The 144,179-nt window shown below is 37.6% G+C and overlaps 2 protein-coding genes and 1 long non-coding RNA gene across 3 annotated transcripts; 1 reads left to right on the forward strand and 2 right to left on the reverse strand.

The window, feature by feature from the left end:
* Window positions 1-22,991: 22,991 nt before the first annotated feature.
* LOC118247888 (cytosolic beta-glucosidase-like) lies at window positions 22,992-33,207 on the reverse strand. The gene is given in 6 exon segments (XM_050710588.1): window positions 22,992-23,200; window positions 23,203-23,243; window positions 23,245-23,287; window positions 28,189-28,422; window positions 32,590-32,662; window positions 33,154-33,207. Coding segments are annotated over 6 exon segments (654 nt in total).
* A 24,734-nt stretch (window positions 33,208-57,941) lies between these two features.
* LOC118250807 (uncharacterized) lies at window positions 57,942-63,295 on the reverse strand. The gene is made up of 4 exons (XR_004779538.2): window positions 63,210-63,295; window positions 62,364-62,457; window positions 59,888-59,991; window positions 57,942-59,130 (listed from the first exon to the last, which is right to left on the reverse strand). It is a non-coding gene; the product is annotated as an uncharacterized LOC118250807 (long non-coding RNA).
* On the forward strand, window positions 62,928-117,632 carry ADGRA3 (adhesion G protein-coupled receptor A3). Its single transcript, XM_035546314.2, has 19 exons — window positions 62,928-63,474; window positions 78,183-78,254; window positions 86,006-86,077; window positions 87,438-87,509; window positions 88,384-88,455; window positions 90,067-90,227; window positions 91,610-91,823; window positions 92,467-92,631; window positions 99,167-99,368; window positions 102,282-102,431; window positions 105,101-105,262; window positions 105,533-105,736; window positions 106,070-106,283; window positions 106,431-106,639; window positions 110,969-111,093; window positions 111,707-111,830; window positions 112,684-112,829; window positions 115,751-115,846; window positions 116,048-117,632. The coding sequence occupies exons 1-19, from the start codon at window positions 63,185-63,187 to the stop codon at window positions 117,288-117,290; spliced, it is 3,993 nt and encodes a 1,330-aa protein (XP_035402207.1). The 5' UTR covers window positions 62,928-63,184; the 3' UTR covers window positions 117,291-117,632.
* Window positions 117,633-144,179: the final 26,547 nt, after the last annotated feature.

Raw genomic sequence — 144,179 nt, forward strand, 5'->3', positions numbered from 1 at the left:
AAGACTATTTCTTAGGATTCTCTCCTGACACAGCTTTAGTCCAGACAAACTTGCACATAAATAACCACAGTGATAATCTGATGCTGGCTGCAGGCTTATGGTTCTCTGGCTGAAGCTCAAGTACCCAGAGAATAATTTAGTGGAGCTTCCCTGAAGTGCAGGATGATGGTAGCCTTGAGGGATCAATATAGCTGCACATTAATGATACCAGGTATATCCACATTAACAGGGATTGTGCTTTTAACACATGCTCTCAGTCTCCCCTATGCAGCGGCAATACCAGTGCCAGCACAAGCTACATGGTTCTCTGCGGGTCTCCTAATGCCGAAATCACCAAGGGAGCCAAACAAACAACAGCATAAAATCAAACTGAATAAGGTACAGTATTGATGACAATCTTGGAAATAATGTACCTTAAAAAGGGGTGTGGGGTGCAAGCAAAGGACCAGACAGAAAAGTAAGTTAAAAAAGAGAAAATTTTACAATGAGATAAGTCACAGTTTTTGGAGTCCAATCTTGATCCCAGCACCACTCTAAGGTAATTGTGACCAAGAAACCTCAAGCTGTAGGTGGTAAAATCAGCTCTGCCATCAGTTGTATCAAAGGTCAGGAGGCTAACATTATGACAAGAGGCTGGCCAAATATTGAGATATTATTGCAGCTTGTAGCTCATTTGATTCCTAGATTCTGAGAAACTGAAGTGCATAGAGATGACATGTGCTAGATGCAGGAAAAGAAGGAGCAATTGTACAATTAACCATCACCATAAGATCTGAAAGTAAAGCATTATTTTTTATCTAGCTTCTTCCCCATCTGTAAAATGCAGTATGCATAGCACTCCGAGTCTTAGAAAGACACTTTAAAGATGAAGCATGAAAGATTCTTCTCAAAGTAAAGATAAAATTTTATGACTTTCTCCTTTTCTCCTCCCTCCCAAATGCCAAAAGGAGAAAACTAAAGTTAATTCAAGGACACTTGATGTAACACTGGAAAGTGTCCTTTATAAGAAAAGGAGGGAAAAAAGCAAACAACCATTCATGCTTATATATTAAATCTTCTGGTCTTTTGTAAACAGATGCAGATTGTAAGCGCTGTGTATAAGGGTAAAACAACTTGCTTTTAATCTAAGCATCATAGATATGTGTTTTTTCCCCCAGTAAGTTACAGTCTTTTCACATAAATTCTCCCACTTTTCATTGAAAGAAAGGTTCAACTTTTTTCCTCTCCATTGTCAGAAGGCAGGTGCTTAGCCAGAGCAATGAACCTCTTTCTGTGAGTGTCCTAAAGCAAGGGGTCTCTGACAAAAGAGCCACTGACAAAAGATTTGAATCAATGTTAATATATTTTACAAGGATGAAACAGCAACATTTTCTGCAGTGCCTAGAGAGCAATAACGAAGAGATGTTATGCACATTTAAAAGAAAGAAACCCCCAGACCAGTGGCAATACTAGCTGGTACCATGGCATGCTGATGCACTTCAAGCATTGATTATAGCTGAAAGAAACAAACATAGAAAGAACATCAACATTTCACCTTATTTTTGTTAATTTACCTTGCTCACTTGTCAACATTTTCTCTGTGATCACTTTTTCTTTTGCAGTCATTTCACTCTATATATTCATATTATATACAATCGAGAAGGAAAGTTATTGATATCAGATAACATTCCTATTGCTTTTGTTCAGCTGATCTTGTTTGTTTGGATGACTTTTGCATAATCTTTTGCTGATGTACAAGGAGTGTTTGAGTTTTCACAATCGATGTGGAATAGTCCAAATCAACAGGTGCATCAACACACTTGTTCAAAGTTATTAGAGGGATCACAAATATCATACTGTAAGTTGGAAAATATCAACAGAAATGGCTGGAACTAAAATAAAATACATAATTGCAAATGTGGAGTGTATATCAGTTCAGGTTTTTATACTCCACCTTTTAATGAGTCAATGTCCCAGACTGCAACACTTGCTATTAATAACCTCTATTTTTGTGAATGCAGTCCAAAGGATTACTCTTTCCCTGTTGTACATAAAGAATGCTTGGCAGCAAAGTTGGAAGACCTGAACATAACATTGTTTTACTAATGGAGGTTGTTTAACTCCCCATCTCTTTACTTTCACATGCTCTAGTGTAGAGGGTGTTGAAGGACTGTAGTAGAGCATTAAATGTCTATCCCTTTCCTTCATCTTTGCCTATTAAAACCAATCTACACTGCATCCTTTTACTTCTGTCTTGTAAGCTAATGCGTAAAAAACAGTGTTTCCTCATCTTCTCAGCTACATTTTTTTCAAGGAAGGGTTGGTTTGGGAACCCAACTGGGGAGATGTTTTAATGTTGTGAAATCCAGGTGGATTTGTAACTTTTGCATGAGATTTTGCATGTAATTTCAGTTTTTTTAATTTTGTCTTTTTTGTTTGTTTGTTCATTTGTTTGTTTTTAATGGTACTTTTAGCAACTTCCTCTCAACAATTTTTATTGGATGCTGCCTGCAGTGCAGTGTATATATGTTAAGAACAAGTCTGCACACCAATTCCTAGTTACATTCTGCAGCACAGCAGAGAAGTAGCATGCATGCTCTGTACAACCTCTAACAATCTCTTTTTAAGTAACACATGTATTGCATGAAGCAAAGCCGTATAACCATGTTATTATTTGAATTCTCCTTTATGATTACATGTGTTTTGGAGCAGATTTTTTTAGATAACTAAAGCAGGGTTTAAAGAGTTTCCAGCAGCCCTCTAACTCTTTGTTCTTTCATTAACACCAGACTATATTGCACTCTCTTGTATCATATGACAGAGCCTTGGCCATATCTGTATTTGTGTGTTCACATAAATATGAGGGTGGACATGAGACAAGGCTTACAAAAAAGATCAAGTAACAATTTCCTGGATAGCTGTTTGGAGATTTTCTTGGAAAAAAGTATTGAGAGAAATTGCAAGAAATTTTGCAATGCGCACATAACTTAGATAATCAAAACCAGGCAAGAATTAAGGGTAGAAAACCTGGATTCCTTTGACTGCTTTAACTAAGAAGATAAAGTAAATCTAATCTGCTTCTTTCTTCCATATTCTTAGAAACATAATCGTACATGTCACTAATTATATATATGCATATTTTTTAAACAAAATGCAATGTAGAAAATCAATTTCTCAAGAATACATGATGTTGCTACTGTAAGTAAAAGGGAGGGAGGAACAGAAATGTATTTAGAAACACCACTAGGTTCACACCTGATACAATTATATGGATTCAGTAGTGGAAATATGTCTCTGGATTTGTGACAGGAAAACATTGTCTGGGTAAAACCCACAAAAATAAGAAAATAAATTAGAAAATAAACTATTCCGAAATCTACAGTACATGCCTGTCTGCATCCAATAGACTAAACAGGGAAAGAAGTACCACCATGTGACTTGTCTAATTGATTTATGAAGAGCCAAAATCTTGGGGAGGGGGAAGCTTTTGAGTATCAAACCTCTGCTCAAAACAGTGTTGCATGGAAAGATAACCAATGCTGACAGGGATGTCTGTTAGTCCAAGGAAGCTGGAACAGATGTGATAAGTACTGCTCTTGTCCTGTTTCTACTGCTTTTGACTTAAAACTATTAAAAGGGAGGGGCAAAGGCAAATCTAATTCAAAGATGAGACACAAAAATAATATCCGCAATGAACTTTTCATACACTGCTGCCTTGGTAATAAGATGGTCTCCAAATACAGTGAATTTCATGCTGATACTTTGATTAGAAAAACACATTGGGAGCTCATTATTTCCAAGCCCTAAGCACCATTTTCTAACACTGCTAGGGAAACTGTGCACTGTTCTTTTCTGCATAGGCTTGTTGAGGCGTTTTTTTTTTTCTTTTCTTTTTCTTCAGAAAGAGGGTAACCATTACAAAATTCTGTAACAAGTTTTTATTTCAGCTTCAAAAAAATGAATACTTCCCATTCGTGAAGACGTATACAGCACATCAGTGCAGAGAGGCCTTCCCTACTTTGGTCATGCCTGACAACATTTTTCTTATTTGGAATATCTTTTTATACCAAACACATCTAACCAAAATTGAAGAAAATATTCTCCTACAGGATAGTGACTATCTTTCTTTAACTGTCTGCTGAGATATCTACTGTGATGACAGGCATTTTATAAATAGGCATAGATCTCCCTGTCCCTATCACACCATTTATCACTGTGTTTGGAAGATCTTCTAATTACTCTGCCAATGTAGGTGGTCGGAGTAGCTGAAGGAGTCACTTTAGGTATACTGCCAAGTATCTAATTTGTCTTGTCATCCTTCACATTAAGCTCCTATTTCTTGTAGGGTCATTTCTCTGTGCTCATTCTTCTTTGATGGCTATGTTACCTTTGACACCATAGGCCACATGCTACTCCACAAGAAACTCCCACCCTTAGGTTTTTGTGACACCAACTTATTGTTTCTTCATCTGGTTGACAGCATTAGAGAGTTAATGCTGATGGATCTTCTATTTCCCCCTGTGTCTGCTGGCACCTCTTAAGGCTCGGTCATCATCCCCTTTCCCCTCTTCCCAGACATCTCCTGGATGTCTTTGCCAGCTGTCCTGGACATAATTATTTCCCAGTGTTAATGACTCTTGAATCTACTTTTCTGCCTGTCCAGGCTTCCCTCTGTGGTATCTTATATAGGACTCCCAACTGCTTCCTAAGATGTTCCATGTCTAAGGATGCTAGTGTGATCTTATCCGTGGCAGCTCTTCTCCTAATCACCAGCTTGTGCAGACATCTCGCAGCTATTTTGACTGCTGCTTCAGTTCGATCTCCTTGCAATCACCAAAACTTTTTCGTTCTACCATATTGTATCTCCTGTCACTGTTTTTCCATTTTCTTTGCCTAAATTTACCCAAGTTCTTTCTAAATGGACTGAATTAAACTTCTTGCACCTTCACTCTCTTTGCTGTTGCCTCCTTTTCCATTTATTATAAAACTTGTTCATCAAGGCTATTCCCTACCTCCTTTCAAAATCAGCAATTTTAACATACGTATATGCTGAAGTCTTTTGAGACTGAATTTGAAAAATGTAAAGGAATCTATTTGTTCACAATGTAGTATTTTTTTAAAGCCAATATGGTCAAAAAATTTGACACAATGAATATTTGAAGCCATGCAAAATGTTTGTTTATACCAAAGTGGCAAAGTAACTCTCTGGCTGTGTAACAGGACTTTTCATATCTTCATAAATATAATATAGCATTTCCTATTGCAATCTGTTTCACAGTATTTTCTAGTTCTTTTCATCCTGAACTTTTCCCGCCTGCAGTTTCAGCAAAGCTAGTCCTCCAAAACCAACCTGGAAAACTTTTCCAGTTTTTTTAAAACACACCTCAATGAAGCATTATATTCACTTTGTCTTTGGCCTTTGAAATGGGTGGAGCAGTGTTAGCTGAAGAACAGGAAGTTCTACAGAGGAGGCATTCACCTCTGTCTTAAAACACTGTTCTGAAAAGTGGGAGGTGAGGGCTAATGTCCCCAAGAGCAGAGATGAATTTTGAAACCAAGCATCATGTAATATAAGCAAATATTCTCTCAGGCCACATCTGACACTCTTCCATCTTCCGTGATGGTTGGTAGAGGGGAACATTTATTTTCCAAACGGCAACAGTCATTGCGTAAGATAGGCAAGGAAAACTTTTTAATAGTCTCTCATACAATTATATGGCTGCATAGGAATAGAAACAGTTGACTTATCTGACAAACAACAAGGTTATCTAGGCATGTAACAGAGTGTTTTGTAATTGGTGATGCTGAATAAATGTTAGGTCATTTTAAGCACACTGAGTCTGATTTGAATAACCATCTTAGCTGTTAATTCAGCAACCAGCTGCCTTGCTTTGCAGGTATGAAATAGTGAAAGTCTATGGTGACTGCTCAGAGATTTTAAACAGTGGTACTGCTGAGTATTTTCCACATTCCTCTATTTTTGGTCTCATATTACAAGCTGCACTGCAAAGTTAAACACTGAAGATCAGCCAAGATGGGTAATGAGAAATAGCAAAAATTTCCTGAGAACAGCATTTTCAAAAGTGCTGTTCTGAGAGTGACATCTTTATAGCACCTCATGTCTGCAGGACAAGCAGATTTGTGAGTATCAAAGCAAACATTACCAATGAACCACTTGGCATGTTAATAAGGCAAAGAATAGGGGGAAACCCTGGATGTAATGTAGTAAATCTGTTTATTACAACTCTCCAGCTTTTATCTGCTTTAAAGTCTTAAGTGAAAAGTGATGCAGGTATAGCCACTGATAGCCAGGACCATAAAGATTCAAAAGGGTTGAACAGCAGTGCTTTATATACGTGTGTGCCTATATAAACTTTGACCTCAAGCTCTGACTATGCAGAATGTAAGAAAGCTGCCAGGTCGAGAAAAAAAACTTGAAATTTCTGTCAATGAGTACCAGCTTGGAGAGTTAATGTGTAGTGGAAGCAGATATGCTCAGAGTTGAACTATGTCTCATCATGACAACCGGACTGTTATTCCTCTGTATAAAGCACTTTCTGCTCTCCTTAGGGGGACCTTAGAAACATTTTCAGCTTTTTAGGATGCTGCTGTTAACTAATATTGGACTGAGCCCAACCTGGGCTGTTCTGCATTAAGGGTTTAATCTGAGAGATGGTTATATCTCCCTTGCTTACTTTCCCTTGATTATATGGAAAAAAATGGTAGGATATAGTATTTGCTATAAGAATACTTGTTCAATGTTAATCTCTTCTTGTCCCTTTGAGGTCCTTTTAAGAAGAGATTGGCTATTCCTTACCAATACAGCAGGCAATACTGGAATATGTCACGCAAATTCTTCAGAACTACAAACCCACAGACATACTTAAAATGAAAACGTCAAATCTTGGATTTCATACTGCTTTTACAGAAGTCATTGCACATCAACATTTGCTCTTACGAGATTTTACAGTGAGTTCATTACAGGTGTCAAGGTATTATTTTCCCTATTGGACTGCTATGAATGCTCTTGTTCATCATCAGCCAAGCTTTTCCTTCTGAATAAAAGCAAAGCTTGTAAAATTGTACTATGCAATCAATACTTATTCAAAAAATACGATTTCTTATATACCACAAAGTGAAAACTATGAAATACACTTCTCCTTGAAGACTTCTGGGGCTGGCATATACAGAATACGCATCACTACAAAAAAGCATTCAATCATGCAAATGAAATGTATGGGCAAATGACATATACGGTTTTAAACAGATGTTTAATAATCACGAGATTAAAAAACAAACAAACAAAAACCATTAGTTTAAAACCATGTACTTCACTATGCCTCATACCTGGACAGAGTTGGAATATTTGGTAGAAATACAAAGGGAAAAAATTGACCTGAACAACGGAATGAGATTAGACTGAGACTTAGATTTCAACAGCATGAACTAAGAAAGTACAAGAGAAAGACCAAGACAGCAGATTAAAATTCCAGTAATATAAATGACAATCTGACTTGCTTACATAGAAGTATGACACTCAAGGACAATCATACAGCCTCACAATTGTCACAATTTGCACGAGTCTCACAAATTTGAGTTAGGTTCCTCTGTATGGAAATACGCAAAAAGAATCAGCAAATACTGTCAAAATATACCAAAAGAAGATTTGAAAAGATTCAAATATATCCATTCCTTTTTGTGAATGATAAAAGGACTCATGAGTTCCTGTATGTATTGTATATGCATGTATAATTACATTTTGGTCACACTGAAGTTAATGGCAAAGCTCCCATTGAATCTGGAATCCTGAATTTCATCTATGTGGCATGTTTGGCCATCTTCAGTTCATGCCTAACCATATTGCTCACAAAAATTATCAACACAAATTAGATTTCTTTTTCCAGCTATACCGATGCCAACCAGAGATTTCAGAGATGTACTGGTGTAACATAGGAACAGATCTACCATATCACGCTCATGTACCTAACCAACATTACACAAGCCACTCCCCCAAAAGGAATGTCTGAACTGAGCAAACAGAAGGGTGGGTTCCAGTTCTGATTTCCAATTGTTCATCATAAAAGAAAATTAAATGTGAGTGTGAATTTTCCCCATCACCAATCAAAAGTATATTTCTTTTCTCAAGGCAAAGAGGTGGTTGGAGGTGAAGCAGTATTAACAGTCCAGCAACATACACCCATTTCCCAAAAATAGATGGAAGAAGACAAGAAAAAGAAAACATTTTTTGTACAGAAACAGATTTGTGTTTAAAGCCTCTAAGGAATTATTAAAACCCTAATGAATGTTTTTAATTAACATTCACAGTGTCCTTTTAAGTGAAATCATTTAGGAGTTGCAGTGGAAACCTGTTAAACAAATTGCTGGTTGGAAAAAAATCCAGCTCTACTTATTAATAGGTCTTCTATTTCAAATGGCTCCATGCAAGCCATTTAGTGTATCTGGAAACTGACAGTGGAAGATTTAGACAGTATTTCATTATTTTTAAACAGGAGATGTGGGCTAAATTTACACATTCAATTTACAGCACATATCTGTGGTACAGGTATGCCAGGCTACACTAGCAAATGGATGTCTCTCTGCACACAGCACTAATAAAGAGAACAGATATATTAAATAGATCATTTTCTTTAACAAATCAATATTCTACTGTTTTACAGGTTCAGGTACACTCAGTGGTTTGGCTGGTAAAAAAATCAATACACACATATACTATCATTTTTGCAGCTGGGACCAGTGCAGGGCAGCTGGATTCTGTAACAGACTCTCCTTTAGCTCATCTCCTGCCAGTCCTCTATTCCTGTAAAATCTCCCACTATTAGTCAAATACTGCAGGACTAACAAAGTGTTCGGTATTTCACAGTATTTCACAAAGTGAACTACTTCTCACCCCCATAAAGAAAAAAAAAAAAGAGAGAGAGAAAAAAGAAGAAAAAAGAAAAAAAAAGAAAAAAGGTAGCTCTGAAGCACTGAAGCAGAACTTTGGTTATTACTAGTACGGGGCTAAAACATAGGGTTTTTATCACAATGTCTAGCTTGCTTTTTTTCCAAAATCTGTTGCATAACTATAGCCACCATGCAGCATATTCATATCTCCAGCTACCTGTGACAAAGAGAAATGTCTTTTGTGTTAGAAAAGGGGTTTGCCTTTGCTGCACACAGAACTGATGCTACCCTACAGTATGTTTTGTATGTAATTTATAAACGTTGTTTATACATTAATAAAACTAAGGTTCTGGAAAACCTTTTTGTTTAAGTAAAGACATTTTTCATATCACATTAATCTTCCCTATTACAACTTTCAAACTGATGCATTCACTTTGCTTATTTAAAAGCGATAGATTAAGACTGAAAGAATTAAAATGGACTTTCCATGACTAAAACCGACTACGGAAAGGACGTAGCAGAACACTGCCACCTCCAGTTACAGATCATGTACAGAATACACTGTCTATATTATTCAGACACTCAAAATAAATGAAAAACAGGCGTGAGTTCTGGCAATAGGGACAGACTGACTGCCAGCAAAAAAGCCACATGCACATTTGAGCCTTTGATCATGGCTGACTTTTAAGAAAATAATAACAAAAACTGGTACCACAGAAACAAATAAGCCACCAGTCCCCACATGCTAGCAACAGCGTGTTGCCACGTTAGCAAATTCTTCTGACTAGAGACTGTTCAGTTAAGGACTCTAATACTTTCCCCACTCAGCTCACATTTGGTGTAAGGAAAGAGAATCTACTTTCCCATTTTCCATATGTCTTTGCTTGTCTAGTTGTCTAGGATTAGCTACCTCTTGTATACTAACAAAATTCTGGGGGATCATCTGTTACATAGGAAAATGTACAGGGGGAGTCAATATCCAGGCCTAACCATGAGGGCCTGTGCCTCACAGAGGAAACACAGACAGTAGTTTGGGACCCAATGACTGCACTGATTATTATTTTTATTTTTTTGCCAATATGAAGGAATAAGTGTTACCCTAAAATATATATAAGACAAGGAGGGCAGAGCTGAAGCTGGTGAAATAAGAGAGGATGAGTACAGCTGCTACTCAAAAGAGGTGAGCTCCTTCTCCTAACCTTTGCTTTTTGTTTCTAGTGTGCCTTAACCACAATTGTGAGACCTTTATCTTCCTGTTTCTCCCACTGAGCCTTTGCTATACATAATTTTGCTTTCCACATTGGGACGATTCTTTTTCCTCTGTCCTTTCCCCAGTTTTAGACGTGAGATTGGTGCTTTTCCATGGCTGAAATTGGAGTTTGCTTGAAGCATGTTTTGCCTGTCAGAGCAACAACCATGCCTATGCAATGCTTGATATTAGTATGGTCCCATGTTCTGGGTATGATGTTTTGGAGGACGGTAAGAACTTGAATGAAGTTGAAAGAAAACCACAGTGATCAGGAGACAGAAAAAATGAGTTATGATTTAAGACCAAAGAAAAAAGATAAATATGCACAGCCTGGCTACGTGATGTCTATGGCTGGAGGAGTGGAAACAGGGCTTCCAACGGCTGTAGGAATGAACACAAAAGAAAGAGAGAGATTATCTAGCATGGGACTTGGAAGCAGTAGCAATAATAGGAAGAAAATAAGGAAGTTTATTGGAATTAAATGACATATTAGACAGAGGAACTGCTTTCCAAGTCTGGGTCTTATAATAATGTTAACATTGTACTTTTAAAACAATTTGTGGAATATAATTAACCTTTTAAAAAATCTTTATCTTTAAGGATAAAGCCATTACTGTTTCACACCTATATATGATTACATCATTTAAAAACCTATCACGGCCTGCATAAATGATAATGAGTCTCAGAGAGGAGAACAAGTGAGAACAACCAATGAGCATTAGTGTGGAACATGTTTCGCTGTTATTCTGGACAAATCTTTGGTGGTATTCTCATGAAAATAAACTTGCTGTAAATGCAATTACGGTGTGAGACGGGAAGAATTCTTTCAGCCATAAAAAAAGCAATGCAAAAAGATTTGGGTAAAGTACAAACATTCAAATTTAAAACCTCCCCAAAGAAACATCTTGACTTTGTAGAATGAGATATTCATTTTCAAATTGTCCTGACTTGAAAATAAAAAAAGATAATAATTTTAAATAATTCAAATATTAAAATAATACACTCTGGATCACAGCATTCCATTATTTTCTATGTTTTTTGTTTGTTTGTTTGTTGTTTTGTTTTGTTTTGTTATTGTTTTCTACTTCAACAAAACCAGTGTCTAAGGGTATACATCACTCCAACGTGATTTTAGATTTTTGGATTTTTTTTTTTTATGATGTATGTACAGTCATTGTTGTCAGCACTTGCAAATTTATAGAATTAAAGAGAGATAGGTCGTAAAATTGTCTAGTTTGACCCTCAGTGTAACACAGGCTCTTAAATTTCAGTAGTTTTCCTGGGATGCATCTTAGATCTGGGTTTGGCATATCTTCCAAACTACACTCGGCATCGATATGATGGCAAGAGGTGCAGAATCCAGAACTTCTGATAATTTGTGCCAATGTTTAATCACTTTCACTGTTACAAAGTGTGTCTGATTTCTCATTTGAATTTATCTGGCATCCAGCCATTGGCTCTTCTTATGCTTTTGTCCACTAGATTAAAGAGCCCTTTAGTACCCAGTATATTTTCCCCATGAAGGTACCTGTACATTGTAATCAAGTCACCTCTCAATCTTCTTTTTGATAAGCTGGATAGATTGAGCTCTTTTTGAGTCCCACTGTAAGGCATTTTCTCCAGCCCTCAAATCATTTTTGCAGCTTCTTCCTGAACTCTCTCCCATTTTTCACCATCCTTCTAAAAAAGCGGACACTAGCACTGATGAAATATTCCAGTAGCTGTCTCACCAGTACCTTATGCTCTGCACTGTACTTATTCGTCCTCTGAAGAAAGGCAGAGCTAGTCAGAAGGCACCATCTGGTGAGGAAGTCTGGCTGGTGGGGGGCAGATTTAAATACTTAAAGAGTAGCAGAGGGGAGGGTGGCATGGGGAAAGGATATTTAAAGACTGACTTCCTAGACTATGATCATTTTTAGTATCCCCAGGAGGTTAGTGAATTCTTCTCCCTTGGACTCCTATTGCCTGTGTTTAGAAAGGTGAATATAGCAGATTATAAAATATGGAAAATGAAAATTTCATTGGGATTACACATGGATGAGGGGAATCAGCATCTGCCTGCTGGAAAACACAGGACTAACAGGGGTAAGGCAAGCAGGAAATCGACAAGAAGAGAAATACCATGGTAGTCAAATAAGAAGAGAAGAAAATCACAACAGTCAAAAGAATACAAACGGAAAGTGGATTTCATGACCCTAATTTAAGTAGTAGCATATATAAAAAACCATTGAATTACTGAAGTTTCAGGACGCAGGTCCAGTATTCAAGCCAATGCTCACCCTGCAGAGCTGACACCTAAGAGAGGAGACTGATTTAGCCCCATTCTGGCTCTGCAAATTGTATGTCTTAATGAAAGATCTTTTTCAGAAGGTTATAAAGATGTTGAGGAAAGGGCAGGATACAGAACCTGTGAACTGTTTACTTATGCACCCAGCTGATCATAACTGCTGGGGTAGCTCATGAAAAAAAGACTGCCAGACAGCCATAAAACTGGTTGCTGAGATCAGAGGCGACATTCGGAGTTCCAGATATAAAAGCCATGCAAGTCCGAGAGAGCTTTTGAATGACTATTTCAGAAGCTGTGGAAGCGAAAGCACTCTCTTCTCCCCTTCTGCAAGAGCTAAAGCATTTGTCTCTGTCTCTGCATTCAGCTATGCTTATTCATTCATTTATGATCTTTAGATTGGATTTCTACAATGCATAGTGACTGAAGAATAAACTTGAAAAGTGCATGGCAGCTTCAGTTGTTACAGCAGGAGGCTACTTACTGCTGTGAAGGTATTAGCCCAAGCAGAAATTATACTGCATGAGCCCTACACTGTAAATGCTGACCCTGTGTTCACAATAGCACAAGCATTGTTTTGCTTTTTTTTGTTTGTTTGTTTTTTTAATCATCCAACTAATCGATAAGGATTCTCTGTAAAGGTCACATGGTATTAAAAAACCTGTAACTATGAACATTCTTTGTAAACATGCGTCACATACTTTCATACACTTCCAAGAAAGGATGGTGCATAATACTCTTGTTGTCTTTTAACCATCTGAACTTTAAAAAAACATTCAAATACCTCAGGCACGTATAGACTACAGTCCTTTCTGAAAAATCAGAGCATTTCTTTGTTGCTTAAACCCTTCACTAAAGCTCCCATAGCCCCTGCTAATATCCATACAAACTTTATCATTCCATACCAACATTGCCTGAATTCCAATAAATTATGCAACACAAAGAACATCAACAGCACAAATTACACTGTAAGCTGAGGAAACGGTGTTTCTTGGAATTCAAGAGCCTTTGCCATATTTAACTCATCGGTGGGTGTTATCAAAAAAATACAAACAAGGGAAGACTGACATGGAAGTATCTTAAAGCCTTCTTAAAAATTGCAACACAGATAAGATATGGCATGGGATGCAGAAGAATGAACCTTTCCATACATCTTTCCCTTCCACAGAGCACAGGGGCATTTTCTTTTTTCTTCTAAATGGCAATTAATCCCATGAGCCCAATACTAGCAAATACTTGTCATCCAAGTCCAATTCACTCCAGATTTTATTTCCAATGCAAGATGGTTAAAAAGAATCAACACTATATTCTGATGCTTCTAGTCATTTTCACACTGGGTAAATGTGCCAGGATGCACAATTTGAGAGTAGAACACAGAATTACTGTAAGTATTAGGAAATTCTTTACTTTTATGTCTTACTTTTCCAAAGTAAAATAGTGCCACCAACAGAGGGTTCCTCCTCACAGAGAACAGCAAGAAAAATACATTTAACTTCTAAATTATTGTCAGAAATGTAAAAGTAAATTCTTTTTAAACATACATTAACATGAACAATGCAATTCTCCTTTGGAGACTACATTTTCTTAGATTTACTTCTTTCTGAAGGTGAATTGTTAGAGAAACTTCTAGAATACTTCATCTAGCTAGCCTTTTGTTACCTGAGCATGAAGAAGTAAAAACCATGTCTTTTTTTTTTTCAAACTTTTATATTCTAAATTGTGTTGCATCCAGATAGACTCAACATCCTCACAGAGGTATAATTCCTTGTAGTTATCTGATAGTCTGATTTTTCATTTCCCAGAAATGCAATCATCCACCTTTTCCTGGACAAATGATTCTACAGTATCATAGAAATATTAACTCCTCAAAAATATTCTGTTCAAGCATCAGACTTGGATAAGGCATCAGACTAAGCATCAAGCATCAGACTAAGGATAAGCATATTTAGTATGTTTGGAATGTTTTGAAATATTTTACATTTAAGTAATGTATTATGAGTTCAGTGGATGATTTCCCCATTAGTATTTTTGACAGAAGTGTATTCATGTAGATCTTCACAACTCTCTGATATGAATGTTTACTTCAAAATGTGTTTATTCACAGCAAAAATGTGACATTGAGCACACAGAGTCAGAAAAGGAGAGCAGAAAATCCAGGTTCCATACTTATTATTACTTTCATCTTCTTTTTGACCTTAGCTAAATTACACTGAACTTGTGCTGCCTCAATTTCTCTAGTTCAAAATCAAGATAGAGATACTTCACTCCCTATATGGTGAAGCTAAGTATTTCTTTATATAAAAATGGGAGATCCTTTAGCAAAATTGATTCAATGCAAATAAACTAATGCAATGTTATGGTTGAGAATCTGAACAGAGAGCTATCAAAAAATGCAAAGGCAAACTCCCATAGCAATTATAAAGTAGGTCATAGTGAGTGTATGTGTTAATGCATTGAAGGAACATATACTTGCTCAGTAAAAACTGCAGTGGAAATCATGGCTTTAAATGCCCAGACATCTGAGAGTTCAAATTCTAATGCTGTGTAACAGACTGAAAGTTGTATTTTCATTTAATAAGACCTTATAACAGATAATGCCTTGTTTGCATTTTATCCAATCACTTCTGATACACTGCTCTATTGATCAATATAGCTTCTTTCCTTGTATTTTGACATTGTAGCAGCATATACATAGAACTGCAATGACACTGCTTCATTTGACATTGTGATATTCCCTGTACAGCTGCATTTACATCATCTTCAGCCCTTTAGAATTACAATAACTCCCATGAAATTAAATGATGAGCTATTATTATCACAGAAACATCATGAAAAATAACTAGTTTGAAAGCTGGATAGCAACATATTAGCTATCCAGGATATTCAAAATACAGATTATTTATTTATTTATTTATTTATTTATTTTCTGGAGACCCTAACTAAGGTTCTCTTCTTGTTCATTCTCCTATTTGCACTGCTAAAAATGTGTCCTAGAAAAAAATCCTTTCTTCAGTAACTATCAAACAAATACAAGGACTGTCAAATCACAGATCCATCTACTTGGTCAATAGCAGATATTTAGAGAGAAAGATGAGAAACAGAGCATGAATGCTTCGTGTGGAAATTATCATTTAGGAATACCTTGAGAAAAAAGTTGTTCCAGCGCCACTAAATTTAATAGCTTTCTCACTAATTCTCTAATACCTTTTGGAAACTATTTTCTTACTATTTTGTGGTAATGAGTTCTGCGCTAAGACAGAATAGATTTCCTGTTGTATATCAAAATACAAAATCTCATTTTCTGGAACAGAAATCTGTGACTCTAAGAAGTGATAGGCATCTAAATAGAGATGTTTATTCTAGTAAAGTGGACCTATCTCTCCACTGCAGGAAAGATGTATGCCTATATGGAAAAGCTTATGCAAATTGTATTTTATATTAACTTGGTTTCTGGTATGTGTGATCCTGTATATGATCCTAGGGAAGACATTTAGAATGCACATAATGGGACTGAGTTATATAAAACTGAATTATCTTGAAAAAGGGGGGATTTAAATTAAAAACTGTCTCAAAGACACAACAGCAGCACAGTATTTTTTTTATGATGTGCCTCTGTGGTTTCAGTACATGTTCTCCTGAAAGGTAACTCCAAATGAAGCATGTGGCTTAGAAGTGATTTTCAAACCCAGTAATGTTATGTGCATTTCATATCTGATGAATTTAAACTCACAATTTTCATAAAAGTCTTCTTATTCATCGTAAAGACCCAAATCCCTCTTTTTTATTTATGAGGGTTTGTTTGTTGTTGTCATTTTTGTTGTTGGTGTTGTTTTTTTCCCCAGTGGAGTTGTCATTATCTTTCATCTTGAGCAGAATCAAAAAACTACAGTAGGTACTTCTGATGTGGGGATTATGTTTTGTATGTACAAATCATTTCCTAAGGGAAATCTCTAAGTTGCAGGTAAGTAATAGTTGCCTCTAACTTTCTGGACACATAGATAGGATTTGATGGTTAAAAACTGATTAGCTGTTGAGATCCTACATCTTAGCTTCCACAACTGAGGCAACTAGCAGCAATGCTGAAGAATCCTGAATTTAGCTTTAATAATGCAGTAATACTTCCATCTAGGCAAAGCAAATCTTCTGCCCCTAACACCAATTATACCCCAAAGGGACTCAGTCAGGAACTATCCAGCAGCAGTAGCACATCCATGGTGCCTGAATATTTAGGTTATACTCTCTGAGGTAACTGACTAGTAGTCACAAAACCTCCTACACTTTGTCTCCCCTGCAGAATGGGAACTATTCTTATGCTGCAGTTGCCAATGCTTCTGAAAACTAACAGTTCACTGGGGTCTCGGGACTGGTTACTTTTGAATCAAAGCACATCCCAGATACTGTGTGAGGATGTGGAACACTGGTTACATCCAGATTCCCTAGAATTCAAACACACTGCTGCACCATGCAGCCTAGCTACTCTTCAACACTGCACATAAAACCCCCATGGTGGGACCAGCTGATCCCTTTGTCCAAGGACAACCTGATCGGCCCATAGTTATCTAGCCACCACTGCATATTCTTGCTTCCTGTTTATTCTTGTCATTTAAAATCAAGACACTGGCAAGAAAGAAATCTATTCACATATATTTTTTTCAGAGAGACAGTTGTCTTCTCTTGGTGTACTAGCCATTCTCCTATTATACTGTTTCCAATAGAAGAGAGAGCTCAGAAGTGAGCTTATCTTATCTTATCTTCAATTAAGACACTTTTGAAGGCACAGTTCAGAGCATTTTGGAGAAAGAAAATGTTCCTTCATAATTTTCCATTGGAGAACTGCTGGTTAAGAGTTGAAAAATGAGCGTTCACTTTTGCAGATTAAAAAATTCAGATTATAGGATTATTGAAAAATAATTTAAAAAAAGAGGCTTAAACTTTCACTGACGAGAATCTTGCTATGAAGTCATTTCTATTGTCTAGAGGTGGCTTCAGACATCTATCATAAGAAATTACATGTGGATGTGCTTGTGATAATGTGAAGTTATAAAGTTGGCATTGAATTGAAACTTTATAGAATCACATCTATGTATGTATGCTGGACCTATACTATATTAAAAATATGACAAATACATCATTCTATGCTAACTGTATCTTTATGGGTTTTTGGTTTTGTTTTGTTTTGTTTTAACCTTTGAATCCCTTATAGTATTCACAACGAATTCAGCTTGATTTTAACACTTCCGCAGTGACTACTGCAAAGCTTATTAACTTTTATACTATAATGCAGTCAATGTATTTATAGTTCTTGAAAATGTCACATGGCAATGTTATGCCAGGGACAGCACATCTCAGAGACTCCTTAAGATGTCTGCATTGTTGTATTCTATTTGTAGAGGCATTTTTGTCAGCAGCAATGAAGAAACAGAGCTGCGGCTGCAGCTCTTTCAATAACATTCAAGCTTATAGTTGACCCGAGAGGCTCACATTATGACATCCATATTTAATTTAACAATAAATCATATTTTCATGGACTACAGTATTGTATTATAACCTCATTGCTTTATGTGCATGGGGATGCAGAAAAAGCAGGCTAGTATGTATCTACAACACAGACTAAATGGTTAGTTCATGAGAGCAAGGTCAAAGTGTACAGTGACAACAATATATAAAAGGTTTTATAACAGCTTTTAGAAGTCTGAGAAAAAAAGGACAAAAAAAAAAAAGCAGTCGAGAAGGGACTGAATTTAACTTAAGGTACATTTTTTAAAATCCTCTTAACTGTACCACCTTGCTTACTGTCAGTTTTAGTTCTGCTCTGCACTTCCCATGGCAGTCAGCGTTCTCTGTATCTCATTTTCTTTTCTGCTTCATTTAAGCATATTTAAGGAGAAAATTAACACCATCTGAATCTTAAGCTTTACCTGTTCCTTCCTCCTAGCGATAATTTCTTCTATTTGCCCTGCATTTTTTACCATTGACCTTCTAGCTAACTCCAAATTGAATGTTCATATGTTTTCTATTTTCTCCCTGCTCTAGTCCTGCTTATTCTCATTTATTCTTGTTCCTCATTTCTCTCTTATTTGTCTCTGCGTGTATCACATCACATCATCCTCAACTTCTTCACTTTCTGTTCATACTAACTTCAGCTCTCTTTCCAGTGCCTACTTCTTGCAGTCCTCTGCAATCTAACCTTCATTTAATTCATTCTTTCCTCCCCATCAGCATTATTATTAATCTTCTACCGGCCAGATTACAGAATAACTTCTTTGCTCTTCTCCGTCATCTGCCTCTGGCAACAGTTTACCCACTATTTACATTGCTCTCTTCCACGGACTTCATGAAATTCTATTATCCCTTTTAAAAGGTTCCACTTTTCCAAACTAAGTAGTTTCAATTACCTTTTTATTGGTAGCCTTGATCTTTGGTCTAGATGTCATCCTTAACATATATTACATAAAATTAAGGAAGAGCAACTGTAGTAAAAGGCATTTCACTACTCTGATCCATTTTCTCTTTATACATTTCATCCAGCCTTCCGTTCATCATCTCTTCATGCATTGTATCTAAATTAGATTTTCAGCTCCTTGGGGTAAGAAGACATCATTTTCATTTATCTGTAAAGCACCATGCATGCTTATGGCTCTGTAGAGATGCTAAATATGTATATCCACATTTATTAAAATATTGATGCTTTTATCTATTCACATAGTGCAGAGGCAACATGGCAGACGTTGTATCCATTTAAAAACTATTTTCTATCTATAACAGCTATAATGTGATATATTTACAGTAGCTCCATGCTGTTCACCCTCTGTTTCCTAGTTCATATTTATATTGCTCTTTCTGGTCTTATTTACTAACACTGCCCCAAAAATAAAAATCTCAGTTTTCTCTGACAGCATCAAAATCTTTTTTCTAAAGATAAAATGTAGGGGTAACATACAGTGGTTTTGTTGCTTATCCATACTGTGTGATCACATTCTTAGTGGGTGAAGGTTGTTGAATGAAGCCATGAAGTAAAGATAGCTCCTGCCCTTCAAAGTCTTGTAATTTAAATAGTCTTGATAGCCAAAATTTAGGCATTTTACACACCAGAATTCTTGCTACTTAGTTTGAGAGGCACTGAAGTATCTGATTTTTAGAGCACAAGAGTAGAGCTCTTTCAAAAGAGACACTCATTATCTGAGTAAGCATGTATTTGAGCGAACATTTATTCTAAAAGCTAGGATAATTTTTAATGCAAAAAAAAAAAAAAAGTGAAGACACATTAAAATACCTGTATTTTAATGCACAAGTGCAGTCACAGGCTGTAGATATACTCTCTTCTGTAGTCAAGCATATTAATTTCTTAGACAAAAGACAAAAAAGTAAGTAGACATGCCCAAATCCCACAGCAAAATCCACATAGGCCCCTGTCATGACCCAGAGCTCATTGCATGAATGAGCCTGTACTAATCGTTTTAAAAGTTAGCTCAAACATAAGGAATTATTGTAGAGTAGACACTGTATGCAGAGCAATTAAACTGTTCTGCTTCACATGACACTTAATAAATGGTTAAGCATTTAAGCATCAAATAATGTGAGCATCTCTGAGTATCCTGTTTTGCAAGATACCTGAACTGAAAACTTGAAATGGGTTGCTTATTTGTGGGTCAGTACATAGGGAGTGGCTTTAACAAACTGTTTACTCCAGCCTTCAGGAGGGAAGTTACATAGTGATAATGTGCATTTCTTCACAGAATGCCTTACAGATGATGGATTTCATATTTATAATATCTTTGTTTACAGAGACCTGTTTGAACTAGTGGCCCACAGAGCTTATTACTGGACAAACAGATAGACATCAATTCAACATAACATTAAAGCACCAATATAACTAAGCCTGTGTACAGTTGCACTGATTAGCCAGACCATACACATTTAAAAGCTTTGTTGGACTCACTGAATGACAAAGTAAGGCTCAATTTACCCAACCCTTGATGTCTCCCATATAGGCATCTACTTCAGAGCTAGTCTCCCCTCATTGCCTTCCTGGGCATGAAATGAACTGTGTAAATAAATGCACCTAGTTGTGATTCATCTTACCCACTTTAAATGTTTACCTCAGGATAAGACACTATAAATTGCAGAGGAACTAGATTTGGTAAATTAACCCCGTTTACATTGCATTGAACGGTAAAAATTGAATGTTTATTAATTTCTTGATCTTCTTCAGAGTAAGTCAAATACAGACATCTTGTGTAGAACTTGGTAAGTAAACAAAACAGGACCAATGGCTTGACTCATACACAAACCCTTGATAATCCACAGAGCTTAATTTTTACTCCTTGACAAAACTTCTCTCCAGATGTGGCTTGGGTCCAAATATGGCACAGCACAGGCACTGTTCTCCAAAGGCAGCTAGAATATGATCTGCCTGCTCTAATTAGAAGCAGACCCTACCAACTGGTTTCAGTGACAGAGAATGGCCCTTTGCATCTTCTACTTAGTTGAAGAAAATTAGTTAATTGGCATGGATGACAAGTCTAAGTAATGACTTTGAATGGAAAGGAGGAAGACAGAAAGGTATTTTTTTAAATGAACATTTGAATGAACGTAACGATAAAGAATATAAATACAGCAAAAGTAAAAGAGAAGCAAAATGAAGGTGTAAGAATGACTACAAAAAAGCTATTAAATAAGAATATGACATTCATGATTGTGATCACATTGGACAAATATGACAGGGAGACTACCTGTTATCTAAACAAATGGGCATTTTAAAATACACTTCACATGATACATAGAGAGATGACCCACTCCCTGTGAGTTAGCTCAGAGAATCAGAGAATACTTCCAACCAGAAGGAAGGTAGGGATGGAATTTCCGGAAATTTTCAAAACTGTATCAACTTTATTTCTATCAAAGTGAATAGTACAGTGTCTTAAAAAAAAAAAAAAGAGCCATGCTGGTGCTGAACACTGTTGGCCATCCTGATGTATAGGCAGAAGCTGAGCTATAAAGACTTAATGGTCCTATACAGGAATGAATTATTACATGGACCTCATTCTATATGGGACAGACCTCATTCTATATGGGAGATTGTATTCTGTAAGGATATTGTGAGATATAATGGTCAGTTTTTCAGGTGCACTCAATTTTACATCCTTCACAATGAGAAGTATGTAATAAGCAGTTCTGAAGATCAATGTGGTTGCTTTATTCAATGAAGAACTATGGTCCTACAAAACCGAGTTTATAAATAATGTATGTATGGAGTACCTTTTCATCTGTTTCCATCCCAAAATGGGGAAGCAGGATTAAAAATACATGCTCTCCTTTCAGCTAAACATTTTTTTTTTAAACCAGATAATTTTACTCAAATTTACAAGAGTTTAAGCTTCAAGAATCGTTGGTCATTGCTGAATGCAAATAAGCACAAAGGAAAAATATATTAAGTTAGCACAATTGATCTTTCATCATTTTAAATGGTACCTTATAAAATTTCCTGTAAATTCAGCCTGAAATACTCCCATCATTGACTGTCATCAAGTAGAGCAGGGTCACTTTGGGAAAACCCATTCTCAGTGATGTAAATTACAGGGATATTATATGTATCCTAGAACAAGAGAGCAGAAGTTTTATTCAGAACAGATGTAAGAAAGTCCATAAAATCAGATGCATTACCCTCTATCTTTTCTAAGCTACAAACTAAAACTAGTTTTCATCAAATTGCACTGACCCTATTAACTTAATTTTCCATGAGCTGACCTTTTATGACTAACAATGGAAAAGCAAAACTGTGCAAATATCCATGAAGACAGTGAAATGACTTATTTTAATGAGAAGACTAAAATATCTTTCCTGCATTAGCATCTGCTTATTGTCACTGCTCCTTAACCCCTTGGTACTGGCAGTCACCGCACGTCCCATTGCCAGGAGTAGATGCATGCCAGGAATGCCTTACTGCTGGAATCACAAAGATCATTTCTGGAGTTCAAAAGATGATATAACACTGGTGTATCATTTCAAATTGTAAAAGAGCTATCAAGTACAAAGGCAATAGGAAAACACTAAGGCTCCTACTCTTAATAGATAGCATGCAAAAATTAAATTAAGAATCCCAAGGTGACTCGTCTATTTATATATTGTCCAATGTCTTATGCCATCCAGATGGGCTCCTCAAAAAAACAAATCACTCATATTACTCATTGGATTCTCAGAAACCTCGTTGGCCAGCTAACAGTGGTTAAATAGTCCTGTGAGCCTTATGTCATACCTTGATATAATACAGAAGTCAGTGTAAACCCCATGGTACTACAGCCAGCCACAAACTCCCAGTTGCAACAGGCCAAGAAGGACCCATTGTTTGTTCAGCCTCACAGACCATTGAGATACTTAGCTTCTTGTCTGTATTTCCTGATCTTAAGTGAAATAGTTCAGAGCAAAGAAGTCAGCAGTATTCATGACCATCATTTTTAACTCTTTACTGAATTCCAGAAGCCTTGATGATTAGTTCAAAAAAGTGAATGTGTTGCTGAAATACTGAACTTCTTGATGTCTGGATATTCACCATCAGTAAATACTGTTCTGATAAACCTATCTAGGGTAAAGGATAGCTGCCATGTAAGCTCTGGTGCCAGGTTTTGTTGTAGCTGGGGCTATGCCCTTTTCACAACCATCTACACCAACAACATAAGGCTTATTAACAGTCATCCACAGATTCACTCAGTCTTCAAATGCTCTGCAGCAATATTTTGCATGAATATCAAAAGTCTCAATGATCTTTTCAGATCTCCAGCCCCTTTATCTTCTAAAGACTGAGGTAAGTCAAAGTGATACAGTAAGCAGGATGCCATTTGCCAAGTTATTAATGATTTTGTTGATGTAATTGACTCCCAAAAACATTGAAAGGAATATGAACGGGTTAACTTACTAAATTTATTACATTTTTACATGAAGATACCTCACTGCACATTTTTCTCTGTTATGAGATGCAAATATTCTCTCTCAACTGCATGCTGACTACTGTTACAAGACCCCAGAGTTGGCAAAAATGCTCAGCACACAACATCTTCCATTCAGGCACATAAAATAAAATGAGGATGCAAATTTTCAAAGTAGATCAGTGGACAGCAGCTCCTCAGGAGAAACATAATTCTGATGGGTGCTGGTCACATGGAAATATAATCCTTTCATTAAAATGCCTGAATGGCAGCCCAACTGCTTGTACAAGACCAAAATGCATTGGAAAAATCCTGACACTTCAGAGTATGATAGGTAGATTTGTTCCAATGAAAGTATTTCTCTCCTTGAGAACTGTATCTTTAAAAAGTTTAGTGTCACATTCAGCGAGGTAACCAAGCTGATCTTTTATGATTTGAATTTGGTTAGTTGGGTAAACTGCTTCCTCTAGGCTGTTCTGTTTTCTATTGCTCTCCATGCCTACATCAAGACAAAGATACTGTCAATGCACTAAGTACTTTGCAGTGGTGTGAATTTAATCATTCCCTCATTCGATGGGGCATCCTACCAGATCTACATGAAATTTATGGCTTTTCATGGGACTCTGGTAGATTTTAGGTGTTTAGGGCACTGGTTTATTTAGCTACCAACTTGAACGGCTTTGCAATATTTTATCCAAGCAACCAACTCTCTTCCTTTTACACCACCGTTATGCAGACAGTTCAGTCCCTCTGGTTCTAAGAAGGAATTAGCTCACCTTTCTAAAATCTCATGACTTCCAACCTTTCTTGTCCCCCGTTGATAAGACAGAGTTCAGCTACAATTTCTTGGATACACTGTTAATGGCGACCAGCACTGGGGATGCATTTCTAGAGGCTTAAAAGGAATCCACCTTCTGTTCAGATTTAGCAGCGGCTGACATGAATATGTTTCCTAAAGGACTATTTTTACGCTGCTGAGTTCACTGCAAGTTTAAATATCAAAATACCTTAAGCTCTCATATAAGCATTTTTAATTTTGCTTAAATCCAAACACAGCTATATTGCTTTTAAGCCTTTTGAAAACACTAGATGTAGCAAAACACATCATAAGCTCTGGTTCAAAGAGTATCAATTAGCCTGCTCTTTTACTAGAACTATCTGGTTTAGTGAGGTAATTGGAAAAGGCCAACAGAGGCCTTGAAGTATTATTTGTTAAGCTAAGAGGCTCCAGCCAGGAATAGGTCTCCATCATGCCAGTGGAATTTAGAATCAGACAGCCTTTGCTTCAGAGACTTGGGCTAAATATACCAAAGTGTTTAAGAACCTTAGAAACCTAAAATTCATTGAGGGTTTGTGGGTCAGCTGCTTAGGAAATGTCTATCCCAAGGAGTTGCTGTATTGAAAACCAAAACTGAAAAAGGTCTAAAAAAGTTGAGAACTCAGCAGAAAGGAGGAGGAAGAAAGGAAAACTAAGCTGCACAAGTTAACAAAATGTAGGCTTAGGAGATTACATACGGTTTGTATTATTATTATCAGTGTGTGAACCAGATATTTTTTTAATTCAAATGAGGAAATTGGTTGAGTAATAAATAAGTCTGTACTGTATTGTACTATACATTCCCAGCAGTGTGTAGGTCCAGCTTTGTGTGTATTGATATTAGACTTCAAATTATCCTAATTGCAAATGACTGATCTTAAGGATTTGTGTCAAACGGCTTTTTTTAATGCAACATTTACTGCAGCAATCAATTATGAACCCCATATATAGAAAGTGCCTTCCTGTAAACAAACAGGTGCAAACACATGCCTTAGCACAGCAAGACTCAATAAGTTTGTTTACAAAGTAATTCACAATAAATCTCACAGGTGGTTTGCTTTTTCTTCCAAGCACAGCACCAAGAAAACACATTAAATTCTGAGGAGGTACATGCATGTGCCTGAGAATGCACCCACATAAAAAGGGGAATGATTATATCAGAATTGTAATTTTTGAGAAGAATATTCTTGCAATTTGCAACCCATTAGGTGCAAATACAGTTTGTTTCTGTTACATTTGAACAGTGCCCCATTTAAATTCAGAGAGACTGGGTGTGTGTTAACTGTTGCTGGTGGGACTACAAGTTTTACTACATAACCACAATCTAGGACAAACAATTCTTCACTAGTATATAATTATACCATGTTGAGAGTAATGCTCAACTAGAAGACAATATTTTTTCTTATTCTAATTTTCAAATTATAAATTGCTTAGTAAAATTTATAACATTTAAGCTCAACCAGCTACCATTCATTCTTTACATTTCAATTAAACACCAGTATTGGAAAAGATTTATCCTTTGTGTTAGGGAAGAAAGAGAGAGAGAGAGAAGGATATCTAACTGCATCCCTGAAAAATATAAATGTCAATTCAAAATTCCAGATTGTGCCATACCTTCCAGAGTAGCCTGGTTTAGTGTTTATGGCTGTATCTGTGGGTTAGCTAAAAGTAGAAATAACAGCAGAAAACTATCCTCCAGGAAAATGTGTAGATAAGGGGTTTTTTTTTGGAGACACCCCGAACTTCTGGTATTACAGACATGTAGGAGCATTTTGTCATGGGAAACTGAAGGATTCTTCTTTTCTCCTTTCTATCATCTTTCTCTCACCATCCTGATTCCCTGCCTTAATGCTGAAGTGAGGCAAAACATCAAACTCTCCCAGACCTAATAGCCCCATGCCTGTTGTTTCTGTCTTCCTCCACATCTGCACCTAGTATTTAGCAGCTAACCTCTTCTGCTCGGGGCAGCTTCTAGGGCACAAATAATCATGCAAAAATACTTCAAAACCCTATTTTGATCCTGACGTGTTTTAAGAACAAGACACCTACAGCACTGCTGCTTTAAAATACCCCACCCCCACCGAGCTGGAAACAGAATTGTTTTAAAGGTTTTCAAATGTCCTCTGTTTTAGGTGTGAAATTGGTAGTGAATCTCTTGGTGTGAATGATTTCATTTGAAAGGACATTGCTCTAAGCTTTCTAATTCTTCACATGCTCTTTGTAAAAATGTTTATATAGAAGATGATGGCCTTTCCGTGCTAGGCAGTTACAATTGCTTCAACAGATCACTGCACAAGAGAAGTGAACTCCTGCCTAATGAAAGCTGGCCTACTTGGAGTTCCTCCAATGCCCTTTCGCTAAATGTAAAGTTCATAATATTAATCAGGCAACTGCTTATACTGGGAATCGAGTGAACATTTTCTGAAATTATAGCCGAGTTTTGTCAAAATGTTAGCTTTCCTTACCAAATGTCTGCTATCTTCCACTCTGATGACTGAAAAACAAAGCCTGTTCAGTGGGCAGCTCTGTGGCATTGTATGGAGCCTGCAGCACTAGCTGAAGGAATATCAGTACAGGAAGAAACCACAAGGACCCAGCCAAATTTAAATTCAATGTGCCACAAAAAACATTCTGAGGGAAGGACAAGCTGTGCTAGTAAAAGTGGGCCGCATATTGTAAATTTTGGTGGCAAAGGGAAGGCTTCCGTTCAAGCCTCTACGGGATGCTGGCACAGTTTTTGCAGTCATGCTCGGCAGGGGAAAATGGCTTGGTTGGTCTGTTTACAGCAGATCCACCAGCCCCCCCTTCCTGAATTCTTGAAACAAAGGCTCCTTTGCTCTCTGGTGAAAAATATAATCTGCAGAGGACAGACTGCTGCCTATTGAACAGCCAAGCTCTCCATGACCAAATCCTGCAGAAAAATATTGCTTCTGCTTCTTAGTACAGATCAGAATAACCAAGAGCATTTTCTCTGAAGCCTTCCATTTTTGCAGTCTTCAAACCAGTAGAAGAAAAGAATTACCAAGGCAAACACGGCCCCAGAAGTGCAAAGGTATATATCTTCTTGGTAGAACTGAGATTCAGAGTAGGAGATGGAGCTGAGATTCAGAGGTTCATCCAAATCTGCTTTGCATGTTTTCCTCAGAATGTTATCCTCCCAGCATACAGGAGACCTCAGCCAACTGCTTTGATTCTCCCATTCTTTCTGGTTCAGCTTCAGTTGCTTTTATACTTCACAATTCTCTTTATTCCATCTTTTTTTCCATTCCCTATTTTCTGCAGGGAATGCTGCCATTTCCTTTTTTTTTTTTTTTCCTAGTAAGTCACCTTCATCTTTCCCCCAGTCTATACCAACAGAATTAAATAAAGAAATCAGATGTGCAACAAATTTTATACCTGACATCTAGCAATCTGGCCAGCTTTTTTTATGTGCTGTATCCCTTTACACTTATACTTTTATATTATCTGCTGAGGTTGTGAAAACTCTTCTCCTCAGAGCAGGAGCTGTCTTGTGTTTGTCACAGACATAGTTCCTAGCTGAGTCTGAAGAATCCCCTTTAATTCTCTAAAGTAAATAAATAAATAAAAATCTGGGAAAAAAAAATGCCCCTCTTAGTGTAAAACAGTCAACATGAAGTTCAGTACATCAGAGTATACTGATAAGCTATCTAAATGTATTTGCCAAATAAGAGATTTGTCTGTTGTAAGCCATCCAAAAATATCCTAGTGGCTAGGATTCCTGTGACTAAAAACATTCTGATGAAGCAAAATGATTTAAAGTTACAATTAAACTGAAGTAAGCAAAAATACATAGGAAACATAACACTAATCCTATCCCAAAAGATTGTGCTATCCAAAGGGATCTAGAATATTAATTAGTAAGTTGTTGCAAACCTATAAAAAATCATCCCATAATTACTCTGAAAAAAGTTGCAATTTCAAAGCTACACTGCAGAATAGCATACTGGATTAATTATGCCAGACTGCAGCAATAACCTTGAATTAAAGCTGCAACCTTCTATTTTTAAGAAACAATTGCCTTTCTGGTTGATGAAACCTGTCGTCCCATCAGGTAACAGACGTGACCAGGAAAGAGAAAAGCGATAATGAGTCAATCCAAGCTGTTTGATACATTTCAAATCTTCCTCCCACAGAGTGTAGCTGCCACAAGCTACATCACCAGTCTGGTTCTTGAAAACTCGATCTCCTCCCTGATGGGTGAATGTGTCCCAGACATTAGGGCCCTTTCCATCTGCATTCCAGCCTTCTGCTTGAAAAACAAAACTTGGTTGTTACACTTTTGACATCAAAAAACATATGTTGAATGTAAATATTTACCACAAAGTAGGCACAAAAACCTCAAAATCCTAAGAGCAAATCAAGCAGTATCTCTCTCCCCATGTCATTTAAAGTAACTAGGAACTTTCAAGCATTGGTATATACATTTGCATTACGTTTTGCATTTATTCATATTTTTGCTTGCTGCTAATTATTTGAAAATCCTGTTTCAAAAAGCACGAGTTCTTACACACTTCATACTTCCTTAGCCAAAAATCAGATGTTTGCAACTCTGGAGATATTACAGGTTTTCACAAAGGGCATTTTCTAATGCAGCTTCCATCCATAAATGTAAAAGATCAGTCCATATCAAAGAAAGCCTTTAGGGTATGAGAAATATATCCAGCAAATCGGCACTTATGGCTTTCTAGATGTCCTTTGAAAATCCTGACAGTCTGTTAAAAAGAAAGGAATGCCATTATGAGCCATGGCCCTAGGCATATACAAGCTGAATTAATAACACAGCTCTGCAAAACTTCTGCTTTTTGCTTAGCCAAACGTTCACAGAAATGAATTTTAAATGTTCAAAATCCCTGCACCATTTTCTTCACTCTCATAGTTTTGGGAAATTTCTTTACAATCCCAAAATCGAGAGAGTGAGATTATGTTTAAAATATTCAAAATTTAGATGTTGTTTGAGATTACACATCATTAACATTACATAGTACTTAAGCCAAATAAATGCACCTTCCTTCCTGACAAGCTTCTTTGTCTTTCCAGAGCAATGCTGTAACGGAGGCAAACATTTTATTTTTAATGTGGAGAGCTCTGTAAACCTACACTCCTGCAAAGTGTGATTTTATCATAAAATTCCAAATAACCCCAAAATGACCAACATCATTTACCAGCAAGATTTTTCAGAGCTCCAGTGAATGCACTGTTCCAGGGTTACTCTCTGAAAACTAAAATGACATTGTGTGTTAAAATCATGTATAAATTAAATATCAGTTGGGTTGTAAGATTAATAACTATATAATAGCTACATATCAATCCTCAATAAAAGTGTTTTAATAATCAATTAGTATCATAGAAATTAGAGATGGAGAAGAACTATTAGGAGGTCATTGAGTCCATCCCCTGCCAACGCAAGATTGCTCCCTTAAGTATATTCAGTACTTAATACACATCTGTCTTATTAAATCTAAGTTTAATGCAAGGTTAAGCATATTGAAGACACTTAATTTAAAGCATTACTAAAATTTGTAATATCACTTCTATAACCTAGCTTTTCAAAGATCATTGTCACATTTCATGTTCTTTACAGAATTTTATTGCAGCACACGAACACCAATACATCTACATTTGGTTGGTCAGTAAATTAAACTCTTATGTGGGACAACCTTCAAAGTAGGTCAAATTTTAGATCCAGACAGTTTGAGTTTCTCTTAATCTCAGATTTTATCACAGACTTTGCGCTCTGCCTGTATGGTCTTCAGAAAAATACAGTACTAAGAATTTTCTCTATCCTGCTTTTGATTTCAAATATGCCTGCAAAAATAAATATTCATTTCAGAGGAGTGCATGAAATAACAAACAATAATAATTCTTTGGTGGTACATAGAATGTGGAAGCCTTTAAGAGCAGGCTTCCTGCACCACATCGATATGGTACAGCTCCTTTTCACCACAGTGGGGGTAAAGGGAAGCCAAAAGCTGCCAGAATGGGCAGCTAAGACACCTTCATTTAAGAATCAGAAGCTAGTACAGATGCTGCACCATTGCTTTTTGTGTCTGCCTTCCTCCAGCAAGGGAGGTGAGAGGGAGGGGGAGAAGCATTTGATTTTCAGCACTCTGACAGTACTTCTTTGGTGGTCATTAGCCATTATAAAGCCGATGGTGGCTGTGGCAAACAGACCCACTTTCAAGCATTCCTCATCTTGTTCAGAGAGCCTCTCTGTACCATGTGGAGTACCTGAGCTAGCTAAATAAAGTGTAGGAAGCAATCTAGCCAAGGCAACAGAGAGCTCCACATACACTAAAGTATCCTGCTGAGCCACAATTAGCCTGCACAGAGCTCTGCTCTGCTTCAGCTAGCTTCAATGAACTGAGCCTGCTGCACCTCTAAGCTTGTTCAGAAACCTCTACGCTACACAGAAGTTCATAGTGGAGACATACCCTGAGTTTTAGCAAGCTTCAGGGCCAGGAAAAAACAGCAATGAGGAACTGATTTTACATTTCAAACACACAGGTGAGGTTTAGCTATCAAATCCTTACATAGTACAATAACATGCCATCAAGTAATTAATCTAATGATGAACATGATGAAAGGTGATGCATATTCCCCATTCTCTGCAATTATTACAATAGAATAAGATAGGATTATTTTCCTTTTAAGTGGAGCTAATGAATTGGGGCTATTACTGATCAGACTATTTTAGTTTTCACCTGCTTTCCAAGTTAGGTTTTCTTCTAACTCAGCTGTGCTTTTACCTTTCAGAGTGAAGTTTTCCTGGCCTGGTCTCTGCCAGGTAAAATTTTGTTTGAATTAATGTAGCTCGTATGTAGGCATATGAAAGAAGTGAAGAAAACCACTTTTACCATTACAAGAATTTTTAGCAACTTTTCCCTCTCTTTCAAAGAAAAAAAAAATCAAGCAGAGAGTTGAAATTTAGCATAGAAATGGCCCTCAGTAAGAAGAAGTGCCTTTGAGTGTTCTGGTGCAAATTGATTTTGATTTGACTGAGTCATGAACCTCCGAAATCTGCACTTTGAGCATGCAGAGTACAATTGGTATGATTTTTTAGCACTTTGAAATATACAGAGTGAAGAAGGTTGTGCTGTGCATAAATACATAGCTGACTAAAAAAAAAAAAAAAAGTAGCCTGTCAGCTCTTGCCTCATCTACTGTGTATCTTGTGACATGTGCAGCAACTAGGTTTGGAGTCTACAAGAACTATTGCTTCAATCGTGCTGCCTTTAAGTCAGAAGCTGCATAGCTTCCACAGCTTTCAGGAGGAGGAATTCCCTGTTGAGTTTCTTACTTCTGTGGGAAAAGGGTCATTTGAGCAATGTCTAGACCACATTATAGATTTTTTTTAACGTTTCTCCCACTCAGAGGCCTTAGGAAAGCTCATTAAAAATACATTAAGAGAACATTAAAGTTGCACATCTAGCCACTCAAAAGGCAGGAAATTATAATGTCATCTGTATGCACACACAATTCACATTTTAAGAATAAGTTAGCAGAGCTCTGCGCATTGCAGGACTCGAGTTAGGATCTGGCCCAGAATATCGATTCCCGGGGACAAGCGAGCTGTTCAGGCTATTAGGTGAAACGAGCAGAGCTCGTTAAAAGGTTCGAGGCATGGGCAAGTATTCTGGCTTTCAGCAATAACCAAGAACTAAAGGCTACATCCTCAAAGACAATTTTAGATCTACAACTCCCATTTAGGCACTGAAATCAATGGGAGCTAAGTGCCTGTACGCTGCAGGGTATAATATGAGAAAATCAGATCTATATGTATTTTAGAGGTCTCTAAACACACATTTATGAAGAGAGAAAGGTTGGGGGTTTACAGCTGTCAGTGTCCCTGTATCTTACAGGTTTGCATTCCCTACTCTGCCACATAGTTTCTTACCATCCTGGGCAAACTACTTTACCAGTGCCACCATTTAGTGTGGAACATGGCACGTGCATGGGGGGGTCTCCCACTGTTAACCTCCCAGTTCACTGTTTTTCATATTCCTTGAAGATGAATTCCTCCCTGAGGACCCCCATGAGTACCAATGTCTGATGAAATAGTTCTCCCATCCGTGCTCTTTTGGAACAGCCAATAGTAACCTACCTAAAGTAGCTCTAGAGAAAGGAAATAAGAGCTAGTGGGAAAATGACTTATTTCTGCCCCTCTCCCCCCCAATAGCTAGTGGTGGAGGTTCCTCCTCCATTTCCATTACTTAACCATATTTCTGAGATCTGAATCACCTTTTACCCTCCTCTTACTGCTCAGGCCAGAAGTGTTTAAGCAGAAGTGCTACATGCATTTGCATCAGAGGCAGCATCCAGGCAGTGAGGCAAAGATCAAACACTCTCCTTCCTGGATCCTGACTTCCTGCTCACTTGAAACTTCTTTAACACTTTGGCAGCTAAAAATTGACACCTTCAATTTGATATGCCTCTGTAGCTGCACCCCAAGCAAATCCAGCTGGAAAAGCAATATCCTCTAGCACCAGCTGCAGAGGACAGGCGAGTACACAGCATTATGCGATGCTATGGAGATGTGGGCTTCGTTTGCAGACAACAGTTTCTGGCTCGATCACTCTTCCACTTGTTACAAGCAGATTCTATATTGAGGACAAAAATAAACCCTGTGCAGCTTCACAGGCTGAAGGGTAAGCCGTGCACTTTGCATATCTCCGGATTAAAGCAGAGAGGTTCAGTTAGCTAACAGTGAAAGCAAAAAAGGCAGCAGTGGAAAAGCCTACAGTGGTCACGGTAAAAGGGCTCCACCTAGTCTGCAGCATTGGCACACAGAGCAGGTTCCCATTCCCCTTCACCTCCCCCTCGTATCCCACTCCCCAGCCAAAGGACTTCGGGGACCCTCTAGTCAACATCACTCCTTCAGTGACCAGGCAAAGAATCCTTTCCACTCCTTGCTAGCTTCAAAAAGCAGCAGTGCCTCTGCATTTCTGGCATCAAATGTGTATTTTTTCTCTCCCCATACCAAAACAATTGGCCTGTCCATGCTGTAGTGGATGAGAAAGGACGTTTTAGCCATTGTATGCTTAGCAATGGAAATCAATGAGTAGAAGAGTCAGTTTTATGTGGGAGTACAGGCAGAAGATCTTTCTCCTTCTTTAAAGTCCCATGGATGCTCTTTTTTTTCTTCTAGAGCAGCAACGACAACCACATGTGCCAGGATCAGCATCTGCAGAGCAGCCCTCAGGTGTCTACCTCTACCTTCTGCCAGCGCTGTTACTGCTCCCCTGCCAGCAGGCAGAGAGGGAAGCAGCAGCAGGAGGACCAGCCTGGGTAAGACTGTAACTAGTGGGATGGGCTGAAAGTAGTTTACTGTCCCTTTCCAGAAAGCTGCAATACCTGGCATACTAGATGGCACTACTGCAAATTTATTTATTTATTTTTGAGTTAGACGTTTTTCTCCCATTTATTACACTACCAAAGCTATACTGCTTTTGCCAAGGTCAGTATCTGCACTTATTGGACTGCTAGGCAATAATGTCTGACAACTAATATTTTTTTTGTTTACTTCTGTTTCACCCTTTTGATTTTGAAACCTTTCCAGGTGAAGACCTACTCCTACAAAGTGTTATACTTGCATGTAATACTTTCTTTTACAAGGAAAACAAGAAAAACCTTAAGATACACAGAAAAGCCACTAATACAGCTAGTGCACATACTTTTCCCAGAAATGCACACAACAGAAGAGTCAACTTATTAGGAAAATATATTCTTTGCAGAGATGCAGAGAAGCTGATTTAAATCCAAAGTGCACATTACAGAACCAGACAGTGCAGATGCAATGCAAAATGAATCAGGCTTTCACAGCAGGCATGCATTTCCTCAAGTGTCTTTCAAAGGAAAGGTAAAGGCTCTTTGAATACAAAGGAACAAAGGGGGAAATGAGGCACAACATACCAATTTGTTCTCAAAACACACATTGATGCATAGTTCAGACAGACGTACATATCTCTCACAGGTTTCATACTGATGACTAAAGACTGATGCAACGAATGAGTTAATGCTCTCTGGTGGAAGCAGCCTCCTCAGGCTTTCATTTGCAAGGAGGTAAGCATTGGACAGTTAACACTAAACTCATCAGGGACATCTTAAATCATGATTAATAGGTATTAATGAACCAGAGTAATTATGCATATTTTTTACATCATTAAATGTTATTGGTAGGTACCTTTTAAAATGTAAGTGACATTAAATCTTTTCCCAGAAAATCATACAATTCAATTTCACAAGAGATATAATAAATATGTAACTCAATAATATGGGGGAAGAGGCAGACAGGAGATAGTAGCAATAAAAACCCAATAAAAAGTTTTATAAAAATGCTTAACCATAAAAACAAGGCTAAAAAGTGTCACTGCTGATTCTCTGGCAGGAATCAACAGAGACAGAGATGGGTTTTAGGAGAGATTGAGTGGGAGGAAAATATTCCATAAGCAGTCTGGGGAAGAGTGAACAAAATTTGCCTCAGAGGTTAAGGCAGATTCACAGTAATGAGATAGCAGACTATGTCAGATAAGTAGGCAGATACTGAAAGATGCAGAGCTTCAAAATTCAGAGAAGCTGAGTTTCTAGCAGCTAATCTCAAACTCTTCTGGCAACCCAGTTTCTAGATTTGTGACCCCACTTTGGCTAGCATTTCTGGACTCATGAACCTGTTTCTTGTTGCAGAAGTGGGACTTGCAATCATATTTCCATTAGACCCACTCCATGTCATGGCCTTTAGGATGCATGCCTGGCTCATCCAGCCTTCTTCATCCTTTGGCAATTTCCCCCACATCTAATAAGTAGCCTCACCTCTACCTAAAATTCAGTAGTCCACTGCTCCATTGTTTTGTCCAATACATATGTACAAAACTATAAGAGAACTCAGTTCTACCTAGAGGCAATTTTTTTCCAGACTAGATTTTGTTGGCTTTGTTTGTTTGTTTGTTTGTTTGTTTTCACATTTGTACTGACACAGATTATATGTAACTAAAAGAGCTCAAGCAAAATATTCCTAGGAAAATTTGAGCAGTTCTTGGATATCCAAACACACTTGGATAAACATATTTTTTGGTAAGTCAATAAATAACAAGGGTAATTGGGTTTGATGCTAAGAGTTGGCAACCTATCTTTATAAAATGCTAGGTATTATATAAAGGTCAAGGGTGAACAGGTTTTGGTGTCGGTACCTTTAGTCATGTGGGATTAATTAATATCAGAGGAATTATATCTTGTCAAAACTAATTTTTCCCGACTGATTCTGTTTCTACATATCCTATCCTGTTTCTACATTCCTATCTACATATTATATATATGTTTAATAACATTTACTATACAATTTATAAATTAAACTTTGGAGGGGTTATGAAAATTAAAATCTGTCTCCTGAAACAGTACACTGTGCAGGAACAGAAGGATACAGATGCTTTGCAAGCATATGTCTCTGAAACAGCCAAAGATAGAAGTTCACATATTCTGCAAGTTGTCTTTGAAATTGCTACTCATAAATTTAGCTTCCATCCCTGGCAACATAATGGAACAGCTATTGAGAAAACAAATTTACTAAAACACTTTGAAGTCTGCCAGACAAAGTTGATTTTTTTTAATTTTATTTTATTGTGATACAAAATTAATGAACAGACAGCAGAAGATATACTGTCATGTGCCTGAATATTATCAGTATACTGTTTTCTTTTGGACATTTTAGCACTGAGCTTAGGTGTTCTCAATTACAGAGACAGTTTCCACCTTGCACTGTTGCTGCAGGAGAGGACTCCTAACTTTGATCCCCTAAATTAAGCCTTAATTAGAAGCTTCTGCTGCGCTGTGGATTAGCCTTTCTTCTCCCATCTCTACTGTGTCAAAATACTGTTCCCAAGCTTAAATCAAATTGGAAATGAACTCTCATGTTGACTGAAATGAAGGGTGATGACAAACAATGAAGGGTAATGATAAACAACAACTTTGAAGAGAGGCATTTAGTGCAGTACACAAAGATTAGTATTAGTTCTGATCTCATTTAATAGCTTCAATAATGAGCTAGAAGAGGGAGTAAATGGTACATTAATGAAATCTGCAGATCTATTAAACTAGGAGGAGCTGAACATACTGCTGAAAATGGAGAAATAATACAAGGGGTCACGGCAAGATTAGAAACACAGTCAGAATATTGTAATGACATTCAGTTTAGAAAATAGAAGAATAATATTTGGGTAAAAAAAAATAATCAACAGATGGTTACAGGTATAATGCTGGAAGAGATTTAATATTAAGAACACCAGGAAAACTAGGCAAGAGTCTGTAACCGAGCAGTAGAGAAAAACAGTGAAATTTGGGCAGAACTAGTAAAAAATAAGCAGTAATGACTCATCTTAAGCAGCTCTTCTGCCATCAGCTCTCCTCTGCATTTAGTCTGGGCACTGGAAAAACAGACCATCTTTCAGATGTTCAGAGATTGTGTAACTACAGAATTTTTTCCAGGAAGAAAACTTAGAAGCAAGCCATCCATTTAACAGAGTGTTGTCCTTCATGGAGTGAATGACATAACTGTGAGCCACTGGCTAAGAGACAGTAAAAGCATGAGACTGAAGAAATAAAATATTCTCCCACTGCTTCTGGTAATTGCATCATGCAGCTTGATTTTTTTTGATATTGCTGAGAAAACTGCCGATGCAATGCCAGCTGCTATGAACTTTCCAATACCAGATATATGTGCACAATATCTTGGAGAGCTAAAGCTAGTGGTGAGCAAGTGAATTCCAGTTGAGGAACTAACATAAATTAATCTTGCTGGGAATAATGGGTTACAAGCTATAGTGGAGTGCCAAAGTAATGTTATATCACTGCCCGTATCAGAGAGGGTTTCGGCAATTTGGCATGGCACAGCATTAGGATGTATAGCATGTATGTAAAGTGATATTCCATATTAGTCATCAGTCATCAAAAGTCCTTGGTAGCTGTTGGCTGTTGAAGGAATCGTCCTTTATTGCTGAGTGCCTCCATACAGAATTTTTAAGTGGGCCTGACCGCTCAAGAGTTTGTCACTGTCACAACATTACGACCCAACACTGAGTGTGCAGAGAGCAGGGCATTGATCCACAACTTTAAATTTGCACACTTCAGTAGAAAAACTGGCTCATGTAAAACCACGCTGTATTCATTTATATCTCGGTGTGTCCTGCCGTTCCACGTTCCTGGCTTGTTCACCTTGTAAGTGAACAGGCTTAAAACCAATGAGCTGTCATGCAAAAATGTCAGGATTAAAAAAAAAAAAAAAAGTAGAAGAAAGGAGGATGTATATATGAAAACCAATAAAAAAAAAAAAAAACAGAAGCATACACAGGCATGAGAAAGATCCCTTGAGAATGACACCTGTTTGTTGAGAAAGCACCTTTTCACCAATGTGTCAGGGAGAACTGCCTAAGTTTTTCAGAAATTGTCAGTTTCAAGAAATCTGCCTACTCGCAAAGTTGCTTGATTTGATTTTGCCAAGAAAATATCTGCTACAGCTAATCAGGTTGTTTGAAAGTAGCTAGGATGACATCTGAATGATTTTAAATGAAACTTGTTACCATTTTTAAAATAGAAGGTCCAGAATTGTTACGTGCATTTGAAATCTGTGCAATTCCTTTGTTCATGTCATGATATTTCTCCACAGAGCTGAATTTTCAAATGTGTATATCATCTTCACTGCACATACCAAGCTCTGTTTTAAAACCAGTATGCCCCATTTTTCCCCATATGTACACTTTGAAATCCCAATACCTTACCCAAGGGTTACCTCACTTTGGAACATCATCCATGTGTCTGTATGAGTGCAAATCTGCAGGTCAAACGTGACTGTCTTGAAAATGTAGGCCCAGTACCTGGCTGTTTTGATGTCTCCTCTGTGAAACTTCTGCCTTGTTAGCAACTAAATCATATTTATCCTTAGAAACCTGGCAGATCACTTGGGTTATACTCCTGGGTCTCACTTACATGCTCTCTGTATTAATCTCCCACTGTAGCATTCACAACTTGCATATTTCCCTGCACAGCAAAGGTTTTCTTTTTGTTGCAGGTTTCTGAGAGCATATGCCATCAACAAGAAGAGGAGGGCAGGCGTTCAGCCAAAGCCAGGCAGAGCTTGCACTGACTGCAGCCCCATGCACACATCGACCTGCAGCCCCTGCTGCCACTCCGTTCTCCTGGCGGGAGAGGCGTGTGCTCCAGTCGCATCACACGGAGGGCGAAAAGGCAGGTGAGAAGTCTGAGCTCTTACAAAGATGATGAGCTCAGTCCTTGCAGCCTATCAACCAACACCAATGGAAATCACTCACTAGCTTCAACCAAATTTGACAGAAAAATTAACATTTGTGAAAATACATGGCTGAGTAAGTAGACAGGATTATATTGGTGTTGCAAATGATATAAAGCCTGAAAAGTGAGGGCAACTAGAATATTAGGCACCAGAGAATGCACTACAAATGTGTCACCATACCACCTGGGAAATGCTTCATGCAGGATGTGTAAAACCACAAAAAAGCAAAAATCAACACCCCCGATATAAACCCGGTTTTAAAACTTTAAATGATCATAGAACCACTCTTTTATCAGTTTTGTGAAGATTTTTTGGCTGAAACACTAGCAATCCAGAATTCTTAACACTTTATCTTTCTTATCTTTTTTTTTTCTTTCTTTTTTTTTTTAACCTTTCAGGTATTTTTATTATTATTATTTATTTTAACATATGTCTAGAATCAGGTAGAAAGGATTCTGCTCGGACTGATTTTGTACTGGGGATATACTGTCTAAACCCAATGATTTCAACATTTATGATCTGTATTAAGTCCTGTAAAGTCCCACATTTTGTTTTCAGAATTAGCTAGAAATAGGGAGACAAGCTTTTATAGCAGTGAAACGGTATCTTTCATTTTCTTTTCTTACAGAAATGCTGTTTCCAGTGTCACTGACTATGACTAATGACATTGACTATGACTTTAGCAAATATGCTTGAAAAGCTTCTTCCACCAGTCAGGATTAAGAAATCCCATTATATTAGTGCATTTACATAAAATCCACTTCTCTATATCAGCAATATGGAACTATCTACTATTAAGCAGCAGCACACTATGAGAGACAGTAGTTGATATTACTTTTCAAAAGATTTGTGCTATGCCATTATGCTGTAAATATTTTTTTCCTTTTGCAAGATATACTATCCATTGTACTGTTCATTTTTATCCTGCAAAATATTAGTAAATACTACTGCTTGCACCTGGAAAGTGAGATAAGTAGCACAGCAATACTTTAATTTGACAAAGTAATCCAAGTACCTATTTGGAGTTCAGTAAATACAGGTTATTTTTCAGACAACCTATGCTTTACATATATATTTTTGGTCTTCCAAACAGTGTTACAGATGTGCAGTGATGTCTGGGGATGATGTTATTCTGGAAATATTGCAAAACTTGTACCTGACCCTGAATCTAAACTAACAGAATCAAAAGAAAAAAAAATCAATATAACTGTTTAACATAGCTGTCTCTCGCTTGATTTAAACACACAAATAAATAAATAAATAAATAAAGGATTAAAGGATATGGTAGTTATAATGGTGCAGCACTGACCTTTTTATCATCACAGAGGCTGACTTCTTAGCAAAGAAGTCACACAGATGAACACAGTATCTCATTCAATTTAAGTTCTTTAATCTTTCCCCATGTTTTAGCTTTACTCAGAGGAATCTGAACATTCACATAGTGCAGATGAAATCATGTACATTTTTCCTCTTCCGATTAAATACTAAAGAATTTTATAAACAACACACACACAAAAAAGTGGAGTTTATGGGTAAGTAAGTCTGTTTATGTATCCAAGTCCTTCATATATTAACTGCCTCTTTCAAACTAAACTGGTGAATAGACCCAGCAATGGTTGCTGTATTAGAGCTTTTGGCTGTTGGGTGATCAGCTTCCAGTAGGAGGCAATAACTAAAGACATGAGCATGGGAAGGCTGGCTGAACACACATACTGACCTCTTAGAAATGGTTCTGTCTCCTTACATTCCCAAGGAGGCCTGTAGAAAAATAGTGGGTATTTGGGTATAATTAAAGGACTGTATCATGATCTATGACACGGATTGGGAAGGGGGAGACACAGGCAATCTGTTATTTTCTAGCCTTTGAAAAGCAAATTTTGGAAATTACCATTCTGTTAGCAGAATTCATACAGCACTTTATTAAATGTATTTAAAATCCAGCCACTGGTGGTGCTGCTACTCACATCACTATCCTCTCTTCGTCTGAGCCAAGGCAAGAAGTTGTAGCAATAGAAATCTGTTACCTTTTATGTGGACTATTACTACAGCTTGTCACTGGTTCCAGTTATTTGTTTCCTTGCCAAAGACTGAGGAACTTTACATTGAGTTCCAAGTTCTGCAGCAGAGTGTGCTCTACTGATTATAAATTATTTTTATACTCTGCTTCTGGCCTGCATTCCTGATCTTAGCGCCTGTTGGTTTTTTTTGAAACAACCTTTGGCAGCAGTAGGAAAATGGCAGGGAATATTTTGTTTAGCCTCTGAACTCTAGAGTGGAGCCTGCTCAGTCTCTGCAGCACTGGCTCAATCCAGGTAATTCAAAGAAGCTGAGAAAGGCTGAGGCATTCTCAAAGTGGACTGAATCTTTGGCAAATTATACAATCAAACTCTAACAAGCTCTCCACTGGGCTTATGTAAAGGGTTTTTCTTCCAAGGCTTATACTGCTTCCAAATTTTAATGAATCTTGCCAGATATGGCAAGAGGCTTATGCTAACGTGCATTTGTCATTTGTGTCCAAATTTCGATTTCCTCCTTCAGTGTTTGGAGATGCTAAAGCTACCTTGCTTTCTTCCTGTGAAAATCTCATGTTTCAGACACCTCTGATCTGTACCAGGACAAATTTGAGACCAGAAAGAAAGAGGCAAGTACACTTGTACACCAAAACAATGCGTAGATGCGAGATAGAGCTGTTAGCTTAAATGTTTGCAAGAAAAGAGCCTAGTTCTTACGTTGCCCCAGTAGGTTAGAACATTAGAACTAGATGAGTGTCCTAATCAGCATGTGTTGGCTATTCTACATTGAATTTGAATTTATTTATTTATTTATTTATTTATGGCATTCTCGATATCTTATTGACAAAAGTACATCACAGTGCTACATTCTGACTAAATATATCTCAGTTCTACTGGTTCCAACAGTAAATAAATAAATAAATAAAGTCATAATCATTGCTGCTTTTTAAATTCTTTTTTTCCAATTTTACAGTTTTCCTCCTTTTATACATACTATTGTGGAATTCCTCAGCGTGCAGTGAAAAAATGCAAATTCGATCACGGTTCTGACAAGTACATTACAAAAAAAATCCCATTTCAGACTCTATAAGGGTAGAAAGAGCCTCTGTGATCAAAATCAGCACAAGCTTTCCATTGAAGTCATTGGAACTTGGATGAGGTCTTAGCTTTCACCAAAATAAATTATTTAGTCAACCTGAATGAAAGGAAAGGAAAATATGACACATGATGGTACCCAAATTTTTACTACCCGCAGAACATTTTTTTTTCACACAACTGTAGCTGATATTTTAAAAGCTATTTTCTCAGTCTTCTTTTAACCTGGCTGCACTGTCACTATTGCAATGGGTTGTTAAATGGGTATTGCAAAAAGGTTTGGGATATTTTTCTTCTGCTCTCTCCCTCCCAATCAAGATTAGCCAGCTCCTAGTCAACATATGCTATATATAATATTTCTAAGGGTTTTCTAAAGACTGCAGGTTGTGTATACTCAAAAAATCTGTATTTCTCTTGCAGTTCCAGCATAAAGTCTTGGACTGATGCCTAGAACAGACCCAAGATGTGTATCTCTCAGCATGCTCTGTCATGTGCTATTGGTTATAAAGCTTGCAATTGTTATACAGCTGGAGTAGTGCCTTAAGCATACCTTTGCCTTTCAAGGAGAAGGCTCAAACAAAACAAAACTTTTGTTCTCCCAGGAAATTTCGATGAGAATGTCAGCATGACAAAGCAAGCTGGGAATATTTTCTTAAGAGAAGATCTAGTGATTAGTATAACTTTTGTTTCTGGCAATATCTAGCTATTTGCATGGAATGCTTTACAGACATTAATTTATGTAGGCATTGGTTTATTCTCTTCCCAAATTCTTATTTTCGATTAAAAAAGGGGTGACATGCATTTTTGAACTTTTTTTTGGCATTTTTTTCCTTCCATGTGCTGAATTTTCCAGTGAGAAGAGTTCCCAGATGGAACGAGAACACAGTAAGTTGGGAATAACACTGTCAAAGGAAAAGTACTATAAAACAAAAACAAAACACCAGTTGTTTACAATACAGTAAACAATTTCCAGTGCAAAAAGATTCCAGTGCTGTTATGCTCAGATCTTCTTTCTCTGTGCCTGAAAAGGTGCTATGAAGGAGAAGAGAGTCCCTAGAGAAAAGATAAATGATTTCTCAAAATCCATATAAAAGCTCAATATCAGGATTAGGAAAACATTTAGATCTTTCATCAAGCAAATGTCCTTTTCAGGGGACAATACCTACCTATACATTCTCGCCTCTACTGTAAAATTATTCTCTCTCACTATGCACATTTCTGAAGAGTTAGGAAAATGTGCAGATATATGTTTTGTTCTACCATACACAATTAGAAAAATGGAAATCTTGAAGTTTTTGTTAGATTTAATTAAAGTAAGTTACTGTGCTGCTTTGTCCTGGAAAGCATATGCGTAGAAATGCTCAACAGAATATGAAGCTCGGAATAGCCCTTCAAAAATAGACATTAACAGAGCTTTATAACTTAGATGTTAAAATGTCAGAAAGAAGACCTTAAACTCAAAATCATGTATCCCAGCTCTCCCGTTCTGAATATTTTGTATGCAGTAACTTGTATGTACTGCCAAGTGGATGCTGAAATGTATCTTTTCATCCGTAACGTTGCAATGGCACGTCTTCTGTACTAAATTTACTTTGCATTTTAAAAGTTAAAAAGTTGAATGATTGCCTATTAAATTCAATACTACCATATCTCAGCTCCTGTGGAGAAGTAAATCTTAAAGGCTTGTGTTCAGTATACAACCAATTCAAACACGAACACCGTAAATGATGTTAGAGATTACCTTTTTATCATTCAAATTTCTCCTGTGAATCTGTCAGGGAAAGAGGTGGTTTTATAAAAGAAATAATTAGAATTGCCTTTGAAGTGAGTTGTGATCACAATCTAATAAGAAGGTAGATAAGTATTTGATGGTAGGACTAGAATTTTAACAGATGCAGCAAATCTATCTGCAAACAATAGCTTTTTCATTGGACAGCATCAGAAAACTGCTACGCTTTTCTGTTGTGGTTTCCCTCTGCTGTTGTCCACCTATCACTTTAAAATTTATCCCCTTAACAATCATTAAAACTTGAATACAAACTCTTCTCAAACTATGTTTGTGTATACATAGTGTAGCCATTCATCACTATGATAAATGAAGGGAAGTTTCTGTTGAAAGCTGGAAATAGCCCTTTTTTTTTTTTTTTTTCTTTTTTTTTTTTAAGCTATTTGAGCCTAATTCAAGGAAATTTATGGAATAATGCCATTACCCAATTCACTGCAACCTTCCATGAGATCACTCATACCACTCACTTTTTCAGGCACGATGTCTCTTTATAATTCTTTGACCACTGTGGAGTCTCTCCTAGGTGCTTATTTCCTAAGTGAAGTCACTGCATCACTTAGTGAGATAAATGTTTGTGTGCACTTATTCTGAACACATGAACCTCTCCAAGAGGAGAGGAAGTAATTCAAGTTTCCAAATATTGGCAAACACATAATTTTCATTAGTTTCTTGAAGTTCTATTTCTTTCCGCACATGGTCCATACTAATGAAAAAGAAAAATAGCTTGGATAATCTGTATAACTCTATCAAATAGGAATAGATTGTTAATAAAGCACTGAAAAGAACATGGCTAAACTAAGTACATGCCAAGCTAAATTTCAAAGTCTTCAGATATGAGTGTTGCTTAAAATTGTGCAGGCAAAAACACAATCCTTCACATGAAAAAAAGGAAACAGTTACATGACATATGATCACAAAGCTGGATGAAATGATTTTTGTCAAAACTTAAAATAGTAAGTGACCAGGATAAAACTGACCTTTGGTCAGTAATCATATCTGAGAAATTTCAGCTGTAAAGGTGAAAGCTTGACAAAGTTATAAATAAATGAAAAGGAAAGAAAGAAAACATTAAGAAAATTATAGCTGTCAATATGGTCTCTATTTGGAATACTATTACTGGTAGTTTTTCGATATAGCACAGACAGCAGAGTAAGGTGATCTATGGAAAAACAATCTGTCATTATTTAAGAGGAAATGAAGACTGTAGTGGAGATGAGATCATGGACCATCCAGAAGACCAACCACTGAAAAAAAAAAAGGGGGGGGGGGGGAAGGTCTCTTTTAGCCAACTTCAGTGTTTTACTGAATCGACCTTTGAACCACTAAGTCATCAGTTTCCAAATATCCAGTTTCACTGGCAAATTACTCAGCAGAATATGACATGATCAATGATCTGAAAGTTTTCAGCTGGTTGTATTGATCAAATATATAAACAAAACACAACTGTCAGCTGCTCTGAGTTCACTACTGATTAAGTGATGTTTAAAACAATTAATGAATAAATGCTTGAACACAGAAGAAAAAAGCCTAAGTGATATAAAAGAGTAAAGATGTTTATTGTTCACTTAATAATTTGCTTTATAATTGATTTTTTTTTAATCATTTGACTGACAAAGCAAAGGTGTGAACTATAATTACTAGCTACATACAATTACTCATTTTTTAGATTTCCATTACACACATCTAAAGTGCAGAAAGCAGAATCACTGTGGCTGCCAAACTCTCTTCCAAATATTGGTGACAAAAAATAAATCTCAGACAATGCCAATTATTACAAAAATGTGAAGGTTGATTACGTTTTGTACAAAAAGTCACATAAGCAAATGCTGTAGAACGCTGAGGCAGGGCTTGGGCACACAAAGGAATTATCGTAAACTAATGAGCTTCCAGGTGTCGTCCGAGCTTGGGAAACTAACAATATTCGCACTCTTAGCCTGAAGCAAAACTGAAGCAAAACAAGTTAGATTAATCTTCAGGGAGAGCACCCTCCGTTAGCAAGACCAGCCCCAAACAAGAGTCTAGTTTGCAATGATGCACTACCTCATGAAGAACACCTACCTGATTCTCCCTTGTCCTGATCTGACAATAGGAATGATTTCAACCTTTAATTTGGGAATTTAATTTCCCTTAGACGTCAATAGAGTGATCCAAGACTTAGTTCTATCTTGCCTTTGCAGAGGAAGAGCCTATAAAACAAGGGCTGCTATAAAAGAGAAACTTGGAATCAAATTCCACATTGGTCTCACTAGAAAACTGAATTTATGTCTTTCTTGGCCAGTTAAGATGGGAGACAATCTAGCTGTTAGAAAATAAGGACCTGAGTTAAAGAAAATGGAGGGGGAGAGAATCTACTGTGGAAAGAATGCTGTTTAAAGAAAGGGTGAAAACTGAAAGATTAGCTTACTGTTACTCTAGTTTTATCTCTTGTAAGTACATTTTTTAATTCTTTAAATCAAAGTTCTTCTGCTTTATGTCTGCTGCTATTATTTCCCTGGAATTTAAAGTGCCTGTTTTGTTCGGCAAGTGGCTGTTAGAAATCTCGGGCTATTAAAAGATGGTGCCAATGTTAACTATTATACAAAGGATTAAATCTTAACTAAGTAGTATTAAAAAATGACTGTATAAACCTTTAGGTTTTTGGTACTTCCAAGATTTTTCAGAGAAAAGAAGACCAATATGAAGGATTAATAGTTAAGGTTATGCAAAATCCACTTAATCAGCACGGCTAATTTTAGCTTAAACTAAAGCTGCTGGCAACTCTATGCATTTTGCTTTGTGGCTTTACTTTTGAAGGGAGGGATGAATGTATTTTTGAGGTAAATCTATCTTAACTGAGAGTCTACCTAATACTGTTTAATTGCTGAAAAGGTGATTTTAATAGCATTTGCATGTAGGAAAGGAAAGAGGTCTTCAGCTGTATATCTGTAAGATCCTAAAATAAACATTATATTTTTCACATTTTTATAATATACTGTTTGATTGTAGAATAGGTAAGTTTTATAAACAATACAGTCATCAACATGGGCATCATTTATGAAGACAGAATTGTTCTGATATTATATACCATATTCAGAAAAGAGCCTAGGAAAATTGGAGCACACTCTGAAGATATGAATATAATAACTTGCCAGACTATCTGGGGTGCGTATACTGAGGATGAGTGTGTTTCACTGACAAATGCTACCTAAGCAAGGCAGATGATGTACAGAGTATCAGCTCAACCACTCCAAGCATTTTAAGCCAAAAATATAAACTTGCTAAGACTTACAGATCTTTTATCCAGCTCCAAAATCACAAAGGATTATTCAATGTGAGTGGTTATGATATGGTTATGCTCTTAGTCAAAATAACATGATATGAACGCTAAGTTTCCTGACCACTGAGAGTCAGACAAAATCTGGCTGCATCTCAGATTGGTAGGGTAAAATGTGGAGAAAGCAAGGAGATAGGTATTTGATGGGATTACAAAGGGCTTTTTCCTGTGGCAAAAGTGGGTAAGATTGTTGAAATAAGACTTGATTTACAATGAAGTTACTGCAATTGGAGCCCTGAGTGAAATCCAGCTGTGCTATTATTTATAGACCTAACGTAACTATGTTGAAATGTATGTCTAGATCCTAGTGCACTACTACAGTATAATTTATTTTGAAGTCTTTTTAGGCACCTTCACTTTTTTCTTTTTCCTGTGTCACGAATAAATTAATTGTAATTCATAAAGCTTCACCTCCCTATGCCTGCTCTCATGCCCTGAGAAGGTCATCCCAACTTTACATCTCTCTTAGGGTTTTCACTACTATTATTTTTTCACTCAAATCTGTTCATCAGCTAGGAGCATAAGGGGTGATATACTGGACTGGAATCAGCGCATCCACCATTGTGTGTGTGTGGAAGTGCTTTAGAAGATACTTCAGACGAAGGACTGTGAACCCCCACTGAGCTAATGAACTTTCTCTCAGTCTAAACTAATGCTTGGAGAAGGCTTAGGCCCTGTGGACCAAAGCTGAAAATTGTATGTAATTAGGTCTCCTCACCCTGTGTAAAATTAGGTAAAGTCAATAACAGAACCAGAAGCCACTTCAAGGAAATTGGGAATCTGAACAGCAAGTCAGGAGTGATGCTCTTCCTTCTTGAAGTAAATCTATGCCGTAATGAAGGTTATGTTTAACTCTGTCTGCTTACAGAGGTTAGAGTTTCAGCTAACTAGCTTAAGTGCTGTTAGTCGTGATACTGTACCAGCAATTGTGCTTAGCAATCTACTAAGGATTTGCATAAATACTTAGATGGCAAGCCTGCACTGATCTTGGTGTTGGCCATTTAGCCATAGACATAAAGCTATTCACAGCTCTGTTATGAGTTGCCTCTGCTATAGCTAGCATGTACAAGAGCTAGTGTTCTGTTTTTTGGTTTGTTTTGAGTGCAGCATAGATGTTTTTAGAGTCTTGCATGTCTTGGATATATGTCCCACAAGAGGATCAAATCATGGCTGTTAGAAACACCCTCTTCCAGATTGCAAATGGAAATTGGAATGACTATACTCAATGAAACAGATAGACACAGACACAGACACAGACACAGATTTCTAGGTTGGAAGAGACCTCAAGATCATCGAGTCCAACCTCCGACCTAACACTAAGTACTCCACTAAACCATATCGCTAAGCTCTACATCTAAACGTCTTTTAAAGACCTCCAGGGATGGTGACTCCACCACCTCCCTGGGCAGCCCGTTCCAATGCTTAATAACCCTTTCGGTAAAGAAGTACTTCCTAACATCCAACCTAAAACTCCCCTGTTGCAACTTTCGCCCATTCCCCCTCGTCCTGTCACCAGGCACGTGGGAGAACAGACCAACCCCCACCTCACTACAGCCTCCTTTAAGGTAACTGTAGAGAGCGATAAGGTCGCCCCTGGGCCTCCTCTTCTCCAGGCTGAACAAGCCCAGCTCCCTCAGCCGCTCCTCGTAAGACTTGTTCTCCACACCCCTCACCAGCTTGGGCGCCCTTCTCTGGACTCGCTCGAGCACGTCCATGTCCTTCCTGTAGCGAGGGGCCCAAAACTGAACACAGTACTCGAGGTGCGGCCTCACCAGAGCCGAGTACAGGGGCACAATCACTTCCCTAGACCTGCTGGCCACACTGCTTCTTATACAGGCCAGGATGCTGTTGGCCTTCTTGGCCACCTGAGCACACTGCTGGCTCATATTCAGCCGACTATCAACCAATACTCCCAGGTCCTTCTCGGCCAGGCAGCTTTCCAACCACTCATCTCCCAGCCTGTAGCTCTGCTTGGGGTTGTTGCGCCCCAGGTGCAGGACCCGGCACTTGGCCTTGTTGAACTTCATACAGTTGACCTCAGCCCATCGCTCCAGCCTATCCAGATCCTCCTGCAGAGCCTTCCTGCCCTCGAGCAGATCGACACACGCACTTAGCTTGGTGTCATCTGCAAACTTACTGAGGGTGCACTGGACGCCCTCATCCAGATCATCGATAAAGATATTAAAGAGGACCGGCCCCAGTACCGAGCCCTGGGGGACACCACTTGTGACCAGCCTCCAACCAGATTTGACTCCATTCACCACAACTCTCTGGGCCCGGCTATCCAGCCAGTTTCTAACCCAGCGAAGCGTACGCCAGTCCAAGCCCCGAGCAGCCAGTTTCTTGAGGAGAATGTTGTGGGGAACGGTGTCAAAAGCCTTACTGAGGTCAAGGTAAACCACATCCACAGCCCTTCCCTCATCCACCAAGCGCGTCACTTTGTCATAGAAGGAGATCAGGTTCGTCAAGCAGGACCTGCCTTTCATAAACCCATGCTGACTGGGCCTGATCGCCTGCTTGCCCTGCAAGTGCCGCGTGATGACCCTCAAGATAATCTGCTCCATGAGCTTTCCTGGCACTGAGGTCAAACTGACAGGCCTATAGTTCCCCGGGTCTGCCCTAGACAATGTGTATTGTAGTATTTCCCTTGGCTAAATGTTCAGTATTACAATTCTGCCTGTTTAGAATCTTCCTGTTCCTGACACCTGCTCTTAGTCAGATATGGCCTTCGATTTTTGGTTTAGGCCATTGTGTAATGGATCACTGTGCAATACTCTTCACCGCACCTCAGAAGAAACTGTACCTCTTTGATGGAAAAAAATGTTGGTGGAGATTTGTGAGAGGTGTCTTTGAAAATAAATTATGCTGATAGCTCACTTAAGAATCTTCAGATTCTGGCCTCTCTGTTTCTCACTAAACTGGCACTTAGAGAATAGTAATTATGAGCAATGAGAATTTGAGCCTGAAATTTCTTACACTGCCGTAATTGAAATCTCTTCACCTTCAGCATACCACAAAACCCCTATCTACTTTTTTTTTTTTTTTTTCTGGAAGCACTCAGAAAGAACATATCTATAGCCATCTTAATATTTGTTACCTTGTTTTCTTGTTTTACATTCTTACATATGATTAAGTGCTAAATGCATTTCTATGGGGTTAAAACAATTAAAACAATTTAAAGCTCTTGGAGAACTATTTATCTGTGTGTGTTTGTATATACATAGTTACACTACAGCTTCTCATTTATAAAGGAAAAATGTACCCTTCCAAATCTTCTAGGAAACATGCCTTAAAACATATTTTGAGCTATAATCTCTGACCAGACCTCCCAAAGTAAGATGCTGTATGGTTCTTTTAAGTAAAAATATTGTTACTTATGAATAAATCTGTCTAGGTATGCTATAACAAATTATTTTAATTCTAGAATAGAAAGTCAAGTATTTAAATCCATTATGACTTATAAGGAAGAACAGTAAACTTAAGAGTACAGAGGTTTACACACTCTCTACCCTGTGTGAGCTGCTTCAAAACACCAGTGTGTAAAAGAAGATGGTAATTAGCTGGCATGTAAGAATGGGGACATCTGATTGAGTACACCCCTTCCCAGGAACTTTTGTAAAAAGTGCCTGACACATTGCATCATCAGAAGGAAGTACTGGTGCATGTGGACTTCCTAAGTGGAAGAGTACTGAAATATCTTGGTAACCTCTGACTTGGAATTTGAAGTCTTATAATGTCTACTGCCAGGAGAGGCTAATTTAATAAATCTCATGTCTTCTATTTTGACACAGCAGCAGCATCCGTAGCCATAGGTGTCTCCAGTAATAACAATTGCACAGTCATTTGTATTTACTTTCTACTATACTCATTGAAAAAAAAATCCTCTCTGCAATCTCCCTTTGTTCTCAGCAAGTACTATTTTCCATCTAATTAATGTACACAGGTATTTGTAGGTTATTAAGCTTTGTTTTTATTCTTTTCTATGAAATGAATATGCCTATGAGTTATTGAGAAATTGAGTTATAAAGAAAAAAAAAACTAAATCCATTCATTTTTATTATATGTTTTGGACTCTTAAATTTATCTTCAGGTAATATTGAAATTATACTAGTATGCACATTGAGGTAGCATTCATCATGGAGGGGAACAGAGTTACCTTATTTTTTGCATCTTTACTTGCCATACTTTAACTGAAGAAACAATGAAATACTTCTCTATACCCTTAAATATAAGCATCCAATCTTGTAACCCCAATCTATTTAATGATATTTTATCCTTGCCCTTTTAAACATTAATTATTCAAGTCATGTGGTACTTTGCTGAAATTAAAAGGCACAGTGCTTATGAGTGCAAAGCCATTCCTGATGAAATCAGAAGTGATTTTGCATTTTTTTTTCAACTTTAATGCTATGTGGACTATGTTAAGGGTGCAGAAATGACTGTGACAAAGGTTTTACTGACTAGGATTTTATTTGTTGCCTATATCTTACTGGTTCTAATCAATATACCTTAAAATAAGTACTACTGCAGTCTGTATGGACAGACAAAATCAACTGTTAACACAATGGTATTTGCTTTTTCTTGTGTAAAACACTTTTTTTATTGCATCTCCTTATTCTCCGTGCTTTGGATTTCTTTCTTTTACACATGATGTCTCCTTTCAACACTATATTTCTACTCTAATATCTAAAATACATTTGTTATCTTCTATTGTTAGATCTGATTAGTGCACACTCTCTTCAGGTTTGTGCTACCCTTCTTACTTGGGAAGATTGTTTCATAAGAATCTCGAAAACTAATCTGATAATCCTTCTTTAAGATTTCTAAAAAAAAAAAAAAGAGGTTCCTTTCCCTTAAAAGCTATGAAAAATCTTGACAATGTTGATGAAGCTGATGTACTTGCTACAATTGCTGTCTATAAAGCTTATAAAGAATTCTCAGATATCTTGGGCTCTCGCATCTCTGGCAAATGTTGTCTCCAGTCACATTTCAGTGATCAGCTTTTGGGACAAGAACAAGATTTTGTTTCATTTTCCAAAATATTCTCTTACGTGTCAAAATGCGTAGGTGGCTAACTACCAACAGTGTGCCTATTTGCTGTGGTAAAACAAATGAATAAACATAAGAATCTTTATTATGTTTCATAAAGAAAACAGAGCAAAAGTTCTCAGAGGCTTGATGCTACTAGACATTTTTCTCACTCAGTCACAACAACAAGGCATAAACATTTCATGAATCATGCAATTTTTAGATGGACAGAAATATCAGTCAACAGAAGCAACGTCAATAAATAAATTTGAGATAATCCTGCAGTAATCAAAGCTCTATTTAGATATGCTCTGGAGTATTTAATATGTCTAAATAAAGAAAGTCAGCTGTGTAGCAGAAAAACGATGCTGATGTAAGCTATTTGGTGCTGGCATGGAACCAAAATGGATGACATTTCTGCTGTTCTGCTCAGTTTCTTTATTTAGGTGTTTCTTACGCTAGATGCTGCTTTATGATAGTTTTCTTTCCCTTTTTTTTTTTCTTTAAAAAAAGCAAGCAAAACACCCTTCACGTCTAAATTGATCTATGTGGGATGTCTGATCATCTAAAATGTTTTTGATCTCTTCCTGGCTACCAGCTCAACTGTTCATTAAGACTCTCAGTGTTTGATTTATTTACCTGTGTAGTCAATTTATGGTGGTTTCACCTAATCCAACTTTATTTGGCTTCTTTCTAAGAATGCAATGAGCAACCATTATCAGTGTCTTACTAATATTAAGAAGTTCTGTGTCTACCACTTTTCCTTTATGCATTCGTTATTCCATCAAAGAAACCAATTAGTTTGTTCTCACTTGATTTATGCTTTTTACAAATGTGTTACCAATTTATCACCGTATTTTCTTCAAGCTGTTTACATACTGATTGCTCTTGCTTTGCTAATTGTTTTAGTTATTTGTCAGGTATTGAAGTTAAATTTAGTGGCCTATAATTCTTCATCTTTCCTTATCCCTCACTTATTCTCTTCTTTAAAATTTTAATATAAATTTAACCCCAATCCTCCTTGGTCTCCAGAGGCAAAGGAGTAAGTGGAGACAGATTTTAAATTAAACAGTAAACACTAAGTAAGACTTGACTAATAAAACCTACTTTGAGCAATAAATGACTTCAGTGGGCAAAGAAGAAAGTTGTACACAAACTGGATGAGAGGAATGGATTCTGTCTTTGGCCTACAAGGCCATACCCTCTTTTGTTGCCCATACTTCTTGTTTTCCGTAAGTGTGCATATCTGCAGCAAGGTAAAATGTTGGCGCTGCTGTGTGCGTATTATTTTTGGATCATGAATCAACAAATTAAAGATCACTGCTCTAGCCAAGCTAGAGCCAGGGCTACAACATCAGTGTTACAGCACTACAGGAAGAAATAGCATGGCAAGAGCCAGAAATGATGTAATGTTTGGCTTTATATGAGAAAGAAAAATTAAGTCCTATCAAGACAAAGAAAATAGGTACTGTTTGAAAAGGGCAGAGTAATATAAAATATCTGGTTCTTAAGTAGCTGACGACTGATTCACAAAGACATTTATTACTTAAATCTCATCAGCTCTCTGGATGTTGGCCTTAAACTCAATGTTCAGCTGCAAACAGCTAAACATTTTAAAGGACAGTAAATCTGTCTATTATTCCTTTAGTTAACACAATTTAACTCTCTTTAAACACTCCCTGTTTCCAAAGACTGGACAAGATTATGAGGCTTGCGCTCTTTCAAGGCAGTTACTGTCATCAGCTCCCTCAATATTCAGCTTTCAAGGAAAAGAGCTCACAGGATAATCACGACATGAGAGGGAACTATGGAAGAGCCCTTACCAATGCTATTTTATTCCTGCAGCAAATATTGAGATCTATTAAGTTTCTATCAGATTTGAAGCTAGCCAGCAACAGGTAGTTGACACATTTGACATGCAGTGGGTGCAAAAACTACAACACAGCATTGCAAACTTATGGGAACACAGCCTGGCTGCAAGATGATGCAAAATAGGAACTAATGGACAAATGTAGCAGGTCTGCATAGGAAAGGAGAAAATACAGTTCAAAACTACATATTTCATATTTGGAAGTCTTGTAAAAATAACACACTTGGTTTTGAGTCATCACTGTGACCATGAAGAATGTCATACATCTATGAAGGATTCAATTTTTTTGCAGTGCTCAATTAACCTGTGGCTGAGACTCCAAGGAGAGTCTGCTAAGCATAGCTCTTACTCAGAGATGATCGCTTTAATATGTCTTGTAAAGCTGAGTGAATTCCAGGGAACAGAAGTGGTAGTACTGTTGTGACAATATTCAGAGCATAATGACTTGTATGAATTTTTAATCTGGAAAAGTATAGCAAAAGTCAACACAGGATTTAATTGTTCAACAGAGAAAAATTATAAATTAACATCTGCCATTTTTTAAGTACACCTCTTAAATGTATTTGAGCTTGTTCTTTCTTGACATAAAGTTTGAACAATTCAGGTAACTTCACAGATGTAATTTCTCTCAGAGTGCTATTACACCATACCAAACAGCATTCTGGTTTAAAAGAAATCAATGCTATACGTTTACATTAAGATACATGTTATCTGGGTTAAGCGTTCAATAATTAATACACCTAATGTTTCCTTACACTGAGATGTTTCTCATGTGTCTCATTACAGATTTAGTTCTGGTACTATGAAAAATTTTAATTTTCAATCTGGAAAATGTAATGATGCATGATAGTGATGGATAATATATACAGATTAATAATACAGATTCTTTAGGATTGTAGCACAGCAACTTGCAAGGAACTTAGATCAGGTTGTTTGGGACCTTATCTCGTTCTTTACAAATTCTTATCCAACACAGGAGTTGGTTCTGTTTAGAGCTGGAGTTCAACCAAATGACCTAAAGAGGTCCTTTCCAACCTAAATTACACCATGACTGTAATCTGAAAATTGCAGATTTCAAGCAGGAACTGTATTGGGAGGAAGAGCTGGAGCGCTGTTCTGTTGTGCTTGTGGTTTGCCTGTTAGATGTTGTTATAGCACCAATGCAACAGAACTCTCCGACATCAGAAGTTTTATTCAGAAATAAGGAGTCTTTCATGCAAAAATAACATGCACTATGGGAAGCAGCCTGCTGTGCTCTTTCTATTTAAAAATTTACATGCATCTTCATATTGCCACATACACAGATATATACAGGTATTCTACCCAGACAGGACAAAGAACTCAAAGTAGATCTACAAAACCAAAGACTGCTCAGTGGGCTCCTGAACACTGATTCTCAAAGGACAATGGCAGGAAAACAAAACACAGGCAGTGGAAATATAGAAGGAATGATGAGTGGGAACAAAGAAGTCATATGGCCTTGATGAGATTAGTATTGGAATATTGTATATAATTTTGGTGACTGTGTTTTTTTTTTAAGATATGTTGAGAAACTGTAGAGACTGAAGAAAAGATCCACAAAAGGGCTGGCAAGCCTTCTGTATGACAAAGACTGGCTTTAAAAAGACTGAGAGGTGATATAATCAGGGTATATGGATAAAATAATGAGGATTAGATACAGGGTGCTGAAAAATGCCTTTATAGTTATACAATATTCTAAAAATATAAACATGAAGACAGAAAAGTTCAAACTGGTATGTTTACTATAAAACTGAAGGTAAACAGTCATTGGGAATGCATTCTGAAGAGAAGCAACGGCTTCTCTAGCTCTGGATGTTCTCAGAAATATTTTGCTAGAGAGCTTGAATTGGATATAACTTACTGAGGTCAATACAGGCTTTTGATGGTTTTTTGTAGTATATGTTAGGCAGCATGACTCAACAGTTTTTTCTGGCATTAGTTTCAGTGAATCTTGTCCCTTTCTCCAATGACACAACTTGGTTCACAGATCAAAACACTCTGATGCCAGTTATTGCTCATCACTATGCAGTCTTTATCAAAAAAAAAAATCTGAAGTCTAAATCTAGCATTATGCTAGCTTCTCACATTTGTTATTCAGAAGACTGCAAGGGATACAGTTACTATTAAATCAATTCTGTGGTGATCCTGATTCATTCAGAGAAGAAATGTATTCTGTAAATTTTCAGTCTTACATATCGTCCTGAGAGATGGCCATTTTGTAAACGCACAATGTGCAAATCCCACAGCCGAATTTTTATTCAATGATTTTAATGAACTGCTGAATGTCAGTTCTTGCAGTCAAAAGGGTTTACCTTTCCTAAACAAATATGTGATATTTTATTATCTTCAGGTAATGCTAATGACACTGGAAGGAAATGGGAGAGAATCTTTAATATTGCTATTAGCAGAGAAGCTTGGCAGAACGTGATTCACAGATATTCAGAGCACCTAGTAACTATGTTCTAAATGAAACAAATTTACTCAGTCTTTAAGACTAATTTTAATGAAAAAATATGAAACAAAGATCAGATCTGCTGGGAAAATAAGTAACCTTTTAAATTAATGTTCCCTGAGCCACAATTGATTTAGATTTAATAGGACAGTTAATGTATGTTATTTGAATACTGATTATTAAACATTCACAAAGGATTAAAAGTTATGTAATAGATTCATAACTGTGAAATTGATATGGACCTACTGCATAGCCATAATACTCTGCAAATATGTTTGAGTATGTAGTTGCTATTTATTTAATATATATTAACTGTTTTATGAAGTCTAAATTAAATACTTAAATCTTAATTGAAAATGTTTCCGGGAAATACAAAACAGAACATGGGATATGTTTAATGTGCTGTGTTTATCTAGATAAAATCCAGTTGCTTCAAAAACAACCAAAAAGTGAGTAGTCTGTGCGGCCTGCTTGAGTAAAGGTTTTCAATGGATAGTTTCACTGTTGAAATGCCTATGGAAGTGAGTGGATGTCAGGATGATGAAGTGTCCAAAATGTAGGATCCAGAAATTTTGCTGATGTTGACATCAAAATCCTTTGTTTTCCCAATCTCCTTCCTCCTCGAGAAGCAAACCTATAATGATGTATTAATTGCTGTTTATTATGCTTCCTATTGCTTCATTTTTTATGGCTTGTGGTTGCTTAACAGAAGTAAAAGTAATCCTATGGATAAAATGTATTGCGATAAAAGATCACTGCAAGTCTTACTGCAGATTTCTTGGATATTTTTATTGAAGGTGGCACAAAGATCACTTCTCTAATGACAAGAGCGCTAGCTCTGTGACCAGACGAGCATGCTATACCTACTGCTGTGGCTCCACCTGCTGAAAGGTATGGGTTTGAGTTCAGAAGGAGTACCATGGTAAAACACATTGCTTCTCCTATCCACTTACTGTTTTTTAGCATCTCTGCATGGTACTGTGTCTACTTAGCATATAGGGTGTAGATGTATCCTGGTTACTTGACAACAAGAAGAACACAGCCTCTGTCTCAAAGGCAACTTGTACCTCTTGCCCCCAACAGGCCTGTAACTCCTGCTCCATCAGCTGGATCTGGATGTAGGTACACCTCCGAGCCCCGATGTGTGGCTGGGCTGGCACAGTCCTGTAGGACATTGTCTGAGCTACAGTCCCATGTCAGTATGGTACTCTGAAATCACTTGCCTCTGGCCAGCGTAGCCTTTTTATTTCAACTACCATATTAGCCTTTCTCATTTTTTTTCTTCAGAGTTTTCTGCCTCAATTTGAGGCACTTTGCAGGGGAAGAAAAAGAGAATCTCTTGCTTCAGGCACCATTACACAGCCAATAAAGTTGGGACTTTTCTAGAGTTAATGTTCTGTAAAATCTAAGGTGATAAGATTTGGGAACGCAGGAAATTCTTCAAAGTATTCATGTTAAGGAAGTTTAACTTCTGAACCATTTGAATGCTTAAGCATCAGACAGCTTTTCTTTCATATGCATTGTTCACACAACAGTGCAAATCCCCATCTATCTGGCTAGACATAATCACTACCATCTTGGAATACCATTTCCTTCTTTTCAGCCATAAGCTCTGATGTGTTAGTAACGAAGTAGTTCAGCTTGTATTTTCCCTGCTAATTCTACTCCCTTCCCTAAATCTGTGTCTTTGGATCCTACTTACATTATAACATCTTTTAGAGTATTTAATGACATATGACAAGGAATAGAAGGAAAACTACTTTATTTCCATTTTTATTAGCAGCTTATTGCTTGGAAGTCTATTAATGCTGAGTAATGTGCCTAACAGATTCCAATCTTTCCAGAAGGGGTTAAAATGACAGTTACACATTTTAGCAACATTTTCAATGCAAGGTCTTACAAGAACTGCATTTACTTCTTCCTCGCACATGCAGATATATATTTCTATAACTTTTTTATTTTTATTTCATTGAAAATTCACATTGGATATATAAAAAGCCAAGAGGTTTCAAAGTCACATGAAACATTTATTTGGAGGCCAAATACTAAAAAAGTGGTAATTGGATAGCATGTCAGAAAGAAACCTGGCACAATATATTTTACACATTTCTTTGCAGTGTACATTGCTTTCAAAAATTTAGCACTGAGACTGTATTTCATAGCCAGTCTTCCACCTACAATTATAGACAGCAGAGGAGGAATGAGATCCCTGCATGAGTCTGCTGAATCCACACGGTACTTTTTTTTCCCTTTGCTCAAGGCAAAGAAAAATCAAGCATGAAGATCTTCAGGGCTGACTGTTCTTTCTGCAGAAGTGCATCTGGTGATATTTCAGGTTTTAACATACAAAATATCACTGTCTAATTCTGGCTTAATTTGGGATTTACTGAAAACCAAAACCAGAGACTTCTAAATAAACAACTTAGAGAGCAGTCTCCTTTTAAGCATTTCCAAAAAGTTTTCCATAAGAAGTTCACAAACTAAGCCAACTAATGTTTGGGGTTCTGCCAAAGCATTCTTGAAATACTCACGTCTACTTAAAGGAACAACCAGGTAAAGGGAAGTAGTGTTTCTCCTCAGTTTTCCCAACTGAGTCTAAAAACTATAATTTCACCCAGTTATATATACTACTGACACTGAAGATCCTGACCCTTGAACACAGCAGTACCCAAGTTTGTTGTGTCCAACATGATGAACGTCAGCTACGCATCTGGGAATGCCTGTGTTTGTCACAAGCCAACAGCAGAGCTCGGACAAAGTAAGTGAACTGACAGAGGCAGAGATGTAATACTACAACCTACAGTTGCGCAAGATGTGCTTGTATAAAGGTGACTCTGTGCCTGCTTGGATTTAGTGGTTAATAGCAAGCCAGTGTGTGTGCCAGCAGTTATCATCACCTCTGTCTACTTGGAATAGCAAATAACCACAGTATTGCAGACATAGCTAAGAGCAACCAAATGCTTCCTCTTCCTTGGTGATTGCTGTAGCAAACAAAACATATGTCCCAATCCATTAAGGAAAGAGATGAAATGTGGTAGGTAGAAGACTCCATGGCAGTGAGAAGTAGGGGCAGCACGATGGTCCCTTGTGAGGAAAATTAGGGAACAATCATTTTGATGAAGGTGATGATAGCTCAAGAAAAATGTGCAGGGATGTGAAATCTGAACTGATAAAAGCAGTGGACAGGAGTAAGCAAAGTAAAGAATCAGAATGAAAGACAGACAAAAAATCACTTAAGAGCTCCTATTTATCTCTCTACCCTGAGGACACATGAAGGATTTGAAGTGCTGCCAAAACTATCTTTGTTTACACATAAATGCTGATAAGAATTTCCTTCACCCTCCCCTATTTCCCACCCCCTTCCTCCTAATTTCTTGGATACAAAAATTTTGTAATGAGTAAACTAGAATGAACAGAGAAAAAATTAATTTTCAAAACTGAATGTGTTAGTGGTAAATTTTATGAAGGGAAGGAAAACAGCGAAAAAAGGGCAAAGGATACTTGTTTGCAACCTGGAAGCAAAACACATTTTAAAAAGTTCAAGTCTCACCTCAAGTAAAGCATTACCAACACCACCAAGATTACCAACACTGACAGAGGATTACAGGATTGAGGGAAAGAAAGGTTAGGGTTTTTTTGTTTGTTTGTTTTAATTCATTTTTTAAGAAAAAGAAGCATAGATTGCAGAAAGAGAGAATATTTTTGAGTAGTCGCTACTCCTACTATGTCCTGTAAATTTTGGGTACAGTTTTCCATCTTTTTTGCAGCCATATCACCTGCTATAAGATATTGCCTCCCCCTACAAATCTTGCCTTTCTTTAAGTTATATATTTTGGCTTACTTTACTTTTAAGACAGGAGGTTGCGCTCCCTTTGATAGTGTTCTTGCCTTGTTCCAACACTGGTAATCTTTTAGTCCTTCCCTGAGCTGATTCAACTCCATAACCTGTCAGAAAACAGAAAACAAAGGAGAAAGAAAAAAAAGAGGGTAGGTTAATTGTTGAGTTGAATGGGTTTATTGTACAATCAGATTACTACCACAGGTAGACCAAGAGACAGGGTATATAACCTAAAAGGTAAAAGGGTTGTGGGAAATCTAGGAGGAACAGGACTTTCTGGTTTTTGAAGCAGCTGCAGAACATAATTTCATCTTTATATCCTTAGACCACCACAACTACAATACAGGTAGTGATCTAATGAACATGAAAAAAAAATTACATTTCAAAAGAAAAAAAAAAAGCTGAAATATGTTAAGTGATTCCCGTGAGACATGTTTTGGATGAAAAGCTTTTTTGAGTCAATGTAAAAAAATACTTTTTCAAATCTTTAGCAGAAAATGGAAGTTGCAGTATTTGCACAATGGAGGAAAGATGACGGTAAAAGCACAAGCCTTCAAGAACAGTCTTTTGCTTAAAGCTTTCAAGCCTTTTAAAAACAGGTGAGGAACAATATGCTTTGGAATTAGATTCACTGCAGAAGCAGAGTAACTAACAGAAGACAACAAAATAAAAATCAACAAATCACTTCGAGGTTTCAATAGTACCAGTTTTAAACAGAGGCATCACTTAAAATGGTAGGAGCTTTGCAGCTGGGAAACATAGTTAGAGACCTTAGCAGGGGTGAGCTCAGAGAAGTGGTGAGAACAGAGCAGATTGTTGAGAAACACCAAGGTCAAGAAACACATGTGAATCTATAAAATAAAAGGAATGAAAGTGGACAGGACATTAATATGAAAAATAGTGGTGAGAATTTGTCTCTTCAGGATTATGGGAAAATCAAGAGTTAAAATGGTCTATGACTGCAGTCACCAGAAGAAATAGTTCCTCGTCACCACTTCTGTCATCACCTTTACGTTATGAGACAATGTAGATCACCTCCCTGATGCAACTGGAGACTAACGTGGTCTAAACAATGAATTACCACAAATGCAAGGCAAGGGAGAAGAACAAGTAGCTGCAGAAAAAAATGGGAATGTTCTCTTCAGTAGCACTGAAGTGCAATCTTGATTAGCAACGCTGAAACTGAGGTGATGCTAAACCAAAACTCTGGTGGTGCCAACGGTTTGAAGTGACATACTCTGCCAGAAGCAGCAGCTCCATTACTCCATGTTGACCTTCGCATGTTATGCTTCAGCCAGCACTTACCTTTATGTAGCTGTGCAGTGAACCATACCATAGAACTGACATAGGTGAAGGTAGAAGAAAGTAGAAAACGTGAAGAGCTGCTTAACTCCAGACTAATTCTGAGCAGAAAAGTTATCTTGGGCCATGTTTTGATAGAGTAAATCCAGATATAAAGCTCCTGGTGGCAGATCAAAAATAATGGGGCTCCATGATGCAAAGCACTGATCCAACAGAAATTCACTTTCCAGTTTGAATTTGTTTAAAACAAAGACCCAAACTGAAGAATTGACTTTATACTGCTGAGCTATATGCTGATCAGATATATATTTTCTTATGGTTGCCCCAATAGCATCGTAAGAGCACAGACATTGTCATTTTGTATTTCGTGTCCTGACCTAATTTGGTTCAAGTATAATTGTGACTTCGCATCTCATCCAGATCAGGCTGGTCCTGCTGAGTGACTCAGTGACTAATATTAAAGTTCAAGGAACTATGGTCTCTTTGTACTCTGGTCAGCAATTTCATTAAGTGAGACAGGCTCCATTTTGATTTGTAAGAGGCCATAAAACAGAGGAGAGAAAGCATGATGGTAGGTAAAGAGTATCCACAACACGCCCAAGTAATTTTGATGCTGTTACTGAAACCTTGTTCCACCTGCCACAATCCACAACTCCAGTTGTCCGCCTATATCTTTTATTAGGTTGCATCTAAAACTGGGCTGCAACCTGAGGTGTTCCAGATCATTTCAAGGAAACAGTATGTTAAAGATTTTCTTATCCTCATTGTGGCAGCTGTCAGTGCCAATACCTAGCATTGCATTTCTCTGTAACAATGGGTATTTTGAAGGGTGTTACTTGCCAGCGCTCTTCCGCAAGGACGTGGCTTTGTGAGTTCTTAGTCAGGGACCAACAACTTCCCATTGGTTCTGGAAAGTTTTCCTTAAACTTTTAAAGTAGGTGCTGCCAGTTCTTGTAATTTGGTTGCAAGTTAGATGACAGTTATTTTATTAATCTCACACATACTGGAGGCAAAGAACGCACTGAGAACTTCTACTGTCATTGGCACAAAGGCATTTGGGCCTGGCCAGCCTGGCTGCTTAGAAAAGTGCAAAAATGACCCGACAACACCCAGAAAAGCAGTCTCGAGAGTATAATGAAAAGACTCATTGTACGTATGGTGTTTTTGTTTGTTTAACCTGTGAGATTGATGATATTGAAATGACTTTTTCCATCTTTTGGCTCCTCGGCTGTGAAGTGGGAGTAACAGTTGCTTGTTTTTACAGGGATGACCTGATGAGGACAGATGAATTAATAGGGCAAGACATCATGACAACAAAGGCCATTTAGCACCTAGGCACAGGATGACCCTTTTTCCATGAGGCACGAGTGGAAACAGCCCCTTGTGGACAAACGAGGATCCAGAGCAGGCGACGAGAGATGAGGCACACATGCATAGCAACGAGGGGAACGGCGCCCACAAAGCACCACCATCCCCCACAGCGCTGGGAAGAGGGCACTCCCCCAGACAGGGCGCTCGCAAGAGGAAGGCACCGACGGCAGGCAGTGCCCCACAGCGGCAGAAGGGCGGCCGGGGGTTCCCCGGAGGAGGCGCTCACACGCCGGTGAAGCAGCACGTCTCTCCCCGGGGCAGCAGCACCTCCCCACCCCGTCCCCTCAGCCGGCGAGGCGCAGGCGCGCTGGAGGCCGCCCAGGCGGCGGCGCTTGCGCGGTCAGGCCGAGGCCCGGCGGGGGGAGCCGGCCGCGGGGTTCCGACACCGGCGGAAGGCGGCGCTGCTGCCGCTGCCGCCGCTCGGAGCCCGCCCGGCCCCGACACAAAGACGAGGGCGGATGCGGCAGCGGTGGCGGCTCCTGCCCGCCCGCAGCCCCCTCCCGACGCCACATGGCTGCAGCGCCCCCGCGGAGCTAGGCCACGGCGAGCCGCGGCGCCCAGCTCGCTGCTCTCCCCCCCGGCCCCTGCGGGAGGAGCGGGGCCCTGAGCGCCCCGCACGGCCCCGCCATGCTGCCCCCGGGCCGCCGCGCACCCTGCCGCCCGCCTCGGCCCCACCGCCACCGCCGGCCGGCCCGGCTGCTGGGCGCGCTGCTGCTGTTGCTGCTCCCGGCGGTGCTGGGGGGCGGCGGCGGCACCGCGCTGCCCCCGGGCTGTAAGTACGACGAGCGACCCAAGAGCGCCGGGAAGGCGGCCGTGGCGGCGGGCGGCGGCCCCGTGGAGGTGAAGGTGGTGTGCAGCAACCTGCAGCTCGCCCGGGTGCTGCCTCCCGAGGCGCTGCCCAACCGCACGGTCACGCTGTGAGTACGGGCGGTGGCGGGGGGGGGACCGACGAGGCGGGGGGAAAGGGTCCGTGCTGGGGCTGCCTGGGAACTCCGGCGTCGCTTTATCACGCGAAGAGTCGCCGTTAAACTTCTAAAGAGCTCTGTGGTGTATTTCTTTCTTAATTTTGAACTTTCTCTCAGGGGAAAGCCAGCGTCGGAGTACCGTAGTTGTGTCCACCGAGCGTGAGTAGGGAGCGTGAGCCGCGCGGTGCGTGGCAGGCAGGGAGCTTGGCGGTAACTAATATTGTCACACAGCCAAAGGGACTTAGTTTGTTTCTTAGGAAAGCGTCAGTTTACTTTCAGGTAACAGTAGGCGTGTTGTTTTTACCTGGACTTAATCCTGGCTCGTCCGTTTGAATAACAAGTTCAAACTGGGTGTGCAGCTTACTCCAGAGTAAGAAGTGTATTGCTGCTCGTCTAAAGAGCATGCACATGCAAACGAAGGATATGCAAGTTGTTTTTTTTCTTCTCTTTGAGACGTTCACCAGGCTCTATAGCAAAGAAGATATGCAGCAACACTGAATCTCATCAGTGGATGGCCCAAAAAGTGCAACCTGTGTTCATTTTTCTAGGGAACCTCTGCAATTATGGGGAGGTTCCAGTGCAACAAAGTAGCATGCAAGGAAGTTTATGAAAAGAAACACTATTATGAGGTCTAGCTTAAGATACCTATTTGTTTGACAGGAAATCACAGGTTTGAAAGATCTAGAAATAATTGGAGTTTAATATACTTCTGTTATGAGAACAACAGTTTGACTTGTCTTTGTGAACTTCGGCAGCGCTAAACATCAAGGAAGGGCTTCTTTGGGAAGTTACGGTGAGATGTATATGCCAGTCCCGTGGATGTGGACCTATGAGAAAGGGGAAGAACAAAAACGGGAGATGATCAAGGCCAAAGTAGTTATGCTCAGCTTGTCAGTATGTGAGGGCTCAGAGAATATTTCTAAATGACCTGTGAGAAGCGACCAGAAATATTGATGTGTGAAGTTTCTGAAGTAGACAAGAAAGCAAAAGGTGAAAGGTGACAGCTGTTTGATCAACAAATTCATTTTAGTCTTTGTTAGCTGTAAGAGATTTGCAGCTGATTAGCTGTTAAGCATATGGTATTCACAAAAAAAAATAAAAAAAGATAAAAGTATTTCTTAGTCTGGGTGATATGCAGAAGTTGGCAGTGGGGATCTTTTGATTCAAAAAGTTTGGAATCACAGCTGTGATTGCTGTGAAAGACAAGCAGATATCAAATACAGCAGCCTTGTTGTGAATGGACCTTTGTTCATAATTGTAGTCACAGAAGAATTTGGAAGAATGGTTCATCTTTCATCTTGATTCTTCATACTCCTTCATTATCTAGAGTGTATCTAGAGCATATCTACATACAGTAATTAGTTGCTTTCACTTTTAACTGGCCTTTGAAGATTATGATAACTTCTGAAACATTTTTTCACTTAAATACTCTTAAACTTTTAATAGACTTAGCAAGAACATGTTTTTCCATTGTTTACTCTAGTAAGTATCATAACTACGTTGATACAATCAATGTGAACACATACTTTGAAATTTTACTTAAATATAAGGCAAAGATTATTAAACCAATACTCTTTTCTAAGAGACTGGACACAGTAAGTGTTGTGGTTTGGGATCATTCAAGTTTGTTCACTTCTGAGGCGTGACTTTCCATATCATTTTTCCTGAATCAGTGTTAACCTGGTTAGAAGATTCTGGTGATTTATGAAGTGGGTTGCCATGTGCCATTATGTGCCATTTCAATACCATGTTGATTAGCAATGGCTGGGTTAATTGTTACCTAATTGTCTGCCAAAATTTTTTTTTCCCCTCCAAGCTGATACTTAGAACTGAAATACTTGGTGGGAAAGGTTGTCTGATTAGAGTCAAACTGCCCTAAGTTATCTTGAATCTTGATTCTTGTGGGATCCTTCTATTAAGATAAATACTAGTTCTATTATAGCTTTTTGGATTAGTGGATTGCTGTAGAGATAAGTAGCCGAAAATAGGTTACTGTTGTGTAGATCAGCTGTGTTTTAATTGTTAATTTTCTTTTATGTTGATTCTTAATTTGCAGAAAGCAATCATACATATAAAAACTTTTATAATTTATTACACTTCTGTTAGTGAGCTAGGAGGGGCTCAAATTTAGTGATTATATTCTTCTTGGAGATCCTGTTTCCATCTTCATCACCGGTCAAACTCTTAGACGTTCAGTGGGTGAGCTGCTGTGCATTTAGCATGCATATTTCAGTATTTTTCCTCCAATTAAACACTTACGAGGATAAAACTCCTTAAAAAGTAAGGAAAGAAGAAAAATAGTGGAAATAACAATAAATGAGTAGCATCTGAGGATGTTGCCAGGCTTTTGTAGGTGGCAGTTAACACTGGTATTGGTAAGTTTGGCAAGGTCACTTAAATTATGAAGTGCTTGACGTTTGTTTGCCACAAAAGCTTTCATTGCTTGTAGTTTAGGTCTGTACTAGTTACGGTTGGTTAGAATATTTAGTTACCATTCAGGAAGAAATAACTTGATTTCAATTAATAAAGGACAAAGTAAATTTGCTTTATGGTTGAAGAAGGAAAGCAACTGCTGAAGGAAGAACATTAAAGTATGGAGAGGTGTGTACAGGAGAATAAGTAGTGTTTAGGATTTAAAGCTGTACTGTAAACTGAGATTCCTTTAGAATCTAATTAGAATTAGCTAGTGCTTTATGAAGCAGTAACTCAAATTCACTATGGAATTTGACCTCTAGTTATGGTTATAGTTAGTCCCTAAGGAAGGGACTGACTATTTTGTAGCCTTATATAATAAAAATGATTGGGATGCAAATGAAGGGTGGTGTACCTACACTAACATCCAGAGATGGCTTTGACCTTTGTAGTTTAACCGGCCAGATGAGATGCTTTTGGTGTGAAGATAATATAACTGGGTGAATGTAGCTATGTGCTTTTGTCTACTGTGTTTCACTAGATACTGAAGTCAGTGCCATGATTCACATTTAAGTAAGGAGCATGCTATATTCACGTATACTCATGAGATAAGATAACTATTGCTGTTCTTTCTTTGATGCAAGCTCAAGTGATGATCTCATAGCTTGTTCTGTGAAAGAGAACGTGTAATCCCGCTGAAGACAAGCCAATGAAGTCATAATCCTTGTTGAGAATTTTGGTTACTGGTTACATATAGGTTATGCTATAGGAATCTAAATAAACAGAGGAAAAGCATGTATGTTCAGTAAAGAACTGTTACTGAAATAGGAGCCTTACTGGTCTGCAACTTTGCTTACCCACCTACTCTGATAGGAACGTGAGTATCAGTGTTGGCACTTACAAGCATTAAGGTTTACAAGCCAGAACATTAGTCTGGATTTGTGTTCAGAACTGTCCAAAGATATGGTTAACTGGATTGCTGTTAAGAAACACCTTAAAATGTCACACTTCTTGCCCAGCTTCTAAATATAACCATATTGAACTGTATCCATTAAGCATCTAAAAGGCATATTTTTTTGTCCTTTCAGGTACTTCCAAAGCCTTTCCATTTTTGTAACACAAATTCTTATACTCCCAGATTTTCAAAGCAAAAGGTCACTCATATCACAAGGAGTCATTCCTATCACGGTGTGCGATGACATTGTAATTACATTAATTATGCGTAGTTACATGAGTAATTTTTTCCTACTTGCAGTAAAAGGACTTCAAGCTTTTAAAATAAAGCACATTATTATTATGTAGTGACTTATATTCATAATTTTTTATACTCCTTTTTTGAGGCATTGTCTGATGCTTTGCTAAGCTGTTTTGATTTCATTTGCTTTACTTAGTTGAGCATTTCTTTATTGTGTCTTAGAAAAAGACGTTCATTACCAACAAACTGACAAACAGGAAATACAGGCATAGGAAGTGTATTCTGTGGAAGTTTGCTGCTTCTTTTAAAGTACATTTGCATTATTAATTTGAATGGTTCTCTTGACAGCTAATCCCTTTTTTGTAGAAGTAGTCTGTCTGGGACTGTTGTAAGTGCTCTGTACTAATAGCTGATAACATTTTTTTGAAGACACAAAAGGCTAATAACTCCCATGGAAACGTATCTTAACACTTTCTTCAGCCAGTGGATACATGGACTGTGTAAAAATGTTTTCCTCAAGAACATGTGGCAGAACAGAGACAGTACAGTACTTGAGAACTGTCATATCCACGTTTTAGTCATTTGCAAGTACTTGTGCATGCCCATCCACCAGTGGCATCCAACCTGGAAAAATCGGTAGTGATACTTCATTATCTGTTAGGCTTGTACACAAAACAATAGGTAAATACTGAAGAAGTCTACTAGAATATATCTTTCTCTTTGTTGAGAAGATAGCAATCCACAATCAAAATCAAATTAACATTTTGCCATATACCCTGTTTCAAAACTGATATATTATTGTGAGGTTATTATTATAGGACATTGAAAATACATAGTATTCTTTTATGACCATGTATGCCTACATCTATATTTGAGCATTGCAAGAAACCTAAGGTCACAATTTGAACAGCTTTTTCATCTGATTTGTAGTATTTTGTTCTGCCTAAATAACTACTGAACGTCTGAAGGCATCATCATGTAATTATGTGCACACTGGGACAACCACTCAGTTTTGCGTAGTGTGTTGTTGTTTCTTCTCGTGTAGTAGTAATGTCTTCAACGTAGATGGTGGGTTGTAATTGGTAATAATATTCATGTGATAATGATTATATTAATACTGATTTTTTTGAGATTCTTGTATACAAATGTGTTTGAATTGTTCTAGGTGGCTTTCAAAAAGAGGTCATTGTACTTTTAATTAAATACATGAAGTAATTAGAAATACGTCTTTTTATCATAAATACAACTGTAGTCGATTGTTACAAGTCTGAGTCTCAGAGCTTTAAAAAAAAAGGCAGGAGGACAGAGGTAAGTTATGCAAAGTTCTGCAGAGCAAATTTAAAATTTTGTAATGAGGCCAAATTCAATTTTTTTTTTTTTTGAGAAAAATATTTATATAGAATTGCCCAGAATCTTTTATTGCCCATGAGGATATCCATGAAAGCAACACCTTTTATATGTTCCGTAACCTTTCAGTACATGTCAGATGTTCATGTGTGCCCTCGGTACTGGGGCCGGTCCTCTTTAATATCTTTATCGATGATCTGGATGAGGGCGTCCAGTGCACCCTCAGTAAGTTTGCAGATGACACCAAGCTAAGTGCGTGTGTCGATCTGCTCGAGGGCAGGAAGGCTCTGCAGGAGGATCTGGATAGGCTGGAGCGATGGGCTGAGGTCAACTGTATGAAGTTCAACAAGGCCAAGTGCCGGGTCCTGCACCTGGGGCGCAACAACCCCAAGCAGAGCTACAGGCTGGGAGATGAGTGGCTGGAAAGCTGCCTGGCCGAGAAGGACCTGGGAGTATTGGTTGATAGTCGGCTGAATATGAGCCAGCAGTGTGCTCAGGTGGCCAAGAAGGCCAACAGCATCCTGGCCTGTATAAGAAGCAGTGTGGCCAGCAGGTCTAGGGAGGTGATTGTCCCCCTGTACTCGGCTCTGGTGAGGCCACACCTCGAGTACTGTGTTCAGTTTTGGGCCCCTCGCTACAGGAAGGACATGGACGTGCTCGAGCGAGTCCAGAGAAGGGCGACGAAGCTGGTGTCTGGAGAACAAGTCTTACGAGGAGCGGCTGAGGGAGCTGGGCTTGTTCAGCCTGGAGAAGAGGAGGCTCAGGGGCGACCTTATCGCTCTCTACAGTTACCTTAAAGGAGGCTGTAGTGAGGTGGGGGCTGGTCTGTTCTCCCACGTGCCTGGTGACAGGACGAGGGGGAATGGGCGAAAGTTGCGACAGGGGAGTTTTAGGTTGGATGTTAGGAAGTACTTCTTTACCGAAAGGGTTATTAAGCATTGGAACGGGCTGCCCAGGGAGGTGGTGGAGTCGCCATCCCTGGAGGTCTTTAAAAGACGTTTAGATGTAGAGCTTAGTGATATGGTTTAGTGGAGTACTTAGTGTTAGGTCGGAGGTTGGACTCGATGATCTTGAGGTCTCTTCCAACCTAGAAATCTGTGTCTGTGTCTGTGTTGTGCAGTGTTTAGCTCAAAGAGTGGTGTTTTCATCTCTTCAGATTAATACTTTTTAATTCTTTTATCGTGGACTTTATTGATCAGTAGTATGCCTGGTTTTGTTTGTTCTGCAAATCTGCAAAACCGTAGAACTTTGCATTTGAAAGTTAAAGGAATGTAAATAGATTTTGTGCTGCATTGATGAATGAAGAATGAACAACTGCATGTCTTGTTCCTTCTTGCTTACAGTTTGTTCATGTTTCAAATGTTATTGTTGTAATTTTAAATAAGTATGGAGATGTAAGATTAGATTTTTCAGAATTTGAATGTATGTACTTGCATGGGCCAGATAAGTTGCAAATTCATGGTTTTGTCATTACTGTTTTATTTAGTCTTTATCTTGACTGTTACAGTCTCTATAATTTTCAAATCTATACAGTTTAAGTGTGTTCATTGTACTAGTAGTTAATCCATGCAGATTAAAACCAGTTGAGCATTTCTTTTCATTAATAGTAAATTGTTTTAAATTTAAGAACTTCAGAGAAGATAAGTAATATAAGTATTTTCATTATATTTTGCTTTCTGCGGTGAAATAATTGATGAATTTTAAAAATATGTTGTAAAATCAGAAAGAAATCATCTGTTAAATATCTGAAAGATTCAACAGTAAACAAGTGAGAGAATTTTATTTTCACCCTTGGATTTCATGGTGTAGCTGTTTAGCTGTGAAAACTACCATGTCTTGCTGCACTTATATTCCTGCAGTGGCCATTAATTGCTGTTTCCATGGATCGCCCTGTTGTGGCTCCTCTGACAGTGATGTCCAGATACCTGCCCTGTGGATATCCATGCTGCCCTGGAGTGAAGGCGAAGGAAGGGCTGTAGGAATGGAGGCAGAAAGCTGTTGCTGGCAGCTGGGGAGGACCTGAGGTGTCAGGGAGAGTTTCTTGGGATGGATTTGTTGGTTATGGAGTTGGGAAATCAGACTTTGGATGGAATGGAAGGTAGGGTAAGTAAGGTGCTGAAGGGGGTGTACAGTTGGTTTAGTGAGACAGAAGCAAGAATTTTTGGAAAGTCAGCAGCTATGGAGGAAATCTGGGTAGGATTAGTAACAGGTTGCCAGTAGGATGGGGATCATATAACAGTGTCTCGGAAAACTGTTCTGATATTGTCCACATGATGTATTTCCATCTGAGGAGATGAACGTAGACTCTTTCTGTCAGAAAAGAAGGCTCATTATGAGTTGACCCTTGTTGTTAAAGAACAGGTTTTACCATGAAACTTAGCATCGGGCAGAATTTACAAATTGTGCCCCGATTTCTAAAATCATCCGGTAAGGTGTCTGGAGGATCTTAGCCCATTTAATACCTCAAATTTATTTCAGGGTGACAGCCTCTGCTGTTGACAGGCATTTGCTCAAAACTGTGCCGATGGTCTCGTTAAAGAGACCCCTGCCTGGTTCCTTGCGCAGGCGTTCCAGCTCCGTGCTGCGGACTGGGGGTCCCCTTCCTGCCCCCCTCCCTGCTTTTGGCACGGGGATGGTGTGGTGTGAGGGAGAGGGGAGTGGGGTCTCTCCTCTGCTGGCAGGCAGTGACGCCCCCGTTCAGCTGCTTCTCAGGCGCCGGCCGGGCCGCTCTGGGGCCTTTCCTCACTGCTGTGCTGTGTCTGGCTCCACATGGAGTCAGTTTGGGGAGCTAAATTGTCCAAAAGCTGTAGACTTCTATAGTATTAAGGTATAAATTTTTGTGAAAATGTGTCTTCATGTGTTAGGAGTTGACAGGAAGTACTTGCTAACATGTCTAGACAAATCCTGTCTAGACAAAGCACTTTCTTATCAGGTAATGTGTGCGCGCTGGAAATATAAATACATGACACTGTGGGCTTGACGGCATGGGCTATAATTACTGCTTCTGCAATAGGGCGTACAGAACATATAGGTTGTAACAGCTTAAGTTGGGAGGGTCTGGCTAGACTTGTGTGTCTGCAGTATTTCCCATGAAGCGAGCTCTTCTGGTGCATGTTTGTGTGGAGCTTGAAGGGGTAGGGTACACTGGAACTAAACTGCAAGGGAGAATCCTAAAAAGTGTATAGCTGCTGGGTAAGAAGTGGGAAAGCCAGGAAAAGGGAGAGGAATAAGACAGGAGGGTTGCTACAGAAAAAGTCAGTCATCTCTTAAACTGATGTAGTTGCTACAGATACGGGGAGGGGAGGAGATAATTTGGAGGAAGCTCTGGGAACATTGTTGTCACAAGGGTTATGTTGCCAGTGCTTTTGGTTAGCTTTAGGACTGGCAACATGGAGTTAGTGTTGGAAAAAAATAGACGTTGCTGTGTTCTCTTGACTTTTCCATCTTATCCTAGGTTGAAAAACTGAAGTTCTAGAAAGAGGTTTGGTTGTTAAGCTTATAATTTTGCAAGCATTTCTCTTCATGATAGTGTGATTTTTCAGCAACATTGGTATTCATTCTTGCATTCTGCTTTGTCCCTCAGTTGTGTTATTTTTCCAAGATTTCTTTCATTTAGTATTTTTTTTGATTAGAAAATTAATTGAGGTAGTCCAGTGATGGGCACTGCATTTCACTGGAAATCAAGAATTCTGTCCTTAAAGTTAATAAAGAATGTGGCAGCACACTGAGTATCAGGAAAAAGTCTTGAATAGCAGTGCACAAAATGAGCATCATTCCTTTTGTAAATTAATGATACAGGGATTGTGCAGAAAAAAAAAATCGGTCTGTCATTATATTGTATAAAGTTAGTATGTTCCTGGTTCAAAAAAAAAAGATTACTGAATTACACCTGTATCTATTTATCTCATTAGTTTAGTGTTTTAGTTTACAATGTTAATATTGCCTAATGTACATAATAGTGAGATAGCACAGATCTTTTTACCTGTTACAAACTTGTATTTTGGAAATGTTTCATTGCTAAACTTCCTCATATATATTTATATATAAAAATATAAAAAATTGGAAAATGCTCTCTGCTTTAGTAGAGGCTTTAGAAAGATTCATCATTCTTTTTCTGTATAATAGCTTGTAGAATGTTTTCATTTCAGGGATTACTTTTAAGCAAGTACTGTTCAAGTTCTGCTCAGTGTGTTACTTAATGTTTCTTTACCTTTGACACCAGTAATTTGCTAGAAGGCAAAGTACTAACTGTGCAAAATTCAGTTTTTATGTCCTTGTTAAATCACAGTTTGTACAAGATAAACTTTGATAAATATATTTATTTTTGCACATTCACTGCTTTCAACAGAAGGCATTTTTCTTGGTTGTACCGATGGTTATTTTAGTCCATTTTTAGCTGGTGGTCACTTTCCTAGTCCTTAAGAGTATACAACCATTACTGTGAAATGACTTGCTCTATTTTCTGCTTCCTAGCTTGCTGTTGGACTCTCTTAAATCTTGTTCTGGAAGCTACTTCAACCTTCAGCTACAAGTTACTGTCTCCCAGTCTTCATACTTCTTGGAGGCCATTTTGACTATTTTGTAATAGTGTTAATGGATGTTAATGTGTAATTTAGTAATATCCTATGAAAGGGATTCATTTGTGAAGTTTGAAGATGTATTCTAAATTCCTGATTAGTTGACTTCTGTTGTAATAATGGTTGTTTTATTGCTGACAAGCCAAAATTGTTTTATAGAACAAAACTTTTTTCACTTAGTGTTTTATTACCTCATTCTAAAGGTAAAAATAGAACAAGCCTTGATTTTTTTTTTTCTTCTCTGTCATAAAGAAATGGCTGATTACATCACATTTAATGGCTGCTGTTAAGTAATTGCATGAAGTAGATCCACATCTCAGTTTGTGTTCTTACATAAGGGTTGGACAGTGGAAAAGCAAAATGCATTTCTTCCAAGCAGGTACCGTTGATCGTTTGAAAAACAAAACAAAAAAACATACCCCAAATCTAAACCAGAAAAAACAAACCAACCAACAGAAAAACAGTGACTCTAAACTGGAGCTTATGAGATGTATGGAAATCAGCATCAGTTATGTGTGAGGTCACTTCTTTAAGAAGAGTTGAACAAGATGGGGTTGAGTGGAGTGTGCACTCATGCTCATTTTCCCACTCACCTTCTTAATGATGCACAAGTTCAGGTATTTTTGCCTCTTAGGAAGAACTATGGTCTTAAACTGATAAATTAAAATTATTATTGATCACAAAATAATTGTCTGTGTCTAAGTGGTACCTAATAGTTCATTTCACTGCACATTAATGCACAGGAATTGTAAAAGTGGATATAAAATGTCTACTTTGAGGTGAATGCTTTATTGTGTTTTGTCCTCTTATGCTACATCCCTAAACACTTCTAATAATGTATAGACTAAATATATTAATAGCAAGTTTAAGCTGCATTTTTTAAAGATTACACTTACAACATTAAGTGTGATGAAATGTCTTACGTTATATGGAGTGTTATAAAATCTATCATTTATTGTACTAAACCTTTATGGTTAAGCAACTAACAACCTCTGCAGAAAAAATACTAAATCAGGCTGACTATAATTTGTACATCACACTCCAGAGAGAAATTTACCTAGTGAACAGATATTCAGAGGCTTCTACTTTAGGCCTTTTGTTTTATAGGCAATGTCAGAAAACTGATTATTTATTTACAGAATTGTAATTTTTATTTCATTTAAATTTAGTTCAGTCAGTTATAGCTACTTCTGAAGAGGTTTCTGCTCCATTTTGAATAGCTATTTTTCCTGGAAAAAGTACAGGTAAAATCAATATTTCATGAAATGAAGTCAGTTATAACTAAAACAGAAAAGATTTCTGTGCCACTAAAGATTATAGTTTGTTTGCTTGTGTCGACTTCGATATTTTTTGTTTGACCCTCATGTTTTTTCTTTTCTTTTTTATTTGTAACATTTTTTTCTGCTGCAGCTGTTATGCCGTATGCTCAGTTTGCATTAAGTAATAATTTTTTATAAGCTTCTTTGTTCATTTCTTTTATTCCATTTTTTTCCTGCGCGTTTCTGGAACCAGGATGGATGTTGAAATAAAGATGTACTTTCCTGTAGATTTAGCTAGATGGTTTAGATTTGCAAAATGAATCCTGTACCTGCCTTTCTACTTATTGTCTAGGTTGAATCCTTTCTCTCTTTGAATAGAAGTAAAAGTAGTTTCAAAGGTTTTAGGGTATGTGATTTTAATGCTTCAGTTAAGTATTAATAGTTTTGCAGGCATTCTGTGTTGAAGACAGATTTAAAAAAAAAAAAAATTTTTACTATTAAAATGTCTGCATACTGCCTTGCCAAATTTCAGCCTTTCAAACGTGTGCTCTGTTTTTCTGTTCTGGGTTGGATCTTCCTTGATGCAAGGACTCCTTGAAATACCTGCTGATTTCTGAAAAGATTACCCTTGTTTCCTTGATTTGTTTCTGTCTTTAAAAAACTCTCTGCGTGTTTTCATTTGTTTGGTCAACTAGGTTATCATAGATGCAGCCAAGGGGCAGTTTTCCTTCCTTCCTATAAGATAACTTATGCATCTGACTCTGGAACTGTATTTTTGCAAGAGCAGACTTTCTTAGCTGATACTCTAGTGGATGTTACAGACATAGGCACACATACCAGTATATTTTTGATATACTTTTAAACGTATTTTTCTTATCCTTTCACCTTTCCGCCATTGATCAGTTTCCACACAGGACTGGCTGACTCTGTAGAGCACTATGTTGATCACAGTTCTCCAATTGACATGTAATTGCTCATGTAATTGACATGACACCTCTTGAAAGTTCCCCGGGGTGTTTGTGCAGTTTAACTTTGCTTATGGAGCAGTGGGCACCAGGGATGGCTTTGGATGGGCTGCTGAAATATGTGGTATGGGTGGAAGAGAAGGAGAAAGAACAGGATCTCCTCCTTTTAGCATCAGAATTGTTACCTTGGTTGAATGATCCAGTATTAACTTTAAGAGTTTTCAAACCTTCTGCCTGTCAGATTGGAAATGGAAAAACTTTCACAAAAATTGTTCAGCTGTCTCAATTCTCTGCATGTGTGTGATCGAGAGAGATTGACTCAAAGCCAAAGCTTTGAGATGAAAATTGCCTTCACTGTTTGTCTAAACCATAGACGCTTGAGGCAATCTTTGAGAAACCCGGAGAAGAAAACTGCTTAATGTAATATATGGCTGTGTCAAAAAGGTGCTGTTTTCATAGACGGTATTTCTGTATTTTAGTTTTGTCTTATTCATGATGAGCTTTGAAGTACTAATGCTTGTCATCGGATAATAAATTTTATGCATTGGAGGAAAGGTGTGTGTGTGTTTGTTTTTACTGTTACTGTAAAGGATATCTGAAAGATGTAGCAGACTGGAAAAAAATCTCCTAGTGGCAGTCGTTAGTGCTGAAGTAGTGTGATCCAGCCTGAAGATATAATTGGTGTAAGTGAAGAAGAGCACGGACATGCTGGATCTGCAAGACACATTTAATAGAGGATCTGTCAGAAATTGAAGTGACTGTAGCAGAAGTTATGGAACAAACTGACAGTGAATAAATTTGCAGGATGAGCTGGTTTTCACTGGAGAGCTTTTAGAAGAACTCGGGGATGAAAAAGTCAAATGATGAATGTCTGAAGTCTTGCTCAGAATGAACTTGATTTCTGAAGGCTGGAGGGTGGCAAATACACTGCTGATTTTTAGAAGTGCACCAGTTTTGTGGAACTACATGCTTCCAAGTCTGATGTTTGCACTGGAAAAAGTGAGAGATACGCACCTTGGAAAACTTGTATCTGCTGTAAGTCAATGGTCAGTCCTCTCGATGGAGTGGAGTCTTGCAGACCTGTGTGTATGATGCATTTATTAATGACCTGTAAAAGAGGGGGGTGGGGTGGGGTGGTGACAATTTAAGGCTGAGGGTAAATCAAAGAATTTCTGAAGAACTTTATGAAACTAACTGGGCAACAAAATGGCAGAAGCAGCACAATAGAGAAGTAAAAATTGTGTTGGGAACAACAATGACAACAATTGTCTTCATATGTGAGATGATGGGCACTGAGCTGACCAGAAAACTTCAGTTTTCAGTACGAATGGTAAAGGCAGATCAGGTGTTAGGAATTGTTAAGAAAACCATAGGAAACAAAATAGAACATGCTTACGCCACCGTCTGAATTTGTGACTTGTCCATGTGTTGAGTACTACTTCAGTTATGGTACTTTTGTCCCCAAATTTTTTGGGTTTAATAAAGCTGGAGAGAGCTCAGAAAAAGTTAAGAAGGCAAAAAATTACCTTTGTGTGAGAAGTAATTAATGAAAAAGAGTCTTCCATCTGGCAAGAGACAATTGAGGTTTCTACATAATCGTGGGTGGTAAGGAGAGGGTAGATGGGGAGTACTGTTCCCTTCCCTATAGAAAGTAGGGAGCACCAGCTGCAGGTGGTAGAAACTGTGATCCAAACAAATGAGATGAGGGGTTCCTTATGTAACAGTTCTGCACTGTGAAACCTTCTGCTAAGGAGTGTTGTGGATACCAAAATGGCATTCATGAATGGTTTCAAAAGAAAAACAGGAAAATTTAGTGACTTGGATATAGAAAGCAGGACCTCCTAAGTAAGGAAGCCTCCAAGGAGTTTCTTAGCTTAAGGATAAGTTGCATCTGCAGATGGCTGCTGGAGACAGGCTGGAGACAGGATACTTGGCTAGATGGGGCTTCATAGAACCATACAATCAGGTTGGGAAAGACCTCCAAGATCATCAAGTCCAACCATTAACCTAGCACAGCTTACCACTAAACAATGTCCCTAAGCAACACATCTACACATCTTTTGAATACCTCCAGGGATGGTGACTCAACCACTACCCTGGGCAGCCTGTTCCAATGCTTCACAACCTTTTCAATGGAGAAGTTTGTCTTAATGTCCAACCTGAACCTACCCTGGTGCGACTTGAGGCCATTTCCTCTTTTCCTATTGTTTGTTACTTAGGAGAAGAGACAGACTCTGACCCCACTGCAGCCTCCTTTGTAGTAGTTGTAGAGAGTGATAAGGTCTCCCTGAACCTCGTGTTCAATAACCTTTGATCCAGTTATTTGTATGGAAGAGAAAACGTACAGTGATCTGGTTCTTCAGGGGAAGAAGTAATGGATAGGCAGAATGCCTGCTGATGTCATTTAAAGGTGTCTTAAAAGAATTGCATTAGGTAGAAAGGTGAATAACTGAGGGAATGCTGGGACATTAGATACAAAAAAAGGAAATGGACAATGTCCTATGTGTTTTGGAAAACCAAAATGGGTGCAACAGAACATCATGCTGTGTGTGTAAACTTGTTGGTTTTTTTTAATGCTGCACTTTCTATCACACCAGTTATAGCGTTTCATTATGGTGATCCATAATGGTGTTTTCGGTGTTATAGTGATTCATACAGTGTTTTTTCTTTCACATGTTATGACATGAGCTTGCATGTTACATAGGGCGCTTAACATAAAAAAAAATCTTCCTTTTTCCTGTGTGGTATTTGGGCAGTGCTGCTATATAGCTAGGTATTGTAGTTTGGTGTAAAGACTGCTAAGCAGAAAGATTGTTTAGAAGTCTTAGCACCAGAAGTGTAAGCTGCAGCAAATAATTTGTTATCAGATATGTAATATATTGTTCTTTTCTGTTCTTGTTTACAGGATTCTGAGTAACAATAAAATAACAGAGTTGAAGAATGGTTCCTTCTCTGGATTAAACCTTCTTGAAAGATTGTAGGTACTTCTTAAAAATCTGTTTTCACTTAAAAAAAAAAAAAAAATTATATACTGTTTATTTCATTAATAGTTCCGGTAACAAGATATGTTCCCATTGTATTTTGATACAACTTCTTGTGATTACAGAGTTAATATAGTTAAGCGTTTTCTTATGAAAATGAATTTTATGTCATAGCCTAAAGGGAGCTTAGTAAAAGCTGTAATCCTGAAAACTAGGTGCAAGTGAAGAAAATGCAAAAACAGCAAAACAACCAACGCGTGCCCCCCCCGCACCCCCCCCCCCCTCAAAAAAAAAAAAAAAACATAACTCCAGCAAACAAAAACCTCTCCACTTTTTAAAGGGTGGTAATGAAATCTGACATTTTACAGGAAAGCTGTAGCTCATAACCCGATTTGGGTGAGATTAGGGCATTTCCAGTGGGTAGTTCACTGGAACGCTATGATGGACTGGACTTGTTTTCTTGTTGGCCTTATAATATGAAAACTTAGGTTGTAAAGAAAGCTGTTTAATTTCTTTTCTTATGAAGTGTCAAGCCCTCTATCAAACAACTTCAAAGTATTTGTCTAGGGGAAACGGGTATATGACAATGACAGCCTCTAAAAGAGGCTGTATGCACTGTAGGTTTGTTACTGACATATATGTTAACAGTTTTGTGTGTTACTATACAGTCCACGTATATGCCAAATGTATGGGGAAAAATGGGGGTGAGTCTGATGGGAATAACCTCTTTGACACCTTTCGCTTCTTATTTTCACTTTCCCTTTCAGATGATGTATTGCCTGTGGGATAAGAAGTGTTATAGCTTCTGTTACAGTCAGCTTTTTTTCCGGCTGGTGGAAGGTCAGGATTGGCAGGTTGATCTACCTGGGAGCAAGTAGAAACTTTAGAGATAGGGATTTTTCTAGGCCATTTGACTGGGAAGGTAGCCAGTTTCATAATAATCTTGCAACATCTAGGAAGAGTTCCAAAGGACTTTTGGCTTCAGGGGATTAAAAGAATTTTATTCATCCTCTGAAACTTGAAAGCTGCAATCCCAGTCACCTGGCCTAAATAAATTCAAATGCTACCACCATTCCATCCCCCACATGCTAGGAGAAAGATCTGTCTCCTGCACTGACAGATGAGCTCTATTGTAGAAATAAGCCTTTGCGCCAAAGAAGCAAGGTTATCAGCAGGGACAGCATTCTGGATCTTTGCACGTTATTTTGGCATCGTTGCTCTAGGTAATAAAAGCATCTGCTGACAGTTGTTAGTTGTTGAAACTCATTACAATTTTCAGACAGGAAATACTTGAAACTCTAATTAGTTTGAGGTGATCATTTACATTTGCTCTATGAATCCAAATCTTAATTTCATTTAATATAATAACCCAGCTTTCTTCCATTTAATGCCTGTCGTTTGTAAGGATTTTTAGGTTATTTTTATATCTCCTTTCAAGAAAAGGAAAAGAAAGCAATAAGTAATCCATCATGTTTTGAACATTTAAAGTGATCTGGATAGGCAGTATTTAGATGGTATGGTGATGTAATTTGAATGAGATAACACACGGTGTACTAGTGTAGGAATTAATACACCAACAAATGATTATTGAGGGTAAGGTGTCTCCTTCGTAAAGGAAGGGATAACTGGCATGACGCTAGTCCTTAACGACCTTTCTTTCTTGTGTGTGTGTAAGACCTTATGAGGGGAAAGAAGTATTTAGAACAACAAATAAATTTTTCTGCTTTAAATACTATTAAGACATGTGCATCTAACTTTAGGGCAGAGGGTAAGATTGTAACTGAAACAATTTTTCAAACTTAAATAAATAGTCATTCCCTTGAGACTATGTAGCATGCTCTCTTCCTGGGGAAACTGAACCTAACAAGGTACCCTTGCCCAGAGGAACCATGAGTCTTCTGTGAGCTTTTCATCATTATATTTAGCAGTCCAAACGAAAGTATTGCACTGCAGTTGGTGTTTGAACGATTTAAAATAACACCTGACCTTTGAATTTCTCAACTTGAAAGTTTAGCCACTACCATATTCTGGAAGGGTATCAAGGCATCATTATGTAACCGTAGTTCTTAATTCTGTCTTCTGTGAACTAGACAGTACTTGTTTACTTGTAAGCTCCGCTTCTAAAATTATTGCAAACAGTTTGAAGAATGATGATTATACATTTGTTTGAATTTATTCTGTAACCCCTTACGTGCTAACCTGGATTTAGAAATGATAATTTGAGAAAATAATAGAGAGCATTTCTCACACAGGTCTCAATGTGCCTCTCGAGTATGCAAAATAAAAGATATACTGAAAGCTTAGCATAATTTATTTTTTTCCTACCTGAAATGTTTGAAATGAGAACGATTTACCCCCCTATTAATCATCCATCTGGAAACATCTATTGGTTATAATTCACCCTTATTTCCTTCTCGATTTCCTTCTGTATCTGTGATATTTTAATGTTATTGTTATTTTTGCTGTTGTAGGGGTTCTAGACTTGGCCATGACACCTTCCTTGTGATGAAAACAAGATACACAATTGTTGTCTTTTAAAAACTTCAGTTTTAACATTAGCTTTTGCTGACTGACAAGGTGAAACAGTCTGTTTTCTGTATTCTTTCAAGGAAATGAAAAGATAACATGGTATAATACTACATAAGAAAGAACATTCTTGCCATTACCTTGATATTGAAAGCTTTCTAAAATGTGGGAATTGTAACGGAGAATGTGTAAAAAAGATTAATGGGTGCTTCTGTGAAAGAGAATATTTTGATTTGTGTTGGAATTATGAATATCTGTGTACTGTATCCTCCAAAAATTCTCGTTAAATGTTGTTACCTCAGTAGTAACAGAGTTCTGATGTGTGTACATGTGTGGCAGGGAAAGTAAGGAGGCCACAAAGCTTGACTGCCTATGTGCTGCTTCTTTGCAAAAGAGGGAGTACGCTTACAGTGGTGTTTCTCTGTGGCCTTCAGCACTTCTGGCATAAGCTGGAGTGCTCAAATGTCTGCCTCTTTCAGACATAACAGAAACACCCTACCGATTCTCTTAACAGTGGGTCTCTATTCAAACTGTGAAGCTGTTCTCAGGGCTCTTGTTCTGTCCTAAGAAATCGTGGATTTCAGTTTTTCCCACTGGACTATTCCTCTTAATATAAAAACTTCTAAAAGTTCAGATGAGGAAAACTTTATTCAGTGACCTAGAAAGAGTAGAAACAAGACGAAATATTTACATTTGGTAGTAAAGTTTGTCCTGTTTTGAAAGGAGAATATAATTACAAATATGCCAGTATTTGCTAATGTAATCCAGTGCTGAGAACATTCCCAGATATGTTTGTTTTAATTTTCTTGTTTGTGTTGGACTGTGCCCATTGTCATATGCATGAACACGTTAGTGGTTGATGTAAGTACTACTTTGACCTTCCCTCAGTTAACTGTCATTTCAAATTAAGCATTTTAAATAATTTCTTCTCACTTTCCAATGAGGGAATTGTCACTTTATTAAGACTGTTGTCTTCCAGTGTGGAAAAGATACAATTTCATGAATAACTTAATATTACTGTAAGACATTGAAATAAATCCTCTTACTTTTTCCAAAATGATTTTTGAGTAAGCGTGAGCAGGCTACAGAAACATTTTTTAAAGTTATGTAGAGAGATATTACCAAAATAAGAGTTTTATTTAACTGAAGGATCGAATGTTTGTTGGAAGCATCTAATAGCTTTTTGGACAGTGGCATTTTCTGATTTTAGTTCCTGTTGTGATAGTGCTGCAGAGCATGTGCAAAGAGGGACTCGTGTTCTTCTAGCAGCAGAACTGATTTTTGTTATATTTTGAAGTCTTTTTAAAAGTGATCAGTGTGTTTCTTGTTTGAATGACACTGAGCAGAGAAGTGGTTTTATGGATATTCAGAAACTTGTTTTCTGCTCAGATACTAGGTCTGTTTTCAGTTTTGAAAGCCACGTTTCTTTTTGTTACTTACAGCTCTTCCAGGAGAAGACTGGGAGTTTTAGGCTAACAAAATCGTATTTGTTTGCCCCATCCTTGCAATGCTTCAGAGAGAATTTTTGAAAGATTAGTGGTAAGAGGAAAAAATGTTCCTTTAGTCTCTGAAAAGCCAGTGCTCCAAAATTGAATAGTTTGGAATGTTCTGAACTGTTGGAAATGGCATAGAAATTGAAGGAAAGGGAAGAATAGGGCTTCTGGTGTGGGCTGTAGCTTTTGTGTATACCCTATAAAACTGGGAGGGAGAGGTTGGCTTTATGTAATGATTAAGCTATTTTTATAACTTCATACTTTGTCATTTCTCCCCATTTCCTTTTTGAAAAGGCATTTCATAAAGTACGCGTCTCTGTAAGCTAATGTCTTTCTTACATTAATTTTCAAGCTCAATTCAGAAAGAAACGATTATTCAATAGTAGTGGAGAGCTAAATGTATACTGGCCAGTAGGTACATATATGCATCATTTGTGCCTGCAGGATGCTTAAGTAGTTGCTTAAACAATCTTTGTGTCCTGAGAAAAGGATAAGTTGTAAATAGGGTGTATTTATACATAAGTACTTTTTAGGTACTTATGCACATGCTTTTAGGTCATTGACAATTGGCTAATGAAATACGATTTTAAATTCTAATGAAATAGATTTTTTTTTTCGTGGCAAACCACAGTTAAATCCAAGTATTCTTTCATTGCTATTTTGCATGTTATATTAACCAAGTAACATTAGGGGTTCATTGTCAGGCGTCAACATTTTTGCTTGTTAAGTTGGTATTTGCCAGTTTAAATGCAGATTTGAGGGGGGGCGGGGGAGGAAAGACTATTCTGAGCATGAGAAAACCCTTCCTAATGAGAATGATTAACACTAGAAGAAGTTGCACGATAAGACAGTAAAATCTCCATCCTTTCAGGTTTTCAGGACTTGACTGGGTATCACAGTGGAGCAGTTCATCAGGTTCAGTTGTGCTTTGAGACAGGGTTGGACTGTACGACCTCTGCAGATCCCTGCAAATCTAAGTTTTCCTATGATCCTAATCCCAGTTAGTCACCTCTGCTGATAAATACATGGGCATCCTCATCTGCAGTGTTATGTAGATTTAAGGAAAATTAACATTTTTTTTTATAGCTTCTCAGTGCAAGATTGCTCCTCTGCCACGCTTGTGGTTTTTGTTGTTTTTCAGCAGTATTTCTAATTATTAGATGGAATATGTAGTTACTGTAAAATAAAAGATGTGCCAATGAGATAGAGGTTGAAGCTGTAATACCACCCGAACTGAAACCCTTCTAGTGGATTTCCGTGTTTTAAAATAAACTTTTATTTGTACAAATTAATATCTATCACTATATCCTGTTGGTTAAGCTTTGCCAAAGAAAAAATAATTAAAATCAGTGAATAAGGTGATTACGTTCCATTTGCTAAAAATCAGTCGTTCTGTTGGCAGATATTAAAAATGGTAAGAATAAAACAAAACCCTTAAAAGCCAAACACAACTTTCTAATGAGATCGCCTTCCCCACCCTACCCCTTTGATGAGGATGTGACCAGTCTGTCAGTTTGGCCACAGCTGCCACTTCTCGAAGCTGTCCCAGATCCTGGAGTCCTGGCAGCTGCACCACCTGGGCATCAACATCTCTTCCTATTTTAGGAAAGCTGCCAGACATGTCAGTACTGTGTTAATTTGTGCTCTTTAAATGTCTCTTACGTTTCACAGTTTTCATCTGCTAATGCTTTTAGAGAGCTGAACACATAACTAGTCTTCCAAATGATTGCCTCTGGGAGTGGGAAAAATCCCAAAACGCAGACTCCCCAACTGTTGTTGCAGGTTGAGAAAAAGCTAATGCTTTGGGTATTTGGGATGTTGTTTTTTTGTTTGCTCTAAAATACTTTAATATACCTGTCAATTAATGCTTTGCTATCTTATTTAAAAAATATGGAGTATCCATTGAAAAAGTTCTACGAAAACATGACAATTGTTGGCATTTCTTTTCTAAAAAAAATGTTAATTCTGGTTTAATTATCCCTCTGGAACTTGTTTTAAGACCTATTATGAGGAGGAAAAAAATACTATGTAAAAACCAGACTGGTCACTTTTTATAAACTAATCTGAAACACATTTTGGAAGTAATAAAACTCTTATAATTCTGAAACTACATTGTTGTGGGTTGGTTTGTTTGTTTTTCCACTGAAGTGTGGAATTTAAGCAAGAGATGTATCAGAGAGTACGATTTGAATTAAAGTAATGAAATTAAAGATAATCTAAACTAGTGGATTTCCAAGGCGTGCTGCCAAGGTTTTTTCTCCCCGAGTGGGAGTTGTATGATTTCAAATTAAAGCTTTAAATATGAAAAGAGACTCTCATTTTTCTTCATTGTCCAAAGACCGATGGTAAATAAGTGATGACTAATATTTCATATTCTCAGATTTGTCATAGTCTCGGGGCTGGATTTGTCAGCCTTCTGAAAGAGGCTTAAAAACATTAGATTTTCAGATTCCTAATACTGCCTTGGATGCTGCTGGCAGTCCCTGCTCCACACAGGGCAAGAAAATAAAGTTGAAATAAGAACAGAATGTACACGCCATAGTTTGATTTAAAACTAACTGGTGATACTGCAAGGTAAATTTGAAGTATTTGGACTATTTAACACGTTTATTAGGTATGGCAGTGAGGCCTGATCCATGTGCCCTGGCATTGTCTGTTGTACCGTGTCTGACTAATCTGGCTGCAGGAAATGCTATTGTGAAATCTCGGGATGAACTTGTATTTTCATTCATGCATATCTGTGTGATGGTAGGTGTAATCCTCTTGTACTGTTCTTTTTTTTGGCAGAATTATTAATGTTGTAGGTTTAGGAGCTGTTTTTCTACCCCAGCTAACTAAAACATTGTTTTTAATTGGAATTACTAATTTTATTTTCAAATGTGAAGCTTTCCTGCATTACCAAAGGATTGAAAACTTTTCCATGTTACAATAAATGCCTGAGACATTTCAGTAATAATACAGTACAAATATTAGATGAGTAAGAAGGTAAAAATATTCTTAGCAGTGATAAAGTTTGTTCAAAACTCTGTAGATGCTGGCAGACACTACTTGTGATCTTTCAAACTAAGCCATGTCTGCAGGATATCTTAATTCACGAATTGAAACTATTGTACAAGGACATCACTTGTACAGTTAATAAACCTGTTTAATGACACAGTCACTTTAAATCCCTACAGTCTCCTGTTCTAGAAATTAAAGATTTAAAAATCTGTGCTCTGAGTCTTTTCACCATCTTTGTGTGGGATTTTCAGCCAAGGCTTTGCTTTTTTTGCTGGTAATGGTGGTGGAAACTTTCAGTTGTCTGGTGTATTTTTAGGATCTTGTTTTGCTGCTTTGATAGATGTTGGGCAATACTAAAGTATTAAAATGCGGGTAGGTTGAAGAAAATGATACTGAACTGGAATGTATTGTACTATATAATGAGCAAATGTAATACATCTTGAGCAGCTGTAATTTATTTGGACAGTATGATAAAATGTCTTTGACTGTACCTTTTCATGTACTAAGAATCGATAGAATATTTAAAGGAATATATATGCTGTTCATATTCCTCTTTCTAATTAAAATACAGGTTTGCAATTTTCAAAAGATATGTCAAAAATTACAAATGTGTTGTATGGGGTTTTGGTGTAGCTTGCAAAGTGGCTAAGGCAAGCTAGGTGTATCTTCATGTATTTATTTCCATATTTAATGGGTAGTTTGATTAATGTTTTAATTTTTCTACACAGGGACCTTAAAAACAACCTTATTAGTACTATAGATCCAGGAGCTTTTCTGGGACTTTCATCTCTGAAAAGACTGTAAGTAGCTGGTCAGTTTATGGGGGGGAAATAAAAATAAAAAACAAAAAAAAGAATAAATTTTAAGTATCCGTTAGAAGATGGGTATATATCACAGTCACAGAATTGTAGGGGTTGGGAGGGATCTCTGAAGATCGAGTGTGTATGTATATATGTGTGTATATATATAGTTTTGCTGTCTAATTGTATATACGCACACTTACATCTATATGTAAATATAAAACAGTCTGCTTTCACTCTAAAAGAACTGCTGCTTCAGTCTTCAGACTGAAGAACATCTACTGCCTGTGGCTTGGCAGTCTCACTTGATCTTACTGGCAGTCTCTCTTGTATTTTTCCTCTCTTTTAGTATTTCAGTGACTTGAGACAACACTGGGTGAATGTTCACTCAGAGCTTTGATGCCATCAAGTGTTGTTTTATTAAATGTTAAACTCCCCGTGATTTTTTTTTCTATGGGTCACAGTGGAACACAGAGTCCCTTGCTATTAATGTTACGCTGAATTTACTATGCTGTTAATGCTGCTTTATTGAAGGTTGTGCCAACATTTCCATTAACGCATTTTTTAGGGATTTATACCTTGGCTGTAAAAATTCTGTCTTAGATGAAACTTGAAAAACAGGATATTGGTGTGACAGCTTTTTTTTTTTTAACTCTGATTTTCAAAATATCTGGGACAGCTTTTAACTCATGGAAGTCTTAGTGATTCTATTTTTCACAGGCCTTTGGTCAGCATGTGACTTTTGCTCTTAAATTTTCATCGTGTGTATGTATGTTTGTCACTGTTCAGGTAATCTGGCTCAGTTAAAAGGAGATTTTGTTGCTAATTGCACTTTCAAGAACCTCAGAAATAAAGCTGAAGGACCAATTCTGGAACTTGCGAACTTAATTTTTATTCCTTATTAAGTCTAAGATTTACCTCCGTAAATTATGTAATGTTTATGTATTAATATAAATACTGAAATGTTCATATCTGCATACAATAAATAAACTGGTGTAGATATCTTTGGCAGGCCAAAAAAAAAAATCAGTGAAGTAGCACATGAATATACCACACAAATGCAAAAATATGCTTTGTAGTGATATAAGCCAAGCCTGTTCTGAGGGGACTTATGTTAAGGTTAGGCTTACTTTACTGTATGTAGGCAAACCATTATTGCTTTAGATATGGAGTAAGGAGTCTGTGCATGTGCATACATCCATAGAACAATACATTTTGATTTTTGCTGAAAAAGACTAAATGTATATATGGTACGTACCATTACTCATGAATTTTAGTTGAAATACTTCAGTTTGCAGACTTGTATGTCATTTTGAAATGAAATAGTTTATTCTGATTTTTGCTTTTTTCCTATTGATAGAGACCTAACTAATAACAGAATAGGCTGCCTGAATGCAGACATATTTAGAGGCCTCGTGAATCTTGTTAGACTGTAAGTATAATTTTATTGTGTATTATTTCACTTAAGTATTTTTCTCATTTAAGTTAATGTTCTTTGTTTTAAATGGACTAGTTTGTTTTAAGTGTGTGCATGAAAGACATGCGCTGATTGTGGTCAGTAGCAAGCTTAAAATACAAAGAAAGGAGCAGGGCAGGGGTCAACCAGCAGGTTACTTACTACTCAGTCCTCTGCCTCCCTTGCAACTGTTTTCTAGTTCTTTTAAAAGTATAGTGGGGAAAAAGAGTAGCAGACTGTACAAAATATTTTCTGTACAAATGTATGTTAGGCTTACACAACCTTGCCTTCTTACCATAGCATCAGTGTAGTTGTTTTGCTGTCTTTCTTGCATATTTTGTAAATATTCTTCATTTATTTTAATAAAATAACATTTAAGATTATGGAATGTTACTCTGTTTTAGCTATATGTTTCTTACAGACTTTCACTGACTTTGAGGGGGAAAAAAAGGGATGTTTTTGAAGTATTCACTGAAGTTTTGCTATATAAACTTTTACAGCGTATTAGTAACATCAATTCACTGCAAACAATGAAGGTATTTTAAAAATTCTGGAAGCGTATACTGAATATGTATGTGCTAGTTGTTTTTAATAAAGAATATGCTACCAAACCTTGTTCCCAATCTTAAAATTCCTCAGCTAAAAAGTATTGGGGAACAGTTTATCGGGGGATTTTTGCTATGCTATCAAACTTCATATGATTCTTAGTCTTGTGAACTATGGCGGTGTACCATAATAGTTACTTGTAGGCTTTAAAAATAATGCTGTGTTGAAGAGGGATCTTCTTGTAAGTAAGTTTCACATTGATCTCTTGAGCATGAGTTGAAATCATTTTACTTTTATTTCTCAGAAATCTTTCTGGAAATCTGTTTTCTACACTTACACAGGGAACATTTGATCATCTTGGTTCACTAAAGTCTCTGTAAGTATTGCATCTAATTTTAAAATGATCATTTGTGTTCTTAAAAAAAATATTATATTCTTAAAACATGCTTCGGTGTTTTCTTGGAATGGCCTTTTGTGTGAAACAAAAATAGCCAAATCAAAACTTCCACGGTATTCCAGATTTTGAATGAGACTTTTACATTAATGTGAGCGCTCTCGCTTGCTAGTACTTCAGTTTCTTTTTTATTTTTAAACATCATAATAGCATTTTTTAAAGCCTGAATAAGTGCATAGGAAATGTGCCTACAAACATACAATACAATGTAAGCACACAGTACTCTGTGTGTTTATAGAAAAACCTTCAGAAATGTTCAATGTGTTACAAAGCTCCGAGAGAACAAAGCTATAGCAGCTTCTGGACTTCTGAAGTTTTACTCTGTATGTATGATTCATACATAAATACTTCATACTAAATAGGATCATACACCTTTTACTAAAAAAGGATTAAATGGGTTTAAATAAAATCTTAGTCTTATCTTGAAGAATGGTATATTTTTGTTAGACATAACAGTGGTTACATCTCAACCTCATTACTTTAATTTCATGAGTTGTAATTGTGTGTGGAGCAAAGTTAATAAAAAAAAAAAAAGTATCAGTGTTTATGACTAGCTTGCATTTTTCCCTGATAATCATGATGGTTGTACTAGGACGTTCATAAAGGTAAATGTTTCCTTCCCTCTTCCAGCTCCTTATAATTGTTAAAAAGTTGTTATTCCTAGAATTTGTATATGAAAAGGCTGCTGTCCAAGATCATCACAGGTCTGACAAGAGAATCTGAAAATAACTGTTGCTGTTTAAAATGTATGTCTGGAGGAATGCCTGCGAACAAAGACCAAACGGAGTTTGACAAGAATGTTGGTTTAGTGTTTGAAGTGTTCAGCCTGTGATGTGCTATCCTCAAGACATTTGCAAAAATAGAAATAAATTGTTTTTAATAGAGGTAAAAAACAGCATAGGCATAATGATTCATTTTGATCCGTTTTAACTGTTTCCAAACAGACTCAATTTTTCTGTAGCTGACTACAACAGACACCTATTGGGGATTTGGTATATTGTTTTAGTAGAAAGTATTAAGATATACAGAGATTTTATGAATCAATGGAAAGCCTTATGTGATTTGCATATAAAGCAGAATAAAACTATCATTAAAATTGTGTGAGTGGTGGCTCTCGTAAGAGAAATAAATGAAGATGCTTTTTATATTTCTGTTGATTTTAATGTTAAAGCATTTGATTGCTAAATAAACCTGTCAGTGAAGCGTGCTCTTAAGTCATGGTGATGCATATTCAGGCACGTTATTTAAAAATTACTAGAAATTATTTCATACACAAGTATTAGATGTTATCCGTATTTACGGCGAGGATTACTTTCCTCAAGGAGTGTTTGGTTTTGACGTGACACCAGAGCTTGCAGAGTTATTAGAGTATCTTCCAATACGTGGTAGTAGGCCATGCGGCTGTGTTGTGGCATTTGGTCATCTGTCAACAGCGTGTCTGCGGCTGCAAGAGGCATCTACAGCTGTTCTGTAAAGCTTTCAGACCTCTGAGTGTCTCATTTCATCATTGTGAATACTCGTTTTGCATTGCAGAGAATTTCAGACTGATTATCTTCTTTGTGATTGCAACATACTCTGGATGCATCAGTGGCTAAAAGAAAGAAATATAACTGTACGTGAAACTAAATGTGCCTATCCCAAATCACTTCAGTCACAGACGGTGATGGGTGTTAAGCAGGAGCTTCTGACCTGCGGTAAGCACTTCTGACAACTGACACTTATTTTCTAATGCATTTGCCACTGTGTTAATATTAGTGGACAGACTTTTTTTAGTTTTATTTCCTTGAAATTCAGCACTTGTATGAAATCTGGTAATAGTGATTCGTTTTTAAAGACTTGGTTTTATTCCTTGTCCAGCGTTGTTTGTTTTTTGGAAATAAGTTTTTGATTACGGATATTAGTCTGTAGAAATGAGTGGCAATGCCTGGAGATAAACTCCTTTTCCTTTTAATACTTGTTTTAAGTGATTTTTTACCTAAGCTTCACGAGAGGAATCAGAAACTGATATTATTTTTTTTCCCCAGTATCTGCCTTCTCAGATACACAAATGATTCCAAGCCAAAGTCTGAAGTTGAAAGGTCTTCATCTTATCAGTGATTTTATTTTGTGGTATTTTATTTATATATATATATATATATATATATAATTCTGTTGTTGTTTAGTCTCCAATGCAAATAAGTAAAATTAGGGTTGGGAGAGTCAGTGTAATAATTTCCGGGTTGGTTATGTGATTAAGATACATACAAGAAAAACTTGTGAGAAAGTAGCTTTATCTAAGAAGGTGGGGGAATACCACTACACTGGGTTGTTCTTAAAGTAGTAAAGCTTTCTCTTATTAGAGAGGGACTAGAATGCACACTGAACTGAGATTATTTTTCGGCAGGTTCAGTCTTTTTTGTTTTTTGGCTTGGTAGTCTTTTGTGCCTAACAGTAGATCTGCCTCAACTAACCTTTCAGGGCATGTCCTGTGGCTTTAGGAAAGGAGGAAAAAAGCATTGTATTATCTGTAAATTGCAGTATGCTTGCCAGTAGTGTTTCAGAATAACTGAGATGTTTATAGAGGTGGCTTGCTTTTTTTTTGTCAGACTTCTGCTAGAGAAGCACATGGCTAGTTTAGTTGCTGAGATGGAGCTCAGCCAGGCATAAGCATCAGTTGTGGTGCTCTGCCAGTGGAAGAGGATATCCTGAGAAGAGGACAAACAGATAAGAGGAGTATGAACTTCATAAGCTTAATATTATATATATGGTTTTAAAATATTCATGTTGAGAAATTATGAAGAAATAAAATGCATAGGGATATTTTTCTTTCAGATTTATATTCATTCTTGTGAACGTAGGCTGGCAAATGACTTAGGGAATGTACTACACTAAAGGAATATACATTTTGAAAAAGGGTATAGTTTGAATTTCTGATGCATCAAATGTAGCTTTTTGCATATAAATTCTGCAAACCGTAGTTTACAATGTGATTGAATCAATAATTGATACACAGTTAATGAATTTTTCTTGTCTTCTGAAGAATGCTTATAAAACACATTTCTGGCCATTAATTGTGCTTTTATTTCTTGAATTCTAGAGCCTCCTCTTGAATTACCATCTTTCTACATGACTCCGTCTCACCGCCAGGTTGTTTTTGAAGGAGATAGTCTACCCTTCCAATGTATGGCTTCGTATATTGATCAAGACATGCAAGTCTTGTGGTACCAAGATGGAAAGATAGTAGAAACTGATGAGTCCCAGGGTATTTTTGTTGAAAAAAACATGATTCATAACTGCTCACTGATTGCAAGGTAAATCCCTACAGAGAAACTGTGTTCCCCCACCTCCCTTCCACCCCTCAGCCCCCCAGCAGTTTCTTGATGTGGTTTGGAGACTATTTCAATGACCAGTAAGGCTTTCTCATATCCTTACAGAGTGAGTGTATGTAGAGAGAAGCTTCCTAGCAGGGACATAGTAATCAGTTAATCAGTTAAATCAGTTAATTTAAGATATGATGTATGACGTTACTAACTATTTAGGAGGGAGCTCTAGAGATTGCATAACTCTCACACACAGACACACACGGATTTCACATAAAACAGCTTTGTGGTACAATACACTTGTCTTCTTAGGACAGTAAAATTACAAGAACAGGGTTTTTAAGTGAACTCATTAATTGTTCCCTCTTCCTTTTGACTACACCACAACTGGTAATACGGAAGTTCTCCATCAGAGATCTGTTTCATTTAAAAAAAAAAACAACACTGAATTCTTTGTTAATTACAGTACACTTATTCATAGGTAGCTGTGATCTTACAAGATCACTCACAGTTTTATGTAACTGGTTGTTTCTTCCATTGTCTTTCCGTACCTTATTCATCTTTTGGTAAAAACTGATTTGAATCTTGTTGCAAGACTGTTGTTTTTTTTTGTTCATTTATTTTGTCTTCCCAGTGCACTGACAATCTCAAACATTCAAGCTGGCTCCACAGGAAACTGGGGTTGCCACGTACAAACCAGGCGTGGGAATAATACAAGGACAGTAGACATTGTGGTATTAGAAAGCTCTGCACAATACTGCCCTCCAGAGAGGGTTGTGAACAATAAAGGAGATTTCAGGTTGGTAACATCAATTTTTTTCAGAAAAAGTCCATTTACTTCTGTTTTAAACTCAAGCATTTGTAAGTGATACGTAATGGATTTTTAGCTGTTCTTGATTAGTATGTGTTGAAAGAAGTGCACACAACTGAAATACTAAACTTTTGAAACTTTGCTCTTGTAAACTCAGGTCTTTGGAATAGATGGAAATTAAACTATGATATCCAGATATATGTAATTTAAATTATTAGAATAGATTAAAACGTTAAAAATGAGCTGTGAGTTAGAATGCATACTGGTGGATTGGGTTTTCCACCAGGTTGTCATTCTGTTTTAAAAGCTTTTCCTGCTTTCATACAACAAAATAACTATATAAGAAACATATAGTCTTGTTTTTTTCTTCTGAGTATTCAAGTGAATAATATGAATGTTGCTTCCTTTTTATGACTGTTGGGATTGTAGTGCTAGTTCTGATATTCCATTGTGTTGGATATTGCAGAGTATTTTGTCTTTTGTTCTTACCTCTTCACCTGTTTTCCCTTTTCTGATCTTTCTGCTGCTGGTCACTCTAACAACACGTTACTCCTGGAGGTGCCAGCTGTAACAGATAGCTTCTGTATAGATTCTCTGTATGTAAGGTAATTCCCTTTATAATACTCTGTGTTGTACCTCCCTACAGTAGTTCCTGCTGAGAATTAGTGTATGTCATAGCATATATTTTCACTACAGTTTGTGGGGTTTCTTAACATTATAATAACCGCTTTTCATTTATGTTCCTTTATGCTGCTTGGCTATGTTGATCTGTTTACATTTATAAGCTTTCTTCCTTTCCCTGTGTACATTAGGGTTCTTTAAAGTCATCTTTATATAGAAATAATCTAAGACCATTAACATTTTAAGAAATTAAAAGCAAGTTAAAGCATGATGCTAGGACATAATTTGTGGGGGGGGGAGAGAAGACAAGCTTTTCAAGTACAAGAGGCCTCCAGTTCTAGCAAAAATTCAGGTAAAGTCCCGGCTGAGAACATTTGTGTTGAGTTCAAATTCTTGTTCATCAGCTGGACATTTTTGAGGAGAAAGGTAGTGGCCATCTGGGTACTAGGGAACTGTTAGTAGGGGAAGAAACATTAAGATCAACTTGCTGCAGAGACAATTTGGAATTACTGAAGAGTTTCACTTTCACGTTGTAATGAATTATTTATGTAGGAAACAATGTGAATATCTTCCTTTTACACTGTGGTGGTTCCTAATGCAGGGATGAGCACTACATTAGCAAATGAGAACTTCCTGCTTAAGATAAAAGGTGAAGAAAGTCAAACAGATGCATGCTGTATTCATCAAAGAACATACACATCTATTTAAAACACTTACGCTTTTTTTATGATACAAGCGTGAATTGTTCTTCTTTGATTTGCCATTAGAGGTGAAAACAGATGGTAAAGGCTTATTTCAAAGTGTTTTCCATTAAATTAACCTGTGCTGTTCAGTGACTGTTCAGTGTAATGGGATTTACCCCCTCTGGAATTCAGTGAAAAGAAATAAGATATCAGGAAATGTTCAGCTTATCAAAAGCTTCACTGTGTCTGAGTTCACTATAACAGTCTTCCATTTGTAGTTTAGGTAGAGTAATAATAAAGAGTAATTTTTCACCTTTGAGACCATATGGAAATATGGCTTTGACTAGTGAGAAAATGGTTCTGAGCAGATGGCTGTAAATGATCCTAGGTGAATTTGATTTTATAGTTCTTTAGTTGGAACTGGCTAGTCATTTTAGCTGAGGAACTGCTTCAGAATTGGCAGCTAGATTTTTATCCCTTCAAAGATGGGAGAGCGAAGTGTAGCGATGGAGAATGTTTGTCTTTAGTTGGTGTAGTAATGATGGTTTAGCATGAGTTCGTAAGGATTAGGTAAAAGCTGTCTTCATCATGGGAATGTTTTTTGTTGTGTTTTTTAATATAAGTATTCTTTTAAGTCTTAGCAGGCATCCCAGAATACATTACAATCCATGAATGAATGGAAAATATAATTTGTATGTTAAAATATAACCTATTGCTTCTGCTTCAGTAAATCCTTCAAGTGTTGTTTGGCATAATTTTCTGCTGGTAGTTGATAGAATTCTGTCATAAATATAAGAATTATCCATTTGAAAACTGTTATAAGGTTAAATTAATCCTAAAAATATAATTGTTGAATTTAGAAAATTATTAAGATGTAATAATAAAAAAGACTACCTGTAAGCTAATGAAATTACAGTATCAAAACCCTTTGTTACTAAAAGTTATTGTTCAAAGAAATAAATGCTTTCAAAACAGCTTTAATAAGCATGAAAGAAAGGATGCTTCTATAACCTCATGGTCTGGCTTTTTCTTCGTGAAATGAAATTACAGTACTTAAATATAAATGAATCCTATTTCCCCCCACAGCTGTCTACTCTCATATATATATGATAAATTTTGAGCACCTAATTATAAACAGTGATGAAGTAAGAGTTAATACAGTCCAAATGTGCACTTCTGCTAGCGTTGGTTAAAGTGTGAAAGACATTCAAGTTTAGGCTCACAAGAAATGAAGAATGCAGCCAAACTTACGCAGCCTTTGTTCCATGATGAGAATTTCATATCGCTGTTCACCTTTTGAACCCTGCTTCAGGGAAGAGCAGAGTACTCATCTCATGCATGTGTTGGGGAGGGAAACAGTTTATGGCTGAGAACAGTTAAGATTAATGTTCACTAAGGAAAAACGGGGAACTAAGGAAGCGTAGCTACAGCTGGAGTCAGTTCCCGTCTGATTCACTGCTGGGCTACAGAGAAACTTATACCTGCACGTGGAGTACTGGGAATGGGAGAGGGAAAAGGGCAAGGGACTTCAGTTCCCCATAAGGTGCTTTTAGTGACTGTGCTTATTTCTGTTGGTTTTGCATATGTGAAGTTACGGCAGGAAGCTTTGTAGTTTAAACTGGACATAAACAGTAGGCCATTTAAGTGGAAAGCTTTCTAAATCATTAGATAAATAATGTATGAGCTTTATTAGCAAATTGTTTCTGTAAATGATTAAATTTGCTAGAAAAGTAGCACTGGCTATATGACTGATGTTGCCGGTCTTTTGAGAAGATTGTGGTAAAAGACGATAAAATGCTATGTAGGGAGATGAATGAAAAGTAAATGCAGTAGGAATAAAGGGACAGTGACAAAAAGGAAAGAGATGCATAAAAAAAAAGGGAAGTATAGAGATGTGCAAAGAGAAGAGAGACAAATCATCTTGTGATCATCTAATAATCTTTGTTGAATTAAGGAATTAGTGTTACACTGAAACTCACTTCTTTCCATTTAACAGCTGCAGAAGTTCCAGAAGCTATATATGGCTTAGCAATGATACTTGCTTAGAAATGTAATAATTAAATGTAATAATTAAAACTGTTGCTGGAAAAAAAATGCTTTTTAGTTGAATCCTGCTGTTTCACTTTTTTCTTTTTTTCCTGATGTTCTGAGTAGTGAGCAAGGGAATTGAACGTGCCATTTTCCAATTGAAATAGTTTCCTGATCTTCTTGGAGGTCATGTCATACAACATCTGGTAGGACCGCAGAGTTTAAGTTAGTATAACACCATGCGGCACTCAGTCTGTAATGCAGCGTCTTTAGTCAAAACTGAGGCAGCCATGCTTCAACTTAAAAGCCTTTGGAAAAATACATCTTCTAGAAAATTGTGTGTAAAGAGACGTAGATATACCTTTAAAAGTGCTGTCAGTGATGTAGAAACCTATTTTTTTTTAAAAAAGATCGTTTTTGTCAAGGAAATAGCATTTTGGAATTTCAATGTCAGTGTTTCTGGAAACCTGAATCTTTGCATTCTGGAAGCTGCGTTTTGGATATGTTCCCCAAAGTGTTCATGGGCCTGCATGTCATCCAGTATCTGTGTTAGCTGATTTTTCAGTTGTCCTTTATCTGCTTGCTTTCTTTTTACTTCATCCTCTGAAGGCTTTTTGTGTCTATAAGAAGTAGGAAGTAGCTCAAATTTTACTTGTTTTTCCCCAAATCTACTCAGATTGGACTATGTTTTGATTTGTCCATGAAGGAATTTCAGTGACTTAGAAATGTTTATGATGTTCTGGTTAGTATATATTGTACTCCCTTCCTTGCTTCCCAGCAGATCCGTAACTTGCTCTGTCCACAATCAGTTGTCCAGACATAATCCAGCACCATTACTTCTGTTAGCTTACAAGGATGCACATAATGTTGCTCTAAGTTTGCAACTGGGATTGCAGCACTTCACAAAGGGTTCTGTGATTTTTGTAAGGAAGATTTTGTCCTTTCTGCTGGCTTTTCCTCTCTACAGGAGATAAGATGATAAATAATTACAGAATCTATACCTACTCTTTGAAATTGTTTACATTGTATAAAACACCGTATATAATTGCTGGCATTTTCAATCCCTGCTTAATTTTTTCGTCTTCTTTTTAACATCCTCTGTTGCCCCTAATTCTGGTATAAGTTTTCGTTCCTGATGTAGGTTGAATAGTGACACTTCCGTTAATTTCTTGAAGTGGCCCTTGAGGCTCTGAATGTACTAGGCTGAATGAAGCTGTACTACAAGACCCAAATAATCACCTTTTTTCTCATCTAGTACTCAGATATTAGGGTGATGGTCATATGAAGTCTCCATATCTTAACTCAATTATGTCACTGCAGTATGGCGAATTGACTTGTAATGCCAAGCTGTTAGAAATGCACAAAAATTTAAGCCTTTGTTTTCTCGTTTGGTTTATTGTAATTATATTGTCTAATCTTTTCCATTAGATTCCTTATTGACTTTTGAATTTTTGTGGTGATGCCATGACTCATGCATTTTAAGGATTCTGTCATTTTAAGCTATCATTTTGCGAGTTGCTTGTTTTGACCAAACCGAAGTAATCTCTGCCAAAATGCCTGCAATGCTTTTTCTTCCACTGCTGAAGGTGCTTGTTCTGGTCTCTTGGAGTTGACTAGAAATTCACAGGAGTTTGAGATAGAGAGGACTTTCAGGATACTGGAGATGGTTAATGTCTTGCATCATGTAAGACAATTTGATCATAAACCATTCCCTGGAATTGTTGTTTATCAGAGAGGACTGTGATAAATCCCCATCGTCTTTGGTATGAGAAGTTAATTGACAAATAAGGAAGGAAAATGGAGCTGACTAGAATTCAACTTCTGTGTTTTGGTAATATTACTTACATTTTACTTCCCTGAAGTGGAATATTCTTCAAGGTATTTACTCCAGTCTCCTTCAAATGCAGAAATGTGTATTTTTTTCAAAGTTAGGTATGTTGTGCAAATCCGTTAATTTAGATAATAGCAGTGATTAATTGGCCATTTACTGAAATACAGTCCAGGTATATTAAAAAAAGGTTTTTTTTGAGTTTTGTATACAACTGTTGTGTGTAAAGATATTAGAAATTCGTAAGACTGAGAAAAGTGTGTTGGTTCTTCAGGCTGTTCAAAGAGCTTGCTTTGGCTTGACTTGATTATGGTACAGAAAGCCTGGGGTGATGGAATGAAGCTTTCTTTTGCTGTTGGTTTTAGTTGCACCTTATATGTTAGCTTGTAAGATTTGAGATATTTGGCTTTTTGTATCGTAGGTATATGTGGTTTTGCTTTCAATTTTAAGCATTAGTGTTCTGAATGTAAGCAATATTTTATTCGTGTCTTAACGGGGAGAGGGCAGGAAGCATGGCAGACTGGCTGGCATTCCTTGTCCTTGCCTTTCTCAGTGTTGCAGCTTAATTCAATTGTGGTTTCTTTATCTTCTTATATCTCCTTTGAAACAGTTCTTAGGTTTTGAATGATCAGTGCACTAGACCTGTATTGCAATTTAACTTTGTGTTTATTCTTACTCATTTTTATCTGTGTATATGCACCTATAGATATACAGTAAAATTACAGAAGAGAAAATGGAGAATATTCGGGTTTCCTTATCTGCTTAGTTCTCTGTTCCTTTAGTTAAAGGAATCCTTTCCTACTTAACATTATGAACATTTCCCTCTCATGTTAATTTCTATTTGGTATATGTTTGGTTGCAAAATCAGTCAGTGGTTGTACTACTACCATTGTTTCAGAATTAGTTTGAAAGTTTTTTGCAGTTTAGTGTTGATATGAATGAAGTCATTTGGGAAGCTACTGATGCATGTGAACAGGACAAGCAGGAAGTTTGCAGGGCTTGCTACTGTGTTTTTAACAACTATTTAGATAGCTTTAATACAATTTTTTTCATGAAGTAGGCTTGTTTTCTTTTATAAGAAAATCTGTAAACTGTTCTTAGTAATTGTATGAGCACCTTTTTCACTCCATCTGCAACCTCATGAAAGAATGAAGAAAAGCATGCTAGTGTTAGTACTCACATTTTGTTAATAGTGCTCAAATATGAACAGCTTGAAAGGACTGAAGGTGAGCCAGGGTGGCCCTTTAAATAGTTTAGAGATGCTTAGTTTTGAGTGTCTCTTTATTTCATGTTGTGCTTAATCCTTTTATTTACTTGTCATGTAAATTTGTCTTTTTTTTTGTTTTTGCTTCTGACTCCCCAGGTGGCCTAGAACATTGGCAGGCATCACAGCCTACCTGCTGTGTACACGTTATTCTGCTGGCAGTGGGATATATCCTGGCAACTCACAAGATGAGAGAAGAGCTTGGCGCAGATGTGACAGGGGAGGATACTGGGCAGAGGAGGACTATTCTAGGTGCCAATATGCAAACGATGTGACTCGAGTTCTTTATATGTTCAATCAGGTAATTTGTGCTAATCTATGAAATCAAATTCTTTAATGAAAATGAAAACTCAGCCTATTTTTCCATTTCTTTTACGTTGGTAAAACTGGTGGTCTTGTTGAGTTATGAAAAACAAATGACTCTGAGTATGCAAGAACTCAAAGGTTAAGAGTTTGATCTACTTTGGGTGCCCCAAGTTGGGGAGCATGAGGAAATTCTATTCTTTAGTGTGCTTGTGTAAAGCATGGAGAGGATGAATGGTACATGTCTTGAATATATTTGTCAGCTGGATGCCCTATCCTGCCGGCGTTCTATAAGGAAACAAGGCTGGTTCAATTTGTAACAGAACAGCTATTTTCATTATAATAACCACAAAAAGGGCAAAGTCTGCTCAGCCTCTGTTGCAGTAAGCCTGTAATAGTTTTTGTGGTTAATAAGAGTTTACTAGTAAAAGTAGCAATTATTGCCTAGGCCTCTATAATCTGATTGTATTTACTAAGGAAAAAATAGTGTAGCTTTGAAACAATATTTTTCTGCTCCAAACTACCTTTGAGGCTTATCTCTAGCTAATGCATGCTTTTGGTACATCACTGCAAAACAGTGTATGTAAACCCCGTGTGTATAGGCACTGTATTGATGTTCTCTAGTACATAGTGTCAGATCACTAGCACCTGTGCAACAGGGAAATAGGGAGGTCTGAGAAAGTTAGTTATTTATAATACAACTATACCTCTTGAGTTGATGATGTTGGTAGCACAAGCCATGGTGCTTGTCTGACCTCAGGGAGGGATTACCGCATGTTGCATCAATTCATAGCGTTTCCTTGTGTGAGCTCACATTCCTTTAGAGAAAACTTCCGTCTGTGCATCAGAAGCACTGCACCCTCTATATGGGAGTTGAGATCTAAACCAGTATGTGCTCTTTAGATGTCTTTGATTTACACGTTTGAGTGCTTCCTGTCCAGAGGCTTGGACTAAATCTAGCCTGAGGTAAAAGCATTGAACTGCATATTGTGTAGATTGGTAGCTGCTGACTTGCTCCCTCTGTATACTTAACAGCACCAACTTATTAGCATTTACCTTTCTGCTCTGGTTCCCTGGGGATCAGTGAACACTGGTGTAAGACGAAAGGGAGAAGACTGCCTGTTGTGGCCCAGGTTGAACTTGGGCTGACATAGCTGTGTGTGTAGTGCTGCTTTATATTCCTAGCATGGGAAGTGCATGCTGTGGCTTAGTCACAAGAAATGTGGCTGAGGGTTGAAGGGGGGGGAGTACTCAATAAGTGGTTAATAGGTGAGAGGTGATGCCAGGGATCCCGTTATTGTCCCCTCATGGGACACAGTAAGGTCAAGTATTTGCTTATTTTAAGACCTTTGATGTAGCTGGGTTGTTTTTTCCTCACCTGGGAATTCACATTTTCCAGCAGGGCCTGTAACAGCCCGGCACTGCTGACTACATGCTGCAGCATCAATTTATGGCTGCAATTGCTCAGGAGCCTGGATGATTTCAACCTGTTGTAGCTGTTTTGTTAGCCAATGTCTTTCAGGTTGTGAAAGAATGTTGCCAATTTTGTGTTAGGAAATTTAAAATGCGATTGATCCTTCTTAAAAATACAGGAACAGGTAGTACACTGAAATAAAGCTTTCCGTTTTTTTCTTTAAAGAGAAGAGTGGCATGTTTTGATTTTGGGGGTTGTTTATTACTCATTAGAGCCTTCCTCTCTTTATGTGTAGTAGGTCTGGAAGTCTTTCTAGCAGTATTCTGCACAGAAGTTTATTGTCTCTTTGAGACTAACATTAAATGTAATAATGACATAACCATCATTAGAGTCTTTGTACACAAAGTAGTTGATGAGCTGTTTTGAACATTAGAACTCTGTCAAGTAATTTAAATCGAATAGAGGCGTACGTTTTAAATGGCAGGAAACCTCTGTAGCATAATAAATGTGTTTTTATATAAATTTATATATAAAGGTATAGTTCTTGGTGAAAAGAAATTAATGTTTAAAGTTCAAAGAAACTTCACAAAATATCTGAATTTGCAAGGTCACATTGTTCAGTGTCTGTTATGACTTGGAACACTGAGTCATTTAAATTGTAAATGGTGTTTTGGAAAAAATAATCTTCCATTAATTGTATTCAATTCTATGTATATGAGCTAAGACCTGCAGGGACTAACGTATAGCCATGTTTACATAGCAGATTGCAAATTCAGTAGGGCAGACTGTATGTCCAGACTCCAAGTAATGGAAAGAAGAGAGGTCTCTACTTTGGATCATCGTGTATAGACAGCATCTGAACACGAGCGGATTGTATTAGCACAGTGCTCCACTGTCCTGTGTGAAATTTGTCATTTTAGGGCCCTGCTACCTCAGGCATGTTGGAGTTGTGTACTGTTTAGTGGTAAATAATTTTTTTTTGCCTGTACTTGTTTCAGGAATGAAGCGATCAGATTTGTTATAGAGAGGATCTGCCTCGGGTTTGTTGTTTATGCGTGTTCTATTCCAAACACTTCCAGTAATTACAGAATCAAGAGTGAGTGCTACAGCAGTGGTGTGTTGGAATTTCTTTTGGCTTCTCTTACTATAAAATGCTGTATTTTAGGCACTTTGCATTACTCAGGCTCTCATGCAAAGCAAAATAAGCATTTAACAATAGCGTCTCTTGCTGTTCTTGGTGCAACATCTACTTTCCAAGACAACCGGACAAAAAAGGACTTGTGGCTGCAGATAATGTTGGTTCTTTGGCTTATTTTCAAATGTGGTGTTGCTAGCAGATATACTGGTAGTTCTGGCTAGTTCAAACACTTAACTCTCCCATGATCCCTGTGAGGTTTGTTAGCCTCCTTGGGAAATGCTGGTTTGTTAATTGCTGAAGTGTTTCCTCTATATTGTACTTACAATTTTCACTTTTTTTAAATGTTTTTCTTTACGTAGATGCCTCTCAACCTCACTAATGCAGTTGCAACAGCAAGACAGCTCTTGGCTTACACTGTTGAAGCAGCAAATTTTTCTGATAAGATGGATGTTATTTTTGTGGCTGAAATGATAGAGAAATTTGGAAGATTTGCAGAAAAATATAAAGAGGTAACTGGATAACTTGTCATCGCTTTAAAGATAATCAAAGTGTTGGTCCTAAAGTATTCTGAGCAGTGAAGCCTTTTCAACAGTAGATGCAGGCACTGAGTTAGTGGTTTATTAGATGCTATTCCGTGTTTTTGTTTGTTTAGTAGGTCCCTGAAGTTGCTGACCCATGGTCACAGACTTTGCATTGGCGCTGAGATCATCCAGCATTCACTGGACCTGTAATGTGAGTAACACCTCTGGTCAGCACTGGAGCAGGGAGATAGGTACAGTAAGTCTGTTTTTATTTAATATGGAGTGGGTCACACAGGTTTTCATTGGTACGTTCTTATCTAAAAAGATAAATAATGAAAGCCTCAGAGATCCTCTCAATAATGAATAAAACAAGACTGACCTTCTCCCCTTCCACTGTGGTAGGATGTCTATTCAGTATTGAGCTGTATCTCTAAGGTTTTCAGTATTCCTGTATCTTGCAGGATATAAGATAAAACATGAAAATGAAGTCTTAGAGAACGCTCGTTGTTGGGGAGAAAAATTTCAGTGGTTAAATAGTCCCACCAGTGGGCAGGAACTCTGTTTCACTGCTGAACAGAGGTTATGTTGATCTCACTGTACAGTGCATGTTGGGCAATTGTAGACCACAATGCCTTGGTTTTAAATTTGTACACAAAAAAGCATCCAAATTTCCCCCTCCACCCTCAGCAAACCATAAATGCCAGCTGTAAATTCTTTGCAGAACTCTTGGACAATTTTCAGTCTACAACTTGTTTTTACTATCATAGATTGGATTTTTTGTGTATTTTGGAATTACATAAGTAGTTCATTAAATAGCTAGTTTTCTATCCAGCTGAAAGAAGAAACATGTTTTAGATGGCTGCCTTACTTGTTACATTATAAGGGTATTATTTTCTCAGCTGTGACTTATTGTCTGTAAGGTGACACAATCTGGCATTGTTTTGCCATTTTTGAAGGTAATAGCTGATATGAAAATGTCCTAAGTTAGGTCTGAAATTACCAATGAATTTGTCTTTGATGTATTTTTATCTTAATTGGTTTGATTTGAAATCAACCTTGCTGATATGTTAAAAAAAGGAGTACAATTTCATTTAATACTCTTTATTAATTAATAAAATTCTTGTTAGTCTTATTCTACAAAACTCTTAACTATGGATATGATACTGTATTGACTTACACCGTCTCATTTTTAGTTCTTTAATTTGCATTACGGTGGCTATTCTGAAATACAAATATTGTACATTATAAAATGCTTCATTTAATAGCTTTGTGATGTGAAAAGAAGAAAAACTGAAGATATTCAGAAAGTTCTCGGTAGATTGTCTTAGGTTAAAATGCAGTTTGAGAAACATATGCATACCTTGATAAAGTGAAAGAATGATGTTTAATATTTAATGTATGAAACATGAAATAACTTGAGTCCTGTGATTTCAGGATCTTAACACTGATAATTTATTGTAACAACACCATCTATTGATGTATTAAACATGGTAACAGCTTTCAAGTAATAAGTAATAATAAGCATCTTATGTTAATATAATTTTGATTTGTTCTTGAAAACTTAATGAAAAGGGCTGTAGCCTGCAAGTTTTGCTTGATGCTTTGTTAGCTGTGGAATGTTTCCTGACTGTAGGTTCTGTCCCTAAAAGAGTCAGTTCATAAAACAGTTAATATTTTTATATTCCCATTTATACCTTTGTTCTGTTTCGAATCTTTAAAAATGACAACCTGCTGTGTTCTCTACTTATTAATAATATTCCTTCAAAAAAAAAACAAACAAAAAACCACCACAATCTGGATCAAAAGGCGATCACTTACCAACCCCACCACCCTGTCAGTTTAGGCACTGTGAATTGCATTTCATTCAGTTTTGTTAGAATTACATGCGCGTCACTTTTGGTGCAATATTTGCCACTTTCTTAAATGCGGTGAAAATCCAATGTAGGCCAATATAGGTACTTGATAATTTTGGCACAGTTGTGGTCTAAGTGAAGGAATTCCCTTTGTTGGTTTGTATTTTTGTCATGTAGGAGGCCAGGTAGGGAGTGTGAGCATCCACTTTAACAGTGTAATTGGTGGTTTGGAGTCAACTCTGGTACCTTTCTGTATTTCTTGAATAGCGTGTGACCTAAAACAGTCCACACAGAACTGAAGGTAGGCAAGGAAGGAATCAAAGGAAAGGCAGACACAGCAAAAGGAAGAGAGGCAGAAGGATTGTGTGCTAATTCTTCCTCTATTACTCTTTTCTTGACCTGCACACTGTACTATTGCTGATTTATAGCTATTTATTTTAGCTTTAAATTTGATTATAAATTGTTCTTTAAAATAAGTTGAAAAGTACAAGTTGTACAAGGTGTACAAATTACACCTTTTTCTCTTACTGAAATATCTGTATTTCTCATGGTTTTGTTCTGTAGTTCTAATGCAATTACACAAATTACTTTGGTATAGTATTTGGATGGAGGTAAATGTGGTATAGTATTCGGATGGAGGTAAATGTCTTTGTATTTCAGTATGTCAGCTTGACAAGCAGTGATTGAAATAAGGACGTCCAATTCCTTTTTCTTATGTTGACAAGTAGCGTATTTTCTGGTAATGATCCTGCTTGATGCATGTTATCAAAGATATAAAATAACCTTATTTCTTTTCTCTGCTAGCTTGGTGATGTGATGGTGGACATAGCAAGTAACATTATGTTAGCTGATGAACGTGTTCTGTGGATGGCACAAAGGGAAGCGAAGGCTTGCACTAGAATTGTACAGTGTCTACAGAAAATTGCTATGTACCGGCTTGCAAATGGGGCTCAAGTTTATTCAACCGTAAGTATAAATTTCTTTAGAAGACATGTTGCTGGCTCTTAAGTTTCAATAGCTTTTTATTTTTCCTTGCTTAATAGCTTTTGGCATTATCTTAATCTCTGCTCTTTCTGTAGGAAGAGGAAAAATATTCTGAATTCCCTGCCAGATATACAGAAGTAGTTTTTGTTTTGTTTTTGTATACTGTTATGACAGAGAATCCCTTAAAGATTATTTGTTGTTCTTCCTGTAGCATGTAACTTTTTTTATTTGATTTTTATTTTTTTGTCTTAGTATTCTCCAAATATTGCTCTTGAGGCTTATGTAATAAAGGCTGCTGGTTTCACTGGGATGACGTGCACCGTATTTCAAAAAGTGGCTACATCAGACCGTACAGGACTCAGTGATTATGGGAGAAGAGATCCAGATGGAAATCTAGATAAGCAACTAAGCTTTAAATGCAATGTTTCAAATACACTGTCAAGCCTGGCTTTAAAGGTTGTATACTCACTGTTTTTCCACTGTCTTTGTAATAATATCATAAATATGAATCACTTGGAAAGCAAGCTTACATTATGAATTTCTGATGTTAAAGTACATTCTTATGTAATCCAGAATGGCACTGACAAAGGATGATTAAAGTGACACAGGATAATATAGTTTGCTTATGGGATAATTTCTTAATGGACTCAGTTTTTAATGAGTGGGTGTGGTTTCCCTTATTAAAACATCTTAAGTGGAAAGATGCTTTCAGGCTGTTTGTAGGTATAGATATTAAATGCTCCCTAGTTCATAATAGTTCTTGTTTATTTCAATCTGTCTTATTTCTAGAATACAGTTGTGGAGGCTTCTATCCAGTTGCCAGCTTCCCTTTTCACCCAGAAGCAAAAAAGAGAAATCAGACCAGCAGATGAATCTGTCTACAAGCTTCAGCTTATTGCATTTCGCAATGGAAAGCTTTTTCCAGCAACAGGAAATTCAACAAATCTGGCTGATGATGGGAAACGTCGTACAGTTGTAACACCAGTTATTCTTACCAAGATAGGTTTGTTTTTTATTATTACACTTTTATGATCTTTAAAAATAAGAAGCTTTTCTTGACTCCTTTCTGTCAGGTAGCGTATATCTATTTTTTTTTTTTGCATTTGGCATATTGAGAAATTTATGTGCAAATACATTTATTTTGTAACAGATGGTTTAAACCTAGCCAGTCACCACATTCCTATAAATGTGACACTGCGGCGCATTGCGCATGGAGCAGATGCTGTTGCAGCTCAGTGGGACTTTGATCTACTGAACGGACAAGGGGGCTGGAAGTCTGATGGCTGTCGCATTCTTCTGTCTGATGAAAATATTACTACCATTCAGTGCCACTCCCTCAGCAACTATGCAGTTTTAATGGTATGACACTTAAAATTACATATTCTTTCTGGAACTTAAAAACATTGGAACTGCAGTTCTGTTTTTTGTTTCTGCATTAAAGTAAGCATTCCCTTGTTGTTTTCACAGAAAACTACACATAAGAAATGTTCAGTTGTTACTTCTGTTAATACAGATTTGGATGCAAGATGAGGTTTAAGTGGAAAACTGTCAAAGTGTAATTAATTGCTTAGTATGCTGGAGAAAAAAGAATTTTCATACGAAAAGAACGATGCTATAGGAAGCCATTCTAATGAACCATTTAATTAGATAGGGTTTTATGAACTTCAGTCTTACAATGGCAGTTTAAAATAAAGAGCAGATAGCATTGGAGAAAAAATGCATCTGTTAAAGAAAATTTGTTAGCTTTGTCTGTTAATAGGAATGCTTCCCAGTTGTTTTTTTGCTATAATCTATAATCAGGGTTAGCTATTTTACTGCAAATTAGCTATTCATACACTAGTATTAGTGAATGGAATAGTATTAGTGAATCTGGTTCATTAACGGAAGAAATGAACTGAAAAGGTAAAAATAAAAAAAATTATACAAAATAAAATCTTATTCTTTTAAGAAACGTAAAAATGTATATCTCAACATTAGTCTGCATGTATTGATGCCAATAAAATGGTTAACCAGTTGTAAAATACGATAGATAGACAAAAAAAGAGGGAGGTGCCTTCTCGTGCACTTCAGTTAGAAGAAGAATTTCTTTTTTGCTCCTGGAGTGCTTCATTTCAGAAGCTTCCAGTTTACAGACGTTGATTGATACCCTGCTCATCAGTCATCACCACATGTAAAATGTGATACCTTAAAAATGGTACACCAGTAGGAAACAGGGCGGAAATTTTAAGAGCTTTAGGAATACTCTTAACTTACTAAGTGTAAATTTGGTGTGGGTTTTGTTTTGTTGTAGTTAATGTGCTGTTTGAAATTATATATATATCTTTATGTAATCATACTCGGAAGAAAGAGCATTTCTTGATGATCAGTGCATGAGAAGTTGCAGTTTTTGTTGTTTTCCAACTCAAATTCATAATTCATCCTCTTAAGAGAATTAAATAGAATAACAAACAGCTAAATAGAAATAAGCAAAATTAAGATTTGGCATGATGCCATAACGTTAAAAAAAAGATTCTTTTACCTCTGAAGGTACTGTTTTAAGTGACTTCAAACTGTTATAATTCCTTAGCTCCCTTTAATATTTTTAATATATAATCCTTCCCTTAAAATATATGTTCTTTAGAACTGAATTCATCTGTATGTGTAGTATACACGTGAAGAGAGATTATACTTTAAATTGGTCACATCTCTGCCATCTGGAGGAAGAAAAATGAAGGGCATACTCAATCTGCAGCTGTAAATGACTTTCTATATTAACACACGGTAGGATTACATCAATAGCTATATTGTGAGGCATATAGAAGACTACTGACAGCCAGAAGTCAGAAAAGAGGACGAGGCAGCTTTCTTGCTTTTCTGCCAGTGGCTCTTCAAGCAGGCATTCCATTCCATACTCAAAACTGGTATTCCTTAAATATTTAGCTACTTCCAAAAGTTTTAGGCTGAGTCAGGAGAGGAGTCAGTAGGTGGAGGAAGAGGGAGAGTAACTCTCATCTATGTTTCTTACAGTATGCTGCAAAACATCTCTCTCTAAGTAGCTGCTGAAGAAAGTTTTCATACTTCCTAATGTATTATTTAACTAAAAATTAAAAATAAAATAAGATTATTTTGAGTTCAGTTTTAGAAGTTTGGCTTTTAATTCAGCAGTTATTGTTAACATAAAATAACATGAACAGAAGTGGCAACCAAGGACCTGAATGCAGCATCCATCATTATGGCTACTGGCTAATAACCAGAGTTATTTCACTCTTCTGCACATATACACTCTAAAATAAAAGGTTTAAAATAGTGGTTTATATACATTTCAGAACATAATGTAAAGTCCTCTCTGATAAGGAATGCCATAACTGAGTGCCCAGTTTCCTAATCTGGTGATCTAGGAACATACAGCTATAAAACTTTGTATTTAGTTGGAAATCATTTTAACTGCCGCTTAATGGCACAGATAACCAGGAGGCTCAGCAGTTCTCCTACAGTTCTTGTTCTCCAGTACTCACCAGCTGTGTGTGACACTGCCTTTGCTTATGCTTGTAACAGCAGTGGGTAGTTAAAGATCTCCAGCTGGATATTAGCCAGGCTGTGGGTGGTGTTCCAATCGGACTATGCTGCCTGCCTGAGGTGCAGTATTTTATGACCGTTCCTAAAGTGTTTTCATCTGGGTGCTGAGGAAAACCAAATACATAAAAAATCAAACTGACAATCTGACTAAATTAGTTTGAAATGAGGTTAGTGAGTGAGTTAGCAACAATAAACTTATATTCTGATAAAAGAATAATTGAAGTAGTGAAGATGCTGCTGACTCTAATTTAATTTTAAGCCTTGATTCAAGAGCTCTTCCCCTGACCATGAGACCAGATAACCCATTTTAACCTTAAAAACAGATTGTGCACTGATTTTTCTCAAAATAAATTGAAGTTTCCTTCTAACATCTTACAGTTTTTTTGTGAATGCTGAATTTATTCTCCCTTCCATCAGCATGCATTTGAACTTCACTCAAACTTCTAAAAGTTGTGTAATTCTCACAGTGATATCTGAGAAAAGTTCCTGTATCCTGGTCCATCTGAAAATAAAAAAAAATATATATATTGTTTTCCACTGAACTTAGTTTTATTTTGTGCTGGAAGGTACTGAAGCTTTTTTCATTACCGTTATGGAAACAGAATCCTAGTAAATCGTTTCAACGTGAGTGGAAACTTATCTAACTGCATCCAAATCAAATGAGAGTATTTTTTGCTTTTCTTGTTCATAAGTGAAAATGTCACTCCTGAGATGTTATTTAAAATATTGTCATGCTTTAACAGTTCAAGATTCCATTTCATACTTACTCCTTGAGGAATATTTTGACCAGTGAGTTCACCAAGCTTGAATGATGCTAAAGAGATGTTTAAATCTTGAGTTATCAACTATCTATTCCAGTCAAACAGTACTCATAGAGCAATGGTCTGGTAGGAACCTCTGGATGTCAGTGGGTCCAATTACTGCTTAAAGCTGGATCAGCTTCGAAGTTGAATTATGTTTCTCCAGGTCATATTCAGTCAAGCTTTGAGTATTTGCAAGGATAGCAGTTGTACGGCCTCACTGGGCAGCCTGGGTCCAGTATTTGGCCACTGTCATCAGAATTTGTTTTGTACATCTAATTAGAATTTTCCATGTTGCCAACGATGTCCATTGCTCCTCACAGTTTCACTGAACTCCAAGTAGTTTGACTCAGTCTTCTTTTTCCCAGTATATGGTTCAATATAATAATGAGATTTCTAATTGTAATGATTAGTCCAGTGTAGGAGTAATGATTTCTCCCATATTCCTTCTCTTAGAGATGAACAAATCCAGCTTTTTCAGCCTTACACATTGTGTGCTTCACCCTGTTAATGATTCTCCCTTTGTTAGACTTGCATTATCCCATGTGTCAGTGTCTGTCTTATACTGGGGAGTCTTAAACTGAATATAGTTCTGCAGAGGTGGTCTTGCAGTGCTAAACAGAGGGGAGTAATTGCTTTCATTCACCTGCTTGGTATATTTTCACTATTACAGGGAAGCATGGCCTTGGGCTGTAGGGTATGCTGCTGACTTGTGTTCAGATTCTGTCTACCAGCACCCTTAGGTGGTTCTTTTCTTTGCTTTCTATCTAGTCCAGCACCCAGCCTGTACTGTTGCATGCATGGCGTTATTCTATCCAAGATGCAGAACTCTCACATATTCCTTTGTTGAAATTCATGACGTTTTATCAGCCCGTTTCTCTGGCTTTTCAGCATCCATCTGTATATTCTCCGATCTACTGATCATTCTCCCCACTTCAGCATTATCTGCAAACTTGCTGAGGGCACTTTCTGTTCTATCTGTGAGTTGTTGCAGATGTTAATCATCACTGAAACACATGATCGTTCTACGTGCTATACAAAGTTATATGCATTTTAAAAACAAGAAAGTTATGTTCTGTCTAAGCTGCTAACTTTTTTGTATATTCAGACATACACGAAGTCTGTGCGCTATAAAGCATGACTGCATTTGTAACGTTCAGTCAGAATAACAGGTATTGGTAGAAGAAAAATAACTATAAATAATGGGGGGAGGCTACAGGGGTATAGTATTATATCTAGAAGGTTCCTGATTCTTTTATTGTCTCATCTCCCATTCCCACCCACAAAATAAGGAGGTAAGATGGACTAACGTTACTTTTGGTTTTGTTGTCAGGACTTGACAGGAGCTGAACTATATACGCAGCCAGCTGATCTTTTGCATCCAGTAATTTATGCCACTGCCATGGTTTTGCTAATGTGCCTGTTGATGATCATAGTCAGCTACATATACCATCACAGGTATGAATCAAAATCACTAGAGACTAAAAAAATTACTTTCAAAGTGCTTAGGATCCTTTTCTTTCTTATATGAACGTGATACAGTAATTTGCATCCGTATTTTTTTCCTGTAAAATTTGTTGATGCAGACTGACACTTAAGCAAGTAGCTATTTTGTATGTTCTTTAGTATGGTAATTTAACTCATGTATCTCTTACATATATTTACATATACTATATATATATATATACACACTATATACATATATAATATACATGTATTAATACATATATTTAACCATGTATCTCTTTAATTCTCATTTTTCCTTTATGATGCAAGAAAAGACCACTCAAAAATGACAGTGAAATTTAACAAAATGTTTAGCTTTTGACATTTCTGTTAATGTCAGTGAAAGCTTGAAGCCTAAGATTTCTTGAATCAGGCCTCAAATACTTGTATAAAGCTGGTTGATAAGAGGGTGTTTTAAATTCTTGTAATGAAGATTAGAGATTATATTTGAAGTCAAACAATCATTAACAGTAATTATGTCTCATTTAACACGAATGTATCTTGCTAGTTTCTGAAAGACAATAATGCAGCTATACTTTACTTTGTCTAATTTGTTTTTTAACAGTGTGATCAGGATCAGTGTAAAAAGCTGGCACATGTTAGTTAACCTAAGTTTTCATATTTTTCTGACATGCGTGATGTTTATTGGAGGCATAACTCAGACCAGGAATGCGAGCATTTGCCAAGCAGTAAGTAAACACAACAGCACAAATAATAAGTTACGATTACTTCCAAAAAAACAATGTTAAAATACTGAATTTTAACTCTTCCATCATTTGGTAGGCAAAGCTGAGCTTTTATGTAAATATGAAGGTTTGCTGTTTTTAGTTCTTATTTATTATAACTGAATATTTTGGAATTGTACTTAAGATCATTTGGAAAAAACTAGTTTTACCAGTTTCATACTATAGGGATATTCATATATATCCCCATGCCTCCTACAGTGCAGTACAGGCATTTTCATCAGAATGTAAAATTTTGATAAAGAATCAATTTTTTTTCTACCTTAAAACTTCTCTCATTTTGACCCATCCATGAGGATAGAACTAGATCATTATTTGAAAACCAAAAAATAATTCAGAAATGCACTGGATTTTTTTAGCCAGAAACGCTATCACAAAAATGTTTTTTACCTGGTAGTTTTATATTTGAGACTCATTTGTTACAGAATTATTATAGAGAGCTGTAGGTGACATTTACAGACCACACAAAAAGGTGATTTCTGCAAATATAAAATTATTTATTTTTTACTGCCTCAGGATAACTTAAAGGAAGTGACAAGTATTTAAAGTCAAAGATCTGTTCTTTCTATAAACAAACAGCTTTATTGGGACTCCTCTTTTATAATGATTTATTCTTCAGAGATTGAGCCATCTATCATTCAGTTGTGTTTAAATATAATGCAGTTGCTTCTTTGGAAAGCAACTGTATGAAAATTCAAGTTTTATGCAAATTGCATGATAAATGGTTATCTTGTAACTTGGTAAAATGGGAATGTTTGGGGGTTTGTTTGTATTTTTCTCATTTTTTATTTTTTTTAAGGTTGGGATAATTCTCCATTATTCCACTCTTGCAACAGTATTGTGGCTGGGAGTGACATCTCGTAATATTTACAAGCAAGTAACCAAAAAAGCAAAAAGGTGTCAAGATCCTGATGAGCCGCCACCTCCACCTAGACCAATGCTGAGGTGGGCCTCTTGTTTGTTTCTGCAACTCTGTGTGCCAGGTCACCTTGCTCATATTCTGACCAGAAGTTTTAACAGGTTGATATTGTTCTTTTGCAAGTGCTTTTCCTGTAAGATTTTTCCTTTCAAGTTTACAAAGTTACTTCCAGATTTTTCTGCTCCTCAGCATCATTAATGAGGATGAAGCGAAGGAAGGCTGGTCTCGGCATGTTACAGTTATGATGTTGTATTTCTGATTTGTAAATTAAGAAATTGGTAGTGGTTTAGCATCACTGGGGGGGCTTTGGTTAGGACTTCAAATGGGAACACTTCCCATTAAGTTATGGGGGAAAGAATGTGGAGAACTGTGTTATCAGACAATTAACAAACACTAGAATTCAAGTAAACAGTTTAATATGGTTTTCTGAAAAATTGCTGACAAGTCATTTCAAAAATGTCAGGCATTGTCAAATGAAAATAGTATTCTTTGTAAAGCATTCCTCTTTACAATTTGTATTTCCAAAATCACTGAAATGCAAACAAATTATCTGTAAAATTCCCTTTATGAAATACTTTTAGTAGTAAAATTAACATAATTCGTACATATAGCTTACTGTGCCTCCAGATACTAATTAAAGAGTGCTGAGCTGGAATTCTCCACAAGGTGGCAGACATTGATTAACTTTGATTAGTTACATAGCAAATATTTAGATTAATTTTAAGGTACAGAAAGTGCAGAAAATCAGAAATACTCTTCTGAATATCAACTAAAATTTGCAGTACTATGTACAAGCATATAGAAATATTACACACACAAGTCAGAAGGTAGAAGGTTAGTATTTATACTACTAAGCACTCCTTTTGCTTTATTTAATTTATTCATTGTTTTTGTTTTACGAAAAATAATCTGTTCCATTCAGTGTAGGATATCATGATCGCCAACTGTTTGCCTTCCAGCAGGATACTGCATGGCTATTTTAACATCTGTGTAATTTTATTTCATTTTCCATTCCCTATTATTTGTCATGCTGGTTTTGCTTTGGAAAAATTTACAGTAATGTTACCAGCCTCGGAGGCTCAGCTTTGTGTAAACATAAACATGCACATACCTTTTCAGATCTGGGCACCTCCTTTGTGACAATGACAGTAACTCTGCCCTGTTCTTGTACTTCTTTCCAAGCATACTTAATAAATTCTCAGGTTATTCTGTCTCTGCAGATCAAAGATTTCCTGAGTCAACATGTGATGTTTTTGCGTGGGATGGCCATAGAAGGATTTAAATTTTTTTTTTCATTCAGTTGCCCATTAAACTTTTGCTCAAGGCAAACCTAACCATTAGTGGCATAGGGCAAAGAGTTCTGTATAAGAGTTTCTTGCTTGTGTGGAACCACTCACTTCATTTACTCAGGCCCCCGGTTTCTTGAACTGAAAGAGACAAAACCAACCAATTCACTCTTTGCTGCCATACTGCTTAGATTCTTCCTCCCACGTACCCTTTCAGATTCACAAAGGGTATTTTGAAATGGACGAAGAAAAGCCCTGGTAGGTGTATATATAGTTTTCTCCTCATTTGCCATGTACAAATTATTCTGCTTTGCATTCTTTGGGCTTAAAGAAGTCCACTCTGCAGTTGATAGGAAGCCATTGTGCTTACACTTGGATCTTCAGTTCCTGTAGGTGTCTTATGAGGGTAGACTTCATAGCTATTAATCTTCCTTCCTTACTAGCACAGATAAACTTTATTCTCTATTTTGGAAAATTAATTTCATGTAAGATAGTTTTGTTGATCTTCTCTATTCTGTATGTTAATGTGGCTTTATCACAGTTCATAAACAAGATGAAAAAGACTTCAAAACCAATTCCGTGTTTCGTAAAACACTCTAGGCCAGAGAGGGGTTCTGATGTGGTTCACAGTAGCCATGTTGCAAAGCTAGTGCAGCACTTGCACTGGGTGGAATTTCTTAATTGTTTGGAACTTTATGCCAAGTATATTGAATTGCATTGCCATGCCAAGCGAGAGGGTGTGAAAATAACTGTTTCCTAGCTGCCAGTCACAAGAAGGAAATGGAGTTTGTCATGCAGAAATGGCGTTTTGTTGACATGTCTACCAAGACAAAATGAAACAGTTTCAAATTATTTTTACTTTAAAGAATTGCTTTTAAAAGAATATCAAGATCTTAATCGTAGTATTCTTCATGGAAATCAAAATACAATAGTACAAATACTGGGTATGAATGCTCTACTTAAAAACACAAAATTTCACTATTTACATGGTTTTGTTACTGTTGTAACACGTTGTATATCCATGTCATTAGATTTTTGATCTAACTGAAGGAAAAAGTGTAGCACAGCATGCTATTGATTGGAATGATTGTTGGTAATTAGTGATTTGATTAGTTAGATCCTCTAACAACACATGCCCTCATCCTTGTGAAAGCATAGAGTTTTCATTACAACTGCACTAGGAAACAGGAGGTATGTGGTACAAGATCAGAGTTCTTTTAAAAAAAATACAGTTCTTATGGCTTCTGAAAAACAGCTCTTCTGAAAAGTTTCCATAATATTAGGCAAATTCATTCTCCAGGAACAAGAGAGAGAACACTTACTATTTCATTCTAAGTTTCCATATTCTCTTCTAACAATTTACAGCTTCTGTCATCTTTTTCTTCTTCCTTCTAACTTTATATGCCTTGTCTGTTCAGTGCCTTGGAGAGAGGTGAGAAGCTGAGAAAAAGGTGGTTTGCACCAGAAGGAAAAAACTGTAGTGAGGAAGACATGGAAAAAAAAATTGATTTTACTGGAGTCCAAAACAAATTCATTCCACTTTTTCTTTAAAAAATTGTATATTTCCAGAATCCTGGAAAGCTCTCCTTTTCCTTATGGTGACCAAATAAATCCATTGCCATTATGCAGCCAAGTGTTTATATATTGGTTCTACTTTTTAGGTTCTACCTTATTGGTGGAGGGATCCCAATCATAGTTTGTGGAATAACAGCAGCAGCAAACATCCGAAATTATGGCAGCAGACCTAATGCGCCTTAGTAAGTACTGTATAACTGAGAGCTCTGTCATAATGTTTCACAGTCTTGCTTTTCTGAATACTACTTGCAATTAATTCTGGTAGTTCCAGTAAATGTAATGCAGCCAAGGTCACTTCACTTTGTTTTGAACTGATAAAGCATAAATCTCTTCTGAGAAGGTGTTCATCCTGATTTTTTTTTTTTGGCTTGTTTCTTTTCCAGTTGCTGGATGGCTTGGGAACCTAGCTTAGGAGCATTTTATGGACCAGCTAGCTTTATAATTTTCATAAACTGCATGTATTTTCTCAGCATATTCATACAACTAAAACGGCACCCTGAACGTAAATACGAACTTAAGGAACCAGTTGAGGAACAGCAGCGTCTTGCCACCAATGAACATGGGGAACTGGCTCACCAAGATTCGTTGTCAGTGTCACTAGTTTCTGCATCTGCTTTGGAGAACGAGCACAGTTTTCAAGCACAGCTTCTGGGAGTGGGCCTTACTTTGCTATTGTATGTTGCTCTGTGGATTTTTGGAGCTCTGTCAGTTTCCCTGTATTATCCTATGGACCTGATTTTTAGCTGTTTTTTTGGGGCAACTTGTTTAAGCCTTAGTGCCTTTCTTATGGTGCACCATTGTGTTAATAGGGAAGATGTCCGGCACGCATGGATAACAACTTGCTGCCCTGGAAGGAGTACGTACTCTGTGCAAGTGAATGTTCAGCCCTCCAGTTCCAGTGGAACCAATGGAGAGGCCCCCAAGTGCACCAACAGCAGTGCAGAATCTTCATGCACAAATAAAAGTGCATCAAGCCTAAAAAATTCTTCTCAAGGTTGCAAACTAACAAATTTACAAGCTGCAGCAGCTCAGTGCCACCCTACTTCTCTTCCACTGAACACAGGTCCTCAGCTTGATAACAGTCTCACTGAGCATTCAGTGGATAACGATATCAAAATGCATGTAGCTCCATTAGAGGTACAATTTCGGACAAATGGACACCCAAGCCGGCATCATAAGAACAGAAGCAAGGGACATCGTGCTAGCAGGCTTGCAGTATTGAGGGAATATGCATATGATGTTCCTACCAGTGTGGAAGGAAGCGTGCAAAATGGCTTACCTAAAAGTCGACAAAGCAACGGTGAAGGGCATTCAAGGAGCCGAAGAGCTTATTTGGCATACAGAGAACGTCAGTATAACCAATCCCAACAAGATAGCAGTGATGCTTGCAGTACGCTTCCAAAAAGTGGCAGAAATACTGAAAAAACAACAGTTACCAACAACAAAAAAGATATTCTGAGGAAACCAATAGTGGTTGAACTTGAAAACCAGCAGAAATCTTATGGCCTAAATTTAGCCATTCAGAATGGACCACTTAAAAGCAGTGGACAGGATGGACCCTTGCTCACTGCAGACAGTACTGGTAATATTAGAACTGGCTTATGGAAACATGAAACTACTGTGTAGCATTACAACTTGTGGGACAAATCCATGTGAACTGTGATTACACATTCCTTAAAGTTATTAACACTTTTAAAGACTGTTTACAAACTCTAGGTACTTTATGCAGGGAGGGAACAAGGGTAATCTGCCAAACAAAAGATTGTATGCATTACCTTCACTGTTCTTACAAGGATGAACTTCTGCTGTTTTTGTGAAATTTTTTTGAAGTATCAATCTTGTTAAGAGATACAGAACACAACTTTGTACATTTTTTATTTTTTACCTGTAACCCTGCAGATGTGTCCACAACACATTTCAAGTTTGTATTTAAATGTATAATAAATAGTATTTTCCCCAGCAGCCCAATGTTGCACTTGTTGTTTTTCAATTAAAGATTATTAAATTCCATGTCATCTTGATTTTACTACTTAAGTGTGATAGTTTCAGTCACCAAAGAAAACACTTGGTGTCTGAAATAGACAATGCAGATAGCTTAATTACATCAGTTTGTTTGAAATGCAGTTATAGAGAATTTACAGAGGTTTTTCTAGTTTACAGGCAACTTAGGTACTCCAAAATTACTGTCTTGTGGTTGATGCATAAGTTAGTTATATTTTCAGATGGTTGTGGCTTACTTCAATATGTACTTACACAGGGCTGTTGTATGCTTGTCCTGGTAATGTATTTGGAAAATACAATTTTTCCCTCTTAATTGCCTGGCTGGGGTCTTCTGGTTTTTAATTTGATTTAATCATTTGTAATTGAGAAAGAAGGGGTGTGTGTGTGTAAATTTTCAAAAAGGACTTTTTCCATGCAAACAATCATTTCTTCAATGTATAATAAGACTTGAAGGTGCAAGTATTTTACATCCTTCTGAATGAGGAGCTCACTGTATTATTATTTGTTTGTGGGTAATGCGAAAGAATGCGTTAGCCTTAAATGCTGATTTCTTAACCTACAGAAATTTAAAATTAGTAATGTCAGGTGCTGGGGTGGGGAGGGAGGGGACAACTTCTTTTCATGGAGTGCTTTGATTTTTATGTTAAGATGTATTCCATTTTGACAGTTCTGTATTAATGCTGTGCTGTTTACTGAAATTCTGTTTCGTGTTGTATTGCTGCTTTTTCACATCCCTGAGCAAACAAAGATCAGTGGGAGTTTTTTGCTCACAGTTTCTAGATTTTAAACAATGTTTGCTTCTAAATCTTAAATCAATAGCATAGATACCAGTGAGAAATTGCCCTTGTAGTTCAAGATTCACTTATAAAACATGAAGAAAGTTTGCGTAGTAACAAACATCTTGTGAATTTTTAATTCTTGCTTTCCAAAACAGAGGGACCTGTTCTGCTGTGGGAGTTTGTTTTTTCATTTGAATTTAGTTTATACCTTCTCTGGTTCCAAGATTGGTTGGATGGTTGAATATGAACATGTGGGGAGATGGGGGAGGAAATGAAGGGGTGGTATCTATGAATATAAAATTTGTTTTATATGGAAGACCTAACTTTTGAAAGTGATCAGGTTAACAAGATCTGCAAATATGACAAACTTTCATACCTGTAATACTAACCCACCAATGCCACCTCGCATCTGAACTCACCTCCATACAAGTAGATTGAAAATGGCAGTAGGCTGTGGTCCTGAAGTAAGGAGGTGAGGAAATCGGCTTGACATTTACTGTTATACCTAGCGTTTACTAACCTGGTACTTTTAATAAAGCTCTTGCAGAACTGGCACTGCTGACCAGGCTTCTATGTTGACTGCAGTTGTGGCTTACCAGTGTATCATGGACAAAACCCTGTGTCAAGTGGAGAATGTCCCTACACACTCAAAAGACAGCAGCTAAAAGGTCAGTGCAGAGATAGGGTTTTACGAATCTCTGAAAGTGTGCTTTTTAGTCAAGCAGATGACTGGTGTGACTTCAGTTTAAAAAATTAATTTTTAATCACTGCAGCAGTCTGCAATGAGGATGGTTCTTCTTGAAAATTAACCAAAATCAAACCCCAAAATGCACATTTTTTATGTACAAACGAATACTTAGCTGAACACATCATCTCCTCTGAATTCAGCACTTAGTATAATGGTGCTTATAAATATTGCATTCTCTGAGCTCTAGTGCAGTAGATGAGGCAGGACTTAAGATTAAGTGAGATCAAATTGTGGAGAAATTTTGTACTCTTTATTAGATGAAGATTGTTGAAAATTTGCACTTGATTTGCACTACTTGGCTGTAGTAGAAGTTTAGTACACATCTTTCAGTGGGGCATCACTAAAAAGCCTCAAATCCAATAGTTAAAAATCTAATAGTTAACTTTCATGAACGAAAGAAAATACTAAATGTTGAAATAACAAATAGAGGAATGTAAGAGTTTAGAGATTTTCAGAGAATATGCTTCTCATAAAATGCACGAAGACGAAAATATTTATATAAAAGAAAACCTGTTGTTAAATGTGAACTTCTGTTTTTGTTTACAGGAGGAGGAGTTCATCCCATTTCCGAAGCATAAGGGACAGGTGTGTAGAATCTATGTAATTCTTGATGTAATGAGCTATGTTTTGTATAATACATAGGTGGCATTTGCTTCCACTGACATCCACCTAAATTCTGTTCACTGGCTGATCTCTTTCTCTCAAATTCAGGTGTTCCCCCTGCATCCTTTTCACTAATCTCTGCTGAGCTGCAAATGAATTCTGTGTTAGACTGTGTGCTGCAGTCCTCAGCACCCTTCTTCCTATCTCGTTAAGGTATCCAGCAACTTCACAAACTGTGGCAATTTCCCTTTAAGCCACAAATGAGTGAGTTTTTCCTCTATCAGAGTCTAGCTTTGAGGAGCAGAAAGGTGCACTATGCAGAAATTTAATTTCCTCTGTTAGCTAACTGGACGCAACTGATGAAACAAATTTGTATGACGGTTTTCCTTCTGGGGAGGAGGGATCCCTAGCAGCATCCAGAGCGACTGAGCAAGTTATTTAAAATTAGAATAAATACTGATGTGCCATGCAGCCAATCATTAGCAGACATATTTATAGAGGTGGTAGAACATGCAACTTCTGCATGTTCCCACGGAAGCCATAATATATGATGAACTTGTTTATTCTGTTGACACTTAAGAGCACTTACCCAAATCAGACCACAGTTTAATCTTCAGCTCTGATGGGCTGAAGATGTGCTACTGTTATGAATTTTCATGTAAAACTGTGCTTGGAATTTAATCATTTGTTAGTAACTACAGGGCAAATAATGTTTGCAGAGGAAAATAATTTGATGTAAAAACAGAAAAAGGATAGTTAAAAGACCACTTTTACTAACTATGCTTGTACATACAAAAATACCTATTCCCAGACCATTACAGTTTCAGTATCTGGTTAAAAAATTGATGCAATCACTCCCACCTGGTTCCTTTCTTTTGTGGATAATGAAGAACCTAGCAGGTTGCCCTAGGATGCTACCAGTCTGGAGTGACACATGGAATTGCCCAGTACTGGAAGATGATCTGGATATGGGAGCCCATCACCAGTGTAACAAATTCCTGACAATGACTTACATTACTCTAACCTATGTATCGCATCACTGAAGTTTTCTCAGCCTTGTGGACAGTACGAAGGAGCTTTTAAAAAATCCTGACATACAGTTGAAATGGTTTTATGTTACCAGTTTTGGAGAAATGGATCTTTCAATCTTAAATGAAGTAGGGTGCACAAGCGAACCTTGGGGGTGGAAGACTCAGTATGAGCTTTTTCTATTACATGATTCAAGAGCTTTCCTAGTACCTTCAGTAGCTATCAGAGAAGTGAAATCTGCCTCCATCTTTTTGGCAAAAGTGTTTTGTAGTTTGAGATTTTTTTTTCTTGTCCTGTTTTTATGTAAGTTCCGTCATCAGATTTTTCAACACTATCAGCTATCTAACAGCTATCACTAACAGTAACAGTAACACTAACAGCTATCCAATCAGTTATATCCATTAAAGAGATTAGCTAAACAGGTGTGATTTCCCCTTCCCTGTTACATCTGCTACCTTATCTTTCCTGTTCCTGAATCTAGGAACCACTAAATAAAGGCAGCTTAGTTCTTGATCATTAATTTTGTAATGAACTCTTAAGTAGCCTCATGTATACAGAAATGCTCGAGGAATCTGAGGAGAATTTCCTAATCCTGTGATCCTGTCCAATATTTCAGATAAAGGAAATAGAACAGTTTTAATCCAATACTTGACAAAAAAAAAAAAACAACTCCCTGCACAAGGGAACTAAACAGATTCCTGATGCAGATCTAAAAAGGAAGGAGAGCAAAATTTTAATACTACTTAATAGGTAAAAATAAGTTCACTGTGGCAAAGATGAAGCTGTTTCTTGCACTGAGGTGCCCTTAGACTGAACAGTGTTTAGATATGTTGTTAATGTTGGAGTTTAATGGATGAGAGCTGATGTACTAGTTCAGCTCCTATTTGCCTATTTTGGAAGGTTTTGTCTGAAAGCAAGCAAGTAGACCCAAGAGTGCCACTGAAAATGACATGGAGTGAAGTTACATGTTAGAAATACCACAGCAATTAATGACCAAAGCTATCCGAGGGCTGATCTTCATTTGTTCCCAAAACATCTTCTTTTAGAACAATGTAATTACTATAGTCCTATGACTGGGGTAAAATTATTTCCTCCCTTGTGCCAAACAGTTGATACTCAACTTGAATAGGCACCTGATTTGTTTGTTGCCCCCGCCTTGCTCACCCATGAAGCTATCAGATAACAGCTGTTAACTCAGCAAGTTAGTGGCTCGGCTTGTACAACACATGTCAAGTACCTTTCGTCTCCTAACATTAACTATCTAATTTTCTTGCTTCCCAAAACACTCTTTCTTCTTAAGATAGGTACCTTGATGGGCAAAACCCCCAAAAGCCAGTCTTTCCCCCCAGGAATCGTGGCTTCTGCTGCAGGCTGTTTTCACTTCATCAGGAAGCGTTTTATAAAATTTTATTCAACAGTACTGAGATTGAAATGTAGATGGTATATTTTCTGCAAGGCCATGGGCTTTCTTCTGTGAGATAACTGTTCACCTAAGAAAAAGTGATAGACTCCATGGTAGCATGATGCCATGAATTAGTCTGGATCAGAAATTTGAAAGGTCGTTTGGAGGTCTCTAAGACCTGCTCTGTAATTTCTGTTAATTTCCCTAGGTATTCTGCTTTTCACCAAGTGTCATCATAGCCTTGTCTTCTCAAGAGAATGCTAAAGCAACTTTCTTAATGCACAGGAGAAAGCTTAAGAAAATAAGCTCAAACCTTTTATGTCTGAAAACACACCACAGAGAAATTCTAAATTTATGCCTGTGTAACTTTAAAAAGACTGTTCAGTGTAACTATTTAAAAGACAAACAACAACAAAAAAAGACATACAGACTTTCTTAAGGCAAGTAACTTTTCTTTGCAAAATGTGCTGCTGCTTACTTTTATCCAGACAGCTGATTAAATCACCTGCTGAAAAGACCAAGGTTGCTGTTAGGCTGTATTTTTACATTGTCGAGTCTTTCTGTTTTTTACGGAATAGGTGTCCACAAGCACAAAGCTCCAGAGTGTGCCTGTTAGCGCTCAGACACTTGTCCCCTGTGTTTTCATCCCACCGTTTGCATGGCACGTCCTGTACAGACAAAAATCAAAGGTGTTTCAGAGCTGCCAGTACCATGTGCCTGCTGGTAATGAAGCCCCAACTCCTCTTTTCCTAGGTGTAGAATCCCAGTGAATTTATATTCACTCTTGCCATGATCAAATCCATCCCTTGTAAGCCATAGATACCTGCTATCTGTAAGCTATTACTCATAGTTCTAGATACATAGGTTTTGAAGAGGAAAGAATTCAATTAATAGCACTGTCAAAATGTTTAGTTCTCAATGTACAACCTTTATTTTAAGGAAACTTCCTATTTAACAAATAAAATCTGATCTTTAATCGTGCAAACATTCCCTTCTCCACAAAGTCAAAATGAAAGTTGTTATGCTTCAAGTTACAAGTTTCGATACATTTCCTTTGTTTGGATTTAAGCATAGTGCTTTTCAGCAGCATTCCAACCTTAATCCAGTTGATAGTGAAGAGTCAAAAATGCCCTAGAACTGTGTCCCACATATTCATGGGAAGAAAAAGCAGGAGGCAAAGGAACATAAAGAGAGAGATGAAATGAGAATGGTAGTGGAAGAAGAAAATGTGAAAGAAAAGGCAGTTCTTACAAAGATTTTTTGTTTAAGCTGTAGCATGGGGGCTGGTGTGTGCCAATAGATCTGGACCCTGCAGATGGCTGCTGCTGCCTCCCAGTGCTTCCGAAGGGCCTGTGAATGCTAAAACAATGTCAGGGCCTGAAAATAGCCAGGAAAATTTGAGGAGTAGGAGGGGTAGAGGTGAAAAAGATACAAATATATTGTAATGCTGCTAGTGACAAGCCATTTGCATCAGACAGAGGCAAAACGAAATGAATGGGAATTCTGTCATCACAAACATGAGGAAGTGGCGTAATAATTAAGAAATGATTTGAAGTAACAATATGAGTAATAGCAGAATGGTAAGAACCCAGCGGAAGCCCGTCACAATAGACAGGTTTCGTCATGGAGAGAGTGTTGCTATGGATTTCAGTGGAGTGCAGACTTTCAAAGTTGCCTGCAGTCATGGAAAAAGTTCCAAATTGAGAGCACGCTCAACATCATCTCCAGAAATGAAAGTCTGCTTCTGCTATGCTGAAAACAAAAAGCACAATGCAGCTGTGTTAAGAAGCAGATAAAGCAGAAAATGGGTAATACCGCACTCATAAATACATACTTTTAATATTTTAACTTCTAATGTGCACTAGAAAACTGTATTTGCTTTCTGCTCCTTCTGTTGTTTTTAGCTCTTCAAAATCCTGCACTGCACTGTCCATCCTGTCCTGATGGACACCTATTCTGAACCTGATGCAAGAGAAAAAAATAAAGGTTTTAAAAAAAAAAATCTATCTCAAACCCCAAAGTCTTTGTTTGTGGGTTCTTATAGAAATCCTATTAGAACAACAACGTACATGTACACAACAATGTTTGCATTATTTTGTGGGTAGTCTATTAAATTGCTGTGATGCTTTCATTGATCTGTGGAGCGAACAACAAACTCCAAGTACTTAAAAGGTCCAGTTACGAAACCCAGACGCAGAAAACACGAGCTTGCTTGCCCAGCTCTGACCAATGTAATCATTGCATTAAGGAGGCTGATTTATGGTAAGTGACGTCTGGCTCTTGCGTGTGCATTTTATATCTTAAGAATGGAACCAGAGAATTAAATAAGGTGATTCACAATCAATAAAAATCAGCATTCCCTAAGCATGTACGAAAACACTGAAGTTAAAGCTGTAGGGATACAGGTAACAGTTGGCCTCAGAATTAAAGCTGAAGTTTGCTTCCAGTGTTAATACCATGATACAAAGGCAACACAATGCAGAAATGCCCCTCATGCTATTCCTGTAGTCTTAGATAGTGGAAAAAAAGCAAAGCTTTCACTCAAAATCACTCAGTCTTATATTGTTTTTTTTTTTGTATACTGCCCCTGTATTAAAGAGCCAGTCTAACATTTAATGTGTTATGTCTGATTCTGTATTGCACAGGAAGTTAATCAAAGCATAGCAGGCTCTAAGATCCACCCAGGAAAGCTTTTGGACTCTAGGTCATGGCTAAATGTATTTGTGAGGCGCAGGAGAAGTTAATGCACAAAATGATCCTTCTGAGGGGCTTATGTGTCAGTTTATTGTAAGCTGTAAATTGCTTTTGGAGATGAAAGACGTTCTTTTCTACTATTAACTATAACATAATGATGCTTAATGATTCTGAAATTGTTTCAAAGCCAGGGACAGGAACGTGCTCATCTCAATGCAACCCAGCACTCCCAAAAGAGCACGTTACTGAAATACCTTTCAATCTCAGAATAGGAATGTGTGGACACAATAACAGAACCCTTGCTATAATATACATGCCAAAACAAATTTATTCGTCTGGATTTTTCATGGCCACTTTCACACAAACGTAGCATTCTTTTAAGATTTGTTGTGTAGACGAACAGTCGTGAGGTACCAGGAAACACCAAGAAATGAAAACTTTATATAGGCAATGCCAGGAGAACAGTGGAATTCAGCCTACATACATCTCACGTAGAAGAGGCATTTTTATATTCTGTTTAGGGATTGCTTGTTGATTAAAGTACTAATCAAACCATGTAATGCCATCACTAAATCTGTGCAGTTAGACAATTATTGCAAGTTTTACCGCACAAACCTCCTTCACTATTGAGATAGAAACGATATAGAAACGATATATAACCGAGATTAACATGCCAGAAGCATGAAAGCAGGATGTTCAAGTATTCATTGCATGAATAACTTCAAAAAACAATTTTGCAACATGACCTCATGAATGCAAAAGTTGTGTATGTGTTCACCATACCAACCTCAGTTGAGTCACACCAACTTTGTACACGCCATGGACTCCAGTGGTGTTCCAGGCCCAACAACAGTGGTGAAAGCTTATTCAGCAGTGCTTAAGAGCAACTGAAACCTAAGCCAGGAAATTCCTTGGCTAATTCTGGCCATTCTAGATTTTTACTGATTTCTTAGGATACATTGCAAATGAAAGCAAGGGTTGTGTATGTGAAATCTATCACCTTTTGCAGGTATCCCCAGTTTCCTATGGATATTTTCAGATGCCAGGTGATTCAGGAACTAAAAAAATTACTTGCACAGATTTTTGCTTCTGCCTCAAAATACATACTGTTAGAGCCCATCCTTTATTATGTTTAGAATATTTTTAAGAAGTGGTTATGATTTTGTTTGTTGCTGCTGCCTTTTTTTCTTCTTCCCCTACGTTTTTTTCCTATTATATATTTTCCTACATTGGCAAATGCCCATTTTTTCCCCCAGAAGATAGCACTGAAGGCTGTAGTGCAAGGTGCACATATTTCCTTCCATACTGCGGTGTAAAATACTTTCGTGCATGACGTATTGCAGGCAGCTGAGCAAGAGGAATTTGCAGCCAATATGCAAATAATTCCTAGAGCACAGCCCTTTATTGTCCCAGTAGCCTTACTGCACCAGCCACAGTCAGTGCATCTTTGCATAACTTGTGGGCAGCCTTGGTGGCAAGGGGAGCTCAGGCTCACCCCAGAATAATTTAGCTTTGTCTTCCTACCACCATGATGCTGTTTAAAGAGCAGTTCTTTCTCCCAACTCAGAGCTAATCCTTAAAAATATTGTAAAACTTCAGATTAATCTCAATAACAGACAGGATAAGTTCCACCCAAAATTAGATTCTTTGCTAAATTAAAATCTTTTTATACCTCTCATCTGTAAACAATTAACAAAATGCAAATCCTATTACTTGTCTAGGCAAACACAGCAATAAGGAGAGAAACTTAATTTACCTTGGCAAAACTGAATTTTCTCTCACCTCCAATCCATACCCAAGAAGACAAAAGTATGATCTCATGCTGTGATCATCTTGAATTGAATTGCTCCAAGAAAAGAGCTGGCACTGAGCAAGCTGTACCATGGTATTATGTCTGAGTCCATGAATTGAAGTAAAACAGCAGCAGTTAACTTACCATTTTCAAAGTTTTGCCTCAAATTTATTAGTTTATTGATTGGTCTGGGGCTTTCATTTTAATTTCCTGTTCATTTTAATTTTCGTGATAACAGCAATGGCAATTCTAGGATTTATTATCATTATAAAAAATGTTTTGAAAGAAACTGCGACGGATTCATTCATTAAAACTGCTGGAGTTTTACTTTGTGTTGTGGAAATCAGGGTGGTAATGGTTTCCATTACAAATGTATGAAGTAGCACAAAAATTCCTTGACTGTGAATTTGTACCTCATTGCACTGCAATAATAATAAAAAAGCAAATTAATGAGCTTTCTGCATCTAGGCTAACGACTGGAATATTCTCCAAGCAAATTAATGTTCTGTTCCTTCTGTTTAAGCTCTTTGAGCTCACTGCAGGCAAAGTTCACCAGCAAGTTACAACCCTAGGCCCTTCCCTGTTTCTGCAAGTCTCTTGGCAATGGGCTGTTAGTGTCCTGAGAAGGTTTTGCAGGCTGGCATAGAACCAGATCAACCTTCAGAAATGTCCTTTGTCAGCCGCCACAGTGGGCATGTTACAGGGGTGCCTCTTCCCAGGCAACTAGCGCCTCGTTCCATTTAACACTGTCTCATTTAGAGTACCAAAGCATGGGAAGGTCTTGCCTTGACCCCCTCTTTTAGAAAAACTTGGAATAAAGAGAGAATCTTAGACAGCATTTTCCAACCAAAGGTATTTACATGGTGTGCAGGAAAGAGTGAAATTGAATTTGCTATCAGTGGCACAACCTCTTGGGGTCCCTCAATATGAACCAGCTCCCTGATATACCAATTGTCTTGGGAACAAAATAAAATAAGACATAAATAAAATAAAATAAAATAGGAAATTAGATATCTGCCCCCAAAACTTACCTGTACAATTCCTAGAGATCATCATGCAAACTTGCAGTTCGTTTCAATGCCAATGGAATCTCTTCATGAACCAACTTTCATGGCTAATGGAGACGAAGTTGATATTCTGTCTGTGCCAGTCTGTATCACGGTCTCTTTTATGCAGTTGTGATGCATCAGTTACGATGCTTTATTTTACAAAACAGTCAACAGAAAGTAGTGATTGAAGCCTTCTCATCAGATTGAGAACAGGACTTGCTTGCTGGAATAGACTGCATGCTGCTGCCTGCTGCAGAAATTCAGAGATGCTTTCGAACAGTTAATATCGCCGCGTCATAAAAATCAGGTTTTCTACCTGTGTGATTAGCAGACACTCCGTCTTGTTCTCTGCCATTGTCAATGCTCTCACCTTGCTCCGCAGGAAGGGCATCATCAGGAAGCAGACCTTGTTCACTGGTGGTTTATGCAGAAGAACCTCACAAAATTTGGCACTTCTCAGACAAAAATTTCTTGACTGTTTCCAAAAGGCTCTTGCTCCTGTTGGTTTCCATTGCATTTGTTACACCATACCAGCTATCAACCTGTAATGACCTCATAGTACCCTGCAAGCAGCATCAGAACAGAGAATTGAGCAATTTCCTCACTGCTCCTTTATTTTTTCCAGCCCTCAGCTTTCCTTTTGTAAGGTAGGTTATTAGTACTTCCCTTTTTTTTTTTTTTCCTTTTTTTTTTTTCCCAAATGATCATTAAAGAAAATAATTGCATTACAGGCAATTTTAGCTTTTTTCAAAACTTGCGAGGAACAGAGTCAGATTTTCATTTCAAATCCAGTAACTAGACTATTAGCCAAAAGTGTCCCCAAAGTAAGTGTGAATGTGATGCATACTAGTTAATATATTAAGGTAGAATTTGGTATGTGGTTTGTATTGCTGGAAGATATCTTCAAAACCCCTTCAAAACAGTGTAAAGTTGATGATGAATCACATGAATAAATGCACAGAACTAACATTTACTGACACTTTGAATATTTTGGGGTTGTTCTCATATCTAAACATGATTTTAAATATTTTGCTACAAAAACCTTGGTGTTGTCTTGTAAAGCCAGCTGGATATATAATCTCTTAATTACTGAAACATGAAGTCCAGAAGAAAAATGGAAAGATTTGGAATAGCACAGGTCTCATAAAACTGGAAAGGGTAATAAAAAATGGAAAAACTGAATAGTTTTATAGACTTTTTAATGTTGCAAATCCAAACATAATTTTATGACAGTGGCAAACTCTAAGTGATGAGATGTGAAAGAGAAAGGTAGATCATAAGTTCCCAGTAGATATTTAAAATGGGTACTGCCAACCAGAATTTCACTCAGAATTTAGGTTCTAGATGAGGTTTTATTAAGCATTAAGAGAGTTAGATTAAGTGTTTTGATGACAACTGTGTTGAAGTTTCAGGAGTTCTTTATGTAAATAGAACTTCTTTCCAAATCTAACCAAGGCAGTTTTGACTTGGTGCTGTCACTCCAGGGATGCAGTGACATTAGCTAAGAGAGAAGCAAGTGGCATGGTTGAGTGGTCTCCAGTTCAGGTGTACATGTGCAAGAAGGTAAGAAGTAATTATAAGTTATTTTCATTCCAAAGCAAGGTAAAATGCCCAGATCTCCTCAGTTGCCCTAACGTGACTTACAGACACATTCACATTTAAGACAAGTGCTAAAGGAGTAGCATTTGAAAGCAGCAGCTACAAGAACATAGACTTATGGGGCACATCCACATCACAAAACCATAGAATCACAGAACTGTAGAATCACAGCATGGTTTGGGTTGGAAGGGACCTTAAAGATCACCTGGCTCCAACCTCCCTGCCATTGGCAGGGACACCTCAAACTACACCAGGTTGCTCAAAGCCCTATCCACCCTGGCCTTGGGCACCTGCAGGGATGGGGCATCCACAGCTTCTTGGGGCAACCTGGTTTATTGCCTCAGCACCCTAATAGGAAAGAATTTCTTCCGAATGCCTAATATAAACCTACCGTCTTAGTTTAAAGCCATTCCCCCTTGTATCACTACACTCCCACAGTCCCTCCCCAGCTTTCCTCTAGCCCCCTTCAGGTACTGGAAGTCTCTTTGCAACCAGTGAGATCATCAAACTTCAGTACAAGTCCATGGCTGTTGAGGATATGACAAAATGTCCATGTCTTTCTCCCTTTCCTGCTAAACGTGACTGACAAGACCAGAGAAGGGGCCTAATATGCTTAACTAAGTGGGTTACTTGCAACAAGCAGGTAGCATCAGGGAGATCACTTGCCTTTTCTGCAGGCGTGGAACTAGTTTGAGGGAGATGACCTGTGGATATTATGTAGCCTTTCATACCAGGCAAGTTGCATGCAAGCAACCAAAGCAATTTTTCATTTGAGAGGGGTAAAAATGTCTGTCTTTATCCTTTCTGCTCTTATAAACTCCTCTTATAATTTTCTGTATCATAAACCTCCCTTCTTTTTAGAAAAGCAGAAGATAAAAGATACATTTGGGGCACATTATTTTCAGAAAAATATCCACCTTCACCTGTTTCAGTTTGTATGATCTATTCTTCTTGGACTGCCCTGGTAATTTCAGGTTTTTGCATACAAGCGCTTGCTAGACAAGCTCGCCTTGTACTCTAGCAGGTTTGTATTCAAAACACCCACACACTTTTACCAGGCAATAATTCCCTAAGGTTTCACTAATTACCTCTTCTTTGCAGTCTGCATCATTATATCAACCAACTGAGCAATTCTTCCTTTTGCATCACACTTACATAGAAAAGTGAGAGGTCAGTGCATTAAATTTAATGACACTAATTTTTGCTTGCTTGTTTTTTTTTTGTTTTTCCACGCACCTTTACATAAGCAGATAAGCAAATGATCACAAATGTAACTTCTGTGTTTATGTATGTATAAATATCCAGCTGGATGGATTACAACCAAGCTGTTTCCCAGGGTGATCAAAAAAAAAAAAAAAAAAGGAATTTTACCTACCAACGTACAGCCGTAGGGGGTGAGATAGAGGAAAGGGCTGGCACAAGTTGATACTGGCTTTGGTGAGCTTATGGGTATGTTTTTATTCTCCTAATAGAAAAGAGAGAAGCAAAATAACTTGTGTTTGTGGTAGGCTTTGAGGAGTGGGGGTGGGGAACACAAAGAAATTAATTCGTAGCACTCAAATCCATCAGAGAAACAAGCTTCTCAGTTTTAATTTGTTCTGGCTTATAAATATAGTGATATTACATTCCATGATATCAATTTAATCTACCTTTCTCACCCACTTTCTATAAATAATGAGACTGAAGTAACTTTAAAAATAGGAGGTTTGAGTTCCTGTATTCAGCAAGGTAGGTGATCCGTGGAATATTGTCCATTGGAAAATTTTAATGACAAACTGAAAAACACAGAAAAAGAATAAGCAGATGTTAAATGACTTTGAATCCTCCCACGTGGATGAAGTGCTTGATGTCAGGGTTTCAGTAAGCCTACTGAATTTTAGAAGTGCACATTGAAGCACGCAGTTCAATAGCAGCATATCTGTGGCACTCAAACAATTGCGGTCCACATTAAAATCATATTCAGAACAACGGCATGTATTATCGAGAGAGAAAATAGAGCTGTGCAAGATACAGCAAAATAGAATCTCAGCAAAAGCTCCTGAAATGCTGGTTGTTACATATGTAAAGTCTTCAGCATAGGCTTGTTGAAAATGTTTGTGAGCCTTTCAGATAAGCCTGACCCAAATTTAGAATGAAATTGGGTTGTTAGGGAAGCCAAACCTAAACCAAAGAAACAGAAAACCAACAAAAAGTATCTTTAGACTGGTTTCCTTAGGCAGTGCATCTTATACAATTGTGCTCTGTTTTTCCTTTCCAAAACCTTTTTGACACTCCTAGCTGTTTTAGCTCTACTTAAAAAATGGGTACGTACCTCAGAAGACGGTACATTTTTGTGTTTTGTGGGTATACACAGGAGCAACCAACATAATGCTGATATTGAGGACAAACTAACACTCTAGCTAAACCTAGAAGTATCCCAACTACCTGAAAGCCTATTCCATTCTGTAGCTGGACTAATACAAGTCCAACTAGACACAAAGTGTGTTTAAGCTTTGCTGCACAGACAACCACTTGTTTTTCAACGTTACAGCAAAAACTCTGCCTCTCCATACATTTAGTTTTTACGAACTGGCACACATCTGTTGAGACCAACAGGTTGCAGGGGGCGGGGGATTGTTATTGTTCAAGGCACTGTAAGCACATAAGTCACGTCAGCTGAGTGACAAAATCCTGCCCCAAATCAAAGTTATCAGAAAACAAAACAAAACAAAGTCTCCCCCACTACTCCCATATATCCCTAAAAAAATCACACAGGGTACCAATTGCACCAATAAATGTTTCTGCATGATCCAATGAAACCTGAACTACCCACCTTTGTCTAATTAAAATGTATATGAAGTCAGAAGAAAGAACTGATGACCATGGCTAATGTATTGGCAAGAAGAAGAAAAAGGGCGAAGGGAGTCATAAATGTGCCTCTTCGGGCAAATCAGTTGGGCTGAGACATGCTGAAGCATATGTTCCCCTAGAATTAGTAAAAGTGAGCTGGCAGATGTGAAATTGCAGAGCTGGAGAAAGGAGTTAAAGCACAGTGAGCACTTCTCCACTGAGCTTCTGAAGCAGATCACAATCCTGGTTTGTTTCAGTGGAAGGTGACTTTAAATCATTCTCTGCAATGATTTCAATTGCATTTTCATGGATATAGTGAATGAGATTATCCTGTTCCCCTATTCTGTACGTTTCTTTTGCTCTGTCTCTTTCTTATTTCCATTTCTGTATGCAGAATTCTCCAGGTTTAAGTTTTCAGGATGCACTTTTAGACAAAAAGGAAAGATGTTTCAGTATTGAAATCTCTTTCTTATAATTTAATCTATATATAGGCAGGCTTCTAAATCAAATTCTGTTGTGCAACTCACTGCAACACTTCTCCTTAAGTCAATTTTGTTGAATTCAGACACTTGTCATGATGATGAACCACTGAGTAATGGTTAAATCTGTAGTCTCCAGCTGTTAATTTCAGGAAAAAAAAATGCAGAATATATGTCAAAAATACAGAAAAGAATCTGGAATGAGTGCTTGTTCTGTTCATTACTTTCACAAGACTCCTACACAATAAATTCTTGGTATGTGTGAAGAAGTCATCTTCAGCATATGTCATTCAATAGCCTTTTAGAACTGCCTCATAATCAGTAAATGTGAGATTGAAAGCTAATGCCATGTATTTTAGCACAGTAACTGTATAACAGCTTCACTTGTAATAGGATTGACAGAAATTGCCATATCCAGAGGAATCAGAAAGGACCAGACAAGCCCCACTAGCCACAATTATACTTGAGGAACAGTGATAGAGTGCTACTCTCCTCACCACACATGAAACCTGGAGAAGGTATGAAGATGGCAGGAGGGCTGGAACTAGATGATCTTCAAGGTTCCTTCCAAATCAACCCATTCTATGATTCTTTATCTTTCCACTGCCCATCCCTAAAATGTGGCCAGAACTGAGAATGACCAAAGGAAATAAATTGGAAAAAAAAGCAAACAAATGTGAAGCTGGTATGAAGGAAAGGCAGAGAGAAGGTAGCAAGTGCCTTCAATCTGCACTGAGAAAGTTGGTGACCCTCAGTCACCAACATTTCACTTTTAACAGTATCCTAAATTTTGATGTTAACTTTACCTGCTTGCAGTATTTTGAACAAGGATAATTTAGTCTTTGGGAATCCTGTTTATTACAAAAATCAAACTGTAGGGAATACTTCAGTCAAGTAAAATTGAATAGGTTTGTGGGAACAGAGGGGAATGAGAAGGGAATGAGCTGTGAACCTATAAACTTTGGTAAACTTGAATGGGTATATTACTTAGTTGTCTATCCTTTATTTAAACGTGTAATTTGGTTTTATATTTACAGAGATTTAAAGGGTCATAAGAGCAATACAGGCTGCATAAAATTGGACTAAATGCTGTGAAACACAAAAGACAGAATTTAAGTAACTAATGGATTAGCTAGATAGGAATATTTTTCTGCTTAGAAAAAAAAAAAAAGATTAAGTTTTTTTTCCAACCTGCCATCTGACCTTTGATAATTCTTCATGAATCACGAAAGGGCATTTAACTTAATCTCTGAAAAAAAAAGCCAGAATCTCAATGCACCTTTTGCTAAGTAACTACTTGAAAGGAAGTGAACTGGTGACGTCTGCTGTCCTGGGCCCTGTTCTTCAAAACCCTTATGCTGAGTATTTCTTAACTCAATCAATTTCCTTTTCTATGAGACAAGGAGAGAGTGTGAGTCACTATCAATAATTCCTAGAGTTAATTTGTTTGAGAACGTCTTTGTTCCTGCAGACAGTGAACGTGGGAATCACATACAAGAGGATGTGTCCCACAGGCCCTCTACTGCTGAGATGGAAAAAAAAAATCCAAGTTAAAATAAAATACAAAAATAATTCAGATATTTTGTGAAGAGAGCGAAGTATGCGAGCTCTTTGCAGCATGATAAAAGTTTGTTTGTTTGTTTTTAACTGGCAAGCCTTATACAAAAGCAGGTCTTCAAGTTTTCAAGGAGTCAGGAGGTTGCCATGTGGCTGATTCACTCTTAATTCACCAGTCCCCCTACTCTGAAATCCATGGTTTACCTTCCTAATATCCAAGGGTTTTGGTGCACATAAGGACTTGCTCCTTCTTCTTTTCTTATCCTCCATTTCTTTTCAGCTACAGCTTCAATAATGAATTGCACTACTTGGAATTTCCTTAAATGCCTTGCTGTTGTACCAGTCCATACCTAAGACTCATTAAGATCCAAATAGTAAGTGTTTTTATGCTGGGATGTTGAATAATCTGTGTCCCCAGACTGTACATAGCATTTGCAGCAGACAGGCTAAACAGGGATCACAGTACTGGCAGTCATATTTGGGATGGAAGAGCTGACTGGCAGGGAAGCAAAGCTAGGTTCGGGGCATACCCCCACGCTGAGGAGTTCAGGTCACCTGGCAAGAGAGTGTCAGCAGCCAGTGAGAGAAGACCTCACAACCTCCCTGTGGCTGAAGCTGAAGCAAAAGGAACCTAAGATCCACCAAATGCAAAGAGCTGGGGAGAAAATACACATGGGAGCACAATATAATAGTGAGCATTTATAATTGCAGCACTGGTTGGAAGAGCAGTCATCCAGGGTACTGCTATTGTCACTGCTTTCAGGACCTCTGTACGGGTCAGGTGCATGTGCAGCTGTCACTGGCATCTCCATCCCTGCTGGTGAGCATGCTCTGAGCAGCAGGAGGAGGGTCCCTGTGTGTCACCAGGTGCTCCAACACAACCTGTCAGCATGGGAAGCCTGCCTGCAGACTGACGTGAAAGGTGTGGAATGGCTTGCACTCAAAGCCTGGTGCTTAGAGTACCGAGGAGATGGACAAGAGTCTGAATCCCCCAGACAGACCTGGAAAATTAACCTGTGCCTCCTAACCAGATGAAGCACTTGAGTAGCTTTGTAAATAGATAAGAAAAGAAGGAAACATTCCCTACTGCTGTCCTCTCCTCACCCCCATACCCTCCCAGCAGGCTTTTCTTTGAGATAAGTGAGCATCCACGCATTCCTTGGAGCAACTATTTCTAAGGACAGAGATCTGCCCAGGGACACCTGTATCTAGCACCTTGATTCTGCAGAAGGAAGGCATTTAAGCTACCACCATGTTCATGTTTCTCACTTTGAAAGCTCTAGAAGCTGTCTCTTTTGGATCTGATTTCGAGGTGCCTTTCACTTCCCCTGGAGTCTTCACAAGGGCCAGATGCTCAGATTCAAGCCCTGCAGGGCTTTTTTGGTGGGTGTGAACATTATCATATCTGGCTGTAGGAGCTTTGCAGTGCAGAGGAGGAAGAGGGCTAAGTGGCTTCCATCACATACACCAGCCTTTACCAGACTTGGGAAGGACAGAGTTGAGGTTGTTTTTCCTTTTTAACAAAGTGCAGAAGTGTGCGTGTGGGCAGGGAGTGTGAAGAAGGGGAAATAGTATAAGGGATGTGACTGAGCTGGGGTAGCTCTGAGACCACGTATGGGAACAAGACTAGCACGGATATCAGAAACATCAGGCTGATCTCCCTAATTCAGCTCAAAAAAAAGCTTGCTTTTTCCTAACACAGAGCAGAAAAGACAGTTTTAGGAAACTCCAGTCAAAAGCAGATTTAGTGATAAAGAAAAAAAATAAATACAAAGCCTCAGTTTATAATATGGTTATTATGAGTAAAGGCAGGTCTTAGGTAAAGAATATTTGCCTCTTTGTTGGTTACTACAGGAACACACTGATTGAGGAAAAGGCACTGAAGCCACTTTAGCCTGGTGTGTAGCCCGTTCTGATAGATTTGTTCATGTTGGGTTTTTGTTACATGAACACAATTCACTCCTAGATAAATGGAGTATTTTATTGACTGGATTATATCTATGCTAGGTTTTTGTTGTTGTTGTTGTTGTTTTTTAAAGACAGATCTGTCAGAGGTTTATTTTGCTTTGATTTGTACCTTACCCAGAATCTATAGCTGTAGTGTTAGCAGGCAAGGTGAATCCTAGCTTGTAAGCCAGACGTAAACAAAAAAGCCATTAGATTTACCCAGCTTTTGAAGTACATGCTGTATAATGAGCACATTGGAAATGAAACCCATCATTGCTTCAGAAACAAAGATGATTACATCCCCTGATTGTCCTGAGCTTCACAAAGTACACAAGACAATCACATGTAATTGGTATAAATTGAACATCCTGAACTGCCTGGAGCCTAAATTGAGAAAATGGAGAACAAGAGCAAAGACCTATAAAGTGGTAATGTTTTCATGAATAGAACGCTGAATTTATATTGTATGCTTCAGTTTTAATTCCAAAACTTATTAAAGTTTTCTCTCCTGCTGGTTGAGACATACTTTTATCCAAGCTCTGAACACACAACACTGCTTAAGATCAGCTTCTGAAATTTGGTGGTCCTATTCATACATGAGATGTCACCAGTATTAGTCTGTGATGTTTAAAGGTAGGTGTTAATACTAATATGTTAAGGGTGGAGCAGAGGTTTAATTCTTAAATTTAAAAACACCTGCACTAAAGAGAAACACAGTATTTTGCTGTCAGACAACAAGGGGACATCACACCTTTGTTTCAGAGGGTCACCCTCCATTTCCTGCTGCTGTTATATTTTCCTGCAAGATGGACTAGCTGTTATTATTAATAATGTGGTCTAATAAAAGAAAAATTAGGAAAGCGTTCTTCAGTAATTGTTCCTCCTATTCCAGTTTCAATTCTATTGGTTGTCCTGTCTAAAGACTGAAAACAGTATTTTTCCCATTACTCTAAATTGCCATTTCTCCAGCTGGATGTATACAACAAGTAGCACACAAATCCGACGGGATGCTAGCCAGACAGAGGATTCTGAGGAGTTGGGGAAAGGAAATAGTATATAAGGATGCAGGTCCTAAAGATGTTGCAGCTTACTACAGGCATCTGCCGGAGTGGCATCTGTTTCCAATTCACGTGATGCTGATGTGATCACACTGCTGGAAACTTCTCACACTTGGATTATCACCCCATGGCCGCAACTAGAAGCAAGACAGCTTGTCATGCAATTGCTGATGCAGTCCTTTCAGCAACTGGTAATCTAGTGTCTATTCACTGTCATCATAATTTTATTATTTTATTTTGTTTTATTTTATTTTATTGTATTTTATTTTATTTTTTCCAGAAGATGCAACAACAACATTTCTTATGTGTACACAGGTCTGCCTCAGTTTATTGTGAAGTAACTAAAATACTGAAAAGGAGATTTTGGAAAGAAATTCAGAAGAAATTTAGGAGAGAAATAAAGACCCACTGAGAGTGACCCAGTGTAATTAAGTGATGACATCTTTAGGGTCTATATGATTTTCATCCAGTCCTAACCTACCTAGCAAATGTGTCTGTCTTTCCTGCTTAATATATTTGCTGGAATATCAAAACAAAAACTGTGCACTGCACAGTGTCTAAATTAGGAGACTTTCAAACTGTTTTTTCATAGTGTTTTTAGAGGTCATTTGCTGTTCCCGTAGTTTCAGAGGTGCTCTAAATTGAACATAGTGAGTTCAGTATGAAAGAAGACAGTCACACCTTGGCTGAATAGTTTAGAGGTACGTTTTAGAGTCTTTGAAGTTCACTGAGTTGATTTGCAGGTTTAGTTGCATTTATTCACACAGGAATTCCACTAGCCTGAATAACACAGTAAATTTTTTGAGGGAAAATTTCAGCTTCTAGACAGTTAAGCATTAAGTTACATGCTCTCTACCAATATAGTAAGATTAGTGTACGTTGTCACTTTCTGCATTAAATGGGTACAGAATTCCATTACTAGGAAGAAAACGATTTCTGTTCAGAGCAACAAGTACCTTGATTAACAGAGCACATCTTGTAATTTTAAAAAGTCTCAGAGGAGAGTGAAGAGATTTCTGTACTGGAACCTGATTAAATATTATATCATTTTTGTGAATTCCAAATACTATTTAGAGATCACAGGTGGGAAGATTAGTTTCAGTTGGAAAGCAATAAGATTGTTTTATGACATTATATTTTGTTAGCCATTAAAGTTTATTAAAGATACCATAAGCTACACTACTCCTCCATTTGCAATTTATGGTGGATATGCCACCAGAATACAGTAGAGCAGGAAAGTATGTTGTCTAAAGTAAACAGCCTGTAAATGGATAAAGGCCATGCAGAAATAACTGCTGATCCTGCTTGCTGCTGAACATCTCTCTCAACATTTCTGTGGGGGCAATATTTGATAATATAGTTCCAAAAACTTAGTTTCTGGAAGATAATGTAAGAAACTCTTACTACTTCTACCAATTAATCTGTGGGTAATGCAGTTTCTGTTTCTGCAATCACTGTAGTACTGCACAGAGCATAGAACCAAAACTCCTAAACCTTTCTCAGTACTGATATGTGTATGTCTTGTTAGGATCTACATAGATTAGATGTTTTCCCACATATTCTTAAACAACCCATTCTGCAGGATTCTGCAGATATGAATCTAACATACTGGAGTAAAACCCATAAGACTCTCTTCCTTCCCTTCACAAGATGATCTAAGTCACAAAGGAGTCCTTTTGTACAGTGAGGGACAGTACAAAACGCTAAGGATGTGGCAAACATCATTCAATCTCCCATGTCCATAGCAAGGAAAAACTTACATTTATGGTTTTCTGGCACATTAGATTAATGGGTGCTCCATCTCCCCTTTGTTGGGGCTATAAAGCTTTGAAAAGCAAATCTAAAACAACAAAAGAAAAAAGTATCGAAAAAAAAAAAAGAGAGAGCTCCTGATCCAGAGCAACATGACTATGGCTTTCTCATGGCTAAGGTATTTTCACATGGAAAGGGGAAAGATTTCAGTTTATGATTCACCAAATACAATAAGAACAGTGGGTACTTTTTTTTTCATTGTTTGCTTATTTGTTTTGCTTTCCCTGCTGATTTTTGTAAATTTGGTCCTCAAATAATTTGTTCACTTCATGCATGGTATGAAGCCAACTCAGAACTTATGCTGTGAGATAGTTATTTAAGGTACAATGATGTAAGCCTTGATTATAGTAAGGTCTTCTTAAAATGGGCTATTTTTTTTCTTGGTTAAGGATGTTTGTTTGTTTGTTTTTATTGTGGTTTAAATACCTCAATCTTAAATATCCTAACTCCCAACTGAATATTTGAGATTACATATGTTAACTCTGTTTAAAGTAATTTCTGCCTCATAATATAGTTTCGGTCTATCCTAGTAAGACTTTTGCTTTTGCAATCTAGATGAAGACAGACTTTGTTCCTTTCAGCCCCTAATTGCTAACAGATAGCTAAGTCTTCACCAGGTCATTTCCATCAACTATCAGTCTGATAAGGATCTGGTGTTTCTTTGGTACACCTTATATAATTACAAAGCATACACATCATATCTTCATTCCCAGATCAACACTCTCTATGGAGCTTTCTGAACAGATAGAAAGCCTTCCCTCTTTTCTCCAAATTCTCCTCCCTTTTTTCTTCTCCACACCCAGAAAACAGTGCAAGTGATTTACAAATAAGTGAAAAATGTCAATAGATCTGCAAATAAGCAAAAACTGCATGATGGATCAGGGTGGACTGTAAAATATACAGCAAACACTAGCTGAATACTCTTGACTATGCATTTCATTTACTTGTTTCTCAAGGAAATGCCAATGAGTCTAGCCACAGAATTCCCTTACTTGTCTAGTGTTGGGGAGGCCAAAAGAAAAACTTATTGTTACAACTTTGGGAAAGGCCCAATGTTAAGGTCTTCATATTACTATACATTTCACATAAGTTTCCTTATCTCAGAAGTCATCCCTTCCTCACTGTTTTATTTGCCTGGAATACACTTTACATCAGAAATGCAATTACTGAATTTGGATGTCGTTTTCTACATCTTTTTGTATGTGTTAATCTAGGATTTTTATAATCAGAGGGATGCACAAATTCAGTATCTGTGTTAATATATATGAAGGATACTATATACCTGATCAAAATGTTTGGAGCAAGCCACACTAAGAATGGTGAAGTCAATATCTATGTAATGAGGTAGCAGGAAGTTCAAAATCTCCTAAATTAACCCAGGTAACCACAACCCCAAGGGACATTTTCTGTCTCGGACAGTAGTGTCATTTATCAATTTTCCAGATTTCTGTATTTATTACTCTAAAAAATATATATATATATATATGGAGTCAAGAGCGAGACAAAGCACTCCATCTTCCAGTTTATTTAACACAGAATTTGCTTAACTTACATTCTCGTGACTTACAGGTGATGAAAAAGTTGAATTTTCTTCCTTATTTACTTGCTCATCAATGAAAAAAGAAGAATTAGGAATTAGGTGTTAAACCTACAAATTGTGTTAGGCAAGACTATGGGTAACTGAAGTATGTTGAACTAGGCACATATCCAGTCAAATCAATGAGGCAAGGCTGAGAGAAATTCTGGATGGCACCATGTCCTTCCCAGAAAAATGTTTCAACACATTTCAAAACAAAAGATGTGAGCCAAAAAAGTAAGTACCCATCTGGTATTTATCTGCAATTCTGCAGAACAACTTGCCAGAGGAGCAAGTTATGTTCTGCTTGATCAAAAGCACATAACACCCCAGCAAACTTTTACGTCCCTGCCTTCTCTCCTCCCTGTGCAATCCCCTCCTTCCCGTCCCACCCAGTTAGACATCTATGGTAACATAAAGATAGTTGAAGAGCTAAAAACAACATTTGGAGACAAAACCCAGAGCACACAGTTATCCAAAGAGTTGAAGAGTTCTCCATAACAATCAGATCTGCCAAAGCAGCTTCCATTCCTGCCTGCAAAAATCACATCTCCCAGCACATAACGTCAGTTGATTATACCAAATTTGCTATTTTACTGCACTTTGAAATCTGGATTTTCATTAACAGTAAAGACAGCTGCCTGCTTGCCTGGTTTCTCCCAGTTCATACTCACATCTCTTGTGCTGTGGGACCCTCCTTTCCTCTTCGGCACTCCATCTGCCCCTTCATACAGGTCTTTGATTTGCCATCTGTTAGGTTATTACATGAAAGGAGGCTGTACTTGCTCTTCATTGAAAGGACTCTTAGCAGATACACTGCAGCCAGCACTGGAGACACATCCAAGGCATGCTGGCACCTCTTCCAACCTGTTCTGTCTCACTCAAACTCCATTTTGCAGCTATAGTACCCGATGTAGTTTAGCTAACCAGCATTTCCCATCCTATCAGCAAACACCTGCTCTCTTTAAAGTACCACAGTATTCTCTGTGCTGTTCACTCCTCAGAGAACCAATTGAAAACAGGGATGCAGGTGTCACAAGTAGCTTTTTTTTTCTTCTTGAACAGTGAAAAGACGCTGTTCTGAGTAACTAAAGTGTGTGAGTACATGAAGAGAAACTTGCAGTAGTGAGCAGAACTAGAGTGGGTGGTATGGAGAAGCATTTCTCAATGTTCCCGAAATGAATCAAGCTTCTCTGAAACTGTGGATAATGCATTTAATCAACTTGCTGTATGAGGTGAGTCTCTACATGTAGAGACTCTTCCAATAAATCAAGGTAGTCAAACCCAACGGTAGTACATAGAAGATATCTGTCATTCCTGACACTTTACAGAGCTTCTGTCTTAACGCTCAACCATTCATTTAGCCTCCTCCAAGTCTACTTCAAAATTTGCATCACTGCATGAAAATTTGTTCTTGTGATTTACTTGCTTAAAAATGAATGTGTTGATGCACAAAGCAATGAAAAATAACATTTCAGGTGTGTGATATATTATATCCCATCTTCAGCATATTTTCTGAAGGGTAGGTTACCTTCTTGTTTTCATACATGTGATGGATATAAATACAGAAGGAAAAAAATACAAAGCACAGTAAGGAACAAAGATAGAACTATTGTTGAATTAAATTATTGCACTTTGAGATTTATCAAGTGGAATGATGTTCATATAATCACAGAATATCCTGAGTTGGAAGGGATCCACAAGGATCATGGAGTCCAAATCCTGGCTCCACACAGGACCACCCAAAAATCAGACCCTGTGTCTGAATGTTGAACTCTGTCAGGCTCAGTGCTGTGACTGCTGCCCTGGGGAGTCTGTTCCAGTGCCCAACCGCCCTCTTGGTGAAGAACCTTCCCCTGACACCCAGCCTGACCCTCCCCTGTCCCAGCTCCATGCCGTGCCCTCGGGTCCTGTCGCTGTTCCCAGAGAGCAGAGCTCAGCGCCTGCCCCTCCGCTCCCCTCGTGAGGGAGCTGCAGGCCGCCATGAGGCCTCCCCTCAGCCTGCTCTGCTCTGGGCTGAACAAACCAAGGGACCTCAGCTGCTCCTCATACGTCTTCCCTTCATACATATTCTAGGCCCTTCACCATCTTTGTAGCCCTCCTTTGGACACTCTCCAACAGTTTTATGTCCTTCTTATACTGTGGTGCCCCAAACTGCACACAGTACTCAAGCTGAGACCACACCAGTGCAGAGCAGAGCAAGACAATCCCTTCCCTCAACCAGCTAGCAATGCTGTGCTTGCTGCACACCCCACGATACAGTTGGCCCTTTTGGCTGCCAGGGCACACTATTGATTCATATTCAACTTGCCATTAACCAAACCCACCAGATCCCTTTCTGCAGGGCTGCTCTCCATCCTCTCTCTCCCCCAGTCTGTAGGCATAGCCACGGTTACCCCATCCCAGGTGCAGAATCCAGCACTAGAATCCAGCACTAGTTCTTGTTACATTTCATATGATTGGTAATTGCCCAGCCCTCTAGTTTGTCAAGATCTCTCTTCGAGGCCTCTCTTCCCTCGAGGGAGTCAACAGCTCCTCTCAATTTAGTATGATCTGCAAACTTAGTATGAATTCAAATCCTGCATCCAGACCATTTATAAAAAAAACATTGAATAGAACTGGCCTTAAAATGGAACCCTGGGGATCCCCCCTAGTGACTGGCTGCCAGCCTGATGTAACCCTGTTTACTATAATCCTTTGAGTTCAACCCATCAGCTCATTGTTCACCCATCTTGTTACGCACTTGTATAGCTGTATGCTAAATGTTTTGTCCATCAGATTACCATGAGAATGATATAAATGTTGTCCTCATTATACATAGGCTGTAATTTAGACCTCATGACAACACATTCAAACATCACAAGAAGGGAAGAACAGTGCCTAATATCTAATTTGAAATATTTTAAGTATCTGCCATCTACTTTGGACTTTTGATGAAGTCTAAAAGTGTACCTACAGTTCATCCTGTAGTTACATGTAAACATTTTAATAATGGAGGCAGAGTATATTTTCAAGGCATTAGTCTCTCCTCTTTCCCTCTGTCTCATTTGTCTCTCTCCAGGGGCTTTTGTGTTTAGGGCTCCTCTGCACTCCTCCTACAATGGACCTACATTTGGTTGTTTTATTCAGAATTATACAAGGAATTAAGTCAAATATTATTTCTGGTGCACATTTCATTCTGTAAGCTACATATATTCAATAATTCATTCACTGTTAAAGCTTGCAATAATGATGTAAGGCATATGAAAAGCTTTTGACCTTTATGATTAAAAACTCCAATGACAGATAGGTTTTGATTAAGTGAAAAACTTTATAAAGTCATCAGTTATATGTCCAAGGACAGAAAGTTCCCAGCATCAACAGAAAAATTCTTGCAGTTAAGACTCAGACTCAGGAGGCCTTTGCTCAATTACAGTACTGACAGAGTATTCCTGTTTGATCACAGCACAAGGCATTTGGGATAATTCTCAGAAGTAATTAGGCTTTTCAGTGTCTAGGGTCATGTATCAGTGTCAAGTTTAGAACTGAAATTTCATGATCAATCCACAGCCTGAGCAAGAC

Source organism: Cygnus atratus, chromosome 4 (assembly GCF_013377495.2).
Source record: "Cygnus atratus isolate AKBS03 ecotype Queensland, Australia chromosome 4, CAtr_DNAZoo_HiC_assembly, whole genome shotgun sequence".
NCBI classification, from domain to species: Eukaryota; Metazoa; Chordata; class Aves; order Anseriformes; family Anatidae; genus Cygnus; species Cygnus atratus.

What these genes read in the sequence shown, in the direction of transcription:
- ADGRA3 (XM_035546314.2), top strand. Translation starts at nt 63,185, where the DNA reads ATGCTGCCCCCGGGCCGCCGCGCACCCTGCCGCCCGCCTCGGCCCCAC. An exon ending in CCCAACCGCACGGTCACGCT is followed by an intron (nt 63,475 to 78,182) that starts GTGAGTACGGGC and finishes TCTTGTTTACAG; the next exon opens with GATTCTGAGTAACAATAAAA. An exon ending in TGTCAAGCCTGGCTTTAAAG is followed by an intron (nt 105,737 to 106,069) that starts GTTGTATACTCA and finishes TCTTATTTCTAG; the next exon opens with AATACAGTTGTGGAGGCTTC.